Source organism: Prionailurus viverrinus, chromosome A1, assembly GCF_022837055.1.
Source record: "Prionailurus viverrinus isolate Anna chromosome A1, UM_Priviv_1.0, whole genome shotgun sequence".
In the NCBI taxonomy this organism is placed as follows: domain Eukaryota; kingdom Metazoa; phylum Chordata; class Mammalia; order Carnivora; family Felidae; genus Prionailurus; species Prionailurus viverrinus.
In genome coordinates, this window is record NC_062561.1 from 83,251,198 (window position 1) to 83,393,413 (window position 142,216).

Genomic DNA, 142,216 nt, shown 5'->3' on the forward strand with positions numbered 1-142,216 from the left:
AGCAGGTTCTGACAGGGAAATATCTCTAATGTATACAAGTGAACAAGGCAATTCTCAGAGTTATTACACATTACATCATCATGTTTTAGAAAAGAAAGATGTTTGTAAATGTGTATATGTACATTCAAAGCACAGAAAGGAGAGTATAAAGTGTATAACAATAATTGACAGTGATTCTTTCTGGGAAGATGTGAAGGAAAGGGAAAGATACAGAAGAAGAAATTTCAACATGTTACCAGTGTATGTGCATGCATAGAAAAAGACATGGCAGATTACTCACAGAAGTGTTAAGAGAAGAATTTTTGAGTGAGTGGGATTCTTTATGGGTAGTTTTATATTCTTTTAGTTATTCTGCATTTTCTTTCTTTTTTAGGCCTTTTATTTATAAAGGTTTTAGCTACCTTTAAAAGGTAATACATGTACATAGTCTGAAATTCAAAAGGCACAAGATACCTAGGGAAAATCCTCTCACGTTTGGAAATGACATGGTGATTTATGGGAAGGAAGATTTTATTCAAGCCCGGGAACTATCACCATAGGGTTATGGACAACTGTGATGGAAATCCGCAGTGAGGAAGAGAGATCCCGCTCAACTTTGAATACAGCACAAGCCAAGCGGGAATCTATAGCCAAGGAGCAAGGTGGGGGTCTCTGAGTAGAATATTATTAAGAGGAAACATCAGAGTTAAGGGTGGGGGATTCGGTCTAAACCCACCCATGCGGCGGCGCCTGGGTGGCTTGGTGGGTTAAGCCTCCACTCTTGGTTTCAGCTCGTCATGATCTCACTGTTAGGGTCCCGTGGTGAGATCAAGTCCCGCTGTCGGCTCTGCGCTGACAGTGCAGAGGCCACTAGGGACTCTCTCTCTGCCCCTGCCCCACTCACTCTCTCTGCCTCTCTCAAATAAGTAAACTTACAAAAATAAAAATTAAAAAGATAAACCGAACCAACAGGACTCTTGCTGAAGGCAAGCCGAGGTGATCAGACCCGACTGGGGGATGCAGGCGATGAGGACTTTGGTCATACGTCAAGGGAGAGCACACATGGAGGGTGGGGGATTCCGGCTGAACTGACACGGGAATTCCTGTTAAAATGGGTCGATGCAGAACAGCACGTGGAAGTCCAACAGTGAGGTCTGGTTGCACCGGGTTGAGGGTCGCCTGAGTAGGGTTCAGTCAGTAGGCGAACACTCGCCAGTGGAATCAGGGTGTGTGGTCCTTGGGGGGCTGGCGTCCCTCACTAAGCAGGTGTCAACACTTCCCTTTCATTGCCGAATCCCACTCCATTCAAAGTTTTAATTGGCCAGCCCTTTTAGCTTACTTGTTTTTGGTCTCGGCTTCCTCTACCTAGGGCTTCGGGCCCTAGGGCCGCAAGACAACATGACGGGGAAGCGTGGCGACCCCCGCGGCGATCCGGGAGGCGGGCCACCCCCCTTCACGCCCCCGCTGCCACCCGGCTGCCGGCCTTGAGCGCCCCGCCCCCCAGAACGAGCTAAAGAGCGAACGGCGCCCGGGCACAACAACCGGCCGTGCTACCAGAGCCCTCCAGTCGGGAGAAAAGGCGTTCGTGGTCCCCAAACCCCGGCAACCCAAGGGTCACGGGAGCGCGCCGGAACCATCAGCGCGCCCCCAGTATCTGGAGCCGGAGGGAACGCGTTTGCGGAGGACTTCCGGGGCGGGGCCTGGCGGGAGCGGAAGATCCCGGCGGCGCCGGACAGGGAGCTGGCGACAGCTGTGCGGGCTCGGGGCGGGCCCGGCCGGCAGCGGGAAGGAGGGCGCGCGCGGGGGCAGTGGGCCACGCTCTGCCGGATTCTCCGGCCGCGCGGCCATGAACCTGGAGCGGCTGCGGAAGCGTGTCCGGCAGTACCTGGACCAGGTGGGCAGCCCAACCCGGGTAACGCAGGCCCCGGGGCTCGTTGAGGCCAGCGCGCCCGAGCCCTTGCCCGCAGGGTAACTGTCGTCAGGGTCTTGCTGGCGCTTCGTCCGGCGGGGCTTGGGCTGAAGCCCCGGAAGGGAGGGAGGCAGCCCCTCAGCCCTCTCTGCATCTGGGAGGATGAGGAGCCCTGGGAGCGCAAGCCACCAAAGCGCAGCGCGAGCTTTACACGTGTTGACTCTCGCTCTGCAGCCGTCCGAACTGCTGCGCGCAGTGGGTGCTCAGTACAAACTTACTGCTCAGTGGAAGTTAAAGGGTTATTTTAGGAGGAAAGTTGCAGGATGGCCTTTGAATTTAGCTAGCTAATGGAAAAGTTTCGAGAAGCTTAGTTGTAATTCTTATTTGGCAGAATTTAAGTGAATAAAGATACAAACAAGCCTGTTGTGTCAAATCAGTACTTTAACAAATTCATGTTGGGACGCCTGGATGGCTCAGTCGGTTGAGCCACACGGACTTCAGCTCAGGTCATGATCTCAGGGTTTGTGAGTTCGAGTCCCGTGTAGGGCTCTGTGCTGACAGCTCAGAGCCTGGAGCCTGCTTCGGATTCTGTGTCTCCCTTGCTCTCTGCCCCTCCTCGGCTCGCACTCTGTCTCTCTCAGGAGGAAATAAACATTTAAAAAAAATTTTTTTTAATAAAAAATAAATGTTAACTCTGTCTGTATTCCCTGCACTGCCCATGAATGAGCAGCAGTTTGCTTAGGAAGTGTCTCCAGAATCAGCAGCATTACTTTTATTCACAAGGTCAGGTAGTTTGTTTGTTTGTTTGTTTGTTTGTTTGTTTGCTTTTAACGTTTAGTTTTTGAGAGCGCTAGCAGGGCAGGGGCAGAGAGAGAGGGAGACAGAGAATCCCAAGCAGGCCCTGCGTTGTCCATGCAAAGCCCAGCCTGGGGCTTCAAACCACCAACAGAACCCTGAGATCAGGACATGGGCCACCTAGGCGCCCCAAGGTCATTTAGTTTTATAAAATTTATACTCTCCAAGTAAGTTGAAAACCAGGAAGGGGAGGGAAAAGCATATTTGATATGAAATGTTTCTAATGGATGTGACATAACACTGCCAGATGCCTGCGGTATGTTAGGGTCTTGTGTTGGTGAGTCAGTTGAACTGAACAGGTGCTTCTGAGCACTTTCCTTTTGGTTCTGGGGATGTAGTGAGAGATGAGACAGGTCCGGTTTCCACCCTGGGGGCACCTACCTTGAGCAGATTTGTAACCATTCCATAAGCATTCCTTTTCCCAGATTGACTGGTGACAGAGTACCTAGCTGGTGTTCAAGAACTGTACAAAGACAGAACGTTGCTAATGAGGAGATAACTGCAAAATAATTGTTTAAATTATCTACTGTCTTAGATACCTGCTTATACATTTTTACAATGTATAAGTTTAAAAAAATCCTACCTTCTTGAGCTGTATGTATCAAAGAGCCTACAATAATGTTTTTGTACCTTTGAACCAAAACTCACCTAGCTGAGATGTAAAATGGAGATAAGATTGGTAGACCTTTGCTACATGTAAAAAATTGTAATAAGATGTTGATTTATTATATAGCATTCTAACGATATTAGATATCTGTTTAAAACTATTGAAATAACAAGGTGGTTACTTTTTATGTTTTGATACAGCAACAGTATCAAAGTGCTCTATTTTGGGCAGATAAAGTAGCTTCACTCTCTCATGGTAAGTGACAACTTGTAATTTTTTTTTCTGATTTCTATATTTTAAAAACTTTTCTATCTTTCTTTGTGCTTCTGACCATTTATGTGATTTTTTTCCTTCCAGAGGAACCCCAGGACATTTATTGGTTGGCTCAGTGTCTTTACCTGACAGCGCAATATCACAGAGCAGCTCATGCACTTCGGTCACGAAAACTGGACAAAGTAAGTGATTGTGTGAACTTTAAAGCTTCCCAAACTTTTCAAAAATGCTGTTAGATGAGGGGCACCTGGGTGGTCAGTTGTTTAAGTGTCGGACTCTTGGTTTCAGCTCAGGTCATGGTCCCATGGTTTGAGTTCGAGCTCTGCATCGGACTCTGCACTGACAACATGGAGCCTGCTTGGAACTCTCTCTCTCCCTCTCTACCCCTCTTGAGCCCTTTCTCTGTCTCTCTCAAAATAAATAAACTTAAAAAAAAATGAAAGGTATTAATTAAAAAAATATCATTAGATTAAATGTCAAAGTTATTTAAAAGGATTCAATTTTTCTTATTGAATGTAAAGAAAAATTTTCTTATTCCTAATCTCAGTCACTTTTGTCCCCCAATCTAATCACTCAGTTTTGAAAATTCTGTTTTCTAAGTAACTCTGAAATTATGGATATTCTTTTCCATTTCATTACTGCTCATACATGTCAGGCCTTTAATTTGTCTGTTTTGTTTTAGCTTCTTGTCTCTTTTCTTTGATAATATCTTTCCCACTTCCATTTTCCCTGACTCTTTTTAGCAGTCTTTTAAACTATCACAAGAGTGGTCTTCCTCAAACACAGAAACACAGACCTGATTATAGCACTGACAGTATCAATCAGTGATTTCCCACCGCCTACATAGGCACCAGAGTCCCTGTGGTTTCTCTCCGTCGGTGTCGAACCCACCACCGCCACCAGTACAAGTAACATGTGCAAACTGACTGTCTGCAGTCCCATAGAGGAGTGTCCCTGCTCAGTGCCTGGAATGCTGGCCAGCCCCTCCACCTCTGTCCCTTGCACATGTTTTCTTAACTGCTAGTACTTTTATGCCGTTCTTCCAGAGTTTATATAGTTTACGTCTCACGAGTACTGTGTTTGCGTCTTCCTGCCGTAACCTCCTTAACAGATTGTTTTCTCTCCTAGCTGTACGAAGCATGCCGCTACCTCGCAGCTAGATGCCATGTAAGTATGCCATCTGTTTTAATTTTCTTGGTAAAAGTTTAATTATGTTGCTGTTATACAGAAATCTGGTGGTGGAGCTGGCAGATTAGTAAAGTATTCATGAGGAAGTGTTCTTTTCTTTAGTATTGTGTGCTATAAAATATTGATTCTCGGGGCGCCTGGGTGGCGCAGTCGGTTAAGCGTCCGACTTCAGCCAGGTCACGATCTCGCGGTCCGTGAGTTCGAGCCCCGCGTCGGGCTCTGGGCCGATGGCTCGGAGCCTGGAGCCTGTTTCAGATTCTGTGTCTCCCTCTCTCTCTGCCCCTCCCCTGTTCATGCTCTGTCTCTCTCTGTCCCAAAAATAAATAAACGTTGAAAAAAAAAATTAAAAAAAAAAAAAAAATATTGATTCTCTATTTACCAATATCTGACATGCATGAAGAAAACTCTGCCTTAGAATTTGAAATTTTAAGCTCTACATTTTAAATATAAGTAATGAGTAGGTATATTCTATGACCCTTTTAAAACTGACAGTATTTGCTTGTATGTCTAGTGTTCGAAGTGATAGGTGATAAACAGTAGTTCTGGCTTTTGCACAACACAGTATGCTGCGAAAGAGCATCAGCAGGCACTTGATATTCTTGACATGGAGGAGCCAATCAACAAAAGGTTATTTGAGAAGTACTTGAAGGATGAAAGTGGCTTGAAAGACCCCTCCAATGACTGGGAAATGTCACAGTCCTCCGTAAGTAATGCTGCAATAAGCATACTTCAGTAACATCAGTAAGAATTACTCACACGACAGCAAAACATAAATCACTTTCTTTTATTTCAGTATCACCATGTTAAAACAGTTCAGTTGCCAACTTACTTAATTTGCCACTGAAACACAAGAAGACTCCGAGACATTTCTGAGTCATTAGATGGAAGCTATAGCTATGTCCTCATATGCTTGAGTCTGAAATAGGCTGACTTGAGAGCTTTCTTCTCATATTTGATGCCTTAAATTACTCCCACAGATGGAATAACCTTTCCCTTTCTTACTGTGTTTCAATACCTACCCCAGGAAACCATAGTTTGCTTCTTTCCAGGGAGTGGTTTGGTGTTACTCTTTATGTAATTTGTTTACTTCAGTTTGTATACTTCATATATGCCTGAAATTGCAAATTCCTTGTTGGCAGAGATTATATAATGTAACATAATAAATGACATTCACAGATTACTAATCTCGACTGTTATTATTTTTTCTTTTTTTCTGTTTTTTTTTTTTTTTTTTTTAACAGCCTTCTTGAGACTATTTATGTGCTAAGGAGCACGTTTATTTTTCTGCTAATAAAGGTATTTATGAGGGAGTCTGGTATTACCATTATTATTTTTGGACTACTTACCATTTACCTGCTAAGAAATACATGGTTTGTTTGTAATGCATTATTTATCTTATGAAATTATTATTATTATTATTATTATTATTATTATTATTATTTACAAGTCATAAGATACTGCATTGGTGTAAGATTCTCTTGTTACATCCTCTTATTTTTAAGTTTGGATTTTATGATGAATCTTCTTTGTCCCTTTACCAGTTTTAGCTGCCCGTCTCTGGATCATCTGTAGGTTTAGTTGCATGTTTCTTGAGGTTCAGAGTCTAGAATCTAGGTTGGATTGCTAGGTTGGATTGCCACATCCTCTTGTTAGTGGTAGTGGTGAGGTGGCTACTCTGTGAACACCTCACATGTACTCGCTTTGCAGAAGACTAGCACCTCTGCTTCTCACAGGGCCCTGTAAGTTAGATGAGGAAAGGAAACTTGTCCAGGGTCACTAGGAAGCATCAGAGCTGGGGTTTTAACTCAGGTCTGTCCAATGCTACAAGTTCATGACCCTAATCGTGGTACCTTATTGCCACCAGTTTTTCAGTGTTTATTACTAAGATCCTTTCATTGCGACCCGCCTATCAAACTGTCTGAGTTTAATTTAATATTTGTATTCTGCTTGCTATCTAAATCATTACCCTCTTTGAGACAGAACAGATAAGGAACCAAGTAGCAGTGACGTGCTATAGTTCTAAAGATTGTTGAAGTGAGGAGAGCCTAGGGAAGATAGAGAAGTTTTACTTCGCTTTCCTGTTTCTGTTAATTTGTTGGGATTGAATAAATTATTTTAGAGGTCAAGAGAAGTCTCAGCCTTAAGATAATAGATCATTCTGATCAAAAATTAAATTTCGACGTATTGATTTAGTACATGACTCATCATATTTTTCCAACAGATAAAGAGTTCTATTTGTCTTTTACGAGGGAAAATCTATGATGCTCTGGATAACCGAGCCCTAGCTACCTATAGCTACAAAGAAGCTTTGAAGCTGGATGCCTACTGTTTTGAAGCATTTGATCTTTTAACATCACACCACATGTTGACAGCTCAAGAAGGTTTGGAAACTCAGGTGTTTTCATGTTTAGCACAATTAATATCACTTGGATTTTTTTTTCTCTGAAACCTTTACAGTCAAGAGCAGACTATGCATGTTTAAACAGACCTGAAGCACATTGCAAAGGACAGTGGTGGATTGTGCAGTGCCCTTTGCTGTCAGAATCTTTAGGGTTGTGATGTGGTGAGGCCATCTTTTTGGGAAGTAACTTGAGGTAGTGTAAACCAAGATCTCAGTATCTGATTCAGAGATGCCCAACATGGCTTTACCTCAAAGCCTTTAACAACATCAGGGTGCAGGTCCCAGCTCCAGACAAGTGGAATGGAATCTCTGGCAGTGGGGCCCTGGCGTCAGATGTTTTAAAGCTCTCAGATGACCCTAAGGTGCAGCTAGACTGAGAACCAACCACAGACCTAGTATGTCCGCAGTAATGTGAGGTGGATATGTGCAAGAAACACAGAGAAAATAGGGATGTTGTGTTAGTGGGGTTCAAGCACATTTTAGTCTATCTAGTGTAGTAGTTCTCAGGTTGATTTTGTGCCCTAGGGACACTTGATTTTTATAAATTGGGGATGGGATGGGAGGTTGCTAATGGCATCTAGTGGGTGGAGGTCAGAGATCCTGCTAACCATCCTGTGGTGGTGTGGGACAACCAACCGACAGAATTATCCACACAGTGTCAGCAGTGCTGAGGCTGGGAAACTGGCCGGGTGGTTCTTGCATCTGGTGGTGACCAGAATCGCCTAAAAGGCTTCATGGCTCAACCCTCCAGGTGGTTCTTATCACCTGGGTCTGGAACCACTGTCTTAGATTTTCAAGTATATTTTGATCTTGTTATTCTCTCTTTTGAGTTTGATTTACTTAGACCAAGAACTATAGAAGAATATTTTTTATTGATGCCTTTTTACCCCCATAAATACTGTGAGGACATTCTTTTTTCTTAACATTTTTAAGAGAAAGAACTTCTTGAGTCACTACCTCTTAGCAAGCTCTGTACTGAAGAACAGGAATTGCTACGCTTTCTATTTGAGAACAAATTAAAAAAGGTGAGTAAAAACACAAAATTAGTTTTGCTTTATGTAACTATTTTACTAAATTTGGCATCTATTCTTTTACTAGTTAAATTTTTAAAACTTAATTTTTATTAGCACATTTGCAAGAATAGATGATATGATTCCTTAAAAAGCGTCCAAAAACATGTCTTTTTTCTAGGGATTCCTTATGCTAAAAGATTGAACTGTAACATAAGTGGGACGTTGTGTGAAAATGAGGATTTTTTTCTTATGCTTAGTGAACTTTTTTTTTTAATTTAATTTATTTCTGAGAGAGAGAGAGACAGAACATGAGCGGGGGAGGGGCAAAGAAAGAGGGAGACACAGAATCTGAAACAGACTCCAGGCTCTGAGCTGTCAGCACAGAGCCTGACGTGGGGCTCGAACTCAGAAACTGTGAGATCATGACCTGAACCGAAGTTGGATGCTCAACTGACTGAACCACCCAGGCGCCCCTGAACTTCTGATTTGTAAAATACTTCCTGCCCAGGAATTCCGTGATAAAATTGAGAAGAGAGTCCAGCTGATTGAGAGGAGGGCTGATAAGATATAAAGTCAGGGCTCCCAGAGGTTCACACCTGCCCTGTGTAAACCCTTGAGCCATTGGGCCAGATCGAGTCTGCCGTTTGATTTGTACTGCACATTGGGTTCATGTTTCCCTTTCTCTGTTGCAGTATAATAAACCCAGTGAAACTGTCCTCCCCGAGTCTGTAGATGGTTTGCAGGAGAATCTGGATGTGGTAGTGTCTTTGGCTGAAAGACATTATTATAACTGTGATTTTAAAATGTGCTACAAGCTTACTTCTGTGTAAGTATATCCACTTATTTCTGTGTAGGAGCATAGAGTCCATTCTCATTTTACCTAAGAAGTATGTAGGGCTGCTTTGTGAATAAGCTTGAACTAATTGGTGACAATTGAAGTTGCCTTTACAATTCGCAGAGTTTACTAGAAGGGTTATTGTTATCTTAAAAGAGCAGTTTACAGACACAGGTTTATGGGCACTTATCGGTTTAGTCCATTGCCTTGGGAATAGACAATTCCCTCGTCTCAGTGTTTTATAATTTGCAAATTTGAAAATACCATTCTGGCACATAGTCTCATAAAATCCCTTCTTTGTTAAAGTAGGGACTAGTCAAATCCTGTAGATGCTGGGTGCTCAGTCAGGCTTACTAAGTAGCTAAGCCATCTCCCTGCCGCCTCCACCATACCAGTTTTCATGATTCAAACTTGTCTTGTAGCTAAATTACATATGCTATTTTTAACAGATCTTTGGGATTACTTAACATCCTTGAATTCACAAAAATATTAATTGACAAATACTTACGATCTGTTTAATATTTCATATTGTTTTTAATCCTTCTTAGTAATTAGACTGCTTATTTTGTAATTCTGTTGATTTAAAATAAATGTACGTGATAGTGTTTATTTTTATTCCTTCTAAATAAACCAGAATTTTCCCTTTCATTTATAAGATAATCATTACCTTAATTGAGCCAACCTGAAGGTAATGGAGTTAAAAAAGTAAAAAAAGTATTTTACATAAAGATGTAATGACTGTTTAGACATAGCTATTTTAATGAGGTATGTTCTGTTATGTATTCCTTCTGGCATGGTAAATGTTGCTTTGACTTTCAGAGTAATGGAGAAAGATCCTTTCCATGCAAACTGTTTACCTGTACATATAGGGACACTTGTGGAGCTGAATAAAGCAAATGGTAATTTTTTTTAAATCAAAATAATAATTGTTAAGACAAAAAAATTTTCTGTAACTTGAAATTATGTCTCACAAGTCCTGGATAATTGAGATTGCAGTTAACAACATAATGGAGTTCTCTGACAAAAGTAACAGCTAGTGTAAGAAAAGCTTATCAGAGTGACTGAGGATCAATTCTCTTACGCCTACAGAACAGTGTTTGTTTTCCCTTGCTTCCTGTTGTCAAATGTACTTTATGGTTTAAGTTGTATAAGCTTTAGAGTATCGGCAGATAGTTTTTCTTTTTTTTGTAAAATCCTAAGAAAACTGATAGAAAACTGATAGAAAATAGTTTAGAAACTGGGTAGGGGTAGAGTTTTTGCTTGTGTTTCCTATACTTTAACATTTCAGAAACAATTCAGTTATGTTTGGATGTCATTTCCCCTTAAATCTTTTAAGCTGTGTCAGGAGTTTAAAAAGCCTGACACTCCAATTCCAAACCCCTGCTGCTCCGGGTATGGTCTATGGACCAGCAGCATCACATCTCCTAGAAGCTTGTTGGAGATGCGGACACTCCAGCTGTGCTGGTCTAATGGATCCAAATCTGCACATAGGAAACTTCATCATGATGTGTTAGGACTTACACGTTACTCAAGAAGAAATCATCTTGCTGATTTGAAACTTGAAAGTTTGATCACTCAAATTGGTTATGGGTAGTTAAGATGGTCCATAATAAGGGCACAGAGTGTGTGATACCAGTTATGAAGATAAGCGAAGAGCTTTGAAATTACTTCTCAAGCACCATGACGTGCTTTATCATGAGAGACTCGTCCAGTTTTCCAGTCACTCCAGAAGCACTCAGTGTCCACTTGTAGGGTAAGAGGTTGGTGGGGGGCTGTGAATGAAACAACTGTAGTAGTTGTATATTTTATTAAGTAAATAGAAAACTATGAAAGTGTTACTATGAGAATAAATTTGTTTGATCGTGAAGAGTTGTAACTAGAGGAAAGTCATATCTTAAAATTGACTGGATCTAATTCTTTTTTTTCTTTTTTTTAATGTAGAACTTTTCTACCTTTCTCATAAATTGGTGGATCTGTATCCTAGTAATCCTGTAAGTAAATGTAAACCTTTTTTTCTTATGGTGTTTTTTTCTTACCTGAACTCTAAAAAAATACTTAACTGGCTTTTAGGTAGTGACTTATATTTAAGTTCAAGCAAATAATGTTTGTTTATTTATTTATTTATTTATTTATTTATTTTTATTTTTTACATTTATTTATTTTTGAGAGACAGAGTGAGACAGGGTGCAAGCAGGGGAGGGGCAGAGAGAGAAGGAGACAGAATCCAAAGCAGGCTCTAGGCTCTGAGCTGTCAGCACAGAGCCTGACACGGGGCTCGAACCCAGGAACCATGAGATCACAACCTGAGCCGAAGTCGGATGTTCAGCCAATTGAGCCACCAGGCACCCCCAAATAATGTTTATTTTAAGGTGTTGGAGGAGGACCTCCTAGTGCTATGATAATTAGAAGTAGTGTTAGCTTTTCAATCCATGAAAGTATTTTTTTTAAGTATCTTGAAACTAGCTTAAAACAAAAATCCTTTTATTCTGGTTACAGAAATAATATATGCTTATTTTAATATACTTGATATACAGAAAAATAAAATGTTGAAAATGAAAGTCATACTCTCACCTCTCGTAAGTGATGCTAATAATTACTTGGTGGCTTCCTCACCTTGCACGTACAGCATAACTTACTGAATTGTGCAGCAGTTGGGTCATTGGGTCTCTTAGGCTACCTTGGAACACAACTGGGACCCAGAGATTAAAACTAATTCAGGAACTGTGTCCTTAGAGACAGAAGTTAGGGATCAAAGCCTAAGCCTCACCCAAGAATCTCTGCCCTTGGCCATATGAAAATAATTTAGAAAGAGGTAGAATCAGTGTAAGAGAAGTCTGCTAATGAGGTCGAGCCTGCATAGTGCTGGTGAGAACCTGGGTGGAGCCAGGGAGGACACGACTCAGGCTGGTGTTTGTACCAAGTGTGAAGGAACCTCATCTTGTATCGAATGCTGCAGGGACATCGTTGAAGGCACTTTGAGGGAGAATCTGTTCTTTTTTCATCTAGGACCCTTAGTAGACAGCCTGTCTCAGAGAAGTTTCTAACTTGAACTAGAATAACTTGAGCTAGAATGCATAATGGAATGTGTAGTCCACCCTCTGGCCTGGTATGTTAGAGATTTCCAGTTCCAAATCAAGCAACTTTGGTCACAGTAAATTTTGAACTTTTTAGGTGTCTTGGTTTGCAGTGGGATGCTATTATCTCATGGTTGGTCATAAAAATGAACATGCCAGAAGATACCTCAGGTATGGATCTGTTGTCTTTCTCCCTCTGTAATGAGCCTGTAGTAAGGGATTTCTTGTGCATCCTTTTTAATACGATAATTAAGTACTTTAAAAGCAGTATGAAAGAATAATTTTTTTCAGATTCAGTTCAGTTGCATCAATTATGTACCTTTTTTTTTTTTTATGTTTATTTATCTTAGAGTGAGAGAGAGTGCACACATGAGAGCAGGGGAGCGACAGAGAGAGAGTGAGAGAGAGAATTCCAAGTAGGCTCTGCCCTGTCAGCACAGAGCCTGACGTGCGGCTCAAATTCACGAACTGTGAAATCATGACCTGAGCCAAAATCAAGAGTCAGCTGCTTAATTGACTAAGCCACCCAGGTGCCCCAGTTACATACCTTTTTATAAGATGTCATGAGGGGATATAAAAGTCAGTGGTGTAGACCTTATTCTCAAGGAATTTACGATGTGTATAAATTATAAGTGAGAAAAAACATGAAACAATAATAGACGTTTGGAAGGTCCTGTTTTTCATTTACAGAGATACTCGGCACCTTTTAACTTTAGGACTTCTTTTGTTAATACTTGTGAAATTACATGAAACTACATGAGATTAGGGTCACTAAATGTGACTATAAAACAGAATTCTTGTCATAGTGAACTGGTTTATAAAAGGATCTGCTGTGTGCAGCCCAGTCAAGCTACTTTATAAGTGTGATTTCAGCCACATGAACAAACTGGGAAAGTGGATCTAAGAAAAAGTGTGTAAACTTTGGACATAGATTTGAATTCTAATACAAGCCCTACCACTTGCTAGCTGTAATTCCTTGGGAAAGTTAATAACCTCTGACCCTCTCTTCTTTAAAAATGGGAATGATACAATACTTGTATCCCAGGATTGTTAGGAAAATTGGTAGGATGACTCATAAGGATCCTGCACTCGGAAAAACAGGGAGTTCTCTGGTCAGTTGAATGTTAAGCATTTTAGAAGAACTTGCTTGTGCTTTTTCCTGGAGTAGGCAGATGATTCAGATGTGATAGTTCCTCTGAACTGTGCTTCTCTGATTTAGTGATGGACTCCATGTGAATCAAGGAACATTTGAGTGATAGAAAACTTAGAAAATAAAATGCTGGGAAATGGGCATCTCATCGTTTATATTTTCCTTGTTTTGTGGTGTGTTCTCTTTATTCTGGGTGTCCTGGGTCACCGGGTGTCTGCTGATTGAAGACTACTTATGACGGCTTAGACTGTGTGGTGCAGTCTGCAGGACCAGGGTGTTCTCCTGCTGCCGTCCACAGGGTGTCACTTAATCTTCCCAGCCTCAGTATACTGATGTTTAAAATACAAATAACGATTTATCTTGTAAGTTACTAGGTGATGCACATGAAGCATTTCACATGGAGTCTGATGTAAAATATGCCCTCATTAAATGGTTGTTGCTACCACAATTACTGAAACAAAGCTCCTGGATTAAGTAATATTTGTAAATTCAGAGTGTATTTGTATTTGTAAATACAGAGTGCCAGTGGGTTCAACTATTGGACCTAAAAAGTTGTGGACCTCTCTTAAAATGTCTTAAAATTTTGCTTGTACTATTAAACATTCTTTTATTTCAAATGAGATTAACAATTGTTATGTAAATATTTAATATGTTAAGAGCTCATTTATTTAATTCCAATATCCTTGAAGCTATCAGCTTATATAAAATTAACAAGAATGAATCTCTCACTAGAATGACGTTTCTTGTTTCAGCAAAGCGACAACACTTGAGAAGACTTACGGGCCTGCGTGGGTAGCGTACGGACACTCATTTGCAGTTGAGAGCGAGCATGACCAGGCCATGGCTGCTTACTTCACAGCCGCGCAGCTCATGAAAGGGTACGGCAGAGTGCGTGGTGAAATCCATGAAGGGCTGCTCTTGCTAACAGAATGACGATTCTGTTATTACTGTCATTGCCATTTGGTTGCTGAACTAAACAAAAATATCTTATTTGTATCTTGTTAGTAGCTTATGATTGAACATGGAGGGAAAGAGGCTGGTGTAGTGGTTTTGACCTAGCAGGTCACTTTCACCAGTACAGAATGGCACTAGGAAATTAAGCTGAGGGAAGAGAGGAGGGTTAGAGGCTCCTTCTCATGCAGGAATGAAAGTATTCGTGAGCAAATATGTTATCTATATCCTATTTATGTCCAAAAGGTATTTGATGTAGGTTTTGTGGACTGTATTTGACAGCGTTCTTGATTTTATTTACTTACTTTTTATTTATTTTTATGAGAGAAAGCATGCGCGTGTGCGCATGAACCAGGGAGGGACGGGCAGAGAGAGAATCCCAAGCAGGCTCTGTGCTGTCATTGCAGAAGTTGATGCGGGGTTCCATCTCATGACTATGAGATCATGACCTGAGCCTAAATCAAGAGTCAAGACACTAAACCAACTGAGCCACCCAGGTACCCCCTCCAGTGTTCTAGATGTATATCAATATTAAGAGTATTGATATTAAGTGATATAAGTGCACCTTAAGAGTATCTTACTTTGTGGTGGGGAGTCAGCTCTCCTGTCAACTCTCTTTGGACTTGCCTAACACTTGTCCTAGCCCTACCATGTGGTGTTCTTTTGTGTGGGCTGTGTCCGTTTCTGGAGAGGTAGTAGGAGTGCAGTAGTTCCAAGGGCTGGTCTGGAGTCAGACTCCTGGGGGTCTCAGCCAAGTATGTACCCTCTTGAAAAATAGGGAGAATTGCAGTACTTATTCCTGGGAATAATTGAGACAATACCAGTTAAAGACTTGGAACAATGTCTGACATGCAGAAAGCAGTCAGTAAAAGTTAGCTGCCTTAATTTCTTTGCTTATAGTATTCAGAAGTGGGATCATATATTTATCTGCATTGAACGTCATCTCGTTAGGTTTGATTTACCTTTTCTATTTCCTTACAAGCATTCTAAGTGTAGTCACTGGGGTAGGGCTTTATATATGAATTTGGTCAGGATGAGGATATATAATTCAGGCCTAATACCAACGTATTATTAGAAATAGTTCTCCAGGTTAAAATGGTTTCAGCAGTTACTGACCCACCTGAATGGTCCTCAGTACCAATCATGGAGAGTCCATGATTCTCCAGCTTATCCACTGTGATGTGTGAGACCTTTCTTTCCCAGTGTTTTGCTAAAACTTGGCTCCCGTGTCTACCAAGACCTCTAATCTATCAATCTGGTCAATTGGCAGGAAAAAAAGTCTCTGCAATTTACCTTGGGTTGTTTCTTACTATTTTTTTTTAACGTTTGTTTATTTTTGAGATAATGCGAAAGACACAGTGCAAGCAGTGGAGGGGCATACAGAGGGAGACACAGAATCTGAAGCGGGCTCCAGGCTTTGAGCTGTCAGCCCAGAGCCCGACGCGGGGCTCGAACTCACAAACTGTGAGATCGTGACCTGAGCCGAAGTCGGATGCCCAACCAACTGAGCCACCCAGGTGCCCCCTTGGGTTGTTTCTTATGAACACAGGCTAGAGTGTGCTTTTTAATTTTATTTATTTTATTTATTTATTTTTTCTGGGTGCTCACAAACCCAGAATAGTTATTATTTGTTTGTTAGTTTCTACCTAAGAATCAAAACTAATTACAAAATTTTGCAATGTAACAAACTACATTCAAGTAAATTTTCAAATCCGCTCACCAAGATAAGCATTATTCTTTTCATTTCTTCCCCATCAGAACAACTTTGCATTCTCTTAACTTCCCTGTGTTTGGATAAATGTTTGAAATTGTGTAAATACTCGAAGTGTTCCTTTATGATTTCTTCTTTGAGCCACTGGTTATGTAAGAGTATGTTGTTTAATTCTCATGTATTTGTGAATTTCCCAAATTTCCTTCTGTTAGGATTTCTGATTGAATTCCATTGTGGTTAGAGAGCATATTTTATGTATCTCAGTCCTTTCAAATTTATTGAGGCTTGTTTTATGACCTCACATGGTCTATTGGAGAATGTTCTAGGTGCACTTGAGAATCTGCTTTTTTGGGGTGATTGTTGTACTGCAGTCCCTTGGGTCTGATTGGGTTCTAGTGTTGGTCATGTCTTCTGTTTCCTTGTTTATCTTTTGCCTAGTTATTTTATCCATTGTGGCAGGTGAGCTGTTGAAACCTCCCAACCATTATTTTTGAATTTTGTCTTTTTCCCTCCAATTCTGGCAGATTTTGCTACATGTATTTTGGGTCTCTATTGTTAGGTTTTGAGTGCAGTGAGTCTTTCACTATTATAGGAGGTCTTTCATTGTCTCCAGTAACAGCTTTTGTCTTAAGTCTATTTTGTCTGATACTAGTATAATCACACCAGTTCTCCCTTGTTACTGTTTGCATGGTCTTTTTCCTTCCTTTTACTTTTAACTTGTGTCTTCAAATCTAAAGTAGGTCTCTTATAGACAATATGTAGTTGGATCATTGTTTTATTATTCGTTCTGCCAATTTCTTTCTGATGGAATTTTATGTGTTACTGTGTTATGTAATTACTGGTAAGTAGGATTTATGTTTACCATTTGCTCTGTTTTTATGTCTTTTTTGTTCTTCCTTGTTACTACCTTTTTTGTTAGATATTTTGTAATATGCCATTTTAATTCCTTGGTTTTTCCTTATACTATATTTTTTGAGCCTTTTGTTTTGGTTTGAGTTTTTAGTGGTTATCTTGGGGATTACAGTTAACATCTTAAAAGAGTCTAGTTTGTAGGGTGCTTTCCAGCACCAACAACCAATTCTCTGATTATCTGGACACTAGCTGGGTCCAGTTCTGACTGGTCAGTTCAGTTCTGACACTACCCGGATTTAGTACAGACCCTTCACAGGTTAAGCACTCAGTCCCATAAGACTGCCGCTCCCCACTTCAGACGCCAGTGGTAAGTCCCAGACCACTTTCACTTCTGACTGGCTAGAAATCGGGGCTTCCCATGACCCTCTCCTGAGATTTGGTGATTTGCAGAATGACCCACAGAATTCAGGAAGGCATTTTACTTAATTCTTCTGGCTTATTATAAAGGGCATACTCCAGAATAGCCAGACAGAAGGTATCCACACCCTCTGCAGGCAAGCCACTCTCCTGGCAGTGCACTGTGTTCAGCAGCCCAGATACTCAGTCTCTTTGTTCGCAAGTTTTTATGGAGCTCAATTTCCGGCCCTTCCCTTCATGGGAAGTCAGTTGGAACTTTTGTTCCCACCCTCTTATCACTTGGTCCTCCTGGTGACCAGCCCCTTACAAGGCTGTTTTGGGGCCCTACCCTGAGTCACCTTCATTAGTATAAACTCAGGTGTGATCAAAAGGGGTCACTGTGAATACCAAAGAGACTCCTGTCACTAAGGGAATTGCAAGGGTTTTTAGGTGCTCCGTATCAAGAACCAAGGGGAAGACCAAATACATTTCTTACTTTACCACTGCAACTTAATTCCAGTTGTATAAAATTTTACTCTTCTGCAGTTCTGTTTCTTTCTGCCTCCTTTGTGCTCTTATCACACAGATTACATGTTACACATTGTAAGCCCCCAACACAAATTTATGATTGTTCTATTACTCAGTTATCTGTTAAATCAGGTAGAAGAATTGCAAACAAAATATATTTGTACTGTCTTGTGTTTACCTCGGTGGTAACTTTTATTAAATTACTTAAAAAAAATTTTTTTTTAATTTATATCCGAGTTAGCTAGCATATAGTGCAACAGTGGTTTCAGGAGTAGATTCCTTAATGCCCCTTACCCATTTAGCCCATCCCCCCTCCCACAACCCCTCCAGTACCCTCTGTTTGTTCTCCATATTTAAGAGTCTCTTCTGTTTTGTCCCCCTCCCTGTTTTTATATTATTTTTGTTTCCCTTCCCTTGTGTTCATCTGTTCTGTGCCTTAAAGTCTCATATGAGTGAAGTCATATGATATTTGTCTTTCTCTGACTAATTTCATTTAGCATAATACCCTCTAGTTCCATCCACGTAGTTGCAAATGGCAAGATTTCATTCTTTTTGATTGCTGAGTAATACTCCACTGTATATGGAAACCACTTCTTTATCCATTCATCCATCGATGGGCATTTGAGCTCTTTCCATACTTTGGCTATTGTTGATAGTGCTGCTACAGATATTGGGGTGCATGTGTCCCTTCGAAACAGCATACCTGAATCCCTTGGATAAATACCTAGTAGTGCAATTGCTGGGTCGTAGGGTAGTTCTATTTTTAATTTTTTGAGGAAGCTGCATACTGTTTTCCAGAGTGGCAGCACCAGTTTGCATTCCCACCAGCACTGCAAAAGAGATCCTCTGTCTCCGCATCCTCGCCAACATCTGTTGTTGCCCGAGTTGTTAATGTAAGCCGAATATTCTGACAGGTGTGGTTTTGATTTGTATTTCCTTGATGATGAGTGATGTTGAGCATTTTTTCATGTGTTGGTTGGCCATCTGGATGTCTTCTTTGGAGAAGTGTCTATTCATGTCTTCTACCCGTTTCTTTACTGGATTATTTGTTATTTGGGTGTTGAGTTTGATGACTTCTTTATGGATTTTGGGTACTAACCCATTATCTGATACGTCGTTTGCAAATATCTTCTCCCAGTCTGATGGTTGCCTTTTAGTTTTGCTGATTGTTTCCTTCATTGTGCAGAAGCTTTTTATTTTGATGAGGTCCCAATAATTCATTTTTGCTTTGCCCTTGCCTCTGGAGACGGGTTGAGTAAGAAGTTGCTATGGCTGAGGTCAGAGAGGTTTTTGCCTGCTTTCTCCTCGAGGATTTTGATGGTTTTCTGTCTCACATTTAGGACTTTCATCCATTTTGAGTTTATTTTTGTGTCTGGTGTAAGAAAGTGGTCCAGGCTCATTTTTCTGCATGTTGCTGTCCAGTTTTGCCAGCACCACTGGCTCAAGAGACTGTCTTTATTCCATTGGATATTTTCTCCTGCTTTGTCAAAGATTAGTTGGCCATACGTTTGTGGGTCCATTTCTGGGTTCTCTGTTCTGTTCCATTGATCTGAGTGTCTATTTTTGTGTCAGTACTGTACTGTCTTCATCATGACAGCTTTGTAATACAGCTTGAGGTCTGGGATTGTGATGCCCCTTGCTTTGGTTTTCAAGATTGCTTTGGCTATTCAGAGTCTTTTTTGGTTCCATACAAATGTTAGGATTGTTTGTTCTAGCTCTGTGAAGAATGCTGGTGTTATTTTGATAGGGATTGCACTGAACATGTAGATTGCTTTGGGGATTATCGACATTTTTAACAATATTTGTTCTTCCTATCCAGGAGGAGTCTTTTTCCATTTTTTTGTGTCTTCTTCAACTTCTTTCATAAGCTTCTATAGTTTTCAGTGTATAGATTTTTCACCTCTTTAGTTGGATTTATTCCTAGGTATTTTATGGTTTTTGATACAATTGTAAATGGGATAGATTCCTTGATTTCTCTTTCTGTTGCTTCGTTGTTGGTGTGTAGGAATGCAACCGATTTCTGTGCATTGATTTTAGATCCTGCCACTTTGCTGAATTCATGGTTCATTTCTAGCAGTTTTTTGGTGGAATCATTTGGGTTTTCCATGTAGAGTATCATGTCATCTGCAAAGAGTGAAAGTTTGACCTCCTCCTGGCCAATTTGGATGCCTTTTATTTCTTTGTGTTGTCTGATTGCAGAGGCTAAGACTTCTAATACTATGTTGAATAACAGTGGAGAGAGTGGACATCCCTGTTGTGTTCCTGACCTTAGGGGGAAAGCTCTCAGTTTTTCCCCATTGAGGAGGATATTAGCGTTGGGTCGTTCATATATGGCTTTTATGATCTCGAGGTATGATCCTTTTATCCCTACTTTCTTGAGGGTTTTTATCAAGAAAGGATGCTGTATTTTGTCAAATGCTTTCTCTGCATCTGTTGAGAGGATCATATGGTTCTTGTCCTTTCTTTTATTGATGGGATGAATCACATTGTTTTGCGGATATTGAACCAGCCCTGCATCCCAGGTGTAAATCCCACTTGGTTGTGGTCAATGATTTTGTTAATGTATTGTTGGATCCGGTTGGCTAATATCTTGTTGAGGATTTTTGCATCCATGTTCATCAGGGAAATTGGGCTATAGTTCTCCTTTTCAGTCAGGTCTCTGTCTGGTTTTGGAATCAAGGTAATGCTGGCTTCATAGAAAGAGTTTGGAAGTTTTCCTTCCATTTCTATTTTTTGGAACAGCTTCAAGAGAATAGGTGTTAACTCTTCCTTAAATGTTTGGTAGAATTCCCCTGGAAAGCCATCTGGCCCCGGACTCTTGGGTTTTTGGGAGGAGATTTTTGGTTACTAATTCGATTTCTTTACTGGTTGTGGGTCTGTTCAAATTTTCTATTTCTTCCTTTTTCAGTTTTGGTAGTGTATATGTTTCTAGGAATTTATCCATTTCTTCCAGATTACCCATTTTATTGGCATATAGTTGCTCCTAATAGTCTCTTATTATTGTTTTTATTTCTGCTTGTTGGTTGTGATCTCTCCTCTTTCATTCTTGATTTTATTTATTTGGGTCCTTTCCTTTTTCTTCTGGATCAAAGTGGCTAGTGGTTTATCAATTTTGTTAATTCTTTCAAAGAACAAGCTTCTGGTTTCATTGATCTGTTCTACTGTTTTTTGGTTTCGATAGCATTAATTTCTGCTCTAATCTTTATTATTTCCTGTCTTCTGCTGGTTTGGGGTTTTATTTGCTGTTCTTTTTCCAGCTCCTTAAGGCGTAAGATTAGGTTGTGTATCTGAGATCTTTCTTCCTTCTTTAGGAAGGCTTGGATTGCTATATGCTTTCCTCTTATGACTGCCTTTGCTGCGTCCCAGAGGTTTTGGGTTGTGGTGTTATGATTTTCATTGACTTCCATATACTTTTTAATTTTCTCTTTAACTGCTTGGTTAGCCCATTCATTCTTTAGTAGGATGTTCTTCAGTCTCCAGGTATTTGTTACCTTTCCAAATTTTTTTATTGTGGTTGATTTCAACTTTCATAGCGTTATGGTCTGAAAATATGCACGGTATGATCTCAGTCTTTTTGTACTTACTTAAGGCTGGTTTGTGTCCCAGTATATGGTCTATCCTGGAGAACGTTCCATGTGCACTGGAGAAGAATGTATATTCTGCTGCTTTAGGATGAAGTGTTCTGAATATATCTGTTAAGTCCATCTGGTCCAGTGTGTCATTCAAAGCCATTGTTTCCTTGTTGATTTTCTGATTAGATGATCTGTCCATTGCTGTAAGTGGGGTGTTGAAGTCCCCTACTATTACTGTATTACTATCAATGAGTTTATGTTTGTGATTAATTGACTTATATATTTTGGGGGGTTTCACATTTGGAGCATAAATGTTTACAATTGTTAGGTCTTTTTGATGGTTAGACCCCTTAATTATGATATAATGCCCTTCTGCATCTCTTATTACAGTCTTTATTTTAAAGTCTAGATTGTCTGATACAAGTATGGCTACTCTGGCTTTCTTTTGTTGACAATTAGCATGATAGATGGTTCTCCACCCCCTTACTTTCAATCTGAAGGTGTCTTTGCGTCTAAAGTGGGTCTCTTGTAAGCAGCATATAGATGGATCTTGTTTTCTTATCCATTCTGTTATCCTATGTCTTTTGATTGGAGCATTGAGTCCATTGACGTTTAGAGTGAGTATTGAAAGATTAAAAAAATTTTTCTTTTAATGTTTATTTATTTTTGAGAGAGAGAGAGAGCGCGAGTGAGTCACGGAGGGGCAGAGAGAGAGGGGGACACAGAATCCGAAGCAGCTCCAGGCTCTGAGCTGTCAGCACAGAGCCAGACATGGGGCTCAAACACACAAACCGGTAGACCATGACCTGAGCCGAAGTCAGACTGAAGTCTTCTAAATTCCTTTTTTTTAAATGTGGGATTTGAGTTACTGTATAGTCTCCTTTCATTTCAGCGTGAGGGACACCCTTCAGTGTCTCTTGTCTTCAACAATATTTCTCAGTTTTTTGTTTCTCTGAGAAATGTTTAATTTCACCCTCATTTTCAAGAGTAGTTTTATTGGGTATGAAATTCTTGGTTGGTGCTCTGTTTCTTTCGGCACCTTGAATGTCCTCCCTCTGCCTTTCCTGGTGTCCAGGTATTTGATTACAAGTCAGGTGTTAATCTTATTGGAAATCTCTTGTACGTCACTGGTTGTAGTTTCTTACTGCTTTATAGTCAGTAGTCTGGGAGTGCCTGGGGCGCTCACTCGGTTGAGCGTCCAACTTCGTCTCAGGTTATGATCTTGCGGTTCTTGAGTTCAAGACCCACATCAGGCTCTGTTCTAACAGCTCGGAGCCTGGAGCTGCTTTGGATTCTCTATCTCCCTCTCTCTCTCTGCCCCTCCCCCACTCATGCTCTGTCTTTCCCTCTCAAAAAATAAATAAATGTTACAAATTAAAGTCAGCAGTCTGACTGACTATAATATGTCTAAGTGTGGATCTCTGAGTATCCTGCTTGGAGTTTTTTGTTTGTTTTTTTAATTTGAGGTGTTTTGGGCCCAAATATTCTTTAGTATCTAATATTCTTTCTGCCACTTGTTGTCTCCCTTTGCCTTCTGGTGTTCTCATCGTGTATATTTCGGTTTGCCTGATAGCATCCCACAGGTCTCTGAAGCTTTGTTCATTTTTCCTTATTCTTTTACCTTTATGTTCCTTAGACTGGGTAATGTCAGTTGACCTAACTCCAGGTTCACTGATTCTTCTGCCTTTTCAAACTGCTGTTGAACCCTTCTACTGAACAACCCTTTTCGTTATTTTACGTTTCAACTTGAGATTTTATATTTTTGTTTTCATATAGTTTTTTAAATGTTTGTTTATTTTGAGAAAGAAGAAAGAGAGAGTGTGTGCACTCACACATGTGAGCGAGAGAGAGGCAGAGAGAGGGAGAGAGAACCGCAAACAGGATCTGGCTGTCTGTCAGCACAGAGCCCGATGTGGGACCCAATCTCACAAACCGTGAGATATATGACCTGAGCCAAAATCAAGAATCAGATGCGTAACTAAGCCACTCAGGCACCCCTCTATTTTCATATTTAAAATAGCTTATTTAAAGTGTTTGTCTAAAAATAATAATAAAGTGTTTGTCTAGTACATCCAACATCTGGTGTTTGTCAGGACAGTTTCTATTGCCTGCTTTCTACCCACTCCTCTGGATTGCCAATTGTTTCCTGGGTATTTGCATGTTTCACCTGTCTTTGTGTAGTAAACAACCCTCAGATTGTTGTAAGCCTTTAGTTAGCTTCTGAAGTTCTGAAAAATTTATTTTGACAATTAGGCAGTGTTGATACTGCTTTTCTGGTGTCAAGTTTGGGAGGTGTTTACTTGGCCATTGTGGAAGTACTTCCTCCAGGTAAATCCTTTTAACGCGTCCTTCATGAACCTATCTGTAGGTGATAGACTCTTCACCTGAGCTGATTCTTGATTAAAACCAAAGCACCTATCAACCTGTTGGTTAGTATTTATAGACTTTCTTAGATTCATCTTCAAAAAAATATTATTTTATTCTGTTTGTTTTAATGTAATTACTGGTCTGGCAAGAGATTCAGTTAAGAAGTGGTTAGTACTTGCTCTGTACCTACAACTGTTTCAGAGGATGTGAAAATGGGGTATACATGACATACTTTTGAAACCCTTGGGGATAGAACTGATAGTAATTGAGATAATAGGAATGGACACAAGGGAGATCCATTTAGGTTAGAAAGTCAGAAGCATTTCCTAAAGGGAAGGGTCACTTGAACATGTCACAAAGGATAAATAGTAGAGGAGGGGGAAGACAGTCAAGGCCAAAGGTATGACATTAGCATCATAGAAGAAAACAGGAAGCACAGACCTGCCCTTCTGCTTAGGAGAGTTTTGGGTTTTTTGTTTTTACTGTAGAATGATGAAAAATAAAGATAAGTAAGTAGCTTGCTGATAGATTCTAGAAGTGGTCTGAAAGTGATAGATTCTAACAGGTCTGAAAACCTATTAGACATTTATTACGTATTAGTAAATGAAGTGTTAGGAAAAAAAGTAAACACATTATTTTGGGCTATGTTTAAGTTATTTTGCACACAGGATTTGAAGTTGGTAAATTAATTTCTGCTGAATTATAAAGTTTTAGGTGTTGGATATGTGAAATTCTCCAATGTTTTTAGGTGTCATTTGCCAATGCTCTACATCGGATTAGAATATGGATTGACCAATAACTCAAAGTTGGCTGAAAGATTCTTTGGCCAAGCGCTAAGCATTGCACCAGAAGACCCTTTTGTTATGCACGAGGTTGGCGTGGTTGCATTTCAGAATGGCGAGTAAGTCTTGAAAGGCCCAAAACCCTGTTTTCTTTCTGTAAATGAAATAAAACCAGTCACTAGAGTTTAAGTGATTAGGGACTCTTCAATAGATTTTTGTTTTTAAATGTGTATTATTTGAAGAGAAGGAGGCAGACATTAGAAAAAAAAAATAGAAAGTGTTATTGTGGAATTCTTTAAAAATACTGTACTGGGGTTTTGGTCCCCTGGGAGGTGGGCTCCTGCAGACTCCATTCCAAGACTGGACAGTTATTGCTGACTGTCCAGTAACCACACCCTGTAGGGTGCCTGGAGGCCTTGCAGAACCCTCAGTCAGTCATCTCCTTGTTGGTTAGGAGTTGGAGTCATACATTGAAGGGAGATTGCCCACAGCTGTGAAACAGAAATGAAGTTAATCCAAAAATTAAACTAATTAGAATGGCCCAGATTCCTGGTCATTTGAGGCATTAGTGTAACCTTGGATATTTGTAGAATAATTCAGTATCATGCTCTAAAGAGAAAAATGTCTGTAGTGCTTTGCACTAAATTATACATAAATTTAAAAACAACAAATTAGTACTACTGTGTTTTTTATGGCATGTGTGTGTATTCTAAGTATTGGATTATCTAGTGTTTACAAAAGCAAGTTTGGAGCTGTTGTAAAATGACGTAATATACAGCCTGTTGGTTTGTAGCCCAGGGCCCGCTCCTGGAGTACTTTCATACTTACATGCACGTTCCCAGCCAAGGTCAGAAGTGACATTCTGCCTTCCTGTTTCTGCTCTCATACTGTAAATGAGTTTGTGGGGTTTTTTTCAGTGCCACATTTTTCGCATTTTTGTGTTTTTTGTTGATGATTTCACTGTTTGAAATGATCCCCAAGCCTCGTGCTGATGTGCTGTTAGTGACCGTAAACACAAGAAGGCTGTGATGACCCTGTGTTAGATGAGCTGTGTTGCTGGCTGTGAGTTCAGTGTCAGTAAATCAGTTTGTATGTTAAATAAGGTATCGATCAACAGAAACACATATAAAACAGGTTATATGTTGAATGGTTGACCAGAGGTTTATAGGAACCTGAGCCTGTACTTTTGCCAGGAGCAGTAGTTCAGTATTTGCTAAGGCAGTGTTCACATTGACTTTATAGAATGTAATTACCAGGAATAATGATGATTAACCATATCCTAAAATCTTGAACTCCTATAATGTTAATGCCATAAAATTCATTAATTTCACCTTTAAAGTTGAATTTTAATAACTATTTACAGAAGGTTATCTCGTTTTTTCTTAAAATGTTTATATTTGCTAATTTTGAATAACCTGCAACCTTTTCCCCTCTATTTTAGATGGAAAACAGCTGAAAAGTGGTTTCTTGATGCATTGGAAAAAATTAAAGCAATTGGGAATGAGGTATCTTATGTAACATCTGTAACTCTTGTGTGTGTTTGCTGTTGAATGAGAACAATAATATGGACAAAGTCTTGCCTGGGAGATAAAGAGCTAATATTTATCATGGCAAATGTCTTGTTAATGTTTGAATTTCAGGCATTTATTTTGCTGCATGGTGTAAAATGAGTTTGTTTCTAACTGAGAAGGTAGATGTCAACTGTTTGCTTCCTAGGAGGCTTTGATATGTGGGAGTAATCAGAATATATTTGATGATTTTTTGATATGGGGAATATGTGACAGTTAGTGGATACTAGTGGGCACTGTAGCATCTAACATAAGATGTCCTCTAGAACTGAAGAGGCTCCTCTTGAATTAATGGGTAAGTATACAGCACCCACCTCTGTGGGAATAAGGCCAGGTATCATTTTATTCAGACCTATCATGGCTCTTCCTGACCTTGTAGTTATTACATATTTAGACCTCTCAAGGTTTGAGGCATTTTGCTAGGTTCTACCATATGAAAGACGTGTGCTCATGAATTAACCTTCTGCTAGCTTGGATGTGTATATGTGGGTATTTTTTTAAAATAATATTAATTTTAGATACTGTCAACTTCTGTAGGTAAGGGATTTGCATATTGCTACTCTTCTAGTTCTTGATTCTTTTTATTCACATCTATTTTGTTTTGTGCCATTCTGATTGTCACTTCCCATTTTTACTCTGTTTCTGTTTGGGCCGCCTTGCTTATAACCCACATCTTCCTTGGTGCTGGTTCCCTTCACTGACACAGACACAGCTCCCTTGGGGTCCCTGCCAAGTCTCTTATTTGTCATACATATGAACTTAAAAACACTGTATTTCTGTGTGTTGGCACATCTTTTATATAAAACAGGTTCTTTTTTTTTTTTAATGTTTATTTATTTTTGAGAGACAGAGCGAGCTGGGGAGGGGCAAAGAGAGGGAGACAGGATCCAAAGCAGGCTCTGCGCTGACAGCAGAGAACCTGGTGTGTGGCTTGAACCTACGAACCATGACCTGAGCCGAAGTTGGATGCCTAACCAACTGAGCCACCCAGGCACCCCTATAAAACAGGGTCTTGAACAGCTCAGTCTTGGGTGGTCTGGATAATAAATGTGTTTTTGTTATATGGGATGGCCACATACCACCTTGCTAGTTTTCATAGTAGGATACCTTAGGGCCTTGCTGCTCTAATGGGACCAGCTGCATCAGCATCATTCGTTGATGATCGGAGAGCACTGTGGAGCCTTGCAGAAATTTACAGTAATGGCTTTAAGTACAAATGCCCAGTGCTACTGAAAGTTATGTGAAAAGGGGGAAATACTGTTTGCCTTCAGTTGTAAACTACAGCAAATGTCCAAACAGCCAAAGGGAAGCAATGTGCCTAAGAACCATGAAGGGTTTGTTTCCATTCTCATAGGCCACACCTCCTGGAGCCAGGCTCATGGGAGCTGGAGACTATGGCTCAGATCTGTTGCCTGGTTAGCTCAGACTGACTGATGTGTGTTGACTGTGTCCTAAGCTCTGAGCTAGGTGTTGGGAGGAAGTAGGAAACTGACGTGATAGCTCCTGGCCTTAGACCTGTTGGGGATTGCAGATAAGTAAATTGGCAGTAATGATACAGTGCACAAAAAAGGCCATGATTGAGGAAATAAAGAAACTCACGCAAGGGAACAGTTAACCGGAATTTGAGGATGGGCCAAGAAAACCTCGTGGATACAGTTGTGACATTTCAGTCCTAAAACATGAGCAGATATGTTTTGCCAAGCAGAAGTGAGGAAAAGAGTGTATTAGGTATAGAGAATGGTATGTGCCAAGTTGGAGCTAATTGAGAATGTCAAGAAATGGGTCAGGAGGGCTGAGTGTGGATCGTCAAGGGCCTTGTACCTTATCTTGAGGTGGTTGGGCCCAGACAAGACTTGTTACATGGAGGTTGGCGTTATGCTGGGGCAGCTGATGAATAAGCCTTCGGTAGTTGCTAGGGGTTAGGGTTGACATGGGTGCCGGGCATGAGAGGCAGGCACTTAGAAGGGCATGAGGTTGGGGAGCTGGGAGGGCAGGAGAGAGGGTAAGAGATGAACGGGTGGCATGCTGGATTTGCAGTGCTTATGAGGTTTCCAAGTGGGAATGTTTAGTAGGCAGATGGAAAGCTCTGGGCTCAAGATACAGAATTTGAATGTCAGCACAGACGGGCTCATTAACAGTGTTGTGCTAATAAAATAACAGCATCCTCAGGAAGTCTCTTCTAATAGGAAAGAAAGATGGAGAATCCACAAATACTCTGCTTTGTGCTGTGCAGTCACCGCCAGAGAGGGCGGCCTGCTTCACTGTGTGCAGTGGTGTGGTTGAATGGGCGTGACTGGAAAGTGGCACATGAGTCATGGGTTTGGTGTTGCTGTGTTTCAGGTGACGGTTGACAAATGGGAGCCTTTGTTGAACAACTTGGGGCATGTCTGCAGGAAGCTTAAGTAAGTGAACTAGGACCTTTGCAGAAACATTCTTTGCGATTAAACGTTTACTTAATTTTGTGTAGCCTTTCTCCATGTTTTGTTTTGTTTTTTAAGGTTTTTATTTTTAAGTAATCTCCACCTAACATGGGGCATGAACTCATAACCCCTAGATTAGGAGTTGTATGCTCTACCAACTAAGCCAGCCAGGCACCCTTCTTTTCCCATATTTTTATTTTGAGGTCCTCCAGCTTTGTACTTTGCTTCTCAGACACAGCAAGCATCAAAATAATTATCTCTAGTGAGTTTTAGTATCTCTTTTTTTATTATCCCTGGTAGTATAATTTTATTTTAGAAATATAGAGAATTACAATTCTCTAATAAATTTCATTTTCTTAGATAAAAAAATGGGTATTCAAAATTAATTTGGAAGAATTAGGACAGTAGGGTTTATTTAAAACCATATCCATATTCTAACTTACTGTTTTTCTCTAGTTTCCAGTTTTATGATGTGATAAACAGCATTGCAAAAATAGATTCTTTGGCTCAATATGTTCGGGAAACTCTAGGTTACTCAAAATTTAATAGGTTTTTCTATTTCAGGATATGTTGGTGTCTTGAGTATTCATTATGAGCTGCAGCATTTCCCAAACCTTATTGAACCTTCTTCTCACGAAAGATTTTACAGGGCAGGAATTCCAGAGAACTTAGGAAAATGCTGTTCAAGTGACTTCTTTGGACCTTAAAGCAAAAACCTTTGATTGCTTTTAACCACCCCCAGTGTGGGAGGTTTGTCTGGCCCCAAAAGAGACCTTGCAGTGTGGTGGGGCACAGGACCCAGGGCCAGAGGTTATGTTCTGGCTCATGTCTCCCACCTGTGTCCCTGTGGGGGCACCTTCAGCTGGCTGGGTGAGAAGGGCAGGAAGATACATTTAGGAAGGTGTCAAGGTACACGAAGGTGGTATAACCATTCTGGATGGTTACTGTGATGTACCAGATTGTTTTTGATGTTGGCACATAGATGAATACTCATCTTAGATCTAGAAAGTCAGTACTTTCACTGTACCCACTAATTGTTTTCTCTTTCTTCCCGTTCTTTCTGCTCTCAACTCCCTGTCTTTTCTTCTCTCACAGAAAGTATGCCGAGGCCTTGGATTATCACCGTCAGGCACTGGTGTTAATTCCTCAGAACGCGTCTACCTATTCTGCCATAGGGTATATCCATAGTCTGATGGGCAACTTTGAAAATGCTGTTGACTATTTCCACACAGTATGTCTAGTTAACATTTACCACTTTTTTTTTTTTTTTTGAGAAGATCTTTTCTAGCCAACATTGTATTTATCATTTTAAAATTCTTCAGACGACTTTGTGGTTTCTTCTTTCCTTTCCAGAGAAAAGCATGTGTGTGTGATACTCATCAAATTAGAGACAAATGTGAGACTTAGGTCCTAAGTGTGCAGTCAGACATACATGTGTGCATGAGGTTTGTGGGCCTCATCTGAGCTGGGCATCACGTCTGGGCAGGAGAAAAGAAATTCTGGTCTCTCTGTTTAGGACTTAAAGTCCTAAAGTCCTTGGGTCACTTTTTTTTTTTTTTAATTTTTTTTTTTTTTAACGTTTTATTTATTTTTGAGACAGGGAGAGACAGAGCATGAACAGGGGAGGGTCAGAGAGAGGGAGACACAGAATCTGAAACAGGCTCCAGGCTCTGAGCTATCAGCACAGAGCCCGACGCGGGGCTCGAACTCACAGACCGAGAGATCATGACCTGAGCCGAAGTTGGCTGCTTAACTGACTGAGCCACCCAGGCGCCCCCACCTTGGATCACTTTAGTTGGTGAACAAAACATCTGTGTCATCACAAGGAAAGAATCTCACGTCATACTTCACTAGACCTAAGACACCATCAGTAAGCAGGTTGGGTGCCCCGCCCCCCAACACACAGACAAACCTTTCAACTTTACACAATTCTTTCCAATCTCTCAGTTTTTTGGTACTTAGAAAAAGCACTCTTTTGGGGCACTCTTTTTGGGCATATTAGGACATAGGTTTTTTTTCAGAGATGACTCTAGTATCTACATAAAAAAGAAAATATAAGTGAAATAAATACTTTAGATGCTCTATTCTTTACATTCAGAGTTTGGTTCTTTTAAATCACTTTCATACCAGGCGGTCAGTGTCCCTGTTTTCCTGGGGCTGGCACGTATACCCTGATCTTGAAGGTTTTTCCTAAAGGTGTTGACTATGCAAATCTTATGCTGCCAGAAGGTGTCAACGCAAGGATTTTAGGCAACAGTCTCAGTTCCTGTATTTTTGAGTGTTCATGTGGTTTCAAATCTAGTCTGTACATCACCGTGGCTACCCACGCAAAACACCCTCATCACAGCTGTGGCCAGCTGACAGCAGTAGTAAGAAACCACCAGTAGTTTAAAGCGTCCCAAGTTCAGAAATGTTAGAATGAAAAAAAAAAAAAAATGGGTGTTAGAATTGATGAAATAATGGTATTTGGAGAGAAAGATAAAATCTGAGAAAATGCATAGGGTTGGTTAGAGATTTTCAGATGAGATCAAGTCCTGAAGATGCCATTATGATAACTAGGATACTAAGCTAGGCAGAAGTGTGGACTGGCAGCTTTTCTGGTTTGTGTGATATTTCGAATGTGTGTATTTGAAGATTCTATAATTTACCTCTCTTCTGTGATGTAATTAATGCAGAAGACTTAGAAGGCTCTATGTGGAGACAAAGTTTTGAAAATCTTTTTGGAGGACTGGGATTTTAAACATAAACAGTGGTGTGATAACCCTACATGTGCCCATCGCCCAACTGCAGCAGACATCAACTCATGGCCACTCTTGTAGCCCCCCCACCCCCACCCCCTCTGATTCCCTGTAGTGTTTTGAATGGAGTCCTGCAGGAATATTTTTAAATGAAAGAGAAGGAAATACATTTTCTTGTAATAACCATGCTGAATCTTTTCTGCAGGCCCTTGGTCTTAGGCGGGATGATACATTTTCTGTTACAATGCTTGGTCATTGCATTGAGATGTACATTGGTGATTCTGAAGCTTACATTGGTAAGATTATAATTAATTACTCTGATTGACATTGCATCCCATTCTTTAGATTGTTGTATATCTCTGTTTAGGTTTCTCACATCTCATGTAAGTTTTTAAGTTTAACTTTCTAACCATTTAACTATATTATTAAGAAACTCCATTTATTTGTTGGAAAATTCTGTGGGAATTAATGGCTCATTAAGTGTTCAGTTTATAATTGAGTACTTGGTATATGCAAAATACTATTATGGAGTATGTGTAAAGTGCTGTGATATACAAGAATCAATCTAATTAATTGCAAGGCACCTGGCTGGCTCAATTAGTAGAGTGTGTGACTCTTGATTGCGGGGTTGTGAGTTCAAGCCCCACGTTGGGTGTAGAAATTACTTAAAAATAAAATCTTAAAAAGAAAAAGTGTTAAAACAATCTAAATTGCGTAATGGGAAAAAACCTTAGAGACTTTTTAATTTCCAATAGTTTCTAATTTCTAATAAGTAAATGAAAACACTCTGGCCTTAATACTTTATAATGAGGTTTGTAGCATATTAATAACATTAATTTTTGCATTTCAGTGGACTGTTAAGTTGGCTTACGTTCACACATTACAGTGCTGTGTAATTTTTTAAGTATTTTTTTTGGTAATGATAAGCAAGTGTTAAGATAAATTTGGGTAGAATTGTTGTCCTTGGGCCTTCATTTAGTGACAAACATTGTAAGGTAAAGAGGGTGTAATGAAGTTAAACTCGAGGTCTGGACTTTGGGGTAGGCAAAGATTTCTTTCACAGGACACAAAACCATGAGAGGAAAGCAGTGTTCAAGTAGGCTTCAGTAAAATTAAGAACTTTGTTCATCAAAACACTGTTAACAGAGTGAAAAGGCATGTCATAGACTGAGAGAACTTACAATTTATAGACTGGTCAGAGCTTGTGTCTAGAATACAAAAAATCCTATAAATTGGTGAGAAAAAGTTCAGTCAAAGATGGGTCCAGAATGGGCAAAATACCTGAACAGGAGCCTCACCAAAGAGGCTGTCTGCCAAAGCAAATGAATGTGCGTACTGTCGTTGCATATTATGGAAATGAAATTAAAACCATAACAAGATGTCACTGCACACCTGCAAAATGGCTACAAGTGAAAACACCGCTAGTGCCTAGTGTTGGTAATGACGTATACACCTGGTATGCTTGTATATTATTGGTGGTTGGTGCTCAGAGCAGGTAGAACCACTTTGGAAAACTGTTCAACGTATCTGCTAAAGTTAAACAGACCTGTTAAAGCAGTTATCTGTTGCTGCCTAATAAGCTACACCAACCGACAAGGATGTATTACCTGTCTCAGCTCTGTAGGTTGATTGGTGGCTCATTTACTGGTCTCATCACTAATGCAGCTGTGGTCAGCAGTCACTTGATGGGCTGACGGGCTAAGATGGCCTTATGCACAGATGGGGACCTCAGCGAACCCAGCTGGGCCTCTCATGGGTCTTTCAGACTTCTCCATAGCATGGAGATCTCAGGGTTCTAACAACAAGAACTAATGCCTCAAGACCTCTTGAAAGCTGGAAGTTTCCTAGAATCACTTCCGTCACATTCTGTTCAGCACAAGTCATGTGATCGAGTGCATTGTCATCAGGGGTGGGGTGTGATTCATTGGGGTGTTAGGGTGCTGACCTACCATGCTGCTCTTAAGCCATAGCAGTTCTCCTCCCAGGTGTGTGCCCAGTGCATCGATGTCTCCGTAAGCCAATGCTCACATGCAGAGTTGTTCACAGCAGCTGTTTGTAACCACACCTAACTAGAAATAACTGGATGTTCATGAGTAGGAGAATGGGGAAGTGAATTGTGGCAAGCATAAGCGGTAGAGTACTACACAGTTAAAAGGACCAACGATGAAGTCACACTGTAACCTAGGTGAATCTCCCAGATTTTGACAAAAAGAATATATACTGATAAATTCCATTTGTGTGAAGATTAGTTAATCATAAGCAAAATTGATCAGTGGTGATAGAAAAATTAGAGCGGTGATTCCTTCTGGTTTGGGAAGGGGAGGTGTTCACTGGAAAGGGCGTGAGGTGGTTTTCTGGGAACTGGAGGTGTTCTCTTTGTGGTCTGGTGGTGGTCATGTGGGTATATGTGTATGTGAGAACTTGCCCAGCTCTGCACACTTTTTACGGTGTGTATGTTGTGGCTCATTTTTTTAAAGCTAAAACAGAAAGCTTGAGCTCTGGCACCCTAAAGACCCTGAGTTGGTATCTCAACTCTGCCACCAAGCCCTGTGGCTTTGGGTAAGTCTGAGCCTCAGTTTCCTCTTTTGTTTGAGGAGGGTCTTACAACAGGCTTAAATGCAAAATTCTTATAAAGCTAAGGAAGGTCTGGAGGTAGGGTACTGAGTGAGACAGACATTTTGCCTGTCCTCACAAAGATAATGGTCTTACAGAGATTTCCAAGTGTGTTAGTCATTACTTACTATATATATATTTTTTATTCAGGTATAATTGTCATGTAACATTAGTTTCAGGTGTATACCATAATTCAGAATTTGTACATATTGTGAAATGATCACCACGGTAAGTCTAGTTAACATTCATCACCATACGTAGTTAGAAATTATTTTTCTTTTAGTGAGAACTTTTAAAATCTTCTGTCTTAGCACCTTTCAAATGTGCAATACAGTATTTAATCACCGTGCTGTACTGTTTTTCTTTTTAGAAGGCTTGTTTGTCATTATCTGTCAAAACATCTGTTGCTGAAAGCTATTAGTTTGAACTGTGTAAAATTATTTTGTGTCAGAAATGATTGAACCTAATACATCTGTTGGAAATCTCTTCTCCATCATTCATAAGATTTTGATGTGTGGAAAGTGTATTTCCCCTCACTGTGTTTCTGTGTGCATAAGGGTGCAACTGCACCAATGCCAGAATGCCAGTGGGCTGTTCTTGTTTGTAACATGCAAGGGCAAGTGCCTGCTGTGGCTCCCTTGTGTGTGGGGGCTTTAGGGATGGTGCCGCTGCCACATGGGGCTTGAAGTACATGTGCTTGTCAGTCTCCCAGCAGCCGCCCTTGATAATTGAGAAAAAGAAGAGGAGGAGAGTGATTGGAATTTCTCCTTCTGAGCTGTACTTGTGCTCGTAAAAGTACCATTGGACTTAGGGGTGCCTGGGTGGCTCGGTCCGTTGAGCATCCGATGGCTTCCGCTCAGGTCATGGTCTTGCAGCTTGTGGGTTCCAGCCCCTCATTGGGATCTGTGCTGACAGCTCAGAGCCTGGAACCTGCTTTGGGTTCTGTCTCCTTGTGTGTGCCCCTCCCCTGCTTGTGTTCATTCTCTCTCTCTCTCTCTCTCTCTCTCTCTCTCTCTCTCAAAAATAAAAATAAACATTAAGAAATAAAAAAAGTACCATTGGACCTAAACGTTGGAGGTGGTGCTACATACATGATGATGGAAATGATAGATAATGACGGGGTTTCTTATTTTATTCTCCTTGTGGTATTCCCTTTTAGGAGCAGACATTAAAGACAAATTAAAATGTTATGACTTTGATGTGCATACAATGAAGACACTAAAAAACATTATTTCACCTCCGTGGGATTTCAGGGAATTTGAAGTAGAAAAACAAACTGCAGAAGAAACGGGGCTTGCACCACTGGAAACCTCAAGGAAAACTCCAGATCCCAGACCTTCCTTGGAAGAAACCTTTGAAATTGAAATGAACGAAAGTGACATGATGTTAGAGACATCTATGTCAGACCACAGTAGTTGATTGCAGACAGATCTCCATTCCATTTTGCCTTGGGGGGGGTTGGGGCTTCCTCACACCCTTGTCCTGTCTTCAGAATTTCCCATTTCTTAACATGAATCCAGACTGCACCTCTACATTTAGGAATGGGGCCTGCCAAAAGAGACTGTACTGCACACCTTTGCAACAGGTGTTTTCTGACCCTACAAAACAATTATAGGTAGAGGAATAAAGAGGTAAATTGTGTATTATGTCTGTTTTTCCTTTTTCAATAAACTTTCATTTTCAGAATAATTTTAGTCTTATGAAAAAGCTTCAGAGACTGCACAGAGAGCTCCCATAGGACCCCTAGACAGTTTCTCCCTGTTCTCATCTTACGTGACTTTGAAACCTTTGTCATGACAAAGAAGCGCACATTGGTACGCTACAAGTAATGGAACTCTGAGCTGTATTTGGATTTCACCATTTTCCCATTAATGTCCTCTTCCTGCCCTGCATCTTATCCAGGGGCCACACTGCACTTAGCTGTCACATCTCCTTGGGCTCCCCTTAGCTGTGACCATGTGTCAGACTTCTGCGACATTTGAGGAAGACTGGTCAGATGTCGTGTAGAATGTCCCTCAGTTGGAGTTTGATGTATTTCTCATACTGGACTAGGGTTATTTGTTTTGGGGGAAAAGTACACAGATGGGAATGAAGTATCTTTCTCATCACATGTCAGAGGGTATATAATATAACATGACTTATCACGGATGGTGTTAATCTTGACCACGTGGTTACAATGATGCCTACCAAGTTTTTCCACTGTAAAGTTACTGTTTTTCCCTGCCTGTAATGTGTGATTTAGAAGCAAATCATGAAGTTCAGCCTATCCTCAATAGGACCGAGGTTGTTTTTGTTTTTGTTTGTTTGTTTGTTTTTAGGACCAAGGGCTCCACCATCTGGGGGGGGGTCTATCTGCACATATTTGGAAATCTTCTGTAACAAAAATTTGTGTCTTCTCCCATTTATTCAGCCATTAGTTAAGTATTATCAAAAATCAATATGTATACATATTTTGTATTTTAAGTTATAATCCTACACAATATTATATTAGGGCTTAATTTTTTTTTTAATTTTTTTTTTAACGTTTATTTATTTTTGAGACAGAGACAGAGCATGAACAGGGGAGGGGCAGAGAGAGAGGGAGACACAGAATCTGAAACAGGCTCCAGGCTCTGAGCTGTCAGCACAGAGCCTGACGCGGGGCTCGAACTCACGGACTGCGAGATCATGACCTGAGCTGAAGTCAGACGTTCAACCGACCAAGCCACCCAGGCGCCCCAGGGCTTCATTATTTCAACTTTGGCCATTGGGACCTCCTTGAGCCTGGCTCCTGTGTCCCTGTGATATAACCCCATCCATTTTTGTTGTGATTCTTTGTTCTGGTAAAATACACATAACATGAACTATGGGCTTTAGTTAATAATGCATCACTATTGATACAAATGTCGCAGTGCAAGGTGCGGATACAGGTGTGGTGGGGAGCATGTGGGAACTTGTGCTTTTCCATTTTTCTGTAACCTAGTGCTCTAAGAAATTGTTTGCATGTGTGGGTATAGATATGGGTAGGTAGCCATTTTAACCAATTTCAAGTGTACATTTCAGTGGTACTTATTTCCAGGTTTTTTTCATTCTTGCAAATAAGTTTTGTACCCATTTGGGCAGGAACTCCACACATGTCCTCCCCCAGCCTTTGGTAACCTCTAATCTACTTTATGTCTGAATTTGCTTATTCTAGACCATGTAAGTGGAATCACACAATATTTGTCCTTTCATGTATGACTTTACCTAGCATATTTTTTTAATAAAAGTATTTATTTTTGAGAGAGAGCATACAAGCTGGGGAGGGGCAGAGAGCAAAAGGGACAGAGGATCTGAAAACAGGCTGTGTGCTGACAGCAGAGAACCTGATGTGGGGCTTGAACTCACAAAACCTGAGATCATGACCTGAGCCAAAGTCGGATACTTACTAGATGCCCCTATCAAGCATATTTTTAAGGTTCATTCCTGTTGCAGCTTTTACCAGAACTTTATTCCTTTTATGGCTCAATAATATTCCATAATGTACATCACATTGATTTATGGATGGATAGGAGTTATTTCCATCTCTTGGCTATTGTGAATAATGCTGTGAGCATGCGTGTGTAAACATCTGAGTCCCTGTTTTCTGTTCCTTTGGGTATTTGCCTAGGAGGGGAATTGGCTCATGTGATAATCCAGTGCTTAACTTTTTATTTTTACATTTTTTTAAATATTTATTTTTGAGAGAGAGACAGAGACAGAGTGCAAGCAGGGGAGGGGCAGAGAGAGAAGGAGACACAGAATCCAAAGCAGCTCCAGGCTCTGAGCTGTCAGCACAGAGCCTGATGTGGGGCTCAAACTCACAAACTGTGAGATCATGACCTGAGCCGAAGTCAGATGCTTAACTGACTGAGCCACTCAGGGGCCCCATTCAGTGCTTAACTTTTTTTGAGGAACTGGGCAACTTTCTACAGCAACTGCCCATTTTACATTCCCGTCCCCAGAGCATGAGGTTCCAATTCCTCTGCACCCTCACTGGGACTTTTATTTTTTGTTGTTACAGTCCACTCCAGTGGGAAGTAGCTGTTTCGTTTGTGTTTCCCTAATAACTAGTGATATTGAGCATCTTATCCTGAATTTCCTGGCCATTTGTATGTCTGTTTTGCAAAACTGTCTATTCAGATCTTATGGCCACTTTGTGTGTGTGTGTGTGTGTGTGTGTGTGTAGGTTTATTTTTTGAGAAAGAGAGAACACAAGCAGGGGAGGGGCAGAGAGAGACACACAGAATCCAAAGCAGAATCCACACTCAGCACAGAGCCCAATGTGGGGCTTGAAATCAAACTGTGGGATCATGATCTGAGCCGAAATCAAGAGTCAGATGGTTAACTGACTGAGCCACCCAGGTGCCCCCTTATGCCCACTTTTAAATTGAGCTGTTTCTTTTTGTTGTTGAGCTATAGGAGTCCTGTATTGGTTTTGAATATTAAATCCTTGTCAGATATGTGATTTGCACATATCTTCTCCCATTCTGTGAGTTGTCTTTTCACTCTCTTGATAGTGTCCTTTGATATACAAATTTTTAATTGAATGAAGTCCAATTTATTGTTTCTTTTGTTTATGGTGTTTTTGGTGTCATATTTACAAAACCATTGCCAAATCCAAGGTTATGCAGATTTTCACTAAAGTTTTCTTCTAAGATTTCCATAAATTTACATCTTTGATCCATTTTGAATTAATTTGTCTAAATGTTGTAACTGTGTTCAACTTCATTCTTTGGTGTGTGGATATTCAGTTTTCCCAGCACCATTTCTTTTTTTTTTCAACGTTTTATTTTTATTTTTGGGACAGAGAGAGACAGAGCATGAACGGGGGAGGGGCAGAGAGAGAGGGAGACACAGAATCGGAAACAGGCTCCAGGCTCTGAGCCATCAGCCCAGAGCCCGACGCGGGGCTCAAACTCACGGACCGCGAGATCGTGACCTGGCTGAAGTCGGACGCTTAACCGACTGTGCCACCCAGGCGCCCCCCCAGCACCATTTCTTAAAGAGACTGTCCTTTCCCCATTGAATAGTGTTGGCATTCATGTCAAAAATCAGTTGATGGTAGGCATATCTGGGTGGCTCAGTTGGTTAAATAAATGTCCAACTCTTGGTTTTGACTCAGGTCTTGATCTCATGGTTTGTAAGTTCGAGCCCCATGCCAGGCTCTGTGCTGACAGCATTGAGCCTGCATGCGATTCTCTCTCCTTTCGGCTTAATTGATGACAAATATGAGAGTTTATTTCTGGGCTCTGGATTCTATTCCATTGGTCCATATGTGTATCCTTAGGCTAGTTCCACACTGTTTTGATTACTATAGCTTTATAAGTAGGCTTTGAAATTAGGGTGTGTGAATCCTCCAACTTTTTCTTTTTCAAGATTGTTTTGGCTGTTGTGGCTTCCTCGAATTACCATATGAATTTAGAATGTTTTTTCCCCCCATTTCTGAAAAAAGATGGCATTGGGATTTTCATAGAGATTTCACTGAATTTGTGTGTCTTCTTAATATTATATCATCTAATCCATAAACAAAAACTGTCTTTCCATTTAATTATGTCATTTTTGATTTCTTCCAGCAGTGCTTGTAGTTTTCATTGTGCAAGTCTTTTACCTCTTTGGTTAAATTTATTCCCAAGTATTTTATTATTTTTTTGGATGCTATTATAAATGGAATTGTTCTCTTAGTTTCCTTTTTTTGATTGTTCATTCCTAGTGTATAGAGAAACAACTGTTTTTTGTGTGTTGACTTAGTATCCTGAATGTATTTATTAGCTTTAACAGTTTGTGCATGCGTGTATGTATGTGTACATGTAGAGCTTTCTACATAATAGGATCATGTCATCTGCAAATAGAGATAGTTTTACTTCTTTTTTTGAATTTGGATTGTATTTATTTCTTCCCACTTGCATAACTTCTCTGACTTGAACTCCAGTATTACGTTGAATAGACATGAGAAGCAGGCATCCTTGTCCTGTCCTTGATCGTAGGACAGGCTTGATCCAAGGCTTCAGTCTTTCACCATCAAGTGTAATGCTATTGTAGGTTCTCATCGATGCCCTTCATAGTTTTGGAGGAGTTCTCTTCTATTCCTACTCTATTGAGTGCTTAGTTGTTTCATCAAGAAAGGTTGCAAATTTTGGGGCGCCTGGGTGGCGCAGTCGGTTAAGCGTCCGACTTCAGCCAGGTCACGATCTCGCGGTCTGTGAGTTCGAGCCCCGCGTCGGGCTCTGAGCTGATGGCTCAGAGCCTGGAGCCTGTTTCCGATTCTGTGTCTCCCTCTCTCTCTGCCCCTCCCCCGTTCATGCTCTGTCTCTCTCTGTCCCAAAAATAAATAAACGTTGAAAAAAAAAAAATTAAAAAAAAAAAAAAGAAAGGTTGCAAATTTTGTCAAATGCTTTTTTTTTTTTTTTTTTTTTAGGTGGATCAATGTGATGATGAGGGGTAATGAGTTCTAGGATTTCAGGGCTGTTGAGGGAAAAACATGACCATAAGGTGGCAGTAGCATATTTTATTTGGGCAAGTGTATTTGAGCGGCTCTTTGGGGGCGATGTGGTAGCAGTGTGACAGGAAGAGGAGGTTAGAGAAGACTGAAGCACAGTGGCTGTGTGGTCCTTCATAGTCCCAGGGTGTGTCTTATGTACAGGTTGCAGATGCTGCGTGTAGATTTACCCAGTATGCAAAATAGGCAGGCTCTAGATGGCTAAAGATACGCTTGTTTAAGCTATATTTAAAACAATGATATGTGTAAAAATTGGACTTGGCATTGTTGGGCTTGAGCTAACCAACCCCATCTGCTGTGAAGAAGTAAACAACATAGGCTTCAATATACAAGGGCCACATCTCTGGTTCACTTATATAACGTCTTGAAGGTTTTTTCCTTCATTATATTAATGTGATAGTTTACATTGATTTTTTTAAATTTGTAAAAAAAAAAAGTGTTTATTTTGAGAGAGAGAGAGAGAGCGAGCGAGCGAGCAAGCGAGCAGGGGAGAGGCAGTGAGTGAGACAGAATCCCAAGCAGGCTCCACACCATCAGCGTTGAGCCCGATACAGGACTCGAACCCATGAACCATAAGATCATGATCTGAGCCCAAATCAAGAGTCATGCTTGACTGACTAAGCCATACAGGTGCCTCCTACGTTGATTGATTTTTGTGTGTTGGACTACCCTTGCAATCCTGAGATAAATCCTGCTTGGTCACATTGTATGATCCTTTTAATAGAATGTTGAATTTAATTTTTTGAGTTTACATATATGCTCATAAGAGATATTTATTGGTCTGCAGTCCTCTTGTAGTGCCTTTGTCTGGCTTTGGTGTTGGGGTACTGCTGGCCTCATAAAATGAGTGAAGTAGTATTCTCTCTCCTCTTCAGGTTTTTGAGAAGAACTAATGTTAATTCTTTAACAGTGAAGGCTTTTGGTCCTGGGCCTTTCCATGTTGGGAGGTTTTTGATTACTGATTCAATGTCTTTACTTGCCAATAGCTGTTTCCTCTTGAGTCAGTTTTGGTAGTTGGTATGTTTCCAAGAATTTGTCCATCCAGGTTGTTCACTTTGTTGGTTAACCATGGTGCATGGTATCCTGTTACAATCTTTTTTATTTCTATAAAGTCTGTAATAATATCTCCTCTTCCATTTTATGATTTTAGTAATGTGTTTTTCCCCCCTCAATCTGGTTAAAGGTTTGACAACTTTGTAGCTCTTTTCAAAAAACCAACTTTTGATCTTGTTGACTTCCTCTTGTTTTTCTAGTTTATATTTCATTTCCACTCAAATATTTATTATTCCTTCTTTCTGCTAGCTTTGGGTTTAGTTTGCTATTCTTTTTCTATTTCCTTAAGGTGTAGAGTTTTATTACTGAAATAAGATTTTTTTAACACAGTCATTTACAGCTATAAATTTCCCTCTGAGCACTGTTTTTGCTGCAGCCCCTAAGTGTTACACTGTGTTCTTGTTTTCATTTGTGCTAAGGTATTAGCTAATTTTCCTTGTGATTTCTTCTTTGACTCATTGGTTGTTTAAGAGTGTGTTGTTTAATTTACCACATATTTGTGGGTTTTCCAGTTTTTCCTGTCTTAGAATTTCTAGTTTTATTCCATTGTAGTTGGAAAGAATATTTTGTGTGATTTCAGTCTAAGTGTTTAAGACTTTTCTTGTGGTGTAATTTATGGTCCTTCCTAGAGAATATACCCTGTTCACTGGAGAAGATTGTATTTTCTGCTTTTGTTGGGTGGAGTGGTCTGTGTATGTCTGTTAGGTCTAATTGGTTTATGGTGTTTTTCAAGTCTTCTATTTCCTCATTGATCTTCTGCCTACTTATTCCATTATTGAAAATAAGCTGTTGACGTCTGAAACTATTATTATAGAAGTCTATTTCTCCCTTAGTTCTGCCAATGCTTGCTTCATGTATTTTGGGGCTCTCTTATTGGATGCATATATATTTATACTTGTTATAACTTTTGACCTTTTTATCAATATATAATGTCCTTTTTGTCTCATAACAGTTTGCCAGCCCAGCTCTCTCCATTACTATTTACATGGAGTAATTTTTCCATCCTTTTACTTTGACCCTTTTGTGTCTAAAGCAGGTAGGATCATATTTTTTTATCCATTCTGGTTTTTAATTGGAGGGTTTGATCTTTTACATTCGAAGTAGTTACTGATAAGGAATTTATCTTGAGCTGCCATACAGCTATTTGTTTCTGTAAGTGTTACATATTTTTTGTTCCCTCCTTATCTTATAGTTGATTTTGTGTGTGTGATGTGCCATTTTGATACTCTACTATTCTGGGGCTTTTTGTTTTTGTTCCTCATGGCTACTCTGGGGATTACAATATCTGACTTAAATTTATAACAACCTAATTTGAATGATTCCAATTTAGTTTTAGTAGCATACATACACTGTTGTTATACGCCTCCTTCCCTTTCTTCTTATTATCACAGATTACATCTTTTTTCATTGTTCCCATTAACATTGATTTATAAATACTATTTTATTCATTTGCTTTTTAAATCATATAAGAAAAAAGGAGTTAGAAACCAAAAACCAAAAGTACACTAATACTGGCTTTTATATTTACCTATGTAGTTATCATTACTATTGTTCTTTATTTCTTGATATGATTCCAAATTATTGTGTAGCTTTCTTCCATTTCAGCTTGAAGGGCTCCCTTTGGGATTTCTTAAAAGGGCACTTGTACTAGTCTACCAGTGATAAACTCCCTTAACCTCTGTTTGTTGGGGATGTCTTAATTTCTCCTTCCTTCTTGAGGAATGGTTTAGCCAGAAAAATTTTTGGTTGACAGTGTTTCTCTTTTAAAGCTTTAAATATGTCATATAATAAAGGGATAGGGTTATACGCTTCATTTGTTGTAACCCTTGCAAGCCTTCATCCTGACTTCACCAGGTATATTATCCTATGTTTTTGTGGTTTCTGAGACATTTGTTCAGAGCATTAACAAAGTATTGTACAGAAATGAATTTTCCTGGCACCTGAAATGGTTCCTTAAACACCAACTTTTTTTCTTAATCTAACATGTATTCCATATAGTTCTACCTTAAGAACCTAAGGCAATAAATAAATAAATAAATAAATAAATAAATAAATAATAATGGCTCTCATTTCCTGAGGTCTAACTCCAGGAGGTCTTTAAAGTTGCCTGGGGGGCTCAGTTGGGTAAGCGTCCAACTTCCACTCAGGTCATGGTCTCACAGTTTGTGGGTTTGAGCCCTGCATCAGGCTGTGCTGACAGCTCAGAGCCTGGAGCCTGCTTGGGATTCTGTTCTCTCTCTCCCCCTCTCTCTGCCCCTCCCCCACTCGTGCTCTGTCTCAAAAATTAACATTAAAAAAAATAAAAATAAGACTTTGTACATTTGAGGAATTTGAGTGCAGCTATAGATGCTTCCAAGGCCCAGCATCCTAGCTATTGTGTTTCAGCTTATGACAGCGAATGTCGGTTTAGTGTAGTCATGCACTTAGGTCGTGAGTTACCTGCTGCTCTTCAGACTCAAATAGTGTGGTTCTGAGTTTTCATCTTTCTATTTAATGGCTTTCTTTATCTCTTCTCTATCAGGATCACATGTGCCTATTGTTATGCCTCCCCTCTTTAGCTGGGGCTGGAAAATCAAATGACTGAACTTAAAATAGTAATTTTTAAAATAGATAAAAATGTAGGTATTAATACTTTTTTCAAGTTTATTTTGCCTTCCAGATAAAATATTTCTTCCTGTAATTTCTTCATTGATCACATGGTATGTTTAAGTTTCCGAAAAAGCAAACTCCTGATAAATGAGCCTAATTACCATATTGACAGTGCTTTAAGAAATGAAAGGCAAAATCCAAGCTGTTTTTCAGGTCAGCAGTCTAGTACCAATGTTTAGGCTTCAGAGAGTATCAAAGAAAGGTAATGTGTAATTGTACTGTCAAGTAGTTTTCTATACCACCCAATATTTTACTCTCATAATGATGCATGGTTTACTAAAAAAGGCATCCTTCTTGCCAACTTTAAAGTGATCATGCTGTCATTTTCAAAGGGATATGGGAGTGTTATGGTCACCTGCTGCTTTAAACCAGTGCCATTTACCAATTAGATGTGCTCCCAAGTAAAATGTAGCCTTTCCTGTGACAAGCATTCACCCCAGGATCACATTCATGTGTGGCAAAGCAAAGTTACCTACTTTATTCACTCTGACATTTGGAGATTATTTTCTTTTATTGTCTGTAGTTCTGTGTGTATGTAAAACAATGTAAAAGAAAACGTATATAACAGGCTTGGCAGTATGTAGGAATCTAGACTTTCTTTGTGATGTACTTATTTTTTCATATAAAATCTTAAGCTATTTTGCAAGTGTATTTCATTCACTGTATCTTGAAATTTGTACTATAAGATTTTTTTTACAGAATAATTTCATAGTCATACCTGAATTCTAAAATTGTGTCATTTTTGTGAAACCATTTCTGAGAACCTTATTTGTTAATAACAGGAAGTAAAGAATCCAAGGAGTCTTTAAAAATTGACCATGGTGGCTGTTGGCTAGGGGAAAAAAAAAAACATTTGGGCATTTTGCTGTCCAGATTGCAGTACACATACAGCAAACATGTGAGTGCCTGTAGGTGCCACCTACAGGCCTGGACTGGGCACAGAGTTGGATAAAGACATAGTTCCTGCCTAAGTGAAGGCACAGTTCTAGGTTGTTAGGGAATATTCAGCATTGAAACAATGTAGTAACTAGCAAATGGAGGTATGCTTGAATTTCTGGGGATCTTGAATCACTTTGGCTGGGAAAATGTTGGGTTGGGATGAGAAAGACTTCAGGAACGTCCTTCAGGATAGGACATTCCAGGCCGAAGCCATAGCATAAACCGTGGCTTCACTACGGGGGCACAGTATGGACACAGGAATACCACAAAGCGTTGCACATGACTTGGGCCTAATGAGAACTCCCTTTCTGAAGACAGGAGTTCTTTTCTCCATTTGACAATTTTGCTTTTTGGCCTAGTATAGATGTGAGTAGGTTTGTGGTATGAGGTTTAGAATCTTTATCTCAATTTAAAAACCTCACCAAAGAGCAAAAGATATTTAGATGACTGTGTCAACCTGAAAATAAAGAGCCACAATGAGAGGCAAAGAGTATGTATTTGGGACCAAAGAGTTGCAGTTTCGGGAGCACAGATTCAGGAAAGCAAGGTGGTTTTCATGAGGAAAACAAAGGGAGGTGCAATGACATGATTTAAGGGAGAAATTTTTTTTCTATGGGTGTTTTAACAGGCTAGGCTACTCTGGGTTATATACTGACTGAGTGCTGATTCTGTCTTCAGAAAGTCCACAACCACCAGACTTGTGATCCGGATGTCTGTTCTGCTGACTTTTCAAACAGTTGCTTAAAACAACTGCCGTTTTACCCAGTGCAAAGGTTTTGACCCAGTTCAAAGGTGAGTATGGCAGTTTCTCTCCACTGGCCACTCAGACTCGATTTTAAAATGGCTCCAGTAATGCCAGTTTTTCAGTTGGTTAGTCTAAATAATATCAAGAAATTAGAAAAGTAAAGACCTGCAAATAGATTGAGAGCAGTTTTTTTTTTAAAAGTCCAAATATATGCTCTGTAAAGACTGCTGAAACATTCCAATTTTTCAAATGAATGGTTTTCACGTTTTTCAACATTAGCCCCTTCTGCATCTACCTCCTTTCCGTCTTTTGTATTAAAAGATTTTATTTTTTAATTTTTTTGACATTTATTTACTTTTGATAGAGACAGAGCACAAGTCGGGGAGGGGAAGAGAGAGGAGGAGACACAGAATCCAAAGCAGGCTCCAGGCTCCAAGCTGTCGGCACAGAGCCCAACACAGGGCTCGAACTCACAAACCAGCAGATCAAGACCTAAGCCAAAGTCGGACTCCTAACTGACTGAGCCACCCAGGCACCCCTGTATTAAACGATTTTAGGTGGCAACCATATTTTCCTTCTTTTTATCACAGGTTATACCATCAGAGCTTTTGATCAGCATACCTAAACTGTCTGTACGGAGTTGATTTGAGACCAAAAAAAAAGAAAAAAAAAAAAAAACGTGGAGGCAGGGTGGGCAACCTTATCATAGGTGTGTTTCTAATAGGATTCCTTTAGATTTATGAAATATTGACAACTGCTCCTTGCCCCCTTCATGGGGTTTTAGAAAACTGCTTTGGAACTGCTTTTTGAGTCTTGGCTCATTTAAAAGTCACATTCCCAGTGTGTTCATTGGTAGCGAGTAGTTTAAGGATAAAGCACTAGAATTAGGCCTGGACTTACCTCCAGTATCTGACAGTGACTCCCTTCATCTCTGTTTGTGCTCGGAAGTTCTTGGGAGAAAGATGCTATGAATGACAAATACAGCCAAAGTAATTAAAAAATAGAAACTATGAAAAAACGTGGCATTTAAATATGAAGACCTGATGGGGCACCCAGGTGGCTCAGTCAACTAAGCATCCACTTCAGCTCACGTCACGATCTCGAGGTTTGTGGGTTCAAGCCCCGCGTTGGGCTCTGCTGACAGCTCAGAACCTGGAGCCTGCTTTGGATTCTGTGTCTGCCTCTCTCTCTGCCCCTCCTCCACTCGTGCTCTGTCTCCCTCTCTCAAAAATAAACAAAACAAAACTGAAGACCTTCTATACATTCTAATCTGAAGTGCTACTGCCTCTTAAGTTCATAAAAGAAAAATATATGAACGAGAACCTGGCTTGGTTGCTGTCCCATTAATAGCTTCGAACAGTTGTGTAAAAATTGCTGCAAATCCTTCAGGCCCTGTTTTGTGGGTGCCCTGGGTCTGAGCAAGGCACTCGCCCCTAGAATGCGGGGCTCAGAGATGAATAAACCCTCTTTCTGAGCCGGCCACTTTCTGCTTCCAACTGCGGCGCATTTATTCTCCTCCGTATGGGGAAGCCATTTGTGCTGTTTGCCAACCCCTCCATTCTTCTTAAGTGCTGTTCTCTGAAGAAAGGTTCAGATTTCCTTGGAAAATAAAATAGCTGTAAATACGTTGTGAAGCACGTGTATGTAATTGTCAGGAACACTTAGCCAAACGTGCTCTGGTCCCTAATTTCCCGCCGACTGGCTACTGGGAGAGGCCTTTCGACCCCTTGCCGTCCCAGACCTACCCGGGCTGCCAGGGCCCACCTCGGCTTTACGTCCCGCGGCACTACCAGGTTGAGTCCCCTGGGACAGAAGGATGCCATGCTGGACGTGGAGCACCATGGGTCGGGGGAGCGGGGGGAGGGAGAAGGGGCGGTGTCGTCCCAGTTCTCGCGAGGTTTCGCCCTGGGAGGGAGGCAGAGACGGTTCCGCGGCGGGTGCGAGATGCGCTCAGAGAAAGAGGGGGCCGGAGGCCCAGGGGCTGCCGTTGCTGCGCGGGGCCCGAGCGGGAGGGAGAAGCCGTCGGCCGTGGAAGTCCAGTTCCGCCGGGAGTCGCCGCGGCGAGAACCCGAGGCGCCACCAGCCTCGTTCTTCGTTTGCGGGGACGGCATTTGCAAACATCGCGAGGAGAAGAAAACGGTCCTGAGCAAGGTGGGGAAGGGGCGGGACAGATAAGCCTCGCGAGAGGAGGAAGGTCTTCAACAGGAGAGGCGAGGTCGTCCTTCAAACCTCGCGAGGATGCTCTTCAGCGTGGCGGGGGTGGGGCCAATGGTTGGGGGAGTTTCGAGGGGTGGGTCTAAGAAAGGTGGGTGGGCGGAGGCGAGGGGCTGCGGGAACGGGGTTGGGCAGGCAAACCTCTCGAGAAGAGGGATGGTCTGAGCGAAGATGGGGCGGGCTCAGGGTTTGGAGTGGTGGGAGGAGGTGATGCCACGCGCGGCGTGTTCTGGGAGCGCGGGTCGGGGCTGGGCCAGCCACTTCAGCACCGCGGACAGCGGCTGGGGGAGGCGGGGACGACGTGCAGCTGGAACCATTTCCCGTTCCGCCAATCGCGGCCTTTCCTGGTATGGAAGGAGGAAGAAGAGTGCGTTCAGCCTGTGTTGTTTCCGATTGGGGCTGCCACGCTGAGATGCTGGGCCACGGGGAGGCTCTGTCCTCGGCCCGGGCGATGCGAGGGGGCGGCTCGGCGAGGGTCCGGTCCTGTCCAGGGAGGGCGGCGGGAGGATACTGCGGGCAGGGGCGACAAGTGCGCATCGCAGGCGGAGGTCCCTTGGCAGGAAGAACAGGTGCACCGCCGGGCTGTTAGAATTGCTGTTGCTCTGCGTGCAGGGAGAATGTAGGCGGAGGTTTTATTTTTCAACTCGGGCATGGACAGTAAGCGTCATGCCAAGAGTTGTCTGGATTCCTGAAAAGGAGCTGCTTTATGCACCCCTTTTTCTGACCTTACTGATTCCGTTTAGATTAGTCAGCCCTCATTACCCTTTTGACAGCCATGTTCTCCATGCATGTATTTCTTAGCTTTTCCTAAAATGTGTGTTTCTGCTGGACTCCTGGTTGAGATCTCCTTCTGAACCAAAACACAGGTGACATTCAAATTATTGAGGCAATGATAGTGAAACAAAACCCACCCAGAGTCCTTTCTACAGGTGGTCATCCGGCGGCTTCCTCCCAGCCTCACCAAGGAGCAGCTGGAAGAGCAGCTACACCCACTGCCGGCACATGATTACTTTGAGTTCTTTACTGCCGATTTCAGGTGAGCTGCTTACCAACATTAAGAAGCTGGAAGGTCGGGGCGCCTGGGTGGCGCAGTCGGTTAAGCGTCCGACTTCAGCCAGGTCACGATCTCGCGGTCCGTGAGTTCGAGCCCCGAGTCAGGCTCTGGGCTGATGGCTCGGAGCCTGGAGCCTGTTTCCGATTCTGTGTCTCCCTCTCTCTTTGCCCCTCCCCCGTTCATGCTCTGTCTCTCTCTGTCCCAAAAATAAATAAACATTGAAAAAAAAATCTTAAAAAAGATTATTATAGATGATGAATGCTATGTTTATTTCCATCTTCTTTCTTACATGCACTCAGAGATCAGTGCAGACCTTTATTTCTGCAAATTGTTTCCAAGTAGGCAGATCATTACATTCTACTAGCACCACCATAGTCTAAAGAGAACAAACACCAGAGACAGAAACAATATTCCAGCCCCCAGAAACCGACTTGTGCTCCCTTAAATCACTAAGACCCCTGTCCCCACCTCACACCTGCCAGGTTATATCTTTTTTGATTCTCTTTTACTTCTTGGTAGTAAGGTGGCTCTGACAACACTTTCACACTTCCAGATCTTTTTTTTTTTTCAACGTTTATTTATTTTTGGGACAGAGAGAGACAGAGCATGAACGGGGGAGGGGCAGAGAGAGAGGGAGACACAGAATCGGAAACAGGCTCCAGGCTCTGAGCCATCAGCCCAGAGCCTGACGCGGGGCTCGAACTCAGGGACCGCGAGATCGTGACCTGGCTGAAGTCGGCTGTTTAACCGACTGCGCCACCCAGGCGCCCCCAGATCTTCTTTTTATTAACAATGAAAGAGCAAACCTCATGTTAGACCTTCAACGGGTGATAGTTCAGCTAGAATTTTGTGATTTTTCACTGTTTTTATTATTACCTTTATTATCATTATTATCCTTTTTATCTTCAGTGTCATGAGTGTCATGAGTTTGTTATGGTAGCCATATAAACTTTTCTTCTGAATAAATACATTTAAGTTAAAAATGCCAGTCCATTCAAAGAAAAATATCACAGGTAAATATAGATTTGGTTTTAAAAAAATAGATGGTTTTCAAATGACTAACGTTTAAGAAAACTGGTACCATTAAAGGACAGGCACCGGACTCAGAGTGACTCAGGTTGAATCATAGTCCTATCTTTAACTAGCTGCACCTTTTGCACATACTGAATTTCTCTGGGCCTCAGTGTTCATGTCTGTGAAATGGGGTTGAAAGTTCCTGCCTATGAAGGAAATTGGTAGTTGTGAGATCAAGGAGAAAGAGTTAGTTCTTCTATAGTCCCCATACCATGTGCTACAATTAATATCCCTTTAAAATACGTAAAAGTGGTCATCAGTGAAGAATATCTTGTAAATATAACGTTTTCAACTGTGAATGAATCATGATTAGGTTGTATTACATCATTGTATGTACTAAGGAAAACCTTTAAATAACTTTGCCTGTGATTTTTCAACCTCGGAAGACCATTATTTTAACCCTGGTTTTGTGTAATAGAGAAACTTACCTTAAGTGTCTTTCCCAAGTTATTAAAAAGATCTCGGGTAATGTTTTGTTTATTTTTGTTTTTTTGGTTTTTTTTGCTAAAGAATACCCATATTATTGTAATTAAAAGAGAAGTGATTCTTTGGCATAAAGGTTTTATTTGAAATAGTTTGTTGCATCTAGAAAAGGAAAAGAAAATCAAAATTAAAGAAGCCTTGCATTTTTTTGCTAACAGTTTTCACTGTTATCTTTTATTTCAGTCTTTATCCTCATCTCTACTCAAGAGCATACATTAATTTTAGAAATCCTGATGACATCCTTCTTTTTAGAGATCGTTTTGATGGATATATCTTCATTGACAGTAAAGGTTCGATTGTTGGCTTTTTAAACTATTATAATCTCTAACTACATTAATTATGTTTTGCTGGAATGTTTGTGAACTGTAATTAAGTTCTCAGATACTAACTTAAAATAAGTTCATAAATTTTTATTGTGTTACTGTGGTTATGTGCTTGTGTTGAAAATTGAAATTATTGTAAACCAAAGAACTCCAAGTCTTTGTAATCTATTTATGTATTATCAGAGAGTGAAGTTTTTCATATAAACGAGTTTCCTGGATAAGTGAGCTTCACTTTCTTATGTACCAAAACTGAATTGCTTTGTTCATATTCAATATAAGTCTTTTAAATTATATTATTTACTTATATCTATGTCTTAAACAGAGAACTTTTTATAATCATACATTTCTGGATTGTGTCATGGGGGAAGGGGATTGTAGTAACGAACATCACTTTCTCACTGTTGAATAGCTGCCCGCTGAGACAGCTCTGTACTTTTGGGTCCTCCCTTTGTCCTCCTTTCCTGTCAGACTGTCAACTGTTGTGTCCACTGCAATCAAGTCTGTACACCTGTATCAGCATATTCTCTGTACACCTTTCACCAGCCAGCCTCCTCCCACTTCACCCACTGCACTACTGATAAGTGTTTTCTTCTCCACTGAGAGGGAGCAAGAAACCCTCAAAGAGTGACTAGGCCAAGAGATTCTTTTCTTTGAGCAAACACAAATTTAATGCTTGAACTATTTGACATTTGTGTTAAATGCTTGTTTATTCAAGTGCCTTTTTCCTTTAGTTTTTAAAAAGTTATGGTAAGATACACAAAACTAGATTTACCATCTTAGTCTTTCCTGAGTGCACAGTTCAGTAGTGTTAAGTACATTCACGCTGTTGCGCAGCCCACTTCCAGAACTCTTTTCACCTTGTAAAACAAAAACTCTGTACCTGTTAGATAACTCCCCTCTCCTCCCCCACCCCCAGCCCCTGGCATCCACCTTTCTGTGTTTTGTTTCTATGAATTTACTACTCTGGATACCTCCTATAAGTGGAATCTTACAGTATTTCTCTGTTTGTGCCTGGCTTACTTCATGTAGCCTGGTGTCCTCAGTGTTCACCCATGTTGTAGCAGGTGTCAGAATTTCCTTTTTAAGGCTGAGTAATATTCGGCTGTGTGTGTACCACATTTTGTTTATCCATTTTTCAGTGGACCCTTGGGTTGCTTCCAGCTCTTTGTTGTGAACAGTGCTGCTGTGAACATGGTGTGCAAGTATCTCTTGGACACCCAGCTTTCAGTTTTTTTGGGTGGATACCATTGTGGGATTGTTAGATCATATTATAATTATAGTATTAATTTTTTGAGGAACTGCCCTACTGTATTCTGTAGAGGCTGCTTCATTTTCTCTTCCTGCTGATAGTGCACAGGGTTCCAGTTTTTCCATATCCTTGCCAGCAATTGTTGTTTTCTGGGGTTTTTTGGTAACAGACATCCTAGTGGGTATGAGGCAGTATCTCATTGTGATTTTGATTTGCATTTCCCTAATGCTTAGTGATGTCGGCATCTTTTTGTGTGTTTGCTGATGTCTTCTTTGGAGGAAGAGAAATGGAGGGATGTTCAATTTCTTCGCCCATTTTTAAATTGAGTTGTTTCTTGTTAAATTGTAAAATTTTTGTTAATATATTATAGATCTTAACCCCTCATTGGATATATGATTTTTTTTCCCATTCCATAGGTAGTCTTTATATTCTGTTTATGTTTCAGTGCTTGCTTTGGCAGCACATATACTGTATTCTGTTGATGTTTCTAATGTGATGTCCAATTTTTCTTTTTTTATTTTAGTTGCCTGTACTTTTGGTGTCATATCTAAGAAGTCATTGCCAAATCTAATGTCAAGCTTTTACTCCATGTTTTCTGCCAAGGGTTTTATAGTTTTAAGTGTCATGTTTAGGTCTTTGATCCATTTTCAGCTAACTTTTGTCTGTGATACTAGGTAAGAGTTCAACTTCATTCTTTTGCATGTGGTTATCCAGTTTTTCCAGCACTATTTGTTAAAGAAGATTGTCATTTCCCCATTGAATGTCATCTTCCCAATTTCCCCATTAGAGAGAGAGCATGTGTGAGTGAGGAAGAGGGGCAGGGAGGGGAGAGAGAGAGAGATAGAGAAAGAAAGAGAGAGAGAGAGAGAATGAGAATGAGAGAATGAGAATCTGGAGCAGGCTCCATGCTCAACAGAGCCCAAGGTGGGGCTTGATTCCACAACTCTGGAATCATGACCTGAGCCAAAATCAAGAGTCAGATGCTCACTGACTGAGCCACTCAGGTGCCCCAATACCATACTGTTTTGATTACTGTAGGTTGTAATAAGCTTTGAAATCAGAAAGTGTGTCAACTCCTATTTAATAACTATCTATGTCCCAGGCATTGTTGATGGAGCAGTGAATGAGACATTGTTCCTCTCTGTCCAAAGCCTTGCTCTCCTCCTGGTTCTTGACTTTCTCCTGGATAGTTAGGGTTACCATCGAAATATCTTTCAGATAATAAGAGTTGCAATATCATAGTCACGTGACCATTCCTGACGAGGCTGAAGGTGATTACTCAGTGAATTTAGTACCAACATGAAAGTGTTCCATCTGTTGATTAAGTGTATAGCAGGTTATCTTGGTGAACATTTCTTGGTATGTTTTTTCCCCCCCGCACATAATGACCAAGTCAGTTTCTCATGGCTTTCATTGTAAGCATTCCTGTTTGAAGCAAACCCTGTCTGATTATTGTGCACACCCTTCGAAGCCCCTCTTTTAGTCAAGTGTCTCTTGTAAGCAGAGTAATTCCCTTGAACTCACATAACAGATTGATAATGGAATTAACCTTTTAAAATCAGAAGAAATTTAAATGTGACTAAGAAATGTATTTAAAGGTACTCCACGATAAACTCTTCAGTGGGAAAGAGAGGGTTTATTAACATTGAGTTAATGTAAAATTCACCGTTTGATGAATTTTGAATGCATTCAGTTTTGTAACCACTACTAACACATGAAAAATCATTTTATTTGATAAATAAATGCTCGTCCTTTGTTCATGTCTGGAGTTTGACATGCTAAGGTTGTGGTTGCTCGAAATATAGTTAAAACAGTTAACACTGTCATTGTTATACGCGGTCTTTAAGAAAGCAAACGTTATTTACTAAAATGAATGTAGTGGAATTTCAGAATGGCTTTTGCAATTTGTTTCTAATACAGGCCTAGAATATCCTGCAGTGGTAGAGTTTGCCCCATTCCAGAAGATAGCCAAAAAGAAGCTAAAGAAAAAAGATGCCAAAACCGGAAGCATTGAAGATGGTGAGTCCTTTTACAAAGGCTGAATTAGGAAACTGCCAAATCAAATACACTGATCAGATATAATTCGTCTACCAGATATGGGGAGGAGCATGTTTATTTTCCATTTTTCTTTTTAAATTTACAGATCCGGAATACAAGAAGTTTTTGGAAACTTACTGTGTGGAGGAAGAGAAAACGAATGCCAATCCTGAAACTCTTCTGGGAGACATGGAGGCAAAGACAAGAGAGCTTATTGGTCTGTTTGCTCATTTCTTCTCTTTGTTGAGACGTGTACTTACAAAGCTTGTATTTCTTTTTCATGAGTATTTAAAAATACATGCTCATGACAGGCTTGGCAGGAATGTAGAATGTTTTCCAGTTTTAACAAAAGGATGGCAACCCGTGAAAATATTTCTGCGTGTCTGTTGATGGAGAGCACCAGAACTTCCAGTCATAGGTGTTTTGTTGACAGTTATGATGCTTCCAGACGAGCAGTAAAGAAGACCGTGGAGTGCTCTGTGCCTGCTACATCAGGGAGGGAGTGCTGTGTCTCAAGATTGAAGTCAGTCATCTTTCTCAAGAGCAGTCCTAGAGATGAGATGCTTTGCCCAAGTGTGAGGCCATGTTGTTACTGTTCAGAAAATACCAAGCACTCTGAGAGAGCAAGCAGACAAGTGGATAAACCCAGCCGGAGCACAGAGTCTGCTTTGAATCAGGCTTCAGCACTTTTTTGCAAGCAGCATATTTTAGAAATGGCTATCTCCTGGTGGCAGGTTGTAAACTTACCTGGTGTCTCCCTTGCTGTCTGCTCCCACTCGCCCCCGCTCTCCTAGCCCTCCCTGTGGCTGTGTCCCACTTGCCCATCAAGATGTCTAGAACGGGATGATTGCCCTGTTAATAATTTACATTTTTATTTACCCATCTCTCCCCACCCTCCCCCCCAGTAGAACCGTATTTTCATATTGGTGGTCCCAGTAGTACATGGTTAGACAAGGTTAGGTATTCAGTAAATGTTTGTTGAGGAAAGTAGTAAGAGAGGTTAACATTTGAAATGGTCTTCATTAGTCAAGTAATGAAGGTTTATGTTTTGTAACAGCTGATTTAATGTGTGGCTCAAAAGATTTTTAATCACTAAAGCAAATATTTGTAAAGATGTGCTTAGGGTACATTTGCTCATTTTTGGTTAGCACATGTTGACTGGGAGTAGGGAGTGAGCATGGCCACGGCCATCACGTAGCTGCCCTGCTCATGGGCAAGACTGCAGTAAACACCCGAAAAATAACCAGGCTTCAAGCCAGGGCATCTTCATGGGGCAGTGCCACAATGTGGTGAAATAATCCTGAGTGGGAAAGGCCCTCTGAGTCCACATTTGAGCTGAGAGCAGCCATGCTAAGAGGCGGGAGAAGAGGGGACTAGAGATGAGAGCTGGGAGCTGAGCTGTGGGCCCATAGGAGTGGGATACGTGCCTGTGTGCTTGGTACACAGGTGGGCCTCAGGTGGAGTGGCTGGAGAGGCAGGTGAGTGAGAAGTTCGGAGTTTATTGGAGAGACGGCTGGAGACCATTGAGGGAGTGGTGTGGCTTGATTAGTTCTCCCTGTCGCTCCATACATGATGGATTGTGGATGCCCTGAGGAGACATTGGGCTTCCAGTGGGGAGGCTTTGCTCCAGTCCAGGGAGGGCTGCTTGTGCTAGCCAGCAGAGTCCACATAAGCTCTGGCGGATTGGGTGTGGGAAGAAAGGAAACAGAAAGAACCCAGGCCCCCAGGAGTTTTACCCAAACAGATGAGTGGATGGGGGCACCATCACTGACCTGGGGCAAACTGGGGAAGGAAACTTACTGGAGGCAAATCGAGATCTCACTGTAGAGCATGTTAAATTTAGGAAGGGCTTAGAAAAGAAGCAAATTAAAAATTTACAGGACTTGCCCTGCCCCCCACCCCCCACTATCATTTCTTTCCTACTTTGCTATAAAAGCCCTTGTACAGGGTACCCACAGAAAAGGACCAGGAGCTTCCACTGGTGGATAGTTTTGAGGCAGGCCTTGGTGGCCAGACACACCATCCAGCTGCTCCAGCTACCCTCCCACACAAGGGGGACATCCTTTCCCATTCCCAGCCCCTCACCTTGTTTCTGGTGCACAGTAGGTGATCATAGTGTTTTGCTGAATGAGTAAGTGTGATTCAGAATCTGTGCCCATTGAAGTTTGGATCTTAATCAGGCAATTCATGGCAGATTACCTTTTTCTTTTCTTCGATTTTGGCCTTCAGTGGACTCTTATGATCTAGTCTGAGCAATGAGGGTTAAATGGAAATATTAAATCCCTCTGAAGTTGCAGGTTAGTGTGGTGGCATGGCAGGGTCTGTGGAGCGGACAGACCTGGGCTCAGGTTCCAGCCCTAAGACTTAGCAGCTGTGTGGCCACACCTGAGCCTCAGCATCCCTGCTGCCAGGTGGTGGTGACAGTGCCTAGGATGGAACAGCTCTCTGTGAGTGGTGAGAGTCATGCTGTTGGATAAGTTAGTGTTATATTACATGGCCATGCACCTTGTTTAACAAATGATACATTTCTGTGGTTTGTAAAGCACTTTCTTATCCAGGGTCTCATGTACCCTTCATATCCATCCTTTGGGGTAACAAGGGAGGTGTTTGTAGAAGGGGGAAGGCAGGTGGGATCTCGGTGTTTGCTCCCCCACCTACGCAGGGAGATCTTGGTCCTGCTCTTTGCTGACAAGTCCAGAACTCCCATGGTGAAGAGCAGATCCTCCCTATTTGAGGTGATTGCCTATTACAAAGGGCATTGGCTGTGCTCATCCTGAGCCAGAGTTCATGGTTAACACAGGAGCCACCCAGGGAGGAAATGGGCTCCTCTTGGCCCCTGTACTTATGATGAAACGTGGGCATTTGCACAGCCCTGAATCCAGGGCAGAGCTTTCTTGGCAGAAGCCATTGGTATATTATGTTGCGGTGTTCAGGAGTCCTTAATTCCAAGGTAAGAACCCCTGCCCAGGGGCTTTCTTGTAGAATTTATGATTAATTCCTGATCCTTAGAATTCTGGAAATGTATGTCTTGGCCAGCCTTCAAGTGCATCCAGGGATTCTTTCTTCCCTCACTTAATCTTAGATCTTGAAAGAGCTGTAGCATAGACCCAAACCATCTTCTGCCTTCCCACCTGCATCCACAGCCACTGCCATAGGGAACACATGCTTCTCAGAAGCAGTCCCTTTGAGAGGCTATGCCAGGAGGCCTGCCACAAATGGGCACCAAATTTCAGGTTAGGTCAGACAGGTCCAGGGCATGAAAACTGAGGATCAGGTTTGAGTTTATGGAGAGGTTCATTCCTGGGTGGCTAGTGCTGCTTAGATAAAGTGCCATGGGGTGAAAGGGGGGGGGGGGGGGCGGGGGCAGTGTCACTGTCTAAACTTTTACACCTGGTTATTCTGGTTTGTAGAGTGTATATCATGAGAAATCACAAGAATCCACATTGCTTAAAATCATTGTCTAGAGAGCAGAAAAGGAAGAAACTCCCAGAATATATGTTGAATCAGTGAATCTATAAGCGGGCTATGTAATGTTTTAAAATATCCGCAAAAATGCGAAGATACTTGGGTGCCTGGGTGGCTCAGTCAGTTAAGCGTCTGATTCTTGATTTTGGCTCAAGTCATGATCTCACGGTTTGTGAGTTTGAGCCCTGTGTTGGGCTCTATGCTGACAGCATGGAGCCTGCTTGGGATTCTCTTCTCTCCCTCTCTCTCTCTCTCTCTCTGCCCACCCTCCTCCCCCGCCCCCAGTAAATAAACTTAAAAAAAATAATGTGAAGATACTCATAGCATTCAGGAAGTTTAATCCATTGTACTCATTTTTCTTTTTTGCTTTTATGGCGTCTTTGTGAGTAACATGAAGCCTCCCTTAAGAATCAGGAGTTCGTTGCCTACTGTGTGTAGAGTTGTCAGTACCTCCAGATGATGTGATTTTATAGTGATGGAATAGGAATTTCTCCAGGTACAATGTGTGCACATCTAAATTGTATTCGTTTATTTATTATAAATATTTTATTTTTAAGTAATCTCTGCACTCAATGTGGGGCTCAAATTTCCAACCCCCAAATCAAGAGTTGCACGCTATGCCTACTGAGCCAGCCTGATTACTTAAGGATTAAATTGAAAACAAGTATTTAAAATAAAGGAAAGAAATCATATTTTAGAGTTAAATACTACATTACAATTTTTGTGTTTTAGCTAGAAGAACCACACCTCTTTTGGAATATATTAGAAATAGAAAATTAGAGAAGCAGGTAGGTTGACCTTTTTACCTGATAAATATCCTTCCTGTCTCTGCCACATTCGTGCAGACAATTTATACACATGCTTTTCCACGTCTTCAGAGGATTCGAGAAGAGAAGCGAGAAGAGCGAAGGAGGAGGGAGCTGGAGAAGAAGCGCTTACGGGAAGAAGAAAAGAGAAAAAAGAGAGACGAGGAGAGGTGTAAGAGAAAAGAAGCAGACAAACAGAAGAGAACAGCAGAGAGAGAAGTAAGGATTAAGGTAATCTTGAGGGGACCTCTCCTTTTGTTTTTCCAAAAGTAGTTCTGCTACAGGCATGCCTTTTAGGTGTTTAGCTCTTGCTACTTGTAAGGAAACTTTCAGTTAGCCTTGTCTCTTACTATTACAGTTCCATTTCTCTGCAATACAGCAGTGGTTCTCAAACTGTGTTCCCTGAGCCCTGGGGGTTCCTTGGGCATGCTGTGGGGGAGGTGGAGAAGGACCACCCAGCGGAGCCCCACACTTACATGTCAGAGTTGGGGCTTCTGCTTACGTTTCCATCAGAGAGAAGACTTCCTGACTAAAACGTACATGTTTGGAAACCACTGGCCCCATGTGCACTGGCCTTTCTAGATGAGGGCTCACTCCTGGTGTTGGGTGTTACCATTTTCTTTGCAGGAGCAGCAATGTTTCTACTCTCTTGCCCAATTTCTCCTTTGACTGATGCATTCATCTGGAAGGGTGGCTTCATGCACAGAAGGAGGTCTTTCCAGTGTAAAATATGTTGCCCCAGTTTGAGCCAGCCCTTACTTCTTAGTCTTCTGCTCAGATGACCTTACTAACCCTAGACTTCAACCTAATGTGCACCTCCCCTCATTGCACAAAGTGTTTGAGATGCTTTATAGGGATTCATTAAAATTATATCAGAAAAAGAAAGAAAAGATCAGGACTTGGGGGAAGATAGAGTAGAAAGGGAAAGGATGGGGAAGAGATCATAGTCACCATAATTGAGCAATAGACTGGTTTCTGGTATGCTTGATCAGAAACAGTGTCATTATCCATGAAGGAAAAACAGGCCAGTTCTTTAAGGAAGGCGAGGCTTTTTCTAGGCCTTTGCTTCTAAATCAGTTTCTCCTGTAGGTGGTCACATGGGGCTCACTGGCTGAAGGGAACAATTTCTTCACAAAACTTGTACAAAAACACGCAACCGTGTGTATCCTTGAGGCCTGGCTAGGTTTGCTGCAGGAACAGGTAGCCTCACACCAGTTCACGCAAGGAGTCTGTTGGTGGCGGGCTGTGGCTGTCGGTCACCGCTTACCGTTACTGCCCAGGACCCGGCGACCAAGGCTGCACATTGGCATTTGCTTCCACAGCCCTTATGACCAGGCAGGAACGTGTGATGCTGCAGGTCGTATGCCCATGTTTCTCTTCTGCCCACGTTTCACTGGCCAAAGCAAGTCACACGGCGGTACCTAACCTCAGGTTGGGGGCATGTTTAGGAAGCACCAGGAGGAGAACCAGAAGTATCTGATGAACAGCACTAAGGAGTAATTTCCAAAGACTGTTTCTTCAGGTGTCTCTCTTGAAGTTTAAAGGCAGTGCGGGGTGCCTGGGTGGCCCAATCGGTTAAGCATCCAACTTCAGCTCAGGTCACGATATCGCAGTCCGTGAGTTCGAGCCCCGCGTCAGGCTTTGGGCTGATGGCTCAGAGCCTGGAGCCTGCTTCCGATTCTGTGTCTCCTTCTCTCTCTGCCCCTCGCCCGTTCATGCTCTGTCTCTCTCTGTCCCAAAAATAAATAAACGTTAAAAAAAAATTTTTTTTAAATAAAGGCAGTGTTGAAAACCTTATCTAGATGAAAGGTGTGGGGCAGGTCATGTCCCTTGAGCACATTTGCTGCAAAGACAGCACCTGGATGGGCAAGATGAGTGGGGAACTGATTGTCCCACAGAAAGTATCTCCTAATCTGATAGCATTGATGAAATTGAGGAACCCAGCCAAGACTATCAAATAAACACGGTTCATTCCCCCCTCCGTCAGCAAGGACATAGCAAAACCAGGGTATTCCTCAGGAAACAACTCTGAGGTCATGTTTTTCATTCATCCTTGTAGTTTTAGTGAACACACAAGTCTCCCAACAAAATTGTAGCAGATAGACTTCCTGTAACAAACTTTTCATCTCCAACAGCATAAATCAACAGCCCTGGAAAGGTAATCAATAAAATTAAACCTTAATATTACAGAGAAACCTTAAGCATTAATCCTGACAGAAATTCAGTTCTGTCATGGCCAGGCACCGAATAGATATACGTTTAATAGAAATTTTGTGGCCACCGATGTGGAAATATTATCTAACCTTCTCATTTATCTTTCTAAACACGGAATCATAGCTAACCCAGTGCCTAATCTTTACACTCCAAAAGTACTTTTGTCAGTAGCGCTGAGAGTTTTTCAGGAATAATGACACTTGTAGCTTATAATTTCAGTTTTAATTTTAAGTAAGGCTTAAAGTATTTGGAATATAGCATTCATTTTACTTTTACATTTTAAATTATGGAATTAGGAGCGCCTGGGTGGCTCAGTCGGTTGAGCATCCGACTTTGGCACAGGTCATGATATCACAGTTCGTGAGTCTGAGCCCTGCCTCGGGCTCTGTGCTAATAGCTCGGAGCCTGGAGCCTGCTTCGGATTCTGTATCTCCCTCTCTATCTGCCCCTCCTCCGCTCACACTCTCTCTCTCTCTCTCTCTTTCTCTCTCAAAAATAAATAAGCATCAAAAAAAAATTTACAAAAAAAATAAATTATGGAATTAAGAGTCCGAAATAAGTCAAAGAAATAAAAAACAAAATTATACCACTGAAAGTAAACATATGTTCCTTCCTGTAGAAAAAAATAAGTCAAAACATAAAGAAAGCAAGAGAAAGGGTTATTCTTGTTCAAATCTGGTAAAACAAAATCTTGGTGGCAGGTTAGACCACAATGGCATAGGTAATCAACAGCCTGTGTCCTTAGGGGAGTGTCTGGTGTCTAGACCTGATTACACACAGCCACACCCAAGGTTTGCCTTTAATGAGCATCTGTGCTCATTTTCAGGATTTCTGACTTAAGAATCATTTGGAGAGTTAAAATTCTTTTGTAACCTGAAAAATAAAATCAGTGAAGAAATGCTAAAAGAGTTTATTAATATCATAAAAATACAGATGCAGAGAGATATCCTCAGGCTATTTTTAACATAAAGGAAACTGTGATACAAGGAAAGCAACCCAGCTGTTTTTATTTTCCTCTGAGGACTCTAAAACTAGGTGATGAGCTTAAGCTGAAGTAGGAAGTTAGAGATACAATACAAAGTTACAAATACAATTCCTGAGTACACAAATTGTGGACAATAGATGACATTAGTTGTGTGATCTTTTCTACAAAGCTTATTAAAAACCAAGGTGGACTGCGTGGAAGCACGCAAGACCTGGCCTCTGTTCCTCCTCCTCCTCCCTCTTCCCTCCCCCGCCTCCCTCTTCCCCTCTCCTTCCTCCTCCCTCCATCTTCCTCCTTCCTCTCCCCTCCCTCCCTCTTCCCTCCCCCACCTCCCTGAATCTCCTGCCTCTCTGTCTCCTCCTCCCTCTGGTTTCACCTTAGGCCTCTGCTTGCTTCCTTCTACTGGGAGTTTCCCCCAAGACTTACAGTTTCTCTTAAGTGTCTCGTTCTCATTATCTGGTCTCTATTCATGTCTAACCTCCACAGAGAGTCCCTCCATGACCCCCTTGAGAACCCATTCCTGCTCTTACTCTCACCCCACATCTCTCTGGGGATTTGTGTGTGTGTGTGTGTGTGTGTGTGTGTGTGTGTGTTTTCTGTTCTATTAGTTGTTTGTAGCATTTCACGCCATCTAAGATTATCTGGTTCACTTTTTCTATTTTGTCACCACGTACACCGTTCTCCCCCTCCCCACCATGGCCACCATTGCCTCAGCTAGAATGTACTGTGGATTCCTTCACCGTGGTCACTTGTCTCTTACTCACAACTGTATTCCTAACACCTGACACAAGGACTTTTTCCCTAGTTCTGGCACATAGCTCCTAAAACCCTTGCAACCCCCGGAGTGATAAGAGCATCTTCTCTGTGCCAGTGAGGTGACAGGTGGCTGAGGCCTTGGTAGCTTCAGGATAAGAGCTGATTGTCAGAAAGACTGGGTGTGATTAGAGGGTTGGAACACTCAGCCAGCCCTGTGACCTCAAGCGATGGGAGAGGGCTGGAGATTGAATTCAGTCCCCAGCCACCAATGATTTAATCATTTGTGGACATGTAGTGGAGCCTCCATAGAGTTCCCTAAAGTATGGGGTCCAGAGAGCATCCAAGCTGGTGAACACATCAAGGTGCAGGAGGGTTCTGCTGATGGAGAGGGCCTGGAGGCTCTGAGCCATTCCCCCGTACCTTGCACGGAACACCTCTTTGATCTAGCCGTCCCTGCACTGTGTCCTTTGTAGTAATTCAGTGACCTAGTCTAGCCGTCCCTGCACTGTGTCCTTTGTAATAATCCAGTGACCTAGTCTAGCTGTCCCTGCACTGTGTCCTTTGTAATAATCCAGTGACCTGGTTCCTGCATTGTGTCCTTTGTAATAATCCAGTGACCTAGTGTAGCCGTCCCTGCACTGTGTCCTTTGTAATAATCCAGTGACCTAGTTCCTGTGAAGTTTTGCTGAGTTCCACAAGTTGTTCTCATTCAAGAACCCCTGAATATATAGCCAGTCAGTCATAGGTGCTAGTGGCAACTTGGGACTTTTGACTGGCATCTGAAGTGGGAACAGTTTTGTGGGGTGTGACATTAATTGCAACTAGGTGGTGTCAAAACTGAAATGAATTGTAGGATACCAGTCCGTGTTGAGAGTTGGAGAAATGGTTTTGGAAAAGACACCACACATTTGGTTTCGGAAGTATTGCAAGTAAAAACGATTCGTAGGTGCACTAAATTATTCATTGGATGGATGGACAGGAACATAAACTGTGTACCTCCCTGTGGTTTACTTCTAGGACCAGCATGTAATGCTTTTTTAGTTAAAAATGTGTCAATAGATATGTGAAAGAAAATGTGTCAATTCATAGAGCCCACAGACAGGAGAAGACTATGTAAGGTACTGCAACTTCCAGTGCTTGGCCTCACATTTTACCTGTTTTATTCTTAAATGAACTCATGTAGTTGAAACTTATCTGTGTGTCATTTTGCTGTAGTGCAATTTAAAATATGTTCACTTTTTCAAGTTAGAAAAAAATTCTCAGAAGTGTACCTTCTGTTTTTGTTTATAAACTGACTTGCCTGTGGCAGTTGAATTTCAAAGAGTAAACTACACAGAGAACAGCGAGGAGGGCCCAAATTCCACGACAGCCGCCTGCTCAGGCTGATTCAAGAAAGAGTAGGAGGTGTTCTGAAAAGTCTAAACTATTCTAAAAGTCATCAGTATAATGCAGCATTTTAAACAATGCTTTTTTTTCCTCGTTACAAAAGCAATACTTGTTAATTTTGGAAAAAAACAGAACTTGTTGATACAAGAAAAGAAGATCATTTCAGTCCCACCACCTGGACACCACTGTTAACAGCGTTGCCAGCCTTACAGCTGTTGTTGTGTGTGTGTAAACATAGAAACCAGGTCGTTCAGTTCTGTAGCATTCTTTTGTTGTGTCAGCATGCGTGTCTTCTCACATCAGCCGTCCTAAATCGTTGTTCATAACGATGGTATTTCGTTGACTGACTGTTCCCGTATTTAACCAAAAACCTGGTTGCTGCACCTTTAGCTTACATTTTTTGCTATTCAAACACTTGTGCTCAATGTTGCTTTATGTTTTTAATTTTTTTTAAAACAGCTTCGTTTATACCATATTCTAAAAGTGATATTTTACTGACATTATAATTTCTTAGCTTCTTAAGAAACCAGAAAAGGGAGAGGAACCAACCACTGAGAAGCCAAAAGAAAGAGGAGAGGAAATGGATACTAGAGATGGAGAACAGGAGTCCTGTCCTGGCTGTGCTGTCCGAAAGCCCATGCCCTTGGGGAGCTCGCTGGAGGAGCCCAGGGAAAAGTGAGCCTGTGACTGTCACTGTGTCAGAGTCGTATGTGTCCTTTATCGTATTTCAAACTGTTTGTGGAATCGGGTTTTACCAAGATAATGCTTGCCCACATCCTTATTTCTTCTGGGTCACGCTAGGGGCTTGGTAAATGCATTTCGTCTGCAGCCTCAAGTCTGTCTTCAAAGCAGGAACATGTCCTGCTTCCAGTTCCTTAGCCATTCCTGTCCTTGCTCCCTTTGGATTCCTGTTATCACTCTTTGGGTCTTCAGGATCTCCTTCCCAGTCTTGTCCAAGTGCTAGGATTCCTGTGTTGGTGTTACCATCCCTGCGGCCCTCCCGTGGAATCTGACCAGCAGCTGTGTGGATCCCAGTATTGCGCTAGCCCTGGCTGTCTCAGGCTAGGGGTCCTTGGGGCATGTACTTCTCTGCGTGCTTGTGACATGCAGCTCACGAAAGGAGCTTGAGCAGGGCTTGTGTGGAATGGGACAGACACTGTCTTTGCATGGGGGCCAGAGAGACCCACCAGAACCTTGTCAGGTAGGAGCCCCTCCCTCTCGCCCCTGAGCCTCCTCAGGGTTTGGTCACCTCCCCACAGTCAGTGGGGCCACGTGTGTCTGGGCTTCTTGTTCCCCTGGCCCAGGGCTCCTGCTCGTGCACTGCATCTGGACACCCATGGAGCTTCCTGGATCCCAGGGCTGCTCTGCTTCCAAGGGGTCCAGAAGTGAATTTGCACTTGGATGTGAGATGGCAGGGTTGTGGGGTTAGGGTGCCATTTGCCCAGAAACATACCAGTCACAATGAATTCTTACTGTCTTTCTTATACAAAGAGTTGTGATAAAAAAAAAATTTTCCCTCTTTTTGGGGATTCCAGTTTATTGCTCAGTTTATGAAATTAATTTATGCATGATTATTAAATCTGTGATCTGTTAGGGCTGTAGTTTCTGTTATATGTGTTTGTATTATTATCACTTATGATATAGCAGTGCCTTTTGTCATGTTTCTGGCATGAATTCTCACTTTGCTTATAGATCTTTTTCTCCCCAGCAGTCCTGCTGCTTCTGTTTTGTGGGAAGTCAAAAATAGTGTGTGAGGGCTTTTGCCTGTTGGTTGTGGACTTTAAGAAGCAAAGGAGCTAAGGAGCCACTTATTTATTTACTATTCATTTAAGAGTTTGATATATGTATAAAATTAGTAAATTTCAATTAATTGTAGCTATGCTTGAAGCAGAAACAAGGCTGTCAGTATCAGCTCTGTGTCATGATGAATGTGTACCTGGGGCCCTAGGAAAGTCACTTACCACTTTGGTCTCCGGTACTCTATCTGTAAAGGGGGTTGTTAGTCTACTTTGGGGGGTTACTAAGAGTTAGAAAAGTAAGTATACATAGTTCCTTACCACAGTGCCTATTCCTACGTGTCATTCAAGTTTAACAGTAGATACTGTCGTTACCATTGTCAGTTCATCTTTTAGCAGTTTTTTATTGAATGCCTATTACGTGCCCACTTGGCAGCATGGTGATGTGCAGACTGAGGTATTCCCTGCCTCTTCTGGAACTTGCGGTATGGACGGGCAGACAGGTTCTCATCAAGCAGTATGCCTGAGGTGACTGATAATTTGAATTGAATCACAGGTCACAGAATGAGAGCAATGAAGAGCAAAGGGAGTTGGACCGAAGATTCAGAGAAAAAGACCCTGAAACACAAAGATGCCACTTGGATGACAGTAGAAAGCAGAGAGCTCACTGTGAGTTTGACACGTTTTCGCGGAGAAATGAGGAGGAGCTGAGATGGGGGAAAGGAGGCCCCCCCGACAGAGGGAAGAAGGGGAGCCAGGACAGTGGCAACGCTGTGGAGGCAGCAGAGCGGCCCGGGAAAGAGCAGAGGAGTGAAGGTGGCCCAGCAGCCAAAACGGAGCGCCCAGGAAACAAGGTTCTTCTGCTTGTTTGGGATCATCTTTCATTCATCAGCCGTAAAAGCACAAACAGCACATTTGCGGCTTTATGCCTGCTTTATCAGACGGAAGTTGTTTTAGTTAGCCCAAAGAGAGAAATCTGTGTAGGTGTCGGGGACTTAGGGTCACGCACTCTGCCAGTGGGAAGTCTGCCCCCACTGGGTCCTGTGCTCTTAGGGAGTGCACTGCCCTGACAGTTTGCATTTCATGACACTTCAGGGAGCTTTCTTTTACGTGATTAACAATGTAGTGATTATTAGTAGATAGTCAAATGGCTCATAAATACTCATCAGTTAGGTGTGCACAGTCGACACAGGATTGGAGTGGCCTACTTAGACCAACAAACGGCTTTTCTTTCTTTTTTCTTTTTTTTTTCCCCAGAAGTTTGAGGTTAACTTTTACTCAGATCACATTGTTGTAGAGAAGCACTATTAATGGGGTCCCCTCCCTATAGGGCCAGGCCCCGTGGTGCCAGTGAGTCCCCCACAGCCTGGCCGCCCAGTGTCCAAGGGGAACACCCTCGTCCCACCCCATTCCCAACCTCGACAGGGACACTGTCTGCTGTCTGCATGGTTTTGTCATTCCTATATAAGTGCTATGTAAGTGGAAGCATACAGTGTGTGACCTGAGACTGTTTTTCTCACTCAGATCTGCCTTCTCTTCCAGTCACCCAGGGTGTTGCTGGTATTAGTGATGTTGATTTTTAAAATGTTTCCAGGGCAGGCAAAACCACAGGCAAGAGGAGAACCTTCTTCACCCCTGGCTAATCACATCTGTGTCACCCAGGAGTTTCTCTAGTTTCCTTAATCTCAGGTACACCAGAACAGCCATGGGTCTTTTTGGTGGGAGGTGTTTATACGAACACTTGTTTTCAGCTCCCTTTTTTTGTAGCAGCAGTGAGCACAGCTTTAGGCGTTGGGAGTCCTCTCCATGAACTCTGTGATGCTGTGGTGGAAATGAGGCGCCTTGTGCATAATGGCTCCTCCTTATGAGGCCTGGCAGGTTACGATGTTCTTTCAGTATCAGTGTTGACCCCCATCTGTGCACACCAGTGCTGCCCTGGTGAGAGCAGGACCATGTGTGTTGGCCCGGGCAGGAGGTGGCATGTGAACCCTGCCCTTCTCTCTGCACCCATGGGGCCTGCCGAGGCCTTTGCCACTCTCCTCCCTGGCCAGGCTTCCACCGGGGATAAGGGCTGCTAAGTGCCCTGGCAGTGACTGTGGGGCCCTGCAGAAACACCTCCCCAGATATGCCCACCCAAGCTGCCCTGTCCTTGGGCCCCCAGGTGGCCACGGAAGGAGTGTAGGAGGCTTCCTTGAGGGGCTGGAAGCTCCCCTGAGCTGGGGTTTGGTTGTTTCTCCTCTCCATCAGAGCAGAGCTACCTGGCTTCTGCTGTTCTGGCCTTCCCTGGCCTCACTGTGCTGATATCTGGAAGCAGTTCCGTAGTGTCTTACTCACATTGCTCAACCATCCTTGCGTTTCTCCACCTCTAAGACTTGAATCAGATGATGGGTTGGTGTTTCCTATGAAGGGGTGGTTCAGGAATAACCCACACAGAAATCACTCATTACAGACATCAGTAATTATTTAGTTCATGGCCCTAAAAAGCCGCCTCTGAGGGGCCATGCCTTGCTTTGTCTCAGGCCACATGTTCACCCTGCCTGGTAATTTAGAGGGGCTGAAATGTGTAAGTCTTCACCTCTGCCTGGGAGGGCAGATGCCGTGGTTCTGCTGGTTCCAGGGAGATCTGGGTTTGCACAGTAACCTTTTCCCAGATATTAATTTTTACCTTTTTTTAAGTTATTTTAAATATTAACTGTCTTTCTGTTCATGGCTTTTTTTTCTTTTTTTTTTTTTTTTAGCTTCAAAGTGCCTGGTTTCTGACATGAGATAGTGCTGTGAAAAAGGCAGATTTTTAGCTGATTTTTTTTAGGTAATTAGAGTTATCAGACCCTGGAAGTAGAGAAGTTGCTCCCTCCTGTGTTGCTGGCCTTTGGAAGGGTAACCCACTGCTCTGTCCTGGCAGGATCGGCCGGCCTTGCAGCTGTACCAGCCAAGAGTTCGAATCCGAGCACGAGAAGGTGGTAGGGGAACCTCTGTGGAGTGCCCTGGCAGGAACAAGGACGAGGCTGAAGATTCAGCACAGGGGGGTTCCCAGAAGAGCGAAGAGGCAGGGTGAGTCAGCGCACATGTTTGGGACCTCCCATTCGGCATTCTGTGGGTTAGAGAGGGCATTCTGGAAATGTACAAATCAGCCTTGAATCTAACCTGCAAAGTGAATTTACTCCTTATAAAGAAATCAGAAACTAGAAATATAAACGTGGCATAGAAACATCTAGAAACCATTCTTAAGAAAGAAGCAATCTTCTAAAAAATTGAAAAGTTGTCATAGATTTTATTATTTTTAGTATAAAGTAGTATGTATCATTTAGCCAAAATAGCCTGTACTTTGAGTTCTACACATTTGTAAGTGATCTGTTGGGATTCATATCACGTAGTATGTGAGCTATTGTTCGGGGGAAGGGAGGGCTCTCATTCCATTGTAACTCGGTGATAACAGACACCTGTGCCATCTGTCCTGAAGATTCCCCGAAGTCTGTATTGTGTTATAGCCCCGTGATAGAACTTAACACTGTATAAAATCTGACAGCTTTAAGAATTGCCCTTTTAGCAATGTGGTCACTGACTTTTTTACAGTCTTTTGATGGATGTGCTCATGGTTTATAACCACCGTGATTTAAGGGTTGCTGAGACAACGTAAGGGCATTATTTTGGGACAAGGATAACTTAGTTATGGCATCTAGGGTTTTTCTTTTCGCAGTCTGAGGCAGTTTTATTTTGAAATGACTCATTGGAACTTTCTGCAGTTATGTGTTCTACAGTATTTTTTAATGTTAGTGAAATTTTTAAACATTAATGTATTTTTGGCACTATGCTTTGAACCACTTACTAAATAAAAATTTTAGTTGCTATGAATTTGAAGTCCAGTTGTACTTTTCCTACATCAAATTTTACATAATAAAACATTGCTTTTTAAAATGTAGCTTTAGGGGCGCCTGGGTGGCTCAGTCGGTTAAGCATCTGACTTCAGCTCAGGTCATGATCTCACACTTCGTGGGTTTGAGTCCCACGTCGGGCTCTGTGCCGACAGCTCAGAGCCTGGAGCCTGTTTCAGATTCTGTGTCTCCTTCTCTCTCTGCCCCTCCCCACTCTCGTGCTCTCTCTCAAAAAATGAATAAACATTAAAAAAAATTTTTTTTAAATAAATAAATAAAATGTAGCTTTAGTTATCTGAGAATTTTGCTGGTTGTATCTATTCCTTTCTAGATATGAAACATTTATCAAAAAACTTAGAATACTCATTTATCATTAAAAATGTCTGTCAGACATATAGTCTATTCCATGGTATTGCTATGCCCTTGCTCTTGACTCTGGAGCTCCAAGAATTTGGCAGGGGGAGGGGGCAAAGGACTTGCTGTGATTTAGTGAGGTCTATGTGACCTGGTGGGGTCAGCCCTGATGGAAAAAGGGTAGGTGGGTAGTAACTATTTAGATGTTGCAGGCTCTCTGGTCTCTGTTACAACTTGCAAACTCTGCCATTATGCAATACATAACAAATGGGCAGGGCTGTGTTCCGATAAGATTTTATTTATAAAGATACATAGCAGGCCATATTTGGCCTGTGGATCGTACTTTGCTGACTCCTACTTAGACTTTGGATCACACTGGATTTCCTGATCAGTGAGACACTGTGTCCTCACTGCTCACTTGGGCTTTGATCTGTAAACATAAGTACAGCTCAAAATAGAATAAGAATAAAGCCTTGAACACAAGACCTGAAACCATCAAATTTCTAGAAGGAAACACAGAGGGTTAGCTCCTTGATACCAGTCTTGGTGATAATTTTTTATATTTTGACACCAAAAGCAAAGGCAACAAAAGTAAAAATAAACAATGGAACCACATTGAACTGAAAAACTTCTTCACAGGAAAGGAACCTATCTATAAAATGAAGAGGCAGCCTATGGAGAGGAAGAAGATATCTTCAAACAACATACCTAATAAGGGGTTAATATCCAAAATATGGAAAGAATTCATAACAACTCAATAGCAAAAAAAAACCAAATTACCCAATTAAAAAAGAAAAAGGAGCAAAAGACCTGAATAGACATTTTTCCAAAGAAGACATCCAGATAGCCAACAGGTGCGTGAAAAGGTGCTCAGCATCACTCATCACCAGGGAAATACAAATCAAAACCACAATGAGATACCACCTCACACCTGTCAGAGTGGGTAAAATAAAAAAGACAAGAGAGCAAGTCTTGGCAAGGATGTGAAGGAAAGGGAACCCTCATGCAGCGTTGGTCGGAATGCCAAATGTTAGAGCCACTATGGTTTGCCAGCGTGGAGGTTCCTCAAGAAATTAAAAATAGAACTACCATATGATCCATCAGTGCCACTGTGGGCATAGATCCAAAGGGAATTGGAAGCACTACCTCGAAGAGATATCTGTTCACATGGTTGTCACAGATTATTCACAGTAGCCAAGGTGTGGAAACAGCCTTAGTGTCCACTATGGGTGAATGGATAAAAAAATGAAATGAATATTATGCAGCCTTAAAAAAGGAAACCCTGCCATTTTCAACAACATGGATGAACTTGGAGAGCATTATACTAAGTGAAGTAAGCCAGACAGAAAAAGACAAATACTGCCTGCTATCCCTTATATATGTACAGCCTAAAAAAAAAAAAGTCAAACTCATAGAAACAGAGTAAAATGGTGCCTTCCAGGGACTAGGGCATGAGGGAAATAGGGAGAGGTTAGTGAAGTTCTGTTATTCAGTTATAGGATTAATAGGTCAAGGGTCTAATGTATAACATAGTGACGGTAGTTAATACTGTATTGTATAATTGGAATTTGCTAAGACAGAATTTTCTCACCAAAAAGAAGTAAATATGTGAGGTGCTATTTATTACTCAGTGTGAATCCTTTCATAATGTATGCATTTTACCAATCGGTATGTTGTATGCTTTAAATATATATTATAATTTACTTGTCAATTATACCTCCATGAGGCTGGAAAATAAGTAAATAAAAAGTAGCTACATCCTGTGAAAGATTCTTGAGATCTGTCCCCAGGGCTTCGCAGAAGTCACTTTGAGATTACTGATTTAAAACAATAATACATTTGTATAATGGACTACTTCGGTATAAAACACTTCCATGTACACTCCCTAGTTTGGGCTTAGACTCATTTTTAAGATGGTTGGGCAGGACACGACACACATAATCTCCCTTTTACAAACTAAGAAACAGGTTTAGAGATGTCCAGCACTTGTTGCTGGCAAAGCCAAAAGCTGTTTTCATATTCGTAAAGTTTTTTTTTTTTTAATTAAAAAAATTTTTTTTTTCAACGTTTATTTATTTTTGGGACAGAGAGAGACAGAGCATGAACGGGGGAGGGGCAGAGAGAGAGGGAGACACAGAATCGGAAACAGGCTCCAGGCTCTGAGCCATCAGCCCAGAGCCCGACGCGGGGCTCGAACTCACGGACCGCGAGATCGTGACCTGGCTGAAGTCGGACGCTTAACCGACTGCGCCACCCAGGCGCCCCATATTCGTAAAGTTTTTATTACTAATTACCCAGAAATAAGTTTTTGAGTTTATCACATGTCTAAGAAATGATAGAAGGGGCGCCTGGGTGGCACAGTCGGTTAAGCATCCAACTTCAGCCAGGTCACGATCTCGCGGTCCGTGAGTTCGAGCCCCGCGTCAGGCTCTGGGCTGATGGCTTAGAGCCTGGAGCTTGTTTCCGATTCTGTGTCTCCCTCTCTCTCTGCCCCTCCCCCGTTCATGCTCTGTCTCTCTCTGTCCCAAAAATAAATAAACGTTGAAAAAAAAAATTTTTTTTTAAACAACAAAAAAAAAAGAAATGATAGAAATGTTAAAGAATATTCTTCACATGGGCATTGCCCATGGGAGCCCGTATTGTGGGGAGGGCTCCCATGACCAAGGAGTGGGGTGGGGTTGGCCACCTGTTGGTTCACTTTCTAGTAATTCCTCTGCAAAACTTTCTTTTTTCTGTTTCTCATTTTGGATTTGTTTTTGGTTTTATTCAGCTACCTAAGTATTTTATTTTTATTTTTATTTTTCAGAGAGAGCACGAGCAAGGGAGAAAGGCAGAGGGAGGGAGACAGTTAATCCCAAGCAGGCTCCATTCTAAGCACAGAGCCTGATGCAGGGCTCGATCCCACAACTCTGAGATCATGACCTGAGCGAAAATCAAGAGTTGGATGGTCAACCGACTGAGCACCGCCCCCCCAGGCGCCCCACAGCTACCTAATAATTTTAGTAATTATATTTAAACATGAACATAGCAAAGCAGAGCATTAACTATCAGTATTTTAATGGCTCTCAGTCTTGCTAGTAAATTAGAAACACCAACTGACTGAAGTAATTCCTCAAATCTGACATGAAAAAGGTACCTTGAAGAATCTCACATACATCTTTGGAAATAAGTTTTCACTTGCTTGATAATAGTATTAACAAGTAATTGTCTCCCACTTAATGAATCACATGACAGTGAAACACTCGGGGAGGGTGAGGTAGCTCACGGAGCAACAGGTTCTTTGATACAAGTCTTAGGAAGTCTAGTGGATCATGTGGCCCCAGGAACTAAGGAGAGGAGTGGTTATGGCTCAGCCGCAGTCATGACATGGAGAGGACCTCGGGTGGAGAAGGGCATGAATTTCTTCACATTACGCCATGAGAAAGGATTTTTTATTTTCATCTGTATGAGTGAATTCTCATTTTTAAGTCTATTTTCTTAACTCTGATGAAAAGAGAGGTAATTATACTTCAGACAGATTTGTTTTCTGTTCTATTCTTCCTGTCTTTAAAATTAAGAACATGTCAGAGATTAAAATGGAGAATTTAAATGGATATTTGATCTATTCAATCTGTGTTAATTACTACCAAAACAAGAAAAAAAAAGAGTGAAAATAAGATTATTTTCAGAACAGTGTTCAGAGTCAAGAGGGTTGGTTTTTTGTTCGTTTGTTTGTTTTTCCCCAAGCAAATTAGCCTGCTTAAATAAATCCACCAGGTAATTTCTTCAACCCAGTCTCAGCTTTAGTAAGGTTTAATGATAGTCATTATTATATGAAAATTCAGTTTAAATCCTTACTTTTAAAAGTTTGTCGGGGCGCCTGGGTGGCGCAGTCGGTTAAGCGTCCGACTTCAGCCAGGTCACGATCTCGTGGTCCGTGAGTTCGAGCCCCGCGTCAGGCTCTGGGCTGATGGCTCGGAGCCTGGAGCCTGTTTCCGATTTTGTGTCTCCCTCTCTCTCTGCCCCTCCCCCATTCATGCTCTGTCTCTCTCTGTCCCCCAAAAAATAAATAAACGTTGAAAAAATAAAAATAAAAAAAAATAAAAGTTTGTCACTTCAGTCAAGTTTAGAAAAATGCTGTCTTATCTGTGTGTTTCTGTTGGCCTGCATTTTGGTGGAAAGCTTACAACTTCTTGTAAGTGTCTATCCTTCTTTGTGTCAAAAGCATGTTTGTCTTGTAACATGTTAAATTTCTCCCCAAGTTCTTCACTGTTACACATCTAAAAAAATAATTACATAAGTAACTTTGTATGACTAAAGGGATAAAAGGTAAGGCATCTTGGCCAATTTAAACACAAGCAGTCTACCCCATAGAAGAATGGCATTTTTCAATGATAATAGCATTTTTAGTAGAATAAATTATTGTCATGATAGAAAAATCAAGGTGCCAAACTGAGAGCCGTGTGCCTACATATAATTTGCCCAGTTATACATGCACGAAGTAGCCACTTCCTGCATCACTGGGACCATGCTTTTTTTTTTTTTTAACGTTTATTTTTGAGAGACAGAGCATGAGTGGGGGAGGGGCAGAGAGAGAGAGGGAGACACAGAATCTGAAGCAGACTCCAGGCTCTGAGCTGTCAGCACAGAGCCTGACGCGGGGCTCGAACTCACGAACCGCGAGATCATGACCTGAGCCAAAGTTGTACGTGTAATTGACTAAGCCACCCAGGTGCCCCAGGACCATACTTTCCTGAACCAAAAAATGGAACAATTGATTTGACAAAGGATTCTTGTGTCACTCGGGTGTGAGGGCCAATGTAGGAGATGCTGTTTGGGTACAAAACTGCTGGCGTTTCTTAGATGTCTTAACAGTGATAGAAACCATGATATTTACATTCAAGCCTTACTATGGACTAAACTTGGTCTCCACAGGGTTCACATGTTGAAGTCTTAACTGCTTCCTCAGTGTGGCTATATCTGGAGTAAAGAAGTAATCAGTGTTAAATGAGGTCATAAGTATGGGGCTCTGATCTGATAGAATTAGTGTCCTTGTAGGAGGAAACACCAAAAGGTGCCCACGTGTAAGTTAGGAATGCCTCACTAAGAACCAAAACAGCTAGCACTTTGATCTTGAACTTCCAGCCTCTAGAACTGTGAGAAGTGTCTGTGGCTAAAGTGGCCCATCTGCAGTATTTTTTTTTTAATTTTAATGTTTATTCATTTTTGAGACAGAGACAGAGTGCAAGTGGGGGAGGGGCAGAGAGAGAAGGAGACACAGATTCTGAAGCAGGCTCCAGGCTCTGAGCTGTCAGCACAGAGCCCGATGTGGGGCTCAAACCCACAAACTGCCAGATCATGACCTGAGCCAAAGTTGGACGCTTAACCAACTGAGCTACCCAGGTGCCCCCATCTATGGTATTTTGTTGTGGTGTCTGGAGCTGTGAGAAAGGCCTGTCACTGGAAATCCAAGGGCTAAGAGTGTGCAGGACATTAGGAAGGAAACCAGTCGTGGCTCCCCTCTCCTGGATCATTCCAACAAGATTTGGTCATTCCTGTATTAGGAAGGAAATTCCTCAGGCAAAATTGCCATATCAAAATATAAAATGGAAATATCCTCACACTCAGCATTTGAACTCCTAACACTGCACCCTACAGACAGACCTGCACATGTACAGACAGTAAGCATGCCAGCTGTCCCTATGCTCTGCCCACTGCTCCTCAGCAGCCATGGCAGAATACAGACATTGAAATGTCCACAGTGTGTCACAAAATTACAAGTACGGGATGTGCTTTAAATAGTTCATAGATATACAGGATGTCTGTGCTAGAAAATGTCTGGAAAGATGTGTACCAACATGTAAGAACACGGTCAATCAATCTGCAACAAAGGAAGCAAGAACACACAATGGGGACAGGATGGTCTCCTCAGTAAATGGTGCTGGGTCTGGACAGCTACGGGCAGAAGAATGAAGAAGGATCACTTTTCTACACCACACACAAAAATAAACCCCAAATGGATTAAACACCTAACAGTGAGACCCGAAACTGTAAAACTCCTCAAAGAAAACATAGGCCGTAATCTCATGGATTACTCAGCCTTAGCAACATATTTGTGGCTACCTCTCCTCAGGCAAGGGAAACAAAAGCAAAAAGAAACCATTGGGACTACACCAAAAAGAAAATCTTTTGCACAGCAAAGGAAACCGCCAACAAAACAAAAAGGCAACCTACAGAATGGGAGAAGATATTTGTAAATGACATATTTGATAAGGGGTTAGTATCCAAAATATATAAAGATTATACAAATCATTACTGGAAAAAAATAATCTGATTAATAAACAGGCAGAAGACCTGAATAGATATTTTCCCAAAGACACAGATGGTCAAAAGACACATGAAAAGGTGCACAACATCACTAATCATCAGGGAACTGCAAATTAAAACCACGATGAGAGATCACCTCATCCTGTTCAGAATGGCCAAGATCAAAGACAAGAGATAGCAAGCGTGGGTAAGGATGTGGAGAAAAGGGAACCTCGTACACTGCTGGTGGGAGTGTATTGTGGAAAATGGTACAGAATTTCCTAAAAAAATGAAAAATGGGAATACCATATGATTCAGTAATTCCACTGCTGGGTATTTTCCCAAAGAAAATGAAAACACTAATTTGGAAAGGTATATGCACCACTATGTTTATTGCAGGATTATTTACAATAGCCGAGATATGGAAGCAGCCCAGGTGTTCGTGGATAGATGAATAAAGATGTGGTTTGTATATACCATGGAATATTACTCTAGTCACAAAAAAAGTATGAGATCTTGTCATTTGTGACAACCCAGTTGGACATAGAGGGTGTTATTGTAAGTGAAATAAGATGGAAAAAAAGTAATACAAATAATTTCACTCCTATGTGGAATCTAAAAACACAAACAGAAACAGACTCATAAATATAGAGAACAAACTGGTGGTCGCCGGGGGCGGGGGGTGGGGAGGATGGGCAAAATGGGTGAAGGGAGTTAGTAGGTACAAACACAAAACGTACTCAAGCTTTTAGGAAAAATACAGGAACTATTCCACAATTTAATAGCAATTGGAGGTAGGATTAAGTGATTTTTAGTTGTTTTCTAACTTTTAAATAATGATTATATATAAAGATAGATTTTCATTGCTTCTCATTCCTAAGGAATTCAAAATTTATTTATTACCAAATATCTACAGATGCCTGAAACAATATGTGTAAAATTAGGAATTTGAAAAGTAATTCTTTCCCCAGGGATCTTTGTTAATCTGCTGCCAAGTTTCTCATTGAAGGACACTGGTGAAAACCACACTTAGGAATTTCCATGCAATTTCTTTTTCTGTTTTTAGTATTTGCTTAAGTTCAATTAGAAACTGTATTAGTACTGTTTTTAACATTCTCTTTAATATGTGTGTTTTAACACCATTTACCTTGAAATGCAGCATGATGCATTTCCTTTTGTTTGAATAGTTTTGCCTACAGTGCTCATTGACCTTATATTTTACAAAAGACCACTTTATCTTTCTTTCTTGGTGCTACTTTTTCCTCTTGAGCATAACTTAACCAGTTTCTTAGGCTGTAAGTAAAACATATTTTAATTTTATTATTGCCAAAATCCAGTGCGTCATTACATGAAGTTAAGGTTTTCTAAATCATGCCCTTTCTCTTTGAAATTCTGTGTAATATTTACCAGTAAAAAATACATGCACACACACGTGTGTGTGCGTGTGCGTGTGTGTGTGTGTGTGTGTGTATATAATATTTTAAGGCCTTACCTTTTGGAATTTTTTGCAGGTTTTTGAGAGCTGCCCAATGTCATCCAAATCAAGAAAAGAGAAGATCTGTAGCATTATGTTGTCAGGCATGTGAATTAACAAATCAAATTTTCCATGACGCAGATTCAAAGAATAATCCAATGATACTTCTTTCCCAAACACATTGTGCATCTGCCCTAAACATCAGTGAGAGAGAGAGACAGAGACGGGTAGACACAGGCAGAGACAGGCCAGGTTATAATAGGCCAACTCAGTCCCACACACTCTCAAAAAACATCACTTGATTTGAGGAGCACCTGTGCTTCTTCACAGGGGGTATACCTATCTTTGTAACAAAGCCATATTCCTACTGAAAAGATGGGCATCATTAAGGAATTCCAGTGTCCCTCAAGTAAAGTAACAGCATCTCACATTTATGATGCTCTTTACTTGTAGTCTGACAACAGTCCTTTGAAGAGGCAGTGTAACCACTCTGGGAGGTTCCTGCATTCCTTCGTCACATTCTCTCCAAGCACCTCTGTGGGGCAGGCACTTTTATAGGTGTCGGGCATAAGCAGTGAACACAGCAGACTAGTCCCTGCATCCTCAGGGCTCATACCCTTCCTTAAACATACAAGGAGCTGAAACCCCTAAAAGGTAGGGTCTTCCTCTAATCTTCCAGGTCATAAGTGCCAGAACCAGATTGTCTAGATCAGAAACCCTTCATCCGAAATCCATGTTGAGTGTTGATATGACACTGTTGCTCTAGTGGCCATCCATGGCCCCTAAATTAGTCTCCCTGATATTATGAATAAGCAAGATCATACCCTTTCTTTCTATGGAATGGTCTATATTAAATGTTTGTCAGATCCTCAAAGGAACAACTTTTAAAAAGCTGTGTCATACATTAGGCTCTTTGTAACCCAGCACTAAATTGTTGTCACCATTATCTTGCCATAAACATAAAATGGAGTGATTCAATATTCTAGGCAAAAACTGTCACCTTAAGTGACAGATAATGATACGTATTTTCTCTCCATTGCCAAGTAGCCATGTGATTCCTGTCGCCTTCCTTCTTCCAAGCAGATCCCCCAGCAGCCTGCTTCCTTCTGACCAGGGCAGACCCCAGACGCGGCCAGTCTGCTCTGGGCCTGGGCCTGCTGGCTGTCACTGGTCAGGTGATGGGCACATGATGTCAGTGAGTGCAGGGAGGGAACAGGGCAGACCTAACTCTATCCTCCCGTATGTGTCCAAAGAGGCCCAAGGGTAGTCAGCCTTCACACAGAGCCAAAATGCAGAGGTGGGAAGACCCCGGGCTCCTGACCACGGTGGTCGAACTGCCCACCTCCTGTGGGCTTCTGTTAGGTGAGGGGGGTGTCCCTTGTGTAAACAGTTTGAGTGACTATTTCTATTACTTGCACACAAATCTGACCCTGGACGAAAGGTTTTGTTTTGTTTTAATGTGTGAGAAAGCTTTCATTCACCCCAAGGAAATCTACTCTTTGTACAACAGTGTGATACCCCACCCCCAGCAGCTCCTAGAGGACTTGTCAGAAATGCACATTCTCAAGTGCTGCCTAAGAACTACTGATAATTTAGGTCTCAGCTCTTATCCTCAAGGTGGTTCTGAAGCCTTGAGAAACCCCACCATACTGCCTATCAGACTCAGAGGCCCCAGCAGCACACAGCCATTACTTCCACTTACAAATGACTATGAAGAGAAACCCCAAAGGCTCGAGGTTCTAATGGACAACCAATTGATAGGTCGTAATGTGATAAAGCTGTGGTTCCTCTTGCAACTTTTGCAAATTAATCAAGAAATATTTAGAAAAATGTGAAGTCATCCAGGTGTTCCTAGAAGCATTTCCACTTAATACACATTTCAGTAACCATCTTGTGCTGCTTCTAAGATGTGAATTACAAGTTCTACCCTCTAGGAATAAGAGACATGACTGCATCTTCCACACCACAGACACAAACCCTCACCTGCCAAGGGCAGCTTTACAGCCTACACACTTACTTTATTCCTTCAGTGACGACCCACTTGTCTGGGTGTGTATGCTGTGCCGGGGACAGATGCCACATGCTCATGTTACAAAGCATAGGACTTGTGCTGATAATGAGCTCTCTGCCAGGAAAATCCACACAAGTGGATGAATAGACCATTACAGTTCACTGGCGTAAGGACTGAAATAAAGTGTGGACAAGGAAATGTACCTTTTAATCAATCATCTTCTCCCCAAGTACACTGATCTATTTGGGGTCCCTTGCTCCTGGCAGCAGGAAGCCAGAGCTTGATGTCATGATCCTGACTCAAGAGTGATGCAGAGGCAGGCCCAATCAGGCCATCCAAGGCAGCAGCCTGTGGTGGTGGGGATAATGGCACCCAGTGGGAGGGCAGTGGTGCTTCCCCAGGGGCCCAGTACGTGCTCACTACACTGCACCCGGTCTGTTGGTTCTGAGCCTCAGCTCATTCTCCAGGCTTCAAGTTCATTCTCTGGGCTACTTGAGATCCTTCAAATAATTTCCCTTCTCTGCTTAAGTCAACTAGGATTGGTTTCTGTTGCTTAAAACCAAGAACTCTAAAGGAAAACTGACAAACAGGGAGGGAGTTAGAGGCAAAAGTAACACAGGGAAAGCTGAAGGAAGAAGTTACACTGGCCTGAGCAGAAATACCATTAGTATCCAGCAAAAAGAATCTGGCAGCCCGTACCCTGTGGTGGAAAGTGGCTAATCACCTGTGGTGACCTGGTATCAACTATCTGTTGTAGATTTGTTCAGGTTTGCGCCATTGCGATCACCACGGAACAATGTGAAAGGCAAAAGCAATGCAAGATTGTAGTGTCGGGTGGTGATTTCTAACAGTCCTGAATTGCAATGTAAGCAGCAAACAAAATAACCTGAATTCTTAAAACATAAGCCCTGAGAGTTGTTATGCAAGGGGTAAAACAGGGTTGAAATAGCCACATATGTGACAGTTGGTTCAGTAACACAGAAAGAGTGTCCTCTGAACCAGAATGGAGGTATTTAGGAGTCTTTGACAGGCTCACCAACACCCAGACCCACTGTTATTCCAATGCTGTCCCGTCCCCAAGGAAACAGATCTTATGTTTCTCCCCACGCCACCACTGTTTTCAGACCGGAAGTAGCCAATAACAAAGTTGATACTGGAACAACTTGGCTTCCACACAAAAGGAACACAGCCCTTTAAGAATTCATGTCAGCCAAAATAAGGGGAACAAATGAAAAGAATAGATTCTGAGTGCAGGAGTCTAGAGAAGAAAGAAAATGATACTAAGTTGGATTGAATTCATGGATAGTGTGTTGGTTTAAACAAAGGAGAAGTTCTAGTTGTTTGCTCAACTGGCTACTAGGGGCCTAAACTCAGTGGTGGCCAAGTGAAGTTGAGAGGCCAAAAATTCCCATCACATTTAAGGTGGACTCTGGAGTGGGCTGGAGGATGGCCGCAAGAGATGTCCACATCCTAGTCTTTGGAGCCTGGGGAGAAAAAGGGTCTTTGTACACGTGATTAAATTCAGGATCGGAGAGGGGGAGGCAGGGAAAGATTTTACACCCAGGTATGCAGAGAAGGTGATGTGCAGATGCTGTTACGAGCCAAGGAAGCCCAGCCCCCACAAGTTGGAGGAGGCCAAGATCAGACTGTCCCCCAGAGCTTCCAGTGGGAACAAGCCCTGCTTATACTGATGGTGGGTTCAGCCTCTAGAACTATAACAGAATAAATTTCTGTGCTTTTAAGCCACTACACTTGTGGCCATTTGTCATGGCAGCCAGAGGCAACTAATACAGGTACCCTGGCTTAAATGGGAAAGGAAGACTCAGGAGTTTAATGTCAAGCCAGGAAGCTGAACATAGCAGGCAACAGGGCCAGTGTAGTGATCAGAATGGCCCTGCCCCAGATAATTCTGGGGGTGACTGATTACCAAGTGCCTAGGTTTGAAAAGGATAAACTGCCCACTAGATTCCTGCTTGGTTTGCATAGTTAAAACCTATGTCAGATCTTGTGAATATAGGCCTGACTTGAGTAACAGTCAGGTAGAGACATGTCCCTTCAACCAATTTCTAGACTAGAATAATTCCACAGATCAGAGATCCTCCACCAGCCAGGAGGTTAGCTACACTCGAAGGACCTTGTGAGGACCTACACGTTTGTTATGGGACTTTTCTTTCTGTAGGCATTTACTGCAGATTGGCAAAGATCCACAAGCTTGACTCTGTTGGCAAGGCTGTGTCTCCGTTGGCAAGATTCAGGGGCCAGTATGCTGCAGGAACCCAGCTCACTGACATCTTGGGAGCAACTGTGGAGTTGACTGTCTCAAGTAGAGGACACAAGGGACCAGCATGGGTGTCACCAGTTGGGGTCACTTTAGGGACGGCACTGCTGTGGACCTGAGTAATCTGAGATGACCTGTGCCTCGGTAGCATCCTTCCTGCCCCTTGCTGTGTCCAACACACACATGCTGCCTCAACAGTCACCTCTTTGTGTCCTTGTTTCCTGCTGAGGTGGCTGTCCCCTTAGCTACTGAGATGCCTCTCCCTTGTACCCTCACTTGTTGGAGAGTACAGCAGCTTGAGCCCCATGCAGACCTTCTAATCCCACAAGGCTCCCAGGCTCCACCTGCACCTAAGGGTGTGAGCCACCTGCTATGGACCAGTCTCCCCAGTGCCCCAAGTACCCAGATTCCCCTGGGAAACTCACTCTTCATTTAAGAATCAATTCAGTGTTGGGGCACCAGGGTGGTTCAGTCGGTTAAGCGTCTGACTTCGGCTCAGGTCATGATCTTGCCATTCCCCAGTTCCGGATCTGTGTCGGGCTCTGTGCTGACAGCTTACCTGGAGCCTGTTTCAGATTCTGTATCTTCCTCTCTCTCTCCCTCTCTCTGTCTCTCTGTCTCTCTGTCTCTCTGTCTCTCTCTCTGCCCCTCCCCTGCTTGTGCACACACACACACACTCTCAAAAATAAACATTAAAAAAAAAAAAAAGGAATCAACTCAGTGTCCACTCATCCCCTCATAGCACTAGTTTTTCTGTTACCACTCCCCTCTGCCTTTGAACACCACAGAAGCAAGCTGCTTTATTCATTTCATATTCCAGAGCCTAACACTTGTTCTGACACAGAGTAGGCACTTTTAAATGAGTGAACAAGTCAATTCACCCTTTGTTGGTTCCACTCTGGGACACTCTCAGGAAAGAAAAGCATCTGACCATGTGGCCCATGGAGGACCCCTATCAGCTCCTAGACAGGAGGTCCCATGGATGCTCTGCAGCTCTCCTGGGGGCTGCTGCAAACCACAGTCAGCCTGTACAAGTTCAGCCAAGTGGGACACGCCCTGGCTTCCCTCATATCCATGAGCCAGGCCTCTAGTGCCAAGAACAAGCTTTCTTTAAAGAGGGAGGAAGGAGCAGCCATGATGCCCAAGGTGACTTGAAAATGCCACATGCACCCTCCACCGCAGCCCGTACTTGCCCTGCTGCTGCTCGTTCAGCAGGAAATCTGTGGGGGGCTCCTCACCTCTCTTGGGAGGGTCATTTCTTGTTCCAGGCAGAGAGAATCCATCCATGACTTCCAGGTAACCTGCCCAAAGAAGCAGACACACACATTCTGGCACAGGTGTTGCCCACCATGGGAGCCAGTCAGTGGTGGTCTGCTATAGCAGCCTGACGAAGACCTAAGCAGAGAAGGTACAATGTCCCTCTGTGAACTGACAACAGCAGCATATTGGCAACTGCTGAAGCTGGTATGGGTCCATGCTATTACTCTCCCTCCTGTGAATGTTTAAAATTTCCAGTAATAAAATGTTAAAAAGAAAATTCATCTCAGATGGGGATTTTTTTTCCAGTTGGTTCATATGTTCACAGACGAATTGAAAGAATACCTTGTCCTCTTCCGTTTTTCATTTTTATGGATCTAATTGCTGAGACTGTGTTGATGTATGAGGGAGCAGAGGGGTCTTATTATAAAAATTCCATCTAATTCTTTAAATTTCTTTCAAGTTATACACCAAATAATCACAAATTACTTCTGAGGGTTTACCATCTGATAATCCTCTCAATCTTACTGAAAGCAAAGACCTGCCTTATTTATTTATTTAACTTTTTTAATGTTTGTTTTTGAGAGAGAGAGAGAGAGAGCATGAACAAGGGAGGGCCAGAGAGAGAGGGAGACACAGAATCTAAAGCAGGCTCCAGGCTCTGAGCTGTCAGCACAGAGCCCGATGCGGGGCTTGAACCCACAAACTGTGAGATCATGACCTGCACCGAAGTGCTCAACTGACTGAGCCACCCAGGCACCCCAAAGACCTGACTTTTTAAAAAAAATTTTTTTTAACATTTATTTATTTTTGAGACAGAGAGCGACAGAGCATGAACAGGGGAGGGTCAGAGAGAGAGGGAGACACAGAATCCGAAGCAGGCTCCAGGTTCTGAGCCATCAGCACATAGCCTGATGCGGGGCTTGAACCCACGAACTGCGAGATCATGACCTGAGCCAAAGTCGGACGCCCAACCGACTGAGCCACCCAGGCACCCCAAAGACCTGACTTTTAAAAGGATTTGTATTCAATCAGTAGACTCATTAATTTTCTGTTCCTGGGAAGCAGGCACAGAAGAAGACTTTACCAGGACTTATCAAATAACTACTAATCACACCTGCTACCCTTCCATTCTTAGAGGTAAACAGTTTAATCTGATCTATTCAAGAAAACTTGGTGGGTGGAGTTCAAGGCAGTAATTTCAGTACATGTTTGTCAGTACAATATTTTTACAGAGAGTTTACGAAAGCCTTGGATTGTAGATTTAATTAATGCGATTTATGGAAAATAGTCACCATGTAACCTCTGCCAATTAGTCTTTGTTTTTAGACCAATGAGTCAAAATCAGGCTTATTTTCTCAGAAAAGTATAACTTTGTTTTTTTTTTTAAGTTTATTTATTTTGAGAGAGAGAGTGAGAGAGAGCAAGCGGGGAGGTGCAGAGAGAGGGAGAGAGGGAGAATCCCAAGCAGGTTTCATGCTCTCAGCGTGGAGCTAGACACAGGGCTCCAACTCATGGACCCGTGAGATCATGATCTGAGCTGAAACTAAGAGTCAGACGCTTAACCGACTGAACCACCCAGGTGCCCCCAAGAGTTTTAAGTAAACTTTACACCCAACATGGGTTTTGAAACCACAAACCAGGGATAAAGAGTCACATATTCCACTGACTGAGCCGGACAGGTGCCCCATAACTTTGTTTTCAATTCAAATAAATGTGAAATTTATGTCTCAAAATGAGGACCAATTTATACAAAGGAATCAGAAACACATCTTGTTAAGAGATTACTAAATGCAGTAAAGTCAAGATTAAACTTATGTAGAGCTAACAGTCTGTTTCTTACTACCTAAGGTAATGCAGTATAATGTGTAGCTAAACTTAGAGGAGTTTGTGAAGCAGAGAATATGATAATGGGAGCTATGTTGCTTCAGTAAATGGCAGTACATGAGTATATGAAACTCTAGTATTGGGCTTTAGGAATAGTTAATTTATTTAAAAACTAATCAATAAACCCTTTAATTTTGTTCTGTACTACTACCAAACATTTTACACATATTTAATAGTCAAATATATATTGCTAAAAACGATTCTGCCTGGCAACTAATCTATATGTTTATTTCTTAGTCAATAGCAAGTAGAAATATTTAATTGTATGAAAAATGACTGCAATTGGGAAATAAACTTGATAAAAAACAGATTTTCAGCTGCTATTTCAGCCTTCACTAAATACACTGTTGTTCCCCAAATTCTCCTTTGGGAACCAGCTCATTTGCTCATTCTGTACTCACAATCTGATTAAGTCTAAAACACATTCATTCTGCTTTTTTAGCCTTTTGGAAATCATTCTGTGACCTCAAGCTCACACCCTTCTCTGTGTTCCTAAACTGTCTCTCAAACCTCCTCCTGTGTGTCCTTGAACTCATCTTAGAAGCAGTATTATCATTCAGGTGTGTTGCAGACAAACCATGTGATGTGCCAAAGACCAGCCAACCTGTAAGGGAAAGAGATCTTACACCAGGCCTTTGCTGTACCAAATTACTGGGTCTTTCTGCCATTTGTTCGCTCACCCAAACCCTTACATGCCATCCCTCCTCCAGCTTACTACATAAGAAATGATACAGGAAAATCTACATCCCTTAAACATGAGAAACGTCTGGAAAGTTGTGTAGTCTCATGATACTTTCTGCTTGCCTTGAATTCTGTCCAGAGGAAATCCCACACGTTTAGAGTGGAAGAGGCTGGGTGAGACCAGCAGAAGCTGCCATCTTTCCGCCCAGCCTCCCCTCTGTGCTTCTCCTCGGGCAAACATGGCTTCACTAATGACAGGAAGCTCCAAAGGTGAAACATGGGCAGTAGAGTTCCCCACTGGGAACAAATGTAATTTTTTAACCACAGACTTCAAGTACTGACTCGGGCTCAGACTCACAAGCCATAACCTGAGCTGACATCGAGTCGGATTTCAGACTGAGCCAAACAGGCACCCCTCGTGGACCACAATTTAAAGAATTGAACTCCTTTGGCTTTTTCTCTGCTTGTTTAGATATTGTTTTAAAACTAAAATTACATGACAGGACATTCCTGCTTTACTACAAATGTGATTCACAATGGGCACAGTCACTTGCTCCTACTCCTGTGTTCCCCAAAAGCTCCACGAGGGTGGGCTGGATGGGCTATGGGTAAGCCTGAGGGCTTAGCATTCATGGTTTATAATGCTGGGTCTCAATTGTGACTGTATTTGGAAACATGTGAGACTCTGGAAAACACCCAAACCTGTGTTCTATACCCAGATTTCACTGGCCTGGAATGGGGCCCAGGAACCAGTAGTTTTTAAAGCTTTCCAGGTGATTTTTTTTTCTTATTAAAAACAAATTTAACATTTATTCATTTTGAGAAAGACAGAGCATGAGCAAGGGAGGGGCAGAGAGAGAGAGGAAGACACAGAATCTGAAGCAGGCTCCAGGCTCTGAGCTGTCAGCACAGAGCCCAATGTGGGGCTCGAACTCATGAACTGCGAGATCATGACTGGAGCCAAAGTCAGAGGCTTAACCGACTGAGCCACGCAGGTGCCCCATAAAGCTTTCCAGGTGATTCTAATGTGCAGCCAGGTTCAAAAATAACTGATAGGTAGCACTGTGTCCATGGGAAAATGCTGGGTAGCAAAGAATGCCCAATCCTCTACTCCTCAACAAATATTTGAGAAAATGCTACTTCCAGGAATATGACATGCAAGTCTCTGCCCTCAAGAAGAGGGAAACACTCCAGTAAAAGTCAGCAACAATAGGTGTCTAGGAGCCTTGGAAAAGGTGTCTTGCCCAGCCTGGAAGCAAGAAAGGCTTCCTCGGTGAGGAAGTAGTGCCTGGGTTGAGTTTTAAGCAGGACCCAATGCCTCACTTACATGGTGACTTACACTCACATGGTGTGTAGGGAATCAGATGTCTTGCCCACTAGAGCTCCGACATCAGCTATGACTCCAGGGTGGGAGTCCGCCATTGGATATTTTCATGGTGGTTACGTGTTGGCTATTTGTAATTCAGATGTTTGATAGAAAGAAATCCCCAAAGGCCTGCAATACCTTGCCAAGAGGAGGTAAGCCATAAAATCTTCATCCTTCAATATTACTTTCCCTACCAGTGGTGAAAATTCTCATTTGCACAATTCAATTAACATATGAGTAACAGTGGCATCTAACATTTACTAAGTGCTCTGAGCACTTTATGAGTCTTATTCCATAATAACCTTATGTGGTAGGTCCTGCAATCTATCCCATTTTGCCTATGAGGATGGATAACAACTCACTCAAGCTCACATTCAGGCATGCACACACATATACACACACATTAAGTGATGAAGGCAGGTCTGTCTGAAGATGAAGATGTAGGTCTGTCTGAATGCACAGCCCAAGCTCTCAACCACTATGCTCATTATCCTCAGCAGGAGAGTAAGTGTGTGCTTATCAAGCATTAAAACTATAATGTCCAACAAAGTAGGTCCTTAGCTTTGCTGGTGCCGTACCTCAGTTTTGTTAACAGTCAGATGGTGGGAGTCCTTGCATGGAGAGGGAGCCTGGCTTCCAGTCTCATACATAATATAGGGCAGGAGAGAAGTCATGGGTTCCTTTTGCAGTTCCACAAGCACAAAGAGTATCCAAGGTCAGGCTGGTTTCTATGCTCACCACTCCTGCTTTTTTCTTCACCAGCAAGAGCAGGTGACCTTTACTCAGGAACCCTGTTCCAAGCAAAGTGCCCTCTGCCTCCTCCTTAGCAGGAGCAAACAAGACTGGAAGATGATTGGCTTTGTGTTGTCACAATACATCGCATAAAGGGACTCAGCTGGCCAGCATCAGGTTCCTGGTAGCCTTTCACTTGCATGTGTGTGGAAAGTCCATTCACTCATGTATTCAACTAGCATTTATTGAGTGCCTACAATGTGCCAGGCACTGTGGAGTCAGCAGACCCTGTCAGTTCCTGCCTGCCTCACTCTGCTGGCTGTGAATGTGAGATGGTCATTTAGCAGAGTCAGCTCTGCTTGGCAGAAGAGAAGAGCCCCTTCGCACCAGCAAAACCCTCTGGGGTCCTGCCCCCCCCCCGTTTTCCCACCTATAAGGGGGCTCGTGAACTGTCCTCAGTTTATCATCCAGTTCTTTCTTGCTGAGGTGGAAAGTCTCTGTCTGATCCACTAGATGAGACATTGTGCTATTTGTTTCCCATATGCTCTATAGCTCATAGGGCATATTGAAAGTTTGTCCAGATTTCTTCCCCTCATTCCTGTATTTTTCCCTTTTACATTTAGTTGATTTTTAAAAGTAAAATGCTTGAATTCTTTATTTCCTTTTGCATGAAATCTACAGCAATTTTCTTTGTGGTTACCATGGGGATCAACATCTTAAAGTTATAACATTCTAATTTGAATTTGTAGCAGCATAAGTTGAATAAGCATACAAAAACTCTGCTCTCTTACAACTCTATCTCTCCCCCTTTACGTTGTTGATGCCACAAAATTACAACTTTATACACTGTATGTCCCCAAACCAAAATTCTTCTAAATGCAGTAGTCTCCTGAGTAACGGAGAAAACAAGACTTGGAGTCACAAAGCCAAGTTACAATAATACTAGTTTTATAATAATTTTTTTCTTTATATGTATTAGTCTCTGAAATCACTTAGCTAAGAAAAAAGTACAGTTACAAACCATTGTTATAATACCAGCATCTATAATTGACCCTACATTTACCTTTATGAAGATATTACTTTCTCCATACAGCTTCAAGGTAGTGTCTAGTGTCCCTGCAGGACTCTGCTGAACATTTACTGTGGGACATATCTAGTGGTCACAAACTCCCTGAGCTTTTTTTTTTTTCTAGGAATGTCTTGATTTCTTCCTCACTTTTGGAGGACTGTGTTTGCCAGATATTTGATTCTTGGTTGACAGGTTTTTTTATTTTAGCACTCTTACTTTGACCCAGTGTCTTCTGGCCTATAAATTTTGATAAGAAATCTGCACATAATCTCATTGAGGATCCTGTGTATGTGACGATTTTCTTCTCTCTTACTGCTTACAAGATTCATTCTTTTTCTTTCAACTATAATGTGTTTCGGAGTTTGTAGAACTTCCTGGATGTTTGGGAAGTTTTCAGCCATTTATTTCTTTGAATATTTGCTCTGCCCCTTTCTCTCCCTCTTCTCCTGGGACACCCACAGAGTGTATGTTCGTCTACTTGATGGTGTCCTACAGGTCTCTTAGGTTCTGCTTGCTTTTCTTCAATCTTTTCTTTCTGTTCCTCAGCCTGGATAAATTTCATCATCCTGTCTTTACGTTCACTGATTTTTCTGTTTGCTCAAATCTGCCTTTGAATCCTTCTAGTGAATTTTTCATCTCCGTTGTGGTATTTTCAGCTCCAGAATTTCTTCTTGGTTTCTTTTTAGGTTTTTGATCACCCTGTTGGTATTTCCATTTTGTCCATACATCATTTTGTTGACTTTCTCCACTTCTCATTAGGCCTTTGAGCATCTTTAGGTCCATCGTTCTGGAGTCTTTGTCTAATAAATAGATCTGCCATTAAGTCTTTCTCAGGGACAGTTTCTATTGAAGTTTTTTCCTTTGAATGGGTCACACTTTCCTGTTTGTCTATGATATTTTGTGAAACACTGGACATTTGAATCTAAAATGCGTAACTGTGTAAATCAGTTTCTCCTCCTTTCCCAGGATTTACTGTCTTATTATTGTATGCTCTACGCTGAGGATCAGCCTGAGGTGTAAAGTGTCTTATGTCTATTCTGAGCCTTTCCTTGGGCATTCATGGCCACTTTCTAATTTTCCCTGTACATGCAGCTGTTTTTCAAAGTCCTAGTCTTTAAAGTCTGGCTCCCCAAAGGGGAAAAGCAAAACTGAGGTCAGGGCAGTGGGAGGTGGGTGGGTGGAGTGCTGCCCTTTTAAATATCCTGAAAGTCACTTCAGCCGGGAGGTGGGAGTGGGGTGGGGGAAGGGGATTGCATTAATGGGGCAGATAGAATGAGAATCCGTGTGCCTGCACCTCTTTGATCAAAACTAGTAATCAGCAAAGCACAGATGCCCAACATTTGGAAGACAGGGTCCTTTTTACCCACCTTAGTTCCTGTAAGTTGTGGGCAAGGTGCTCACATGGCCAGGGGTGGGGGATGGGTAGCTGCCACTGTGTGAAGAGCTAAAATTTACTGTCCAAGTCTTCCCCTGGAAGTTGTGAGCCTTCAAGAGACTGGAGTTCCAAATAATTACATCAGACAGGTTCTATGAGTGTAATTGTTGTCCACATGGGGCGGGGGGGGGGGGGGGGACAGATTCCTGGGGTGTCCCACTCCACCATCTTCCCAGAATCCTCACTGGAATTGATTGGCTTTTACTACCTTATTTCACATGACTAAAACTCTCCCATTTATACAAACCAGGCCCACAACAAGCATTCACAATAGATTGGGTGGTGATGGAAGCAAAAGTTAATTAAAATTATGCTCAAACCAACTAAGCCATTAATTGGTGAGGATCAAAAGTGTTGACACATCTGATTTCATTCCAATGACTTTTTTCAGTTTTCAGATTTAGTGTAGCGTCTCCAGTCTGGAGAATTTGTAACGAAAATGTTACATTCCTGCACTGAATCAATACTAAATGAGGCCCAATTCAACCTTATAGGGTTTTTCTGTTCTTTCTCCAATTCCTAAAATACAATGCAGTTTGGCCAAGACTAGCATTGGAAGGTGGAGGGAAATGTGCCAGGCTTGGTGAGGATAGCAGTTTAACAGGAAACAGAGGGAGCATTTTCTTGGGGAAGAAAAAAATGAGCAGGGGGAGGGTTGGAAGGCTGCTTGAGTATGGTTTGCCAATGGAAGATTGAGTATGGTTTGCCAATGGAAGATCCTAACTGGACCTTAAATGTGCAACATAAAAATCAGTCTTGTGGAGACCTTATTTGTGTGTAAAGGGTGAATGGGGGTTGACACTGGAGTCCCCAGACTACAAGCAGTCTACTGTACTAATACATGTACACAGTGAGGTGGCCACAGAAGATATACTGCTGAAGAAACCTAGCTTGCAATAGGTCAAGCAGAGGAATCAAAACCCCAAATTTCAAGCCCAGGTCTAGCAGGCAGTAGCCCCAAAAGACATCCAAATCCAAACCACCAGACCCTGTGATTATGGCAGTTTATATGGCAAAGATTTAGGGCCGCTAATCTGCTGCCTTCAAAACAGGGAGATCATCCTAGATTATCCGGGTGGCTTAATGTAAACATAAGGGCCCTTACATGGAAGAAGGAAGCAGGAGATGTAGGTGCTAGCAAGCGGGCCACGAACCGACAGAAAACGTAAAGGGAAGGGAACGGATGCTCTTCTGGTGCCTCCAGGAAAGGCAGCCCAGCTGACACCTTGACTTTGGCCCTGTGAACTACAGAAATGTCAGAAAACAAATTTGCGTTGTTTTAAGCAACTAAATTTCATGTCATTTGTTATGACAGGAAGGGGAAACTAATACACTGCATACTCAAAGTTACTCAACAGAAACTGCAAGATTGAGAAATGGGGACAATTTCACGGTTTTTAAGATCTAGGGATGTAACTCAGCTTAAAAGATGCCCCTCTTCACTTTACGATCTCTGAAGATCCAACATGGTAAGCACCCTTCTAGGCCTTCATCTAAGACAAAAGCTATAATCCACACCAATATTTAAAACAAAAGCATATCTGCTAAAGACACATCACAGTTCATGTACTTAGGGTCAAATTAATGAAAACTAAATAGGCCACCCTAAAATGTAATGGTGTCAGGTCCATGAATGTTGAGCGAAAGATGGTACAATTTTTCGTATTATATAAAATAACTGGATCAAGTTCATTTAAAATAGTTGTAATTACATAGGAAAATAAAATGAACATGTAGGGCTGCATTGATTAGAGTTGGGATGCTATCATATAGAAACCAGAATTATCAAGGTTGAAAAAAAGGGTATTAGGTTACTTTGACCGGAAGAGGTAAAAGGAAAAAAAAGTGGAAAGCCACAAATGAGATGAGCCAAGAACATGGTGGCTTAGAGGCCAAAACTATTTGTCACCCCCTACTTTAGCATAACATCCTGTGTTACGAAAAAACTCACCTAAGATGGCAAGTCATGGGATCTAGTTGGCTCCACCTTGAGCAAAAGTCTAGGAAGCGTTCTGTGAGAAGTATGCAAGGTCCTAAGGAAAATGTGTTATGCATAACACAATTGGTCTGAGACTGCAGGCTTCAAAAGGGTTTCTGGGTGCTGCACATTCTCTTTTCCAGTTGTAATTTTAATCAAGTCAGTATAGATGAGAAAAAGACCACTGTATATCCAAGATATCCCATCTGTCCTACTGTTGGCCTAGAAGGAAAACCCAGTAGTAGAAGCTTGCTCTCAAGGTACTCAGTGTGAACTGAAAACACCATCAACTACTCACAGTGCTTTCCCTGCCAGACTGTGCTCAAAGAGGGGAGAGACCTGGAGCCTGTAAGACCTTCCCAGTATTCTGTAAACACTACCTTCTCGATTGGCATGCTAATTACGATGCTATGAGAAAAAGTGTTCCCTGTTCAAAAATGTCTAGAAACAGCTTAATTAAAAGTAGTCTCCCAATCCTCATGGCACTAAATGTTTCATGAGTCAGCCAGGATGTGGATATTCCACAAGGAGCCTCACCTAGGGTAGCTTCTCCCTCACTTACCTGACCACAGAGCTGAGAAAACACAGCTTAGAAAATGCTTATTCAGACATGAAAATCAGCATGCTGAAAAAAGGGGGTATGGGAAAGAATAATGGAATCTGGGTATTATACAATGAAAATTACACAAAAGAAGACACACATGAAGATACTGCTGACATGAAAGCCTTTGCTTTTAATTTGGTCAATACACATTTGACAAAATATTTTGGAACAAAATAACCCACGAACAGGTACAAGGTATTTACAGTAACAACCGTGGAAAACAGACAATTGACGTACTCTCAAACAGAAACGTCTACTTATAAAATTTTCTACTGTGAATCTGGAAGACTCTTCAGTTCCTACTCATTACCAGGTCTGAAATCCCAATTGGTGGCGCATGAGGCCCAGGGGCAGAAGTGTAGTTCTGACACATTTGGCAGTTAAGGATCATCTATTAATGTGAACTCACAGGTAAGAAAAGAGCCAGAATGGAGCAGGGGGGGGGGGGGGGGGGTGTCAGTGCAGTGTGGAAGAACCCAAAGGGAACATCTAAGGACAAGACCTAAGTCTAAATCACACTCATCTTTCCCAGTCTCCTAGAGGAGAAGGCTGCAAATATTTTCAAACTTACTTGACCCCTCTTCTTTTAGCAGAAAATCAGCAACCCTGAGACTCCAATTTTCCATGACGTAAAAGCTAATAAACATCTAGAACTGCTCAAAATTCTAACTTTATATGATCAAATAGGAACTTCAAAATAACTTTTATGATCTGAAAATAAGGAGAGAAAAAATTTCATGCCTAATTGTTAAACATTCCAACTAATCATTTCCATTGTCTGAAGTCAGTTTCACAAAAAAAGATACACTTTATTAGATGTTTTAAATCGAGTACAACTTGCTCTGGATTAAGTGGACCGCCTACATCTTCATATTATTCAAATACATTTAAAGAAATTAGAGAAATCTTAATCCACCTGGAATATAGTTACGAATTTATTAACTTAACAAGACAGCCACATAAACAGAGGCCATGAAAAAAAGGACCAAATGCTTACCCTTTGTAACACTACCGAGACAAACACGGTACATCATACACATCAACATCTATCATTCCAACTATGCTACTTAACTAGGCTTTACAGTTTCAACAAACAACTCTGTAGATCGTATATCCACGCCAAGTGTAAAAATCAGATTTGCTGCTCCTCCAGTGGCTGTTCAAGAGCTTCCATTAGCTTTTTATTTGCCTCTTCATTATGCCGGCTTTGACAATGAGTTAAATGTTTCTTAAAGCCTCTTGGGAAATTTGATTCAAAATTACAACGTGGACATTTAAGTAAACTTTGCCCATGGGCTGCTACATGATTTTTAAGGAGAGATTCCAAAAGGAAAGCCTTTCCACAGATTGTACATTTGTAAGGGCTGTGAACATTATGCTTATTAACCAAATGATGCAAAACAGCACCTTTTTTCATAGCTCGACAGCAACAAATTTTGCAATAATACTTTCCTTTTCCACGCTTCATATATTTTGCAATCTCTTCTTCAGAGATAAAAGCCTCTTTTTCTTCAGTAAATTGTAATACGTTTTTGGACTGCTCTGGACTGGTCATGTCCATTTTGTTCTCTTTACTAAAATCAATAGATTCCACATCAACCTGCTCTTGATCGCTGCTTGATTCTTGGCCCTTGCTGTCTATCACATCTAAATCTGCTTTTATATACTCACTGCTACTAAGCTCAGCATCTGAGTTCTCTTGGTTGTCTTTCTTGAGCTTCTTTGAGGAAGGAAATAAAGTGTCTTCTAAGAGTTTCTTAGGTGTAGCTAGTAGGTCTTCCTGAACCAAAATATCACACTTTTGATCATCTATGGCATCTGTCTGTAGGTCATCACCAAGCTCAACTGCCTTCTGGGATTCTGAGAAGATAGCAGACTTGGGAAGTTCCGAGAAAAGGGCATGTTTCCGGGGCTCTGGAAAAAGAGCACGTTTTCTTGGTTCAGGAGAAGCAGGAGGGGCTGTTTTGGTGGGCTCAGAAAACAGGGCAGGTTTTCTAGGTTCAGCATCAAGAGAGAGAACAGGCTTCCAGACATCAGAGGTGGCTTTGGGGGACTCAGATGGTCCAGGTTTCCGGGTCTCAGGGAAGATAGGTTTCTGAGGCTCAATAAAAAAGGAAGACTTCCAGAGATCAGGGGAACCACCACGGGAACTTTTCTGGGACTCAGGAAAATCAAGCGAAGCAGGAGAAGTTTTCCGCTGATCCGGAGATAGCTTCCAAAGCTCTGGAGACCCTGAAGGTTTTCTGAGCTCTGGAGATCCCGCTGGACTGCGGATCTCTGGGGACAATGGTGGGCCTGGTTTACGAAGCTCAGGAGATAAGGGAGGTCCTGCTTTACGAAGCTCAGGGGACACTGAGGGAATGGTCTTCCAATGTTCAGGTGACAAGGTGGGAGTTGTCTTTCGGAGTTCTGGTGGGCCAGACTTCCACGACTCAGGAGATGCGGGGGGAGACTTCCAGGAACCAGGTGAGACTGATGAAGACTTCCAAGATGCGGGGGACACAGAGGGAGCTGGTTTCCATGGTCCAGGTGAAACAGAAGGAATTGGCTTCCAAGGACCAGGAGACACAGCTGGAGCAGGTTTAGCTGGCTTCCAAGGTCCTGATGATGCTGAGGGACTGGATTTCCAAGACCTTGGGGACCCAGGTGGCCCTGGCTTCCAAGAACCTGGTGACACAGCTGGGGCTGGTCTCCTGGGCTCTGGGGAGGCAGCAGGGAATGGCTTCCAAGGCTCAGGAGATTCCGATGGGGATGGCTTCCTTGGCTCAGGGGAGACAGTCCGGGCTGGCTTCCGAGACTCCGGAGATGCAGTTGGGGAGGGACCCCAAGGTTCAGGGGAAGCAGCTAAAACTGGTGACTCTGGAGAAGAGGCTGAAGGTGGCCCCAATGTTTCTGGGAAATGGGAGTGTTTCTGGGGTTTGGGATTAGGAAGAGTGGCCTTTACTGGCTCAGGAGATAAAGGAGTAAGTTTCTGTGGTTCTGGAGAAGGAATAGGGACTGGTTTCTGAGATTCAGAAACAACAGGGACTGACTTCGGAAGTTCAGGAGAAGAAAGAGAGGCAGATTTTGCAGGCTCAGGAGAAGGAAGAGAAGGTATCTGTGGCTCAGGAGAAACAACAGGGCCAGGCTTCTGAGGCTCCAGGGAAGAGAGAGGAGCAGGTTTTGGGGATTCTGGAGACAAAACTGGGCCAAGTTTCTGTGTTTCTATGGAAAGGGCAGGTATGGGTTTTGGGAGTTCTGCTGAATTAGAGGGTATTTTCTGGTGTTCAGGAAGAGGAGGGCTCTTCCCAGGATCTGCTTCTTTGCTTAGCTGAGTTTTTGGTTTCTCATTCCACTTCTCTGGGCCTGCGTGTTTGGATGTGATGTGATAGTACACATTAGAGTACATCTTGCTGGTGAAGAAGCATTTATGGCAGTGGAATAGCTTTGCACTTTTCTGGTAAAATATCATTTTACCTAACCCACCAGCATCCATTTCATCACAAAATTCTGGATGGATGGTGCCCATGTGGATTTGCACATTTTCATAATCTGTGCCTCGGAAACTGCAGTGGTCACACTCCAAACGTGCTGAGGGCTTACGGAGTTCCTGGAATACTTCCATTTCTCTTTCTGTTACAACACACGATTATATTCTTTGAAAGCTTTCAATAGTGCTGCAATAAAGTAGAAATTAATTATTTTCAGGGAATATAATTTTAAATAAAATGCTGTCCTAGAACTTTTCATTCTATAATTGCTTAATTTTAAGTCTAGAATGGTATGTGCATTTATCAGATAATATCTCAACAAAGATTTTGAAGAGAAAAGGTAGATGGAACTAATTTTTTTTTTTTTTTTTTAAGTAGTGGAGTCCTAACACAGGGCTTGAACTCATGACCCTGAGATCAATACCTGAGCCGAGATCAAGAGTCAGATGCTTAAATGACTGAGTCACCCAGGTACCCCGAGATGGAATTAGTTTTTAGCTGAGCTTCAAAACTGCTTTTACGTATATCATCTCATTTAATCCACCTAACACTATGACTCAGTATTAGTATTTTCATTTATAGATGAAGAAACAGGTATGGAATGGTACCTTACCCATGTTCTAGACTACCAGTGACCCAAGCCTGACCCCAGAATTACCCAGCGTGTGCCTTACACCTTGACTCTAAAACTCTGCATCAACAAGCTGTCAGCACATAAAGTTGAACAAACATCAAAATTAAAGCTAGGCAATTTAAGGCTGAGCAAGAAAACTAGATCCATTTCAGAAAGCACTCATTAATCTAAAATTATGAAAAGATGGCTTTTTAAAAATATCAACACATTTTATAATATTTTATCCATCCTAATATTTTATTCTTTCATTTAAGATTAATTATTTTCTGTCCCCTGCTTTTCTAGGCACTTGGGTTTAAAGATGTGTCTTGTACTATGGTGCTAACATTAGTTGCACAGGTAAGTGTGAAGGGCAACACAGAAAAGGCTGTCAAGGAAAGAAGCTCCAGCGTAGATCCTGAACGATGTAAAGGAGTTTGCTTAGCAAAAGGGCAATTCAGATAGAGGACATCCTTGAAGCAGGAACTTGCTTGCCAGTAATTATGACTTTTTAAAAGTTTAAATAAGCACGTTTTCTAGGATGGTGAAAAGTAACAGAAGCTCAAAGTTAGAAATATACTCATTCGTGCAGAACAAGATATTTACACAGTATCACTTGCTCTAAGACTACACAATCTCTCACAAAGACATGCTACACAAATAGGATTCTAAACACAATATTCTACAACCTGCTTTCATTTAAGTAAGAGCAGGTGGCTCAAGAGAACCAAGACCAGGCTCCTGAGGCTTCAGGTAAAGCGAAGAGAGGAGCAGGTTTTGGTGATTCTGGAAACAGAACTAGGCCAAGTTTTCATGTTTCTATGGAGAGGGAAGGCATAGGTTTCAGGAGTTCTGCTGAATTATGACGAGCATTTTCTAGGACATTTTTACATAGAGGAAGCACTATATTTCCTTGTACATATCTTGAATATGAGGGTGCTGCTGAAGGGAAAATTCCTACAAGTGAATTACCCAGTTCAAAGGCTCTTTGCATTTAAAACTGATACATTTCACCCACCTCTCAGAAAGTTACAGTAGTATTGCACACCAACCAACAGTTCAGGGGCAATTCCCCAATCCCTCAAGAACACTATTATTAACTTCTAATCTTTGCTACTTCTAGGGTGAAAACTGGAGTCTCATCATCGTTTTAACGAGCTGTTCTTTAATGAGAAAGAGTGAACATTTTCCCTTTTTATTACACATGTGTATTTCTTTTGTAGGGTATGCCCTGTCCTTTTAATTATCTGTAGTCTTTGCATAAAATAAATCAGTCCTTCTACTGAAGATATGTTCCTAGTTTACCATCTCTTGACTTACGGTATGTGTGTGTGTATGTGTGCGTGCGTGTTTTCACACACAACTGGTTCACATACAAATGAAAAACTTAAAGGTTTTCCTTACGACTGTTTTAAATCATGCTTTCCCACTCCATTACTTTTAAAGCAGTCTACATATTTTTCTTGTGATTTTGATGGTTTCATTCTTTTTTTTTTAACATTTGTATTTTTACTCCATCGTGTATAAGGAGTGGGATAGTCTATTTTTTCAGCTTATTTTTTCACCCCAAACGGACAGTGCAGTTGTCTCTGCAACCCTTTTCCTCACTGATGTGTAATGTTCCATCTAGCATTTACTAAATTTTGTGTTTATGAATCCATTCTGAACTCTTTTCCTTTTTTTCCTTTTTCTTTTTAATTTTGTAAGGTAATCTCTACTCCCAACGCGGGGTTCAAACTCATGACCCCAAGATCAAGAGTCCCACGTTCTTCCAACTGGACTCTATCCTATTCTCTACCGGCTCCATCTGGTGTGTTCTTCTCAGCATGGGAACCCAACAACTGCTAAAACAGATTCTGTAACACATACAGTTTATCCAAATGGATCACAAAGTCTTTTCCCATTACATTATGTTCCATCCTTTACCAAAAGTACCAGCCACTCCCCAGGACCCACAATGTGCTCTGTGCTAACAGTAATGAAGGGTCAAAATGTATTCCTTCCATGTTACTGCTCCTCAGAAAACAGTACACACTTCTTATGTCCACAGGATCGCCCTTTAATAATTTCAAAAACATTCATTTAAAAGACTTAACAGGGACGCCTGGGTGGCTCAGCTGGTTAAGCATCCAACTTTGGCTCAGGTATGATCTCAGTTTGTTGAGTTCAAGCCCCGCACTGGGCTTTGTGCTGACAGCTCAGAGCCTGGAAGCTGCTTCAGATTTTGTGTCTCACTCTCTCTGCCCGTCCCCAACTTGTGTTCTGTCTCTCTCTCTCAAAAGTAAATAAATGTAAGAAAAAAAATTTTTTTTAATAAAATAAAAGACTTAACATTTCTGGGGCACCTGGGTGGCTCAGTCAGCAGCTCAGGTCATGATCTCGTGGTTGTCAAGTAAAACATGTAGAAAGAACATGCAGGCTAACCTCAGATCCAATGTTTCATAAAACTAGAACAATGTTAAAAGAATAGGGAAGATTTATCTTAATAATCCCACCTGGCAATAAGCGGCCCTAATGAACAGTCAAGGGATGCTCATATTAAATAATGGGGGATATCACATCATTGTAGTATAATATTCCCTATGTCGTATGTATTATGACACAGAGGTTAAGAGCTCAGGCCTGCTGGGTTTGAGGGAGTCCTAGTTCCACAATACGGCTTTTGTTAAGTTGCTAAACCTTTCTATGCTTCAGTTCCCCTAAAATGGATGTGATATTTCGTAGCATGTTCAGAGTTAGCACTCAGTGTCAGCTATGATTTGTTATATTAGAAACTACAAGAGTACCCTCTAACAAATACTTCATTTCTGGTAAATAAATATTCCCAAATGATCTTGGTAACTTTATGACTGACCAACACACAGTATCTCATCCCAAATATACTCAGGTCCCACTCGTGACAGGAAGAGGCTTTTTACTTCCATGACTTCAGAAGCTTATTAAACAAAACTATGGAGACTTTTCCCATCTTCTCAAGAAACTGGCATACAGCAAAAGTATCTTACTTAGTGACCCCTCTCCTTTCTTTCCCTAATATAGTCCCATCAATGAAATGATTTTATTTCCTATATGCTAACTCACCAACTTTTACCAATACTAACTCATAAAACAGAAGTTATCAACGAACCCAATAAGTGTACAATACGGGGATCAGATTATGAACTGTAAGGGTATAAAGCATTTCCTTCTACTACCACAGAAATGACTGAGCACAATATTCTATTGCCAGGAAGGTTTTACCAAATGAAAAAGAGGATAACACAAAAGCACAATGCATAAATAGACACCTCCGACACAGTGCAACAGTAGAGAGCTGGTCCCCTCTTCAGCCACACCCCTGGTCTCGACTACTACCCAAGTCCTGTGGATCTTTTCTACAGGCAAAGCTCTACCACTCTTTCTCCTTACTTCTATTTTCCATCAGTTGTACCTCTGTTTCTTGCCTCTCTGGAAATTGTACGCTCACTGCATTTTACAGCTGCTCTTGTAAATGAGTCCGTTTTTGAGGAATACCATTTGGCCTAAGTCACCTCAGCTTCTCTGACTGGACGGTCTCCTTTGGTCTTTAATTGTTGCCTAAATCATCAGCTCTCCCACCCTTCATCTAGTGCCACCCAATCAGTATCTCACCCATCCCATTCTCTTTCAAGCTCCTCACACTTTAAAAGTCCCCAGCTCTCCCACCTGCCCCTATTTCCTCTTCCTGTCACCAACTCTTCTGGCCAATCTCAAAGTGCCTACTACCCAAACCTGCCTACTCCTACACCTCATTATCATACTCTAGAAACCTCTTAAAAAAATTAAAAAGAATGGTAAAAAAATTCACTTCTCAAACCCCAAACTCTGTCATATAAATGCATATCTAGCACACATTCCCACATCATTACATATGAGTGTATATGCTCTTATAAGTGGTTTTTCCTTACGAAATCCAAACACTTTTCAAAAATGTTCATATCTTAAAATATTCTCCTAAACATTAAAAAGCAAACAAAAACATATGCTAAGTAAAGCTGGTAGAATGACACTATGAATCCAGGACAAGTGCTTTTACAGCAGGGAAGAAACAGAGACCAACATGCTATCCCCTGGTAGACTTACCAGCTATCTTCCTAGAAGTCTTAAAAGTCTGTCTTCAAAGGGCAGGCAAGTCTACATGGCTTTCTGACTTAACTACAGAAAAAAGCCTGTAGTACATGAAGAACAGAGATACAGAGATGAGAAGTTGGACCTGAAAAAAATAAAGGAAGTATAATCAAAACTACATTTCTGTGGTCATCTGTGGCCCTGTAATAGAATTCTGCCTATTTCTCTCGCTGTCCTGCTCCCTGCAACAGTGACAGGGGTCCGATCCAATAAGCTGAACACTTGCTTTACTGAAATAATACCAAAGGTGACCGTACCATGATGCCACCCATGTCTAATTCCACTTTAAAATCCACTACAGAATTAACGCTCATGTGTTTAACCACAGCACTCTCCAGCCCACCATCCCACTTCAGCTGATGTGACAGCACTCAGCAGACAAAACCAGGCATGTAAAGCTCTTCACGATCTGTCTGGCCGCCGACAGGTCTAAGTACTGACCCATCTGTAACTCCCCCACAAACCAAGCGTCTGAACCTTTGCACAGGCATCGCCCCTTCTTTACACTCCCTGTCTTGCACTCCTGTCTTTACACTCCCTGTCTTGTCAGACCCCTCACGCAGAATTACTTCTTAATAATGGCCACTCCCACCCCCCATCCTCTTTGTCAGCACACCTCCAGTGTAGCCTTCACCCTCTGGCAGGAGTCTGGCTCTCTGAGGGCAGGGTCTACCCATTCACCCTGTAGCCCTTGCACATCCCTGGCACACGGTGTATGCTAAGAAAGTATGTGTTTGTTACCTCTAAAACATCTGGTCATGAAGACTGGAGACCTGACCTTAGGTTCACAAGATTTTAAAACTAGAAGAGACCTAAGCTATCATCTAGCCTTTGAACATTGGGATTTAGAGCAGAAAGACCTCAGGGAGCATCTACTTTAAAACTCAATTTATAGCTGAGGAAATTCAAGCCTAAACATTAAGTAACTTGCTCAAGATGAAGCAAATAATGAGCATCTGACAAAGGACCAGATTAAAGTTCTGCCATCTATCCAGGTTCTTTCTAACACACCTTGACTAATACCCTGGAATTTAGTAAGATCTTGACAAGCCAGTACAGTGCACAAAATCAGGAAGACGAATCTACAGAGAACTGCATTCCATATTCTACACTGGACAGAAAGTCCCAGTAGATTGCTGTCTCTAGCTCTGAGCAGGAAGGACACTTTGAGTTCATAACACAGGGGAACACGCAAACAAAAGCAACCAGGATGGCAGGCAGTCTTTAAAAACATGTATTTTGGGGGGGCGCCTGGGTGGCTCAGTCGGTTGAGTGTCCAACTTCGGCTCAGGTCATGATCTCACGGCTTGTGAGTTCGAGCCCCGCGTCGGGCTCTGTGCTGACAGCTCAGAGCATGGAGCCTCTTTGGGTCTGTCTTTCTCTCTCTCTCTGCCCCTCCCCCGCTCACACTCTGTTTCTATGTTTTTAATAAACATTTAAAAATATAAATAAATAAATAAAAACATGTATTTTGGGATTACAGAAACTGATTAACTTCAAAAGTGGAAGAAGTATGGATTAATAGGTAAGGTGTCCTAGAAGCAGCAAGTGGAAGCCAGCAGGGTTACAAAGTACTCAGTCATGGACTAGAATGACTGGCCCTGCCAGGTAAGAGCCCTCCCTAATCGTAAGTCAATGATCAGCATGGGACTGAAAGAGTCGTCAGAGGACTTGAGTCCAAACCCTTCACTTTAAAATGAGAAAAGTGATGCTGACGGAGAAAAGCGCCCAAGATCACAACACTTAGGTCAGAGGAAGTAACACAAGATCCTGATTCTGGATCTCTGCTGTAACACCATGAGGTCTTTCCCATGGGGACTCCTGAGTACAGGCCAGACACACAGATTCCTTCTGCCCTCACACCCAAATTTCAGAGCTCCTAAGCCTAAGTATGAAGGTAACTCTACAAAAGTTTCCCTCATCCTACTTTCTGCCTCTACAGGCTACACGCAGTCCCTAAAAAAGTTCTGTCATTAGTGGTTTGCCAGTCCACCACATCACACTTATCTCCTATCCAACAGCTTCATTAGACTCTAACACCACTGGTTGTCTTTAAAAACATTCGGATGCATAGTTTAAAAAATAAATGCACAAAATTATGTACAGCACGGTTAAAACCAATTGGGTTCTATTATATATCCACTAGCATTTCTCTTCACCCCTAAATGTCAATTGAAAAGTAGTAAACTTTATTTGTAGTTTTAGGTTAAAGAAGAAATTGAATGCAAAGTTTCAGCTTTCATATACCTTCTTTCCTCCTCTGCACACAACTTCTGTTAGTATTTCTTATAACTGAGGAATGAGTACTGATATATTATTGTTACTGAAGGGCAGAGTGTAGTTCGGGGTCATTCTACCTGTTGTACAAGCCTATAATTTTCCACACACACTGTGTCACATACCGAGCATTACAGAATGGACAGAATGTCACAGCCATAACAATTCCCTGTGCTCCTCATTAACCATTGATCTCTTTACTGTCTTCCTGGTTTTGCCTTTTCCCATACATTTTAAAAACTTATGGCAAAACACAACAAAATTTACCATTTTAACAATTTTCAAAAGCACAATTCAGTGGAATCAAGTATATTGCAATGTTGTATAACATCACCATTGTCCATTTCCAGGACTTTTCATTAGGACAAAGAGAAACTCTGTACCCATTAAACAGTAACTCCCCATTCCCCCCACCCCTCCACCTCCGCAGCCCCTGGTAATCTCTACTCAATTTTCTGTCCCTATGAGTGGAATCATACATTTGTCCTTTTGTGTCTGGCTTATTTCACTTTCCACATCTATATTACAGCATGTATTAGAATTTTATTCCTTTTGGGGCGCCTGGGTGGCGCAGTCGGTTAAGCGTCCGACTTCAGCCAGGTCACGATCTCGCGGTCCGTGAGTTCGAGCCCCGTGTCGGGCTCTGGGCTGATGGCTCGGAGCCTGGAGCCTGTTTCCGATTCTGTGTCTCCCTCTCTCTCTGCCCCTCCCCCGTTCATGCTCTGTCTCTCTCTGTCCCAAAAATAAATAAACGTTGAAAAAAAATTAAAAAAAAAAAAAAAAGAATTTTATTCCTTTTTATGGATGAATTACATTACACAATTTGCTTTCCATTCATCTGTTGATAGACATCTGGAGTATTTCCGCCTTTGGCTCATTTTGAATAAAGCTGCTAGTAACACTGGTGAAAAAATATTTGAGGCCCTGCTTTCAATTCTTTAGAGTTTAGCCCTAGGAGCGGAATTGCTGGGTGTTAGAGTAACTACGCTAAAATGTGAGCAACCACTAACCCTTTTTCCATACCTCCTGACTGCACCCCTTTACGTGGCTGCCAGCAATGCACGAGTGTGCCCCCTTCTCCACACCCTCCCCAACACCTGTTACTTTTCTTTTGATGACAGCCGTCCGAGTGGGTGTGAAGTGGTACCTCATTCTGGTTTTTATTTTCCTAACTCTGATGTCTGGAAGCATCCTGCGGAGCATCCTGTGACGTGCTCACTGGCCAGCCCTTGCCCGTTTTTTAAAGCCAGGTTGTTTCTGTTGTTGAGTCGTAGAAGTTCTTTACATATTCTGGGCACTAACCCCTTCCCAGCTACGTGATTACGTGTCTCCCACTCTGGGTTGCCCAGCTCATTTTTAAGCAGCAACAATGACAAAAGCCCACGCCGACGAGGTGCCGCGAAAACTGCGTCCTGGCCCGTAGCGGAAGAAGCGCTTTCCTTCCCGAGCCGGTTCCCGACCTCCCCGCGGGATCGCGCAGAGCGTTTCCCGCCTCCCGCAGAGAACGCGGGGCTCGCCCCCCGCCCCAAGGCCCACCCCGCCGGCGGACGGGGCGCAGGCCGCTCCTCGGTGCACGTCCCGGACGCGGTTCCCCGGACTCGGGCCTTGGCGGAGGCGGGGTGGGCCCCGGCCCGGGCGACAGCCCCGCCCCGCTCCTCACCGGTGGGCCTCGGCGGCGTCCAGACACTCGAAGGACCTCGGAAGCCGCGCTCGCGGGACCCGGCTGCTCCGCGAGGCCCTGCAGCGCGGCGGCCTCCCGAATGGCTGCGCGGCGCAGGCGCGGGATGCGGGCGCGCGGGCGTGCGCGCGGCCGCAGGACGGGTCAGTGGGGGCTGATGGGAAGCTAGTTTGTCGTCCCGCGCCCTCCAGCGCCGCCCAATCAGGTCGCAGATCGCCGGGCGCCGTTTTGGGAGTACGTTGGCGTGCGGAGCAGCCCGCCCTGCCTCCGGAAGTTACGCGCTCAGTCCCGCCCCCGGAGGATTCCGGGCGCCGGCCCGGGTTGGGTCTACAGTGCTGGTTACCCTGAGCGAGTGAGCCGCGGTCTCAGCGGCTGTAGTCCTTGTTGACTCCGGCAGATCGACGGTCCGATCCCCGGCCTAAGGTCGCCTGGCCGCTCTGTTTCTCGCTTCTGCCGGTTCCTTGAGGTGAACACGCCCGCAGACCTCGAGTGGCCGGCCGAGACGGTGCTGCACAGCAGATTCATTGTCGCGAATGCCTAGTGGACCTCGCCGTCGAACCAGCAGCCCGCCGGGTTGTGCAGTCGGTACCCACTCATGCTCAGTGCAAGGCTTCTCCAGTCTGCTGTTTTGACCTCCCATTCACTTGGAACTGAGGGCCCTGCGTTCTTTGATTTTTGAGAATATTCTGACTTCTAATATTTAAATAGTGACAGGCGCATTTTAGGGCATTTGCAGGTTTTTGCTTGTGTAGCAGAGTGATCCATTAGTTGTGTTTAGATTTAATAGCCTCGAAAGAAAACTGCACAATTAAAAAGGTTAAAACTATATATATACATATATATATACACACACACACAAATATATATATATACACATATATAAATACACATGTGTATGTGTGTGTGTGTATATATTGTGTGTATATATATATGTATGTATGTATATATATACACACAATATATACATATATATACACATACATATGTGTATGTGTATACACATATGTAGGTGTATACACAATATATATGTGCATGTGTGTATATATATATATATGTATATATACACACATATATATTGTTGCCTGGGCGGGAGGCAACTGCCTGGGCCTGAAGACTGTACCTGCCAAGGTACACTGTAAACACACTCCTGGGAGAGGGAGGAGGAACCATTCATCTTGTAAGGCACAATAAACAAACATTTTAGAATCTCTTTAAAAAAGAGCATTTTGGGGCACCTGGGTGGCTCAGTCGGTTAAGCGCCCGACTTCATAATCTCACAGTTCCTGAGTTCAAGCCCCGCATTAGGCTCTGTGCTGACAGTTTAGAGCCTGGAGCCTGTTTTGAATTCTGTGTCTGGCTCTCTTTCTGTGCTCCTCCCCCCACTCATGCTCTGTCTCTCTCCTTCGAAAATAAATAAAAACATTAAAAATTTTTTAAAAAGAGTGTTTTATTCAGGTCTAGATTAGGACAACTTCCTGCGATACACAATCTTCGGTATAGAGTTATATACATTTTTTACATTAAAAGTCCCATTTTTTTATGCAAAGAATGTTTCCAAGAGTTGCAGACTTTAAGTTTCCAGTATATGCAGTGCTGTATGACTTTAATCTTGAAGGAATCAGGGAAGTTTCTTACTTTTTCTTATCTTTTTGTGTTAAGAATGCTCCTTTTTGTTATTTTATTTAATGAAGCAGACATAGTGTGTGCTACAGACCTTGGTAAATGTTAAGTCGTTTCCGGAAGCCCAGGAGTAGGGTCCCCAAATGTTAAAAGTTGAAAATTTTCTTTACCTGGGAAAACACCTCCCACTCTCCCAAGTCCAAACTGTGACATGAACTTTTATCTACTAACACAACAAAACTTTCTTTGTGAAAAAGGAAAGTTGAACACCACATTAAATATACAGAAAAAAGACAAACAGCTTATTTACAAGAGAAGAAACATAGATGTCCAATAAATAGTGAAGAAGTCTTCAGCCTTAATAGAAATACAATCCATACTCTTAAAGAGCCATACATTTTATTTATTTATTTATTTATTTATTTATTTATTTATTTATTTTTGGGACAGAGAGAGACAGAGCATGAACGGGGGAGGGGCAGAGAGAGAGGGAGACACAGAGTCGGAAACAGGCTCCAGGCTCCGAGCCATCAGCCCAGAACCTGACGCGGGGCTCGAACTCACGGACCGCGAGATCGTGACCTGGCTGAAGTCGGACGCTTAACGGACTGCGCCACCCGGGCGCCCCTAAGCCATAAATTTTAAATGTAGACATGAGAGAATCTTTTCTCTGACCACTCAGTTTTACATATTAACTTTTGAGATTGTTACCTTTAATAGGAAGTTATGGTGTAAAATTCAGTATAGGCATATATGTAGTGCTGTTTTTCTCATTTTAGGCCTGTATTTTTAAAGTATTGTAATAATTACAAGTGTTGCTGCTGTATCAGTGTTACCAAAATAACTTTCAACTCTTATTACTGTTGTTACCCCTAAGGCCTCCCCCTGGAAGATAGTGTAATTTGTACTCACATCACACAATTTCCAGTTAAAGAACTGGGTAGTGACCAGAGACTGATAGCAAGATAACAGTGTATTATTTCTTCAGTTGCTGAAGATCCGCCCTCCTGGGGTGGTTTGTCAATTTGTGAACTGTTTGCAGACACAGACTTGTTCTGAGCTCTGCTATCTGCAGATGGAAGTCCCTAGGGTCTGGACCTGGTTGCCAAGTGTGTGGATGCCTCTGGAGCACTGGAGTTCTGAGTTTCTGTTATTTAAGAAGCTTTTTTTTTTTTAAACATTTATTTATTTTTGAGAGAGAGTGTGTGTGTATGTGTGTGGAGGAGGGGCAGAGAGAGAGAGACAGAGACAGAGACAGAGACAGAGGTTCCAAAGCAGGCTCTGTGCTGACAGCAGCAAGCATGCTGTGGGGCTTGAACTCATGAACCTCAAGATCATGACCTGAGCCAAAGTTGGACGCCCAACTGACTGAGCCACCTGGGTGCCCCAAGAAGCTTCTGTGGAGCTTTTTACCTTCTGTTTTGAAATCCAATTTCAGAAACAAGGTTCATGGTGGCTGCAGGCCAGAATTTGACTGTGGTACTTGGTTTTTTCCTCAAGTGTTAGAATGAGTTGTTTTAACAGAACTCTGAACAAACAAGCCTCTAGTGTAGGGCAACTCTTGGAAGCCAAATGTAGATTGTGATGGGGCAGTAATTCGGTCCATTTTAGTGAGAATTTCTCTATAAATGACAAAGTAACATAGCAACAAAATACCCTCTGCCATTATTTTGAATTGAAATTATGTAAGCAAAGCTATCATAGAGTATATGGATAATTCAAATGAACTCCCAATTATCGAAACCTTAGTCTTTTAGAGTCTGTCAGTATATTGCCCTAAACCTGAAGTAACCCAAGAAAGCACAAATTAGCCTCGTAAAACCCTGTACTAAAACTAGACCTTACAGACTTTTAAAGTCCACTTTAAGTCTCCTATTTAGCACATACTTCATAACTTATTTGGGTGTTTTCTCAATTCCTGCTAGATTCTAGGGTCTAAACTTGAAGTGGGGAGCAGGTGGATGCAGGAGAACTAAAGTTACAGCAAGAAGTGATCACCTCAGTGTCCTTGGTGGAGGAGGACACAGCTGTGCCTGTGCGTATACTCAAAGCTGACACAGAATCACAATTGCAAACACAGTGCAGTTTGTGAATTGAAGGTCTAAAATCGTACAGAATTTTTGTCAGAAAAAGGCAGACTTAAATTTCCAATCCAAACTAGAGCATTAACGTACATCTCAAGGAACATCAGAAAAATGACAGAGAAATAAATACAGACATTTACACGGGGTAACTGTGGCATTCTGTTTCTCAGTTTATAATTGTAAAGAGCTGCTCTTCACCTGCTAGTGTGTTTTGCCCTCTTAAGTCACATCTAGTCCTTCAATTCATTTCAACAACAGGGCTGCCTAGATTTAGGTGTCTCTGATTTTCTGTCTTTCCCATAGAATATATAAGTTACTGATGTTAGTATTATAATGAAAGAATGATAACTTGTTCTTTGGGAGTTATTAGGGATAAACATTGTCCAATTTCAAAGCAAAAAGTTCAAATAGCCACAGTTCTCACATTTATCTTTGATACAAGAAGGGGCTTCTATAGAGGTCCATTGAAAGCTATGTCTCCTACTTTGCGAAGATCTGGCCTGCAGCTTGGATAGAGCAAACTGTGATGCTCTGGCCTTTCTGCTCCTTTCTTTTTTGACTATATGGGCAGCTCTCTAGTCACTGAGAGTGGATTTTAGGTGAACAAGTGGCTGGAGTAGCTATAAGATCACTCCTCTCTGTCTTTAGGCCAGCCCCTGGGCCTTTCAGAGAGCTTTGTGTGTGGAAAGGGTGGACCTGTTTGCCTTCGCCTATTTATTTGGACTGCCTGCCTTGTTTTCAGTTTGTTGTCCACCTCTGTGATGGTTAGCACTGGCCTTACCAATACATATATTTTAAACTTATTTATTTATTTTGAGAGAGAGATAGCATGAATGGGGATGGGGAAGAGAGAATCCCAAGCAGGCTCTGCACTGTCAGCACAGAGCCTAGCATGGGGCTAGAACTCACGAACTGATCATGACCTAAGCCGAGGTCAGCTGCTTAATTCACTGAGCCACCCAGGTGCCCCTGCCCTTGCCAACATTAAAGGTAGCGTTCTTATTGTCCCATGAGTAGTTGGAAGTAAACAGACATTTCAGAAGTTCATAAAAAGGCCTAAGGGAGATAGATGTTTGTTCTGCCACAGAAACCAGTTGATAGCTATCTTTTCTGAGGCTACCAACTTCTTTTCAAAATTTAAAATGCAGAAGATATCACAAAACCAAAGACTATAGGGCCAAAACTTTGTAGTGTAATGTTTGGATTTACAACTTTTACCTAGACTGACATGTTGACTCACTGCTTTTTCCTTACTCCTCAGGAAGCAAGCCTTCCTGACTGTGGGGGTTCCTTGAAGTACGTCATGGATGATGGAGGACCCCAGGGCCATCCTCACTGTTACAGGATTTGTCCAATGCACCCAGGTGGCCACATGATTGATGTTTTCTCAGGAATAAAGCATTACATTGAAGAATCTTACATAATTCAGAAGGTTTGACATGCTATGGAAAAAGAAAGGAACATGGAACTTGGAAATTAGCTGAACTCTAACTGTGAAGACACAGCTGAAGCTCTGGGAAATATTTTCTTGCTTAAAGTGGATCTATCCTTGCTTCCAGAGGGCAGCAGAGGAGGGGAAATCAGTTTGGACACATTTTTCAGGGCATCTTGGTTTGTTGAAAAAGAGGTATCATGATGCATTTTAATGTGCTTTAAGTTTATTTTAAAAGAAAAGCAAAGAGTGAACACCAAGCATGAATGCCATAGTATTTACTGCTTTCAACCATCTTGAACTGTTTGGTGCCATTCAAATCAAAGTTCTATAATAATGAGAAGGTCTATTCTACTGAATTACTGTGACTAGAATTAAACATGTACTCAAACGCACACACTCACATTCACACCTCCATCTTTGAGCATCACTGCCATATAAACTGCAGTGAATTCCCAAACTGCAACTGATCATGTTATTTAATGAGTCAGAAAGCACTTTTAAAATCACCTGAGGGATGTGGCGTCTAGGTGGCTCAGTTGGTTAAGCATCTGGACTCCTGATTTCTGCTCAGGTCATCATATCATGGTGAGATCAAGCCCCAGAGGTCATGATCTCATGGTTGTGAGATAGAGCCTCACGTTGAGTTCTGTGTTGGACTCCATGCTGGGAGTGGAGCCTGTTTGGGATTCTCTCTCTTCCTCTCTCTCTGCCCCTCCCCCGCTTGTGTGTGCACTCACTCTTTTATTTTTTTAAGTTTATTTATTTTTGAGAGAGAGACAGCAGGGGAGGGAGAGAGAGAGAGGGAGAGAGACAGAGAGACAGAGAGACAGAGAGAGAGAGGGAATCTCAAACAGGGTCTGCACTGTCAGTGCAGGTGCTCGAACTCATGAACTGTGAGATCATGACCTGACCTGAAACCAAGAGCTAGATGCTTAAGTGACTGAGCCACCCAGGTGCTCCCTTCTCTCTCTCTTTAAAAAATAAAATAAAATAAAATCACCTGAGGGCTACAGGTCATTTTATTAATACCACTCCCTTTGGGTTGTAGACATGTGGATGTGCCATTATAAGGTAAGTTAGAGTTGAAATATTACTAAAAACCCTTTTCTTGAGAACTTGCAGGAGAATCTGGGAGCAGTATTTTTTCTTTGCACCATGTAGAGCTTACCTCCACAAGGTTCTGTTCTCAAGTACTCAAAGAAGAGGAACCTTTGCTGGTGTGGATGGTGTTTCTGGTTGCCATGGTGATAATGGTTTGGGGATGTGTGGCGGTTGATGAAATAAATATTAACTTATAGTATTGAGTATGTCCCAGGTGCTGGCTTGGTATGAACTATTCTGCAGAGACAATGGCTGAGAATGAACAAAGTGAAAACCGGTCTGGAACACACAGGTAAGGGGTTGTGCAGAGTAGGGGGTAGGGGTCACAGCCCTGGCCAATTTACCTAGGTTCAGAAGGTGTGAGGGGTTGGTGGTGTTTCACCATAAGTAATTTCACGAAGAATGGCTTTTGGATGTTGATGTATTTTGTAGTTGGTAGAGAAGTCGGAGAGAGGGCACCCCATCTGTCTGAAAGGATCTACAAATCTCAATAGACGTGACAGCCTGAGTGCTCTTAAGAAGGTACCTGGCTTTCACAGGGCTCACTTTGAGCCTGCACGCAGGACTGATTAAGACAATAAAAAGAATTATTCTAAGGATGGGGTATTGGAAGAATGATGCACCTTGTAATCTTGGGAAGAGGGTGGATCTGGAGTCCACTGTGGAGTTACTTCACGAGAGTGGTGGTGGACCTGCAGCGTCTGGCTGATGAGATACCGGCCTTTTTTTTATGAAGTATGGGCGTGGTTTCTGTGACTTTGTTCTAAGGGCTGGAATTTCCAAGGAGCAGGATTGTTAAGATGTAGGTTCCTGTAAGAGTTGATGCCTGGGGAGTGGACAAGTCCCCTTTTGTTGCTGGGAAGTATGTCTCTAGCGGCTGGAGTGGGTATTACAGGCATCTGGTAAGTGACGGGGTGGTTACAGGGGACAGCAGGCTGTTGTCACTTATGATCTTAATGGATGTATTCCTTATGGAGAGATGTTAGATTTTATGGATAGGTATCCTCATAAAGTGTGATTGTTGAGTTTAATAGTAGATATATTTTTATTACTTCTATCAATCTCCTTGTAGTTGGTATTCCAATGAGCGGTGTGTTACAATATTGCCTGCGTTTTATGTATTTGCATATTGAAAATGTTGATGACTCCCCTACAAATTGTACGCTGGAACATCCAATTAATTATTAATACAGTTTTATTTTTGACAATGAAATAAGTGTCCTCCTGTGATTCTTAGCTTAAGCCAGGGGGAGGGAGCCCTGTTTGGTACCAGTAGTGAGTAATGATATGGGAAACTTTCAGCTGTTAATGTTTGTCAGCCTTGCTCCTGGGCTCCCCAGAGAAGCTACAATTTAACATTTACCAAGGTCATAATGACCTGGCAGAACTTCAGAGCATGGACTCTATTTCTTCCCTGAGCACACATTGTATGTCTGCTTCATTAAACAAACATACAAGACAAACAGACAAAAAACCACAAAGGAGCATTTTGAACAGAAGATAAGAAAAAGAAAGAAACATCCCTGGTTCCCATAAGATTAAAGTCACATAGCCCTGCACATACCAAAAAGATAAGATAAAGTCTGTAACTTTCTGGAATGTCCTTCGTCACATAGATTTGTAACTCTCTATTGAAAAACCATGTAACCCTGTGCCAAATGTTCCTTCTCCTGAGCATTCTCTTCTTTGGGAATATTGTGTATGCTTGGCAGCAGCCCTAACTTGAGCTCAAATAAAACTCTTTTCCTTTCTCTTTAAAAGGGTTTCTTGGGGCGCCTGGGTGGCTCAGTCGGTTGAGCGTCAGACTTCAGCTCAGGTCATGATCTCACAGCTCATGAGTTCGAGCCCTGCGTCGGGCTCTGTGCTGACAGCTCAGAGCCTGGAGCCTACTTCTGCTTCTGTGTCTCCCCTCTCTCTGCTCCTAACCCACTCTCATTCTGTCTCTCTTTCTCTCTCAAAAATAAATAAACATTAAAAAAATTTTTAAAAAAGGGTTTCTTCATTTTGTGTCGATAGTACCATAGTCCCTCCTGGGGTACATTATAACATTCTGTTGGGAGCCAAACTCGATATTTGTTATTGTGAAAGAATAAGGAGTCCATGAATTGTTTGTATCTTGTTTCATATTCCATGAGTCCTGGTCTTAGTTTCACACCTCCATGAATCACACAGGGTGTGTTCTCTGCAAAGGGTATGTTTGAGACAAGGCAAAGCCTCTGTGCAGCTGGCCAACTCTAGCATCAGAATGCTGTCAGTAGGGAGTTACTGGGACCCTAACTCTGAACCTGTTCATGACACACAGAGTAAATAGATTCTAGGTTTATACCCTTTGGGGAGAAATTTTGTATCTATGATGACAACCTGAAGAAAGTTTGTAACCTCTAACCTTTAGCCTACCCCCTAACCTGAACCCTGAACCTCGAGCCCAAACCCCAATCTGAAATCCTAGCCCTAAACCTTGAACTGCAAACCCAGATCTCTAACTCCAACCTGAATCTGAACCCTGAACCCAAAACCTGGACCTAAGCCCTGAACCTGGAAACCCTAACCCCTAGCAGTGTTAACAATAGCCAAAATGTAGAAACTATGCAAATGTCCATCAGTGGTGAGTGTATAAACAAAATGTCGTTAAGGTTTAGACTTAAGATTTTATTGTTAGGGCCATGCGTTGGGGTCAGTGCAAGGCTTGAGATCAGGGCCTGTGTTTCATCCCCCTTTTCCATCTCTCTGGCCCTCCAGATTGGACAGGACTCACCCAGGATCACACATGCATCAGAGGTTGATCTGAACATTGGTCTTCTGCCCCTTCAGCCCTGGGTACTAAGAGAAGGAGAGTCAAATGTCCGCTTGGTCCCTGACTATTTCAGATCAAACTCAGACCCAGTCCAGCATTGTGGAGAGCCTCAGAGATTACACAGGATTCTTCCACCCTCTCACCTGGAGAGGGTGTTGTTGGCCACACTCTGCCTGGGCAGCCCTAGGTTTCAGCACAGCCCTGACCCACAGGGCACTCAATGGACATGTGTTGGTTTACATTGGTCTGAGTGCAGCATCCTATAAGACCCCATGTGCAGCCCTTCTTGTGGAATGGGAGGGCCCTCTTGGCACTGGCTGTATCCCTGGTCCCATTGGAGCCATCAGCAGTAGACAGGTCTCAGACAGGACAGCCCTTGGCCTCTGACCATCCAGGCAGGCATCTGTGGTCCACCAGCTCAGGTCCTAAAAACCCCCATAGCCAATTACTGAGATGACTGTGCTCTTGGCAATTTAACAGGTCTATGGGCAGTGTAGACCAATCCACAGGATATTTCCATTCCCAACGTCTGTGTGGTTGAGACAAATAACTCTTCCCTCCTAGCCTCCTATCCTGCCAAGAGATATAACCCTCCAAATGTTGAATGTGGCCTTGGCCACAAGAGCCACACAGCAGACTGGCCCTGTAGTCCTTGGCCTCTCTGTTGTAATGTAAATCTTGGACATTTATACTTGTTAAGGATCAAGAATATAGGAGCAACTGTGTTTCCCAGCAGGCAGTTTCTCACTGAGGCTGCATGGTCTCAGAGAGCCACATGCATGACTCCAGGACCATGGCCTCCAGAAAGCCTGCCAAGTGTGGATTCTGTGCTGTGGAATAATCCTGGAGTCTCCCACTCCTTCACTGAGCACTAATTTCCTTAACTTCCTCACATGTGGTCTCTGCTCTTTGTAAAGGAGAGAGAAGAGACTCGAAGATGGGACAATTTGTTCTATGACAACGTGTAATTAATGTGGCCAGGGGCAGGTGTGACTCCTGGTCTCCTTCCGAGGGTTAGGGTTAGGGTTAGGGGTTATGGTTATGGTAGGGTTAGGGTTAGGGGGTTAGGGTTAGGGTTAGTGTTCCAGTTAGGGTTAGGGTTAGGGTTAGGATTTAGGTTATCATTAGAGTTTGGGTTAGGGTTAGTTTAGGGTTAGGGTTACGTCCCAGGTGGCTCCAGGTGCTGGACTCACCATAGGGCACTTGTCTCCCTGAAGGTCTGAGTTAGTGGTCAGGGGAGGGTGCCATTTAGGTTTAGTCTTTGTTTTGCAAGTCTTGAGACCTCTATGGGCCTATGGTCTGGTAGTCCTCAGGAATTCTCTTTTATAGCTACATTCGTGGTTTTGAAATGATATTGTGATGTTTCAGTTTACAGGTCGCGTATTTATCCACCTTTTCTCGACCCCATTTGAGGTGTGTCAGACTGTGGAATTGGTTCCCTATGCAGACAGAGCTTTAGTTACCCTCTGATTTGGGGTCAGGGAAATCTGTAGCGCCGAAGTGGCACCAGTCCTTTGATCTCTCTGGATCGATGAATTGAAGGCCCATGCATGTTGGGAGTTAGGTGTAGGGTGCGTGTTAACAATGAGGTGAGATTTAGCTTAACATGTATACCGAAGGTAACAGTTAAGATTGGGTTTGATATTAGGGGTTAGGGTTACGGTTAAGGTTGTTGTTAGGGGTTAGCGTTAGGGGTTAGAGTTAGGTTTATGCATTAAGGTTGGGTTTAGGGTTAGGGTTACTGTTTAGGGTTATGGTTAGGGGTTAGGGTTTGGAGTTAGGTTTAGGCGTTAGGTTTGGTCTTGGGTTAGGCTTAGGTTTAGGGTTAGGGCTTGGGTTTGAGAGTTAGGGTTATGTTAGGGTTAGGGTTAGGGTTAGGGTTAGGGTTAGCATTAGATTTAGGGTTAAGGTAAGGTCTAGGTCTAGGACATTGGTTAGGGGAATGGGTCCGTGTTTGGATTTGGGGTTAGTGTTAGGGTTAGTGTTACAGTTTTATGGTTAGGTTTAGGGTTAGTTTTAGGTTTTTTATTTTTAGGGATAGTGGGTTAGGGTAGGATTAGGGTTTAGGGTGAGGGTTAGGGTTCTGTCCCAGTCGTGTCCAGGTGCTGAAACCAAAGCTGTGCCGTTGTCTCCCCGAAGGGCTGTGTTGAGGGCGCAAGGGAGGGTGCCCCTCAGGATAGTATTTGGGTTCCAAGGCCATAGAACTCTATGGGCCAATGGTCGGGTAGGCCTCAGGAGTCATCTCCGACAGCCTTGTCGTGCCTTGGAAACAACATGCTGATGTTCCAGGTTCAATGCCGAGTGATCCTGCACCCCTTCTGGACCCCAGGCGTGTGGTGTTGTCATATATTTGTATTGGGCCACCATGGGTAGATAGCCTTACATAGGTTTATTGTTTGGTCTAGGCACGTCGCCACAGCCTAGGCAACTCCAGTGTCGTGACTTACCTCATGCGCTGAAGTGAAGGCCCATGTGAAGGTGCAAAACAAGTGTAGGGTTAGGGTTCGAGATAAGGTTACGTTTTGGTTCAGTGTTCTGCTTAGTGTTAGGTTTAGGTTTTGGTTTAGGTCCCATGGGGCTCAAGGCACTGAAACCACAGCAGTGCAATTGTTTCCCCGAAGGGCTGCATTTAGGGCCCAATGGAGTGTGACGGTCAGGATTAGTCTTTGGGTTCCAAGGCCAGACAACTCTATGGTCCATTGGTCGGGTAGGACTCAGGAATTCTCTCGGGTAGCTGTAGCCAGGTTTTGGAAATAAAATGGTGTTCTAGGTTCTATGCCATGTGATCCTGCACTGCTTCTGGACTCCAGTTTCGTGGTGTTATTAGACTTTTGCATTGGGTCCCCATAGGTAGAGAGCCTTAGCTAGGGTTTGGGTTTGTTCCAGAGAAGTCACCAGGGCCCAAGTGACTCCAGTCTCATGATCTCCCTCGAGGGCTGACGTGAGGGCCTATGCCACGGTGCGTGTTCAGTATACAGTTAGGGTTAGAGATAGGGTTAGGTTTTGGTTGAGGGTTCTGCTTGGGTTAGAGTAGTGTTAGGGTTAGGTCCCAGGAGGCTGTAGGTGCTGAATCCAGAGCAGTGCAGCTTTCTCCCCAAAGGGCTAAGTTGAGTGTACAAGGGTGTTGCCGGTCAGGATTAGTCTTTGGAATCCAAGGACAGACAACTCTTTGGGCCACTGGTCGGGTAGGCCTCAGGAATCATCTTGGGCAGCTGTAGCCGGGCCTTGCAAACGACATGGTGATGTTCCAAGTTCTATGCTGAGTGATCCTGCACTGCTTCTGGACCCAAGGCGTGTGGTGTTGTCACATGTGGGTATTGGGTCCCCATGGGGTGAGAGCCATAGCTAGGGTTAGAGTCCGGTTCAGGGACATTGAGAGGGCTCAAGGGACTCCAGTCTCGTGATCTCTTTCGAGGGCCGAAGTGAGGGCCCATGCGAAAGTGCAAGTCCAGTGTAGGATTAGGGTTCGAGATAGGGTTAGGGTTAGGTTGAGGGCTCTGGTTAGGGTTAGGGTTAGGGTTAGGGTAGGTTCCATGAGGCACCAGGAGCTGAACCCACAGCAGTGCAGTTGTCTCCCCGAAGGGCTGAGTTGAGGGTACAAGGAAGGTTGCCTTTCAGGATTGGTGTTTGTGTTCCAAGGCTAAACATCTCTTTGGGCCACTGGTCAGGTAGTTCTCATAATCCTCTTGGGAAGCTGCACCCGGGCCTTGGAAAAGACTTCGTGGATATTCCAGCTTGTTTTCTGAGTGATTCTGCACCTTTTCTGGACCCCACGTGCATGGTTTTGGTACACATGGGTATTGTGTACCCATTGGAAGAGATCCTTAGCTAAGGATAGTGTTCAGTCCAGGGACGTTGCCAGGCCCAAATTGACTCCAGTCTAGTGATTTCCCTCCAGGACTGAAGTGAGGGCCCATGCCAAGGTGTGGGTCAAGTTTAGGGTTAGGGTTTTAGATAGGGATATTTTTCAGTTGAGAGTTCTGCTCAGGTTTAGGGTTCGTGTTAGGGTGTGTATTGATAGGGTCCGAGATAGGGTAAGGTTTCGATTGAGGGCTGTGCTTAAGGTTAGGATTAGGGTTATGGTGAGGTCCCAGGATGCTCCAGGTGCTGAACCCACAGCAGTGCAGTTGTTTTACTGAAGGGCTCATTTGAGGGCACAAGGGAGGGTGCCGGTCAGGATTAGTCTTTGTGTTCTATGGCCAGACAACTCTATGGGCTACTGGTCTGGTAGGCCTCAGGAATTCTCTTGGGCAGCTGGAGCCGGGCCTTGGAAATGACATAGTGATGTCCAGGTTCTATTCCAAGTGATCCTGCACCGCTTCTGGATCCTGAGGCATGTGGTGTTGTCAGACCTTGGTATTGGGTCCCCATGGGGAGAGGGCCTTAGCTAGGGTTAGGGTTCAGTCCCGGGATGTCGCCAGGGACGATACGACTCCAGTCTCATGACCTCCCTCGAGGGCTGAAGTGAGGCCCATGTGATGGTGCGGGTCAAGTGTTGGGTTAGGGTTCTAGATAGGGTTAGGTTTCGGTTGAGGGTTCTGTTTAGGGTTAAGGTTAGGTCCCAGGAGGCTCCAGGCACTGAACCCACAGCAGTGCAGTGGTCTCCCTGAAGGGCTGAGTTGAGGGCACAAGGGGCGGTGCCTGTCACGATTAGTCTTTGGGTCCCAAAGCCAGAGAACTCTGTGGGCCAGTGGTTGGGCAGCTGCAGCTGGGCCTTGGAAATGACATGGTGATGTTCCACGTTCTATGCCGAGTGATCATGCACCTCTCTGGACCCCAGTTTGTGGTGTTGTCATATACTGGTATTGGGTCCCCATGGGTAGAGAGCCTTATCTAGGGTTAGAGTTCGGTCCAGGGACATCACTAGGGCCTAGGCGACTCCAGTCTTGTGACTTTCCTTGAGGGCTGAAGTGAAGGCGCATGCGATGGTGCAAAACAAGTGTAGGGTTTGGGTCGAGATAGTGTTGGGTTTTCGTTGAGGGTTCTGCTTAGGGTTAGGGTTAGGGTTAGATCCCAGGAGACTCCAGGTGCTGAACCCACAGCAGTGCAGGTGTCTCCCTGATGGGCTGACTTACGGTCACAAGGGACGGTGCTCGTCAGGATTAGTGTTTCTGTTCCAAGGCCAGAGAACTCTATGGGCCACTGTTCGGGTAGGCCTCAGAAATCCTCTTGGGCAGCTGCAGCCAGGCCTGGGAAATGACATGGTGATGTTCCAGGTTCTATGCTGAGTGATCCTGCACTGCCTCTGGATCCCAGGTGTGTGGTGTTGTCAGACTTTGGTATTGGGTCCCTATGGGGAGAGAGCCTTAGCTACGGTTAGGGTTCGGTCCAGGGATGTTGCCAGGGCCAAAGAGATTCCAGTTTTGTGGTCTCCCTTGAGGGCTGGAGTGAGGGCCCATGCGACGGTTCATGTCACATATAGGATTAGGGTTTAAGGTAGGGTTAGGTTTTGGTTGAGGGTTCTGGTTAGGGTTAGGGTTCTGTTTCTGGTTAGGTTAGGGTTTGAGTTAGGACCGAGGAGGATCCAGGTGCTGAACCCTCAACAGTGCAGTTGTGTCCCTGAAGTGCTGAGATGAGGGCACAAGGGATGGTGCTGGGCAGGATTAGACTTTGGGTTTCAAGGCCAGAAACCTCTATCGGCCAGTGGTCGGGTAGGCCTCAGGAATCGTCTTGGGCAGCTGTAGTGGGGCCTTCGAAACGGCATGGTGATGTTCCAGGTTCTATGCTGAGTGATCCTGCACTGCCTCTAACCCCAGGAGTGTTGTGTTGTCAGACTTTGGTATTGGGTCTCCATGGGGAAAGAGCCTTAGCTGCAGTTAAGGTTAGGGCCAAGGACAATGCCAGGGCCGAAGTGACTCCAGTCTATTCATATCTATTGAGGGCTGAAGTGAGGGCCCATGGTACAGTGCAGGTCAAGTGTGGAGTTAGGGTTCTAGTTAGGGATAGGTTTCAGTTGAGGTTTCTGGTTTGGTTTAGAGTTAGGGTCAGGGTTAGGGTTAGTGTTAGGGTTAGGTCCCAGGAGGGTCTAGGCGCTGACCCCACAACAGTTTTGCTATCTCCCAGAAGGGCTCATTTGAGGGCACAAGCAAGGGTGCCAGTCAGGATTAGTCTTTGGGTTCCAAGACCAGACAACTCTATGGGCCACTGTTCAGGTAGGCGCTGGAATCATCTCGGGCAGCTGTAGCTGGGCCTGGGAAATGACATGGTGATGTTCCAGGTAATATGCCGGGTGATCCTGCACCGCTTCTGGACCAAAGGTGTGTGGTTTTGTCAGACTTTGGTATTGGGTCCCCATTGGAAGAGAGCATTAGCTAAAGTTAGGGTTAGGTCCAGGGCGTCACCAGGGCCAATGCGACTCCAGTCTCATGATCTCCCTCGAGGGCTGACGTGAGGGTCATGTGATGGTGCAGGTCAGTGTAGGGTTTTGGTTGGAGATAGGGTTAAGATTCAGTTGAGGGTTATGGTGAAGGTTATTGTTAGGGACAGGGTTAGGTCCCAGGAGGTTCCAGGTGGTGAACCCACAGCTATGCAGTTGTGTCCCCGAAGGTTTGAGTTGAGGGCACAAGGAAGGGTGCCAGTCAGGATTAGTTTTGGGTTCAAAGTCCCTCAACTCTCTGGGCCACTGGTCAGGTAGGCCTCAGGAATCCTTTTGGGCAGCTGTAGCCGGGTTGGGAAACGACATGCTGATGTTTTAGGTTCTATGCCAGGTGATCCTGCACCACTTCTGGACCCCAGGCGCATGGTGTAGTCAGACTTTGGTATTGGGTCCCCATGGGGAGAGAGCCTTAGCTAGGGTTAGTGTTCAGTCCAGGGATGTCGCCAGGGCCAAAGCGACTCCAGTCTTGTGATCTCCCTCGACGACTGAAGTGAAGGCCATGCGATGGTTCAGGTCAAGTGTAGGGTTAGTGTTCGAGATAGGGTTAAGTTTTGGTTGAGGGTTCTCATTAGGGTTAGGTTTAGGATTAGGGTTAGGACCCAGGAGGTCTAGGCGGTGAACCCACAGCAGTGCAGTTGTCTCCCCAAAGGCCTGTGTTAAGGGCACAAAGGAGTCTGCCTTTTTGGATTAGTCTTTGCGTTCCAAGGCCACACAACCCTATGGGCCACTCTTCACGTAGGCCTCATGTATCCCCTCAGAAAGCTGCAGCCGGACCTGGGAAATGACGTGGTGATGTTCCAGGTCTATGCTGATTGATCCTGTACTTCTTTTGGACTCCAGGTGCCTGCTCTTCCAGGTTATGCTGAGTGATCATCCACCGCTTCTCGACCCCAGGCACCTGGTGATGTCAGACGTTGGTATTGGGTCCCCAAGGAGAGAGAGACTTAGATATCATTACGGTTCTGTCCAGGGACATCGCCAGGGCCAACGTGAGTCCAGTCTCGTGATCTCCTTTGAGGGCTGAAGTGAGGGTTATGCGACAGTGTGTGTCATGTAAGTTTTTGGCTCGCTATGGGGTTAGGGTCCGGTTGAGGGTTCTCATGAGTGTAGGGTTAGGGTTAGAGTTAGGGCCCAGGATACTCCAGGCGCTGAGCCCACAGCAGTGCAGTTGTGTCCCCAAAGTGCTGAGTTGAGGGCACAAGTGGGGGTGCTGGTCAGGATTAGTATTTGGGTTCCAAGGCCAGTCAACTCTATGGGCCACTCACTGGTCAGTAGGCCTCAGGGATCCTCTCGTGCAGCTGTAGCCTGGTCTTGGAAATGACATGGTGATGTTCCAGGTTGTATGCCAGGTGATCCTGCACCTCTTCTGGACCCCAGGTGTGTTGTTGTCAGACCTTGTTATTGTTTCCCGTGGAGAGAGCCTTAGCTATGTTTAAGGTTCGGTTCCAGGACGTCACCAGGGCGGAAGTGACTCCAGTCTCATGCTCTCCCTCGAGGGCTAAAGGGAGGGCCCATGTGATGGTGCGGGTCAATTGTAGGTTAGGGTTAGAGATAGGGTTAGGTTTCGGTTGAGGGTTGTTGTTAGGGTTAAGTTTAGGGTTAGGATTAGGTCCCAGGAGGCTCCAGGCACTGAACCCACAGCAGTGCAGTTGTGTCCCTGAAGGGCTGAGTTGTGGGCACATGGGAGCATGCCGGTCAGGATTAGTCTAGGGTTCCAAGGCCAGACAACTCTATTGGTCACTGGTTGGGTTGGCCTCAGGAATCTTCACGGGCAGCTGTAGTCGTGCCTTCTACATGACATGGTGATGTCCCAGGTTCTATACCGAGCGAACCTGCACCGCTTCTGGACCACAGGCGCGTGGTGTTGTCAGACTCTGGTATTGGGTCCCCATGTGGAGAGAGCCTTATGTAGGGTTAAGGTTAGGTCCAGGGACGTCGTCAGGGCCGAAGCAGCTCCAGCCTCCTGATCTCCCTCATGGGGTGAAGTGAGGATCCAAGGGACGTTGCATGTCAAGTGTAGGGTTAGGGTTCAAGAGTTACGTTTCAGTTGAGGGTTCTGGTTAGGGTTAAGTTTAGTGTTACTGTTAGGTCCCAGGATGCTCCAGGCAGTGATCCCATAGCAGTGCAGTTGTGTCCCTGAAGGGCAGAGTGCAGGACACATGGGAGATGTCAGTCAGGATATGTCTTTGGGTTCCAAGGCCAGACAACTCTATGGGCCACTGGTCGTGTATGCCTCAGGAATCCTCACGGGCAGCTGCAGCTGGGCCTTAGAAACGACATGGTGGTGTTCCAGGTTCTATGTCTAGTGATCCTGTACCGCTTGTGGACCCCAGGAGCCTGGTGTATTCACAATTTAGTATTTGGTCCCCGAGGGGAGAGAGCCTTAGCTAGGATTATGGTTTGGTCCAGGGACATCGCCAGGGCCAATGCGACTCCAGTCTCATGATTTCTCTCGAAGCCTGAAGTGAGGGTCCATGGTACAGTGTGGGTCAAGTGTAGGGTTTCGGTTCGAGATAGGGTTAGGTTTCAGTTGAGGTTTCGGGTTAAGGTCAGGGTTAGGGTTAGGTCCCAGGAGTCTCCAAGCGCTGAACCCACAGCAGTGCCGTTGTCTCCCAAAAGGGCTGAGTTGAGGGCACAAGGGAGGATGCCGGTCAGGATTAGTCTTTGGGATACAAGGCCAGACAACTCTTTGGGCCACTGGTCGCATAGACCTCAGGCATTCTCTTGGGCAGCGGAAGCTGGGCCTTGGAAATGACATGGTGTTGATCTAGGTTCTATGCCGAGTGATCCTTCACACTGTTACTCAGGTGCGTGTTGTTGTCAGACTTTTACATTGGGTCTCCTTGGGGAGAGAGCCTTATTTAAGCTTAGTGTTTGGGCCAGGGACATCGCCAGGGCCGACGCCACTCCAGGCTCGGATCTCCCTAAAGGTGTGAAGTAAGGTCCCAGAAGGCAGTGCTGGTCATGTTTATGGTTAGGGTTTGAGATAGGGTTAGGTTTCAGTTGAGGGTTCTGGTTCAGGTTAGGTTTAGTGTTAGGGTTAGGTGCAGGAGGCTTGATGCTCTGAACCCACAGCAGTGCAGTTGTGTCCCTGAAGGTCTGAGTTTAGGGCACAAGGGAGGGTGCTGGTCAGGATTAGTCTTTGTGTTCCAAGGTCATTCTATTCTATGGGTCACTGGTCGGGTAGGCCTCTGGAATCCTCTCGGGCAGCTGCAGCCAGGCATGGGAAACAACCTGGTTATGTTCCAGCTTCTATGCCGAGTGACCCTGTACCGCTTCTGGACCCCAGGCGCGTGGTGTCAGACTCTCGTATTGGGTCCCCATGGGGAAAGAGCCTTAGGGAGGGTTAAGGTTAGGTCCAGGGATGTCTCCAGGGCCAAAGCAACTCCAGCCTCATGATCTCCCTCAAGGGGTGAAGTGAGGGCCCAAGTGATGGTGTGGGTCAAGTGTAGGGTTAGGAATCAAGATATGGTTACTTTCGGTTCAGGGTTCTGGTTAGGGTTAGGTTTAGTGTTAGTGTTAGGTCCCAGGAAGCTCCAGGCACTGAACCCACAGCAGTGCAGTTGTCTCCCCGAAAGGCTGAGTTGAGGGCACAAGGGAGGGTGCCGGTCAGATTAGTCTTGGGTTCCAAGGCCAGACAACTCTATGGGCCACTGGTCGGGTATCCCTCAGGAATCCTCTCAGGCAGCTGCAGCTGGGCCTGGGTAACAACCTGGTGATGTTCCAGCTTCTATGCCTAGTGATCTTGCACTGCTTCTGGCCCCCAGGCGCATGGTGTAGTCAGACTTTGGTATTGGGTCCCCATGGGGAGAGAGCCTTAGCTATGGATAGGGATCGGTCCAGGGACATCGCCAGGGCTGAAGTGATTCCTGTCTCGTGATCTTCCTAGAGGGCTGAAATTAGGGCCATGCCATGTTTCAGTTCTAGTGTAGGGTTTTGGTTCGAGATAGGGTTAGGTTTGGGTTGAGAGTTATGCTGAGGTTTAGGGTTAGGGTCAGGATTAGGTCTCAGGAGACTCCAGGCACTGATTCCTCTGCAATGCAATTGTCTCCCCGAAGGGCTGAGTTGAGGGCACAAGGGCAGGTGCTGGTCATGATTAGTCTTTGAGTCCATGACCAGACAACCCTATGGGCCTCTGGTCATGTATGTCTCAGGAATCCTCTCGGGCAGGTTCTGCCCAGCCTTAGCAACAAACAGTGATGTACCAAGTTCTATGCTGAGTGATTCTACATCGCTTCTGGACCCCAGGCACGTGGTGTAGTCAGACTTTGGTTTTGGGTCCCCAAGTTGAGAGAGCCTTAGCTACGGTTATCTTTCTCTCCAGTGATGTTGCCAGGGCCGAAGTGACTCCAGTCTTGTGATCTCTCTTGAGGGCTGAAGTGAGGGCCCACGTGATGGCGTAGGGTCAGTGTAGCGTTAGGGGTCGAGATAGGGTTAGGTTTTGGTTGAGGGTTCTCGTTAGGGTTTTGTTTAGTGTTAGGGTTAGGTACCAGGATGCTTCAGGCAGTGAAACCACAGCAGTCCAGTTGTCTCCCCGCAGGGCTCAGTTGGGGGCACAAGGGTGGTGCCGGTCAGGGTTAGTCTTTGGGTTCCATGGCCAGAAGCTCTATGGGCCACTGGACGGGTATGCCTCAGGAATCATCTCGGGCAGCTGCAGCCGGGCCTTGGAAACGACATGGTGATGTTCCAGGTAATATGCCAGGTAATCCTGCACCACTTATGGACCCCAGGCGTGTGGTGTCAGACCTTGGTTTTGGGTCCCCATGGTGAGAGAGCCTTAGCTATGCTTAGGGTTGCGTCCAGGGACATTGTCAGGGCTGACACGACTCCATTCTCCTGATGTCCCTTGAGGGCTGAAGTGAGGGCCCATGTGACGGCACGGGTCCAGTGTAGTGTTAGGGTTCGAGGCAGGGTTATGTTTTTGTTGAGGGTTCTGGTTAGGGTTAAAGTTAGGGTGAGTGTTAGCGTTAGGTCCCAGGAGGCTCCAGGCGTTGAATCCACAGCAGTGTATTTGTTTCCCCGAAGGTCTGAGTTGAGGGCACAAGGGAGGGTGCTGGTCAGGAGTAGTCTTCTTTATAGAAAGTTCATGTTTACCTGAGTTGAATGGACTCCCTGAGTCTGCCCTCAGCTCTGACTGTGCTTGAGGCTGTTCTGGTTAGAGTTAGGGGTAAAACCCAGAGAGAGATATGCAGGAAATTTCATGGCGGCTAAGGTGGTAGAGCATTGGAGAGAAAGTGTTCTGAACCGGGAAGAGAACAGTCTCATTTCTCCCAATCCACAGACATCTGCCATCTTTGTTGTCTACCACTCTTCAGCCGCCTCCTCCCTTCATGGGGTGCTTATAAGCAGGCAGGTGAGCAGGGGCCATTCCCACTTGAGGGGGCCTTCCTGAGAGTTGCATCTTCCAGAATTTGATCATTGCAGGGCAACTTTTAGTAGAGTTTTGAACAAAAATGCAATAGCCATTTGACCAGTATCACCCAGGCAGAAGCGCGGGGAATGTGAAAGAGTACTCAGCCCAACACCACTGCCAGCAGGAAGTGACCTTCTGGTTGGACCTGATGCTGCCCAGAACCTACCAGGAGGGTAAAGAAGCTGATCTAGACTTAACACAACTTGAGCTTGTCCACTTTTGGGGCTTACACAACAGAGCTTTGAGGAAACAGCCTTTGTGTTGTAGCCTAGTACACACACGTCTGTATGGGTATATATGTAGCCAAAAGAGAAGTTTCACAAAACACTTCTTACATGTGTGATGTCTTAGGATTTCTTTAAAATCGATCTTTGCCTCTATAAAATGGATATCACAACCTAATAACCTGATTTCACAATCAATTAGGTGGTCACAGTAGCTAATAACACTGTTCTGATGTATCATTTATCACGGCAGCATTGAGAGTTCTTTCCAAACGAACATCATACTTTTACCTAATATCACATCTTACTGTATTAGTTCTATCTGTAATGATTAAATTATCTGCTAATTGTGGAGAGTTATTGACACAGAGTGGTATAGGCCTTTGAGGGAATCAAAAATCTGTCCCTAGTTAAAGCATTACTAAACTGTGGTCGCAGAATTTCCATCTGTCGCCTCTGTCCCAGGGACTTCCTGCTATTTACCCAGGGATTCTTTGCTGGTCTCTGCTTCTGTGCTCTGGCTGAGTTTCTCTCTTTTCCCTGTCACTTCCTTGGGGCTTGATTTGCCCTTTGGGAATGGCTTCTGCCACGTTAAACTTCCCCTTCACCTCCTATATTTTCTCAACATCTTTTGCTTTCTTAGGCATCTCTTCAACTGCTCTGGTTCTCTCTGCCTCTTCCAGTTGGTTCGTTCACATGAGCTAAATGATTGTGGACTCACTGTTAGTACAGTCACTACACATCATCACTGGGATGGCTCGGCCCATAGCAGCTTGTAAAAGCAGGGCCCTGGAAGAATGGGCAAACCAAGTAGGGATAAAGAAGTTACCCTTCGGTAATGGAAGACTCCATATTTCCTAAGAGGCAGTGTCTGTGCTAAACACTTTCCTGGAATGCTGGTCAAGTCAATTCTTGGCTTTAGCAGATAGTGCCCTGCAGTTAAGAGACAAAACATACCTAATGCCTTGTTTCCCGAGATTATTGCAAACATGAAGCTAATAATACTTACCTTGTATATAGAAGCTTTGGGTATTATGACAGTGGTAAAACACCTCGAAGTTCTCATAACCTGTGACCTTTGTCCTTACTTGTCTTAGTATTCTGTTGCTACATAATAAATTACTACAAACTTATTACAGTAAAACCTTGGATTGCAAGCAACTCATCCTGCAGGTGTTCTGCAAGACAAGAAAACATTCCTAATAAATCTTAAGTTGATAAACAAGTGATGTCTTGCAATACAAGTTGTACATGATGCTGAATGTCACGTGATCACAACTGAGCCAGTGGTTCTTGAAATTTGTTTTGATTATACGAGTGCTTTGGATTACAAGAAGTTTTCTGGAATGAAGTATGCTCGCAAACCAAGGTTTTACTGTATATTTATTATCTTATAATTTTTATAGATGACAAGTCTGGGCATAGCATCTATGAGTCCTCTGCTCTGGGTCCCACAAAGCTGAAATCAGGAAGTTGGCTGGGTTGTGTCCTCATCTGTAGCTTGGGATTCTGTAAGTTCATGCAGGTTGGCAGAGTTCAGTTCCTTGTGCTTGTCAGACTGACGTGCCAGTTTCCTCATTGGCTGGTTGGTGGTTGCAGTCAGCTCCTGGAGACCACCTTCAGTCCAAGACATGTGTGCCTCTGACAACACAGTAGCTACTTCTTGAAGCCAGCAAGAGAACCTTAAATAACATACAACCTTACATAATATTCTATAATCATGGGGATGGCCATTTCATCATATTCGTAGGACCCCTTGCTAGGGAAGGGGATCGTGCACACCACATACACAAAGAGGTGAGAATCTTGGGGCCATCTTTGAAACCAGCTTGTCATATTATCACATTTATCATGAATCCAGAGTAATTGCTGAGGATTCTCTTTACTGATGCATGATAGAAAAGAGTTTCATCTCTTTTCATTTACAATTAATTGTTTGGACTCCACCTACCCTAAAAGCAAGAAGTCCTTTTTCTCCCTTGAATGCTCCCCTCTTTCTCCACACAGATGTGCACATGCATACACACACGCACATGAGCACACACATATTGGTTACCCAGGACCATGGAGATTCTTGAGGAGGAGGGCACCACAGGGTCACTGTGGATGATGCTGTGCATCACATTAGCAGAGGGTGCTGTTTGGGCAGTGCTGGGTCCTTGCTGGTCCAGCCCTGGCCCAGATTCCCTATCCCCACTCCCAGCCCCCTGAACAGGGCAGTTCATCTCCTCTCATGCTCTATGCCTAACCACTCTTCTTCACAATGCAACCACAGTCTCTGTGCGACTGGGACTGGAGGGGAAGCAGGTCCAGCCACCCCAGAGCCACACTCCTCTACCACTGAGGCCCTTGTGCTGGCCCAGGTCATTGCCAGGCTGCATTTCCGTGTGGTCTCTGCTCAGATGTCACCTTCTCAGTGAGTCATCCCTGAACTCCTTGTTTAAACTTGTGTTATCTACTACCCCCTCTCCCTTGCTCTCAGCCTGCCAGCTCTTTATTTTTCACCACAGTGGGACTTAATGCCATCCAACACAGTTCATATATTTTTTTAATTTATTGTTTGCCTCCCTTTTCTGGATAGAAAGCTCCTTCTTGGCAGGGACTTCTGTCTGGCTTTTCATTGTTCCATCCCTTGCGCCCCATCCGAGGGTCCAGTGCAAAGCTAAGCTCCTTAGTAGCACCTTGGTGTGGTTTTTTAATGGATGCATAGATTATGAGAACCCATGGCCTTTTTTAAATTTATTTTTTATTTTTATTTTTTAAATATTTATTTATTTTTGAGAGAGAGAGACAGAGTGTGAGCGGGGGAGGGGCAGAGAGAGGGAGACACAGAATCAGAAGCAGACTCCTGGCTCTGAGCCGTCAGCGCAGAGCCCGACACGGGGCTCAAACCCACAAAGTGTCAGACCATGACCTGAGCCAAAGTCGGATGCTTAACTGACGGAACCACCCAGGCACCTCTAAATTTATTTTTTAATTTAAGTATAATTTATATACAGTGTCACATTAGCTTCAGATGTACAATATGATGATTCAGCAATTCTATACATTACTCAGTGCTCATGAGAGTAAGTGCACTCTTAATCTCCTTCACTTGTTTCACTCTTCCCCACCTACCTCCCCTCTGGGAACCGCCAGTTTATTGTTTGTATTTAAGAGTCTGTGGATTTGTTTACTTCTTTTTTCCTTCGTTCAATCAACAGCATTTTTAGGCACACACTTCAGTGTTCTACTATGTGTTGATTGATTAAGGCAAGTTAAACAGATCACCTTATGTCGCTGATTGACGGAAGCATCTCATGGAAATCATAACAAGTTCTATCTAGTACATAGAAGTCCGTGTTTGTGGATTATGGGAGGACTGGATGTGAAAAGATCTGTATCATGTGGAGAATGAGGTACTGGTGGTGGTGGTGATGACTGGGCAGGAGTCTCTCAGATCAGTTTTGTCCTTGAAGTGATAGATTTAGCAGCAGTTGGGTGCTGAGTATTTAAAAAGGTGAACACAAGAGGGCTCCTAGGTGACTCACTCAGTTAAGTGTCCGACCCTGGGTTTTGGCTCAGGTCATGATCTCTCCATTCGGGAGTTTGAGCCCTGCATTGGGCGCTGTGTTGATGGCATGGAGCCTACTTGGTATTCTCCGTTGCCTTCTCTCTCTGCCCCTCCCCTGCTCACAGTCTCTCTCTCTCTCTCTCTCTCTCAGAAATAAACATTTCAAAAAAAAAAATAATAATAAAAAGATACTCAAGCCCTGGGAGCCAACCAAGGAGAAACGGCATAGGAACTCAGGTCTGCTGAGTTTCACTATAACTCCTAACTCTCTGTCTTAACTAATCTTCACTAATACTTCCCAGGGAGCTATTTTCTACACAATTATTCATAAATCAAGCCAATTTGTACCAGAATTATCTACAGCTTCAGTGTATAAGATCCTGGGTCAAATTGTGTATTTCTCCCAGCCATTTTTTAAAAGAAGAAAGTTGGCAGGAACCTAGATGACAACTATATGATCATCCAACATTACTGAGAAACAGTCCACCTTCTTTCTTTTCCCCACCTATGGCCACATGGACTCAAGTAACTGCAGTGACAGTTTCTCTGTACATACCAAGGTGCAGAACCAAGGGGCTTCAGCTTTCATAGTCATCTCTCTTTTCCAAAAAAAGGGGGTGGCAGGCATCTTAAAGGAAGCTGGCTTGACTCCTTGGAGCCTGCACTGAGTCTGAAGGGCCTTGACTGGGCAGCTCTTCTAGGGGAGGAATAGCCCCTGAGCCCCACCCACACCTCATAGGGCCCCAAGCCTCAGGCACCCTGGAGGGGAGGGGGGAAGTGAGACAAGGACAGTCCCATCAGTGGAGTATATAAGAATGCAGCACTGTAAAGCGGTCCTGCCCTCCCACCCCTTTCACTGGGAAACTAAAAAAAACTCAGTTATGGGGAAACTGAGGCTTGCAGAGGTCCAGTAACTTGCCAGAGTCCCATAGCCATTAAGTGGCAAGACCAGAACTAAACTTGCTAATCTGTCTGACTTCATAAGCTCTGCTTTGAACCTCAGGGGACTTGCCAGTGGCATGCTCCCAGCTTTGGACCATCATCAGGGCTCGAGTGCTGAGCAGGGTCTACAGCATGTAGACACGGGTCTGTTGAACTTCCTTCCCGTTGCAGGGCTGGCGTGACTCATGCTGGCCTTGGTTCACAGGCCCCACCAGAAGGGAACCATTGTGATTCAGCATCTGGAGATGGTAGTGGCGCTATGAATCACACTGATCTGCACTGGCCAGATCCATCTCTGCACCTTCTGTTTGGGCCACCAGACAGCACTCAGTTCTGGTTGGTGAAGTGCAGTGGTGGCGTTTCTGCCCGTTGCCCTGAATTGGCCTGGACCTCATGACTGGTTCGGCCTTCCTTCCGACCCAGGACACTGACTAGCCTCTGCCCCCTCTCTCCTACAGATGCCGCCCTTACTAGGACTGCTGTGGCTCCAGGTGCTGTGTGCAGGCCCTCTCCATACAGAGGCTGTGGTATTTTTGGTAGGTTGCAACCCCTCTTCGTCTCAAATGCCTTGGTCTACCACCCACCCCACAAAGGCTCTGCCAGCCTGAGTATTGTCATGTCACCTTCACCTGAGGTCTTGGTCTCAGGGACAGTCTCAGTCAAGCACACAGGTATGTTCAGGTTACCTCGCCAAGTTTGCAGAAAGCTTGTTCCCGTTTTCACAGGCAGTGGCTGGAAAAAAGATTTTGTCTTTGGGAGATAGTCTGGAAGACTGTTGTTCTCCAGAAGCTGCTGTGCCAGTTTCTGAGATGGAGCTGAGGATGACTGTCCGAAAGACTCAGAATTAGCCAACTTGTCATCAAGTCTGTGCTGCCTGGAAGTCATTCCCACTCATGGTGTCAGCTGAGTAGATAACTTTCAGGACAGACAGCCTGCATCCTTGTCCCTCTTCCAGCTCTCCTAAGGGAAGTCTGTAAAATTCTACCTTGAGAGGGGATGAGGGAGTGACGCTGATAAAGCATCCTGGAAGGGGAGAGGTGCAGTTTCCATTAATAACAGGATTCCCCAGGGGATTGCCCTCTTCAGAGGGTGCCTGCTTGGGGGTGTGCCTAAAAATGTATTTGGGTCTATAGTTGAGAGACACTGCTTCAGATCTCAGGGACGGCAGGGTGTGAGTGGGAGAGGGTGTGCCTAAAACCAAAAGAGCATTTCCTGCACCCACAAACCCTCTCCTCTGCTCCACTGCAATGGTAGTGTCATCAAGGCAAGCTCCACAGAGTTAAGACAAGCTTCTCTATGACTTTTAGATTCCGAAATCACTGACTTCCGAAGACTTTAAGACTTTTACTAATAAGCATGTTGCAGCAGCCACTTGAAATTTTTTGTGAAGTTTTGTCTTTCCCTTCTGACAACTGTTCCCAGGTTTGATTAGGGAAAATGCCAGTAAGTGGGATTCCACATGTCACGTTGTCTTTGATAAGATAGCCTGCTTCCATATCACCATCACCACCTCCTTGATGGGGCACTGGCCATTTGGGGGCTCAACTCACCTGTCACATCGGGCCCTGGCCTGGCCCCCTTTAGGGTTGGCTTGGACATCCCTTGTCTTGATTGTCACTACCTCTGGCAAGCCCTTCTGAACCAAGTGCCATGTTGGTGCCTAAAACTCTATAATAGAAGGTAAATTTTTGTTAGCCTAAGACCTTCTGAATGTAAACATCTCTGCGTACACTTCAAGTGAAGTGGGCCAGTACCAAAGCAGGGACTGGGAGGGCCAGGATAGTTGGTATTTCAGAGCTTTGCCTAGTTTCATGCATGCTTTCCCTCAGAACTTTCCTCCATGGGGCCTTGTGGTAGAAGGAGACAGGACTGTCTGGGGCAAGAGTCCTGAAATGCTTAGGAAGTTACGCCAGGTTAGCCTGAAGCACCAGATGTTCCTAAAAATGAAATGTTCCTAAAAATGAAAAAAAAAACTTGTCAAGGTTTAGGTATCAGGTGATTAAAAAAACTTTTTTTTACATTTATTCATTTTTGAGAGACCAAGAGAGACAGAATGCAAGTGGGGGATGGGCAGAGAGAGGGAGACAGGATCTGAAGCTCTGAGATGTCAGCGCAGAGCCCAATGTGGGGCTTGAACCCATGAACTAACTGTGAGATCATGACCTGAGCCGAAGTCAGACACTCAAACAACTGAGCCACTCAGGCACCCCATCAGGTGATTTTTTTTTAAAAATTGAGAGTGCAGGAGAAACATAAGGGCCTAGAAGCTAGAGCATCTTCTGTTGGCTTTCCCAGGAAACTTTACCTGAGCCAGCAGTCAAGTGCCTTTTAGAAGCCAGCCAGGGTCACTTATCAGAGTTGGGACACATTGGTAAGACAGTATGCAGTGAATGAGCAGGATCCCTGCACAGAGACATCTTATGAGTGCCATCAAACGGAGTGCCAGATGAGAGAAGAGGAGATTCTGACAACAGGTTCTAAAGTGGGGGTACATCCAGAGAACAGCTGGAGATGTGAGTCTGAGGTGCCCCAGCTAAAGTCAAAGGATGCTTGGGTCCAGCTCCTATGCATTCCTTCCCTCAGTAAACATGAAGTGTCTTGTACTCACCAGAGCCCCATGGAGAGGCACTTAGGGTAGTCAGGCTCCTAAAAGAAGCAGGTGTCTAAATAGGTAATTCTATGGGGAGAGTTTTAAACTGGTGTTCTGGAAACACAGGATGGAGCTTCTGATCCCAGAAAAGTTGGGAAAAGCTGAAAAGCTTCTGACTGGGTGTCAGAGAGGGTGTTCTGTTCAAAGGGACCAGCATGTTGATGGGACAAGGAGGTAAGAAGAACCAACAAGGTGAGAGAATGGCAGGAGAGTCATGTGGGAGGCAGGTGTTTGTGGGGGAAGCATAGGAGATGGGAATATGGAACTGGACACAGAGGGAAGGAAGGGCTACTCTCCAACCTTGGTCCCACCTCGTTTTTAAGGACTTCTGTCTCCTTACCATAGAACAAAGGTTTGGAGAAGAATGCTTCCAAAAGTCCCCCCAGTTCTAAAATCTTCAGTAATCTTTGACCAACGCAGTCTGAATGAAATCTTCATGGTTTGAAGAACTATACCAGTAGCACCCTTGAGTAGAGCTGGAAAGTACACTATGAAGGAGTAAAAACCAGCAGGGTTATTATGTGCGTGAGCTCTGCCGCTGGGGGCTCCCACCCACCTGGGTCTGCATCATGGTTCACCTGATGCCTGGGACGTGCATTCAGGGAGAGAGTAGCTGTGCTGAGTGCTGGGGGAGGGCAAGAAGGGATTGAAAAAACACATAGAATTGAAGAAACCAGATTACTTTGGATAATAGAAAAGGCATGAACTTCCTCCCTTCATCCCCGCAAAGCTTCCAAAACCTGCTCAGCAATGAAAGGGAACATCTAGAGCACAATCACCCTTTAGTGCTTCAAAGAACAGCTTTTCTTACTATACTCTTCTTTTTCCCTTCCTCTCTTTCCTTGTTCTATAAGCTCATTTTATTGACCCCTTGTCAGTTTCTCTCTTAAAATAAGTTCTCTCACCAATATTTCAATGAGGAATGAATCTGATGATTGATACAGAAGCTGGTAGTCAGTCTCCTACATTTTGACTTGTTCTGCCCATGCTTGGTACTTACTTGGTCTCTGTTAGTCTAAGGTGCAATATCAGATGAGGTGTCTCAATATCATTCATATCTGGCTAGGAGAAGAATAATTCCATGTGATAGTGGAACCAACACTGTGGCCTGTCCCAAGGAAGAAACCCCTATCTCAGATTTCTTGAGCATTTTTCAAAACCAGGGAGCCCATCTCTTGGGAGTGAGTGGAAGCACTGTTTGAAAAACGCTATAAATCCTGTATATAAACCCTTACGCACAGTGAGCCTCTCTGTGCTCAGATACTTACAATTCAGCCTACGGTTGAATGTAAGATTACCATTGAGTTCACCCCAGGGAAATTAGTCTTAAGAGCCGAAACAGTTCCCTTTGTGATTCCAGCATCTCGGTGCCGAGATGCCAGGCCCTTGCACTGTCTTTGGTATCCCAAGACAGCAGCCCCCTCGGCCTCTTCCCCGTCGGCGGCCCACAGCAATCCTCTGGGAACAAGGCCGAAGCGACTCCGGTCTCGTGATCTCCCTCGAGGGCTGAAGTGAGGGCCCATGCAACCGGGCGGCTCAAGTGGAGAGTTAGGGTTCGAGGCCTGCCTAGGTTTCAGTGGAGGGTTCCGGTTCGGGGTAGGGTTAGGGTTAAAGTTAGGTCCCAGGAGGCTCCAGGGGACAAACTCACAACAGGGCAGTGGTCTCCCCGAAAGACTGAGTTGAGGGAACAAGGGAATGTGCCGGTCAGGGTCAGTCTTTGGCTGCGAATGCCACAAGAATTGATGGGTCCCTGGTAAGGGAGGCCACAAGAATTCTCTCGGGCAGCTGCAGCCAGGCTTGGGAAATCACCTGCTGACCCTCCAGGTTCCATGGCGAGTGAGCCTGCACCGCTTCTGGACCCAAGGTGCGTGGTGTTGTCTCATTTTGGTATAGGGTCCCCATGGGGAGAGTGCCTGAGCTAGGGTTAGGGTTCGGTCGAGGGACGTCGCCAAGGATGAAACGAGATCTCGTGATCTCCCTTGAGGGCTGAAGTGAGGGCCCATGTCATGGGGCGGCTCAAATAGAGCTTTAGGTTTCAAGGCCGGCTTAGTTTTCGTTGGAGGGTTCTAGCTCGGGGTATGGTTAGGGTTACGGTTAGGTTCCAGGAGGCTCCATGGGCCGACCCACAGCAGGGCAGTGGTCTCCCCGAAGGCCTGAGTTGAGGGAACAATGGTGGGTGCCGGTCAGGATCAGCCTATGGCTGCCACGGACACATAATTCGATGGGCCCCTGGTAAGGGAGGCCTCAGGCATCCTCTCGGCAGCTACAGCCCGGCCTGTGCAACGACATGCTGAGCTTCCAGGTTCAATGCCGAGTGAGCCTGAACCGCTTCTGGACCGCAGGTGCGAGGTGTTGTCAGACTTTGGGATTGGGGCCCCATGGGGACAGAGCCTTAGCTAGGGTTAGGGTTCGGTCCAGGGGCGTCGCCAGGGCTGAAGCAACTCCGGTCTCCCGATCTCCCCCGAGGGCGAACCCACAGCAGGGCAGAGGTCTCCCCGAAAGGCTTAATTGGGGGCACAAGGGAGGGGACCGCCCAGGATCAGTCCTTGGCCGTCAAGGACACACAAGTCGATGGGCCCCTGGTCGGAGACGCCTCAGGAATCCTCTCGGGCAGCTGCAGCCAGGCCTGGGAAACGACATGGTGAGCTTTCACGTTACATGTCGAGTGAGCCTGCCCCGTGTCTGGACCCAGGCGCGTGTTGTTGTCAGACTTTGGGAATGGGTCCCCATGGGATGGAGCCATAGCTAGGGTTAGGGTTGTTCCAGGGAAGTCTCCAGGGCCGAAGCAACTCTGGTATCGTGATCTCCGAGAGCTGAAGTGAGGTCCCATGCGAAGGTGCACCACAAGTGGAGGGTTAGGGTTTCAGGTTGGCCTAGGTTTCGGAGGAGGGATCTGGTTAGGGGTAGGTTTAGAGTCAGAGTTAAGTCCCAGGAGGCTCCAGGTGCCGAACCCACAGCAGGACAGTAGTCTCCCTGAAGGGCTGAGTTGAGGGCACATGAGATGGGGCCTGTCAGGATCAGTCTTTGACTGCCAAGGACAAACAAATCAATGGGCCCTGGATCGGGGAAACCTCAGGAATCCTCCCTTTCGTTGCAGCCGGGCATGGGAAATGACATGCTGAGCTTCCAGGTTCCATGCCGAGTGAGCCTGCACCGCTTCTGGACCCTATCGCGTGGTGTTGTCCACTATGGGATTGGGTCCCCATGGTGAGAGACCCTTAGCTAGGTTAAAGGTTTGGTCAGGGAAGTCGCCAGGGCCAAAGCAACTCCTGTCTCATGACCTCCCTCGAGGGCTGAAGTGAGGGCCCATGCGATGGGGTGGTTCAAGTGGAGGTTTAAAGTTAGAGGCCGGCCTAGGTTTCAGTGGAGGGTTCTGGTTCGGGATAGGGATAGGGTTAGGGTTAAGCCCCAGGAGGCTCCAGGGGCCAAACTCACAACAGGGCAGTGATCTCCCGAAACCGCTGAGTTGAGGGAACAAGGGAATGTGCCGGTCAGGATCAGTCTTTGGCTGGGAATGCCACAAGAGTCGATGGGTCCCTGGTAAGGGAGGTAACAGGAATCCTCTCGGGCAGCTGCAGTCGGGCTTGGGAAACGACCTGTTGACCTTCCAGGTTCCATGGCGAGTGAGCCTGCACAGCTTCTGGACCCAAGGCGCGTGGTGTTGTCAGACGTTGTGATTGGGTCTCCAAGGGGAGAGAGCCTTAGCTAGGGTTAGGGTTTGGTCCAGGGAGGTCGCCAGGGCCGAAGTGACTATGGACTCGTGATCTCCCTCGAGGGCTCAACTGAGGGCTGATGCGATGGGGCAGCTCAAGTGGAGGGTTAGGGTTCGAGACCGACTTAGGTTTCGGTGGAAGGTACGGTTCTGTGTAAGGTTAGTGGGGGAGGGTGATCTCCAGGTTCCATGCCAAGTGACCTTGCACTGCTTGTGGACCCCAGGCGCGTGGTGTTGTCAGACGTTGTGATTGGGTCTCCAAGGGGAGAGAGCCTTAGCTAGGGTTAGGGTTTGGTCCAGGGAGGTCGCCAGGGCCGAAGTGACTATGGACTCGTGATCTCCCTCGAGGGCTCAACTGAGGGCTGATGCGATGGGGCAGCTCAAGTGGAGGGTTAGGGTTCGAGACCGACTTAGGTTTCGGTGGAAGGTACGGTTCTGTGTAAGGTTAGTGGGGGAGGGTGATCTCCAGGTTCCATGCCAAGTGACCTTGCACTGCTTGTGGACCCCAGGCGCGTGGTGTTGTCCGATTATGGTATAGGGACCACAAGGGGAGAGTGCCTTAACTAGGGTTAGGGTTCGGTCCAGGACGTCACCTGGGATAAAGAGACTCCGGTCTCGTGTTCTCCCTCAAGGGGAGAAGTGAGTGCTCATTGACGGGCATCTCAAGTGTTCGTTGAGGGATGGGGGCCGGCTTAGGTTTTGGTGGAGGACCCTGTTTTCGAGGTTGGGTTAGGGTCAGGGTTAAGTCCCAGGAGGATCCAGGCGCCGAACCTACAGCAGGACACTGGTCTCCCCGACGGGCTGAGTTGAGGGCACAAGGGAGGTTGGCGGTCAGGATCAGCGTTTTGCTGCCAAGGCCACACACATCGATGGTACCTTGGTCGGGGAGGCCCAGGAAACCGCTCGGACAGCTGCAGCCGCGCCTGGGAAACGACATGGTCAGCTTCCAGGTTCCATGCCGAGTGAGCCTGCACTGCTTGTGAAGCCCAGGTGCGTGGCGTTGTCCGATTTTCGTATTGTGTCCCCTTGGGTTGAGTGCCTTAGCTAGGCTTAGCGTTTAGTCCAGGGACGTCGCCAGAGCCGAAGGGACTCTGGTCTCGTGATCTCCCTCAAGGGCTGAAGTGAGGGCTCATGTGACGGGGCGGCTCAAGGGTAGGGTTAGGGTTCGAGACTGGCTTAGGTTTCGGTGGAGGGTACGGTTCAGTGTAGGGTTAGTGTTAGGGTGAGGAAACAGGAGGCTACAGGCTAAGAACCCACAGGAGTGCAGTGGTCTCCTGAAAGGGCTCAGTTGAGGGCCCAAGGAAGGGTGCCGATCATCAGTCTTTGGCGGCCAAGGCCACACACGTCGATGGGACCCTGGTCCTGGAAGCCACAGGAATCCTCTCGCACAGCTGCAGCGGGGCCTGGGAAATGACATGGTGAGCTCGAGGTTCCATCCGAGCAAGTCTGCACTGCTTGTGGACCCCAGGTGCGTGGTGTTGTCCCATTTTGTTATAGGGTCCCCATGGGGAGAATGCCTTAGCTAGGGTTAGGGTTCGGTCCAGGGACGTCTCCAGGGACGAAGCGACTCCAGTCTCGTGATCTCCCGCAGGGGGTGAATTGAGGACTCATGGGACAGGGCATCTCAATGTACGGTGAGGTATCGGGGCCAGCTAGAGTTTCGGTTGAGGGTCCCGGTTCGAAGTTGGGTTAGGGTTAGGGTTAGTTCCCAGAGGTCTACAACCGCAAAATCCACAGCAGGGTAGTGGTATCCCTGAAGGGCTGAGTTGAGGGCACAAGGGAGGCTGCTGCTCAGGATCAGTCTTTGGCTGCCAAGGGCAAACACTTCGATGGAACCTTGTTCGGGGAGGCCTCAGTAATCCTCACGGGCAGCTGCAGCCGCGCCTTGGAAACGACATAGTCAGCTTCCAGGTTCCATGCGGAGTGAGCCTGCACCGCTTGTGAAGCCTAGGTGCGTGGCGTTGTCAGATTTTGGGATTGGTTCCCCATGGGGAGAGGGCCTTAGCTAGGGTTAGGGTTCGGTCCAGGGGCGTCGCCAGGGCCGAAGCGACTCCGGCCTTGCGATCTACCTCGAGGGCTGAAATGAGGGCTCATGCGACGGGGCGGCTCAAGTGTAGGGTTAGGTTTCGAGACCGGCTTAGGTTTCGGTGGAGTGTACGGTTTGGGGTAGTCTTAGGGTTAGGGTTAGGACCCAGGAGGCTACAGGCTACGAACCCACAGCAGGGCAGTGGTCTCCCCCAAGGGCTGAGTTGAGGGCACAAGGGAGGGTGCCGCTCAGGATCAGTCTTTGGCTGCCACGGCCACACACGTCGATTGGCCCCTGGTCGGGGAGGCCTCAAAAATCCTCTTGGGTAGCTGCAGCCCGGCCTGGCCAAAGACGTGTTGCACTCCCGGTTCCATGCCGAGTGAGCCTGCTTTGCTTGTGGACCCCAGGCGCGTCGTGTAGTCTGATTTTCGTATAGGGTCCCCATGGGGAGAGCGCCTTAGCTAGGGTTAGGGTTCGGTCCAGAGACGTTGCCAGGGACGAAGCGACTCCGGTCTCGTGATCCACCTCAAGGGGTGAAGTGAGGGCTCATGCGACGGGGCATCTCAAGTGTACGTGGAGGGATCGAGGCCGGCTTAGGTTTCGGTGGAGGGTCCCGGTTTGGCGTTGGGTTAGGGTTAGGGTTAGGTCCCAGGAGGCTCCAGGCGCCGAACCCACAGCAGGGCAGTCGTCTGCCCGAAGGGCTGAGTTGAGGGCACAAGGGAGGCTGCCGGTCAGGATCAGTCTTTTGCTGCCAAGGCCACACACGTCAAAGGAACCCTGTCTGGGTGGCCTCAAGAAACCTCTCGGGCACTTGCAGCTGTGCCTCGGAAACGACATGCTCAGCTTCCAGAACCATGCCGAGTGAGCCTGCACCGCTTGGGAAGCCCAGGCGCGTGACGTCAGGTTTTGGGATTGGGTCCCCATGGGGAGAGGGCCTTAGCTAGGTTTAGGGTTCGGTCCAGGGACGTCGCCAGGGCCGAAGTGACACAGGCCTTGCGATCTACCTCGAGGGCTGAAATGAGGGCTCATGCGACTGGGCGGCTCAAGTGTAGCGTTAGGGTTCGAGACCGGCTTAGGTTTCGGTGGAGGGTACGGTTTGGGGTAGTCTTAGGGTTAGGGTTCGGTCCCAGGAGGCTACAGGCGCCGAACCCACAGCAGGGCAGTGGTCTCCCCGAAGGGCTGAGTTGAGGGCACAAGGGAGGGTGCCACTCAGGATCAGTCTTTGGCTGCCACGGCCATACACGTCGATTGGCCCCTGGTCGGGGTGGCCTCAGGAATCCTTTGGGTAGCTGCAGCCCGGCCTGGCGCAAGACGTGTTGCATTCCAGGTTCCATTCCGAGTGAGCCTGCTTTGCTTGTGGACCCCAGGCGCGTCGTGTAGTCTGATTTTCGTAATGGGTCCCCATGGGGAGAGCGCCTTAGCTAGGGTTAGGGTTCGGTCCAGAGACGTCGCCAGGGACGGAGCGACTCCTGTCTCATGATCTACCTCAAGGGGTGTAGTGAGGGCTCATCCGACAGGGCGTCTCAAGTGTACGAGGCGGGATCGAGGCCGGCTTAGATTTGTTGGGGGGTCCCGGTTTGGCGTTGGGTTAGGGTTAGGGTTCGGTCCCAGAGGCTCCAGGCGCCGAACCCACAGCAGGGCAGTGGTCTGCCCGAAAGGCTGAGCTGAGGGCACAAGGGAGGCTGCCGGTCAGGATCAGTCTTTGGCTGCCAAGGGCAAACACTTCGATGGAAACTTGTTCGGGGAGGCCTCAGTAATCCTCACGGGCAGCTGCAGCCGCGCCTCGGAAACGACATGGTCGGCTTCCAGGTTCCATGCCGAGTGAGCCTGCACCGCTTGTGAAGCCCAGGCGCGTGGCGTTGTCAGATTTTGGGATTAGGTCCCCATGGGGAGAGTGCCTTAGCTAGGGTTAGGGTTCGGTCCAGGGGTGTCGCCAGGGCCGAAGCGACTCCGGCCTTGCGAACTACCTCGAGGTTTGAAATGAGGGCACATGTGACAGGGCGGCTCAAGTGTAGGGTTCGGGTTCGAGTCCGGCTTAGGTTTCGGTGGAAGGTACGGGTTGGGGTAGGGTTAGGGTCAGGGTTAGGTCCCAGGAGGCTCCAGGCTACGAACACACAGCACGACACTGAGACGTCGCCAGGCAAGAAAAGACTCCGGTCTCGTGATCGACCTCAAGGAGTGAAGTGAGGCCTCATCCGACGTGGCGTCTCAAGTGTACATGGAGGGATTGAGGCCGGCTTAGGTTTCGGTGGAGGGTCCCGGTTTCACGTCGGGTTAGGGTTGGGGTTAGGTCCCAGGAGGCTCCAGGCGCCGAACCTACAGACGGGCAGTGGTCTGCCGAAGGGCTGAGTTGAGGGCACAAGGGAGGCTGCCGGTCAGGATCAGTCTTTGGCTGCCAAGGCCACACACGTCGAAAGAACCCTGTCCGGGAGGTCTCAAGAAGCCTCTGGGCACTTGCAGCCGCGCCTCGGAAATGACATGCTCACCTTCCAGGTTCCATGCAGAGTGAGCCTGCGCCGATTGTGAAGCCCGGGCGCATGGCCTTGTCAGGTTTTGGGATTGGGTCCCCCTGGGGAGAGTGCCTTAGCTAGGGTTAGGGTTCGGTCCAGGGGCGTCGCCAGGGCCGAAGCGACTCCGGCCTTGCGATCTACCTCGAGGGCTGAAATGAGGGCTCATGCGACGGGGCGGCTCAAGTGTAGGGTTAGGTTTCGAGACCGGCTTAGGTTTCGGTGGAGGGTACGGTTTGGGGTAGTCTTAGGGTTAGGGTTAGGTCCCAGGAGGCTACAGGCTACGAACCCACAGCAGGGCAGTGGTCTCCCCCAAGGGCTGAGTTGAGGGCACAAGGGAGGGTGCCGCTCAGGATAAGTCTTTGGCTGCCACGGCCACACACGTCGATTGGCCCCTGGTCGGGGAGGCCTCAAGAATCCTCTTGGGTAGCTGCAGCCCGGCCTGGCCAAAGACGTGTTGCACTCCCGGTTCCATGCCGAGTGAGCCTGCTTTGCTTGTGGACCCCAGGCGCGTCGTGTAGTCTGATTTTCGTATAGGGTCCCCATGGGGAGAGCGCCTTAGTTAGGGTTAGGGTTCGGTCCAGAGACGTTGCCAGGGACGAAGCGACTCCGGTCTCGTGATCCACCTCAAGGGGTGAAGTGAGGGCTCATGCGACGGGGCATCTCAAGTGTACGTGGAGGGATCGAGGTCGGCTTAGGTTTCGGTGGAGGGTCCCGGTTTGGCGTTGGGTTAGGGTTAGGGTTAGGTCCCAGGAGGCTCCAGGCGCCGAACCCACAGCAGGGCAGTCGTCTGCCCGAAAGGCTGAGCTGAGGGCACAAGGGAGGCTGCCGGTCAGGATCAGTCTTTTGCTGCCAAGGCCACACAC

General features: G+C 44.0%; 3 protein-coding genes across 19 annotated transcripts; 2 read left to right on the forward strand and 1 right to left on the reverse strand.

Moving 5' to 3' along the window:
* The first annotated feature begins 1,683 nt into the window (after positions 1-1,683).
* On the forward strand, positions 1,684-48,914 carry CDC16 (cell division cycle 16). 3 transcript variants are annotated; one of them, XR_007156209.1, is made up of 19 exons: positions 1,684-1,873; positions 3,551-3,605; positions 3,708-3,805; positions 4,752-4,790; positions 5,374-5,514; positions 7,033-7,192; positions 8,146-8,237; positions 8,918-9,051; positions 9,880-9,959; positions 11,002-11,051; positions 12,232-12,305; positions 14,037-14,162; positions 24,410-24,562; positions 25,885-25,948; positions 28,352-28,413; positions 29,527-29,662; positions 31,375-31,465; positions 45,598-45,711; positions 48,808-48,914. XR_007156209.1 is itself a non-coding variant. In XM_047877431.1 (18 exons), exons 1-18 carry the CDS (start codon positions 1,826-1,828, stop codon positions 35,199-35,201), a joined length of 1,863 nt encoding a protein of 620 aa, XP_047733387.1. In that variant the 5' UTR covers positions 1,684-1,825; the 3' UTR covers positions 35,202-35,423. The 3 variants fall into 3 exon arrangements, 2 of the variants coding, with proteins under 2 accessions (XP_047733387.1, XP_047733518.1); XM_047877431.1 differs by lacking the exons at positions 45,598-45,711; positions 48,808-48,914 and adding an exon at positions 34,942-35,423; XM_047877562.1 differs by lacking the exons at positions 1,684-1,873; positions 3,551-3,605; positions 45,598-45,711; positions 48,808-48,914 and adding an exon at positions 34,942-35,423 and having other exon boundaries at positions 5,323-5,514.
* UPF3A (UPF3A regulator of nonsense mediated mRNA decay) lies at positions 47,546-79,828 on the forward strand. 14 transcript variants are annotated; one of them, XM_047877756.1, is made up of 11 exons: positions 47,547-47,815; positions 48,808-48,914; positions 50,673-50,779; positions 53,982-54,080; positions 54,205-54,315; positions 58,296-58,351; positions 58,442-58,588; positions 64,225-64,385; positions 66,003-66,300; positions 68,349-68,497; positions 77,469-79,825. In XM_047877756.1, the coding sequence occupies exons 1-11, from the start codon at positions 47,609-47,611 to the stop codon at positions 77,731-77,733; spliced, it is 1,707 nt and encodes a 568-aa protein (XP_047733712.1). In that variant the 5' UTR covers positions 47,547-47,608; the 3' UTR covers positions 77,734-79,825. The 14 variants fall into 14 exon arrangements, 12 of the variants coding, with proteins under 12 accessions (XP_047734468.1, XP_047734584.1, XP_047733712.1 ...); XM_047878355.1 differs by lacking the exon at positions 77,469-79,825 and adding an exon at positions 68,185-68,255 and having other exon boundaries at positions 58,442-58,600; positions 66,003-66,115; positions 68,349-68,473; XM_047877675.1 differs by having other exon boundaries at positions 47,548-47,815; positions 58,442-58,600; positions 77,469-79,824.
* Positions 79,829-92,832: 13,004 nt separating this feature from the next.
* On the reverse strand, positions 92,833-105,033 carry CHAMP1 (chromosome alignment maintaining phosphoprotein 1). Of its 2 annotated transcripts, XM_047872134.1 has the most exons (3): positions 104,896-105,012; positions 100,914-101,043; positions 92,833-96,385 (listed from the first exon to the last, which is right to left on the reverse strand). In XM_047872134.1, exon 3 carries the CDS (start codon positions 96,331-96,333, stop codon positions 93,862-93,864), a length of 2,472 nt encoding a protein of 823 aa, XP_047728090.1. In that variant the 5' UTR covers positions 96,334-96,385; positions 100,914-101,043; positions 104,896-105,012; the 3' UTR covers positions 92,833-93,861. The 2 variants fall into 2 exon arrangements, with proteins under 2 accessions (XP_047728090.1, XP_047728095.1); XM_047872139.1 differs by lacking the exon at positions 100,914-101,043 and having other exon boundaries at positions 104,896-105,033.
* Between the last annotated feature and the right edge of the window lie 37,183 nt (positions 105,034-142,216).

Bases quoted from the DNA above. Each gene is read 5' to 3' on its own strand.
- CDC16 (XM_047877431.1), top strand. From the start codon at position 1,826: ATGAACCTGGAGCGGCTGCGGAAGCGTGTCCGGCAGTACCTGGACCAG. The intron at 5,515-7,032 runs GTAAGTAATGCT...TTTTTCCAACAG, and splicing joins GGGAAATGTCACAGTCCTCC to ATAAAGAGTTCTATTTGTCT. The intron at 29,663-31,374 runs GTATGTCTAGTT...TCTTTTCTGCAG, and splicing joins CTGTTGACTATTTCCACACA to GCCCTTGGTCTTAGGCGGGA.
- CHAMP1 (XM_047872139.1), bottom strand. From the start codon at position 96,333: ATGGAAGTATTCCAGGAACTCCGTAAGCCCTCAGCACGTTTGGAGTGT.
- UPF3A (XM_047877675.1), top strand. From the start codon at position 47,609: ATGCGCTCAGAGAAAGAGGGGGCCGGAGGCCCAGGGGCTGCCGTTGCT. The intron at 54,316-58,295 runs GTCTGTTTGCTC...TTTGTGTTTTAG, and splicing joins AAAGACAAGAGAGCTTATTG to CTAGAAGAACCACACCTCTT. The intron at 64,386-66,002 runs GTGAGCCTGTGA...ATTGAATCACAG, and splicing joins CTGGAGGAGCCCAGGGAAAA to GTCACAGAATGAGAGCAATG.